The following is a 124,532-nucleotide window of genomic DNA, read 5'->3' as shown; positions in this document are numbered from 1 at the left end:
GCCAGACGGATGGACATTGTTAAATCGACTCAGAAAGTGATTCTAAGTCGATCGGAGCGTTACAAACATCATTAACCCTCCCCACTATGGTGGTGTAGGGTATACAAATGTAAAAAAAAAATAAATTCAAATATTTCAACATGACAACTTTCAAAAGAAAGCCTATTTTAGTTTTAAAAATGTTTCAATACTAAAACAAAAACGATTTATATTTTTCGTCGCGTTCTTGATCAAATTATGATTTTTAAAATATTGTTAACCAAAAAACAATAGAATTTACCTTTTGCTCTAAACTACTAAAATGCTATCAAAACTGGTAACAATTAAGAATAGAAAAGTAAGAGTGTCGCGTTCTTTATTATGAAAATTATCTTATGCTATAACTTTAAAAGCTATTTATTTTTAATATTTAAAAACCAAAATGTTTCGATTTTGAATATTTAAGTCGTTATATTTTAATACGCACTGGAATTAAGTTAGTTAATTAAGTTTTCATTTGACATTAAATTTTGATGGAAAAACTAAATGTATTTATAGACAAATACCGCTGTATCGATTATAATAAAAGTAAATGAAAATCGTTTAAACATTATTAAATCATCATTACAATTATCTGCAGGTAGTTTACGATTACATGTTTTCAGTTATTGATTGGTTTAGTGAACGCGACAGTCCCATTTTTTGGAAAAAAGCGCAATTTTTGTTTAAACAAATAAAAATGCTATATTGGGCTGTGGCGATTCTTCTTTACCCTTCAGTAAGTATATTTTAACATAAACATTATAAATAATTTTTGGTGAAAAAAAAATTTTTGAAAAAGAAAATGATGAAAAATAAAAATTTTCTAAACAAAATTGGAAAAAATAAATTTGCTAAAAAAAATGTTGATGAAAAAAAATAATTTTGGTAAAAAATGCTTTTGATGAAAAACAAAAACTACAACAAATCGGTAGTCGTGGGTTTTTTGATTATATCTCAGATGATTTTCTAGATTTTATGTAGAAATCTAAGCTGGCCTATAGCGGATATATTGCTGTAGCAATTTGGGGGCTTCGAAAAATTAATTTCAACAAACAGGCAGACGGACATGGCTATATCGACTCCGCTATCTACAACGATCCAGAATAGATATACTTTGTAAGGTCGCAAAGAAAAAATATAGAAATTGCAAACGGAATGACAAACTTATATACATATACCCAAGCTTGTCATGGTTAAGGGTAAAAATAAAAGGTTTTCAAAAAACCTAAAATAATTTTTTTTTTTTTAAATTATACAGGAGAGACAAAATAACATAATAAAATTTAAAGTGTTGTGGTTACAAATATGGTTTTCTTTCATCACTAAAGTCGTTATTTTTAAAAATAGAAAGCTAAAAATTTGTAAGGTCGTGTGATTTGATAGGCTGTACCAATATACATTAAAAACTCAATTTTGAATTTTTTGGTTGTTTCAAAAAATCGTCTAGTCTATTATTGGATGATTTGGCTGAATTTTTTGATCATTGACACACAATATGCGTCGTTAAAGCAAATGAGAACTTCGGAAAGTAGATTGCAACAGACATATGGACATCGGTATAACTAGAGATTTTCTTTTCCCGCACTTTTTCATTTCCCTGGAAATCGGAAGTTCCCGCCTAGAACAAATTATTAAATTTTAAGAATGTAGACTTCGTTACAAAGCAAAACAATATCATTGGTTTTAAAATGTAATTGAATACAAATAAAAAATCCAATAAAAATTTAATATAATGAAATAAACTGACTCGATTTCTAATTTTGGTTGTATACAAACCTGTTAGCATTTGTCATTTGTATCGGAATGGCTACAATTTCCATTTTACCTTCTTTTGATTCCAACTAATTCCAATTAATTCGAAAAAAAAAAAAATTTTATTTTTTTAAATTTTTAATTGGAAATATTGTGCTTATTAAATAAAAAATTAAGTAGATATGTTAATTGAAACTTGAAGAAAGCTCAATAGTATTGTTACGTTTTAACCTTATCAAAACGTTGGTTTATTTCCTTTAAATAAACCGGATACTTTTGATTGCAAATAAAAGCCGTTTAGTAGTTTGAAAATTAAAACAACTCTTTATTTATTGAAAATGTACAACAACAGAATTAAATAGTCACTCAATGTTTTTTATACACGTTTATAAATTCGCAGTAATACAGACACACTTTATAATGTACACGAATTCACTTGAAAAATACAGCATACTTTAAGGCACTCAGTTGCTGTTTATTCAAATAGCTTATCTGATAAACTGACTAACGACTGCAACATCTGCCACTATTTATAACACTGCCATCTGCACTCTAGATTGCTCTTTAATTGTCTAGAGCTTTCTAATATATACGCCATCTGTGGTGTACTTTCTACAATGATCTTTAACTGAATATTCGAATTCGAATATACGGTCGCAGCAAACAGCGTTGCCAACTTACGATCAATGGTCAACTGAAAGCTTTTATTCAATATTAATAATGCCCTCAGATTTGTTACAGTTTGCTATTACAGCACTGCTATTTGAAAGCATTATGCAACTTTTAAATCAGCCCTTAAAATCGTTATATTTGAATTCAAGTAAAATTTCGTAACAGTATTAAACAAAATTCAATTCAACCAAAGGTGGTTTTATTCCAAACAATTTCGTTTTACTCTTTGTGAAAAAGCTAAATACTAAAATAATTCCACTTTCGATCGAATTCTGTGTCAGCGTTTAACCAGTTTTTTTTAATAATTTGAATAATGAACTTGTTATTGATCTATATGAGTTAAATCTTTTTTGTTGTATGAATCTTCAGCATTAGTTTTGGATCTTTATTTATCTTTTAGAGAAATTCAAGTTCAAAAAACATCACATAAAACTAAGGAAAATAATTCCCGGAAATTCTCGCACAATTTCCCGGGATTTCGGGATTGAAAATTTTGCGGAATTTCCAGGATTTCTCGTCCCGGGAATTCCCGTGAAAACTCTAGTTGTAACGCAAATGAATATTGTAGAAGTTTTATCTGGAATGAGAGAATTTTTAATAGAGCTTTACGATTATACTTTCATTCGGTTAGTGTGCCCAATATTTATTTGGTAGCACAGTGTTATTAAAAGGAAAATAGAAGAAAAAAAAAGTCAAGTCTCCTTAAAAATGAAAATTGTTTATTATTACGAAAATATTAGCTATCAAATCTAATTACGCAAACAAGCCATGCAATTTAATCGTATTCATTCAATTATTCCTTCAAGTAATAATTTCATTTTATTTACTTTACAATAAATCATTTTTTTATTGAATTTTTGTTTTAGTGTATTTGTTCAGGCAACAAACTCATTAAAAATTTAACAAAATATGAATTTTTACAGCAACATTAGAAAGGGACATTTTTACATCATTATAATTTTGTTGTTGTTGTTGTTATTATTGCTAAATTATTGATTTTATAAATAGTATAAGAGATATAATACTTATTGTATAATATTTATAATAAAAAATAACGCAATTTTCTAATTGAGCTACAAAGGCAATAAAAATGTTTAATGGTTTTATTGTAGCAGTCCGTAGTTAGTTGGAATGGGTGGTGGAGAGTGACAGCAATTAAATTGAAATAAGTATGTTGCCATAAGTAAATGAAAAATAAAAGTTATAGCTAAATACAAAATAATGGACTAAGCATAAACTGTACCAGCGCCTTTTACGAAAAAATACTTAAGAGCTGAACTAAAAATGCGTTGATATATAGAACTCATCAAATTTGTAAACAATTTAATAGAAATTTTCCTTAAAAATATTTAACCCTCTAATGCTTAAGCATGCCTCAAGGCACTCATCACAAAATGCCAATAAATTCAAATTTGACTGATGTTTCATTTCCAAAACTTTTTGAAATGTAAAATCAGTTATATTTGCATTTATTGGCATTTTTTCGATGAGTGCCTAGAGTATGTTTGGACATTAGAGGGTTAAGTTTTCGCAGTTCTATTAGAAATTTAAGAAAAATTCAAAGTTTTGCTGAAAATTTGGTTTTTCGAACCAAGAGCATCTCGCAAGCGGTAGTGTTAGGGAATAAACTATATAAACTATGATTAGCTTTAAGCAAATGGGAACTAACTTTTCAACTAATCAAGAATATTTTTTGTTTGTATTACTTACCAATCAATAAAATATCTAGTTTATTTATTGACGTCACGTACATGTAAATGTATCTTCAAAACGTGTCACAAATAAAATGTAAAATTTCATTTTTTTCAATATTTTTTTTTGTTTTGCACTCGTTTCATCAAGTTTATCGTATTAGAGAACAAACTGTATGTATATTTTTGTGTCATTTGAACAAAAACTAGAACTTAAATAAAATAATTAAAGTTTTAGTTTAGTTTTTGTTTAATACCAGTTTTGTTATTGGTTGTTATAAATATCTGTGTTTCGTGTCCTTGGGCAATTGTAAAATATAGATTTCATTTGTGAATTTTATTGTGTCCATAAAACATTTCCATACAATGTAATACTATTGTACATCATGTCTATTCGCGCCACATCACATTTAGTTGTGTAGTTATTAAAAAAGGAATATTATGTATATAAATTAAAAAAATATATGTATATAAAAATTTATTGCTCTATTTGTTTACATTTTTTTTTTGGAAGAAAGGAAGAAAATATTACTTATTTATAATGTATAAAAAATAATTTAATTTTGGTTGCAGTTTACAATGTCGGAAAATTTGCATTAAATTTTATATTTAAACAACTATGAGTAAATGAACTACAAAAACAGTTCATTTACATTTAAATTGCTACTTTTATCTGAATCTAGAAAGCTCGATTTTGCTCAAAATTTTCAGCATTTGTTTTGTACGTGACGCAGAATAATGTGGATAAATTTGGAAGCATCGAAAATGAAAGTTCAAAATAAGGGCCTCCTGAAGCACGGAAATGTAATCGATATTCCAATGTTATTGACAATCTGCTGCTTAATTTCTGCTGATAATTTACAACAATTATGAGAAATTCAATGGTTTATAATATTGAACTAAAATAATCAAATGTTAATTAAGAGAGACCTAATCAAAATTAAGTATGTACCATTTCAGGAGATGGCGGGCAAAAGTCCATAACTTTTGATTAGATTGGAATTTTGATACGCAGTTTTTTTGTTTGTATAATACCCTACATTAAGTAAATTAGAAAAAATATTTTTGTCTTAAATGTCAGTCAAATTAATTTTCGTGAATGATTTTCGGAAGAACCGATTATGAACCGATCGTCATGAAATTTGTTCGTATGATTTCAGCCATTTTCGATAGGCTTCGTCCTTGGGCCGAAGAAATCAGCCAAACGGATGGACGCACATCGTTTAATCGACTCAGAATGTGAGGTGGGTGTCAGACTAATATTTTTGGACGTTACAAACATCAGTACTAACCCAATATACGCTCCACACTATGGTGGAGCAGGATATAATTATTCAAATTATTAGCCGTTGTTAGCTATGACCTTTTCCCACCTTACTGGCAACATAAGGATTCCGTGGCAAGAACCAATCTTTTGAGGCCAAGAACGAATCAAGCCAATATCGGATTCTCTGTTCCAAAGTGAAGCGTATCCCAGAGATAGCGTTCTGTATAGTAGTCAGACTGAGCTCGATCTGGACTATAAAGCAGGTGAGGCAAAACTTATCAACCACTTCATTCTAAATACTTTTTAACAAGTATTGCAACATGTGGCCGAGCGATGTCATTCTCGGCTCTTTCCGTCAATGTTTGCTTCAAACGAATCAGTTGCGTTCGGAATGGTTCTCTGAGATGGTCTGGTCAGATCGCAGACGATCATAATATATAGGACCCCTTTTCTCCCACCGAATTCAGAGAATTACTTTAGCATCATTGATATTTGGCGTTGGAGCCGATTCGTCTGGTTGGCCGGGCTTCACATACGATCTCTTATGTTTCGGGTTATCGTATTGATTCCATTTTTCATCGCAAGTAATGATTCGGTGCAAAAATGATTTTCTTTAATATCATTCAAGCATCATGTCCGGAAAATCACAAAATTGTCTTTCAAGGTCTCTTAGCTTCAATTTGTATGGCACCAAATTTCCCTACTTTTGGACGAATCAAGCTGCTCGCAAACGTTTTGAAATTGCTGCTTCAGTAGCTAACAATAATTTAGGAAGGTCTTGTTTTATAACAATTTTCATGGAGTAATGCCTCCAATTCTTGGTCTTCAAAGTTTTTTGGCTGGCCTGGACGCACAAAACCATCTCTCGCACTTTCAAACCGATGGAACACATTCACCATAAGCTTTGGTGGGCAATCGTTGTGCTTCAGCGGCACATTTTTTAAAATTATGATGATGAATGACGATTCGTTGGTACAATATTCGAAATTTTCGAAGCAAAAAAAACGTTGTTGTTTACATTATAATGTTCAATAACAGTTATGTACCCTTCAAAATGACATACATATAAGTTATTAAAAACAAGAACCGCATTCAAAAGATACGACATTTTCGAAGCAAAAAAATACCTTGTTATTTACACTATAATGTTCAATAACTAAGTGAGAAATCCCGCATTTTTAAATCATACATCCAACTGAAAAAAATCAAGCAAATTAATTTCATAGCGATCAGTCCATAATTGTTCATAGCTTCCCTATAAGGCCCACTTAAAAAAATCACTTACAACAAAAAAATTATTGAAATTTTAAAAGAAAAATGTTTTTGCTCATTTACTCAGTGTAGGGTATTATATGGTCGGGGTTAACCGACTATACTTTCTTCATTGTTTTACATTAAATTGGTATGCAAACAGTCGAAGAATATTGACTTTTCGCAAAAATCCTTAAGACGACTGTTCAGAAATTTAAAAAAGTCGAAAGTTCGAAAAGCTAACTGTTTTAAAATCGAAAAAAGTCGAAAAGTAGAATTTTTTTTTCAACTTTTCTTCTGGTCAAATTAACATCTGCCAACCTTTAAATACAATTGAAGTAAAAATACATTGTTAATTTGTATTCCATTCACAATTGTTTTTTTTAAAGAATTTAATTGTTTTCAATATATAATAACACAAGATTTGTGAATTTTTTATATAAATAAGACGTGCAAAATGTTTAAAAATTTACAATTTATTGCAAGCTCTAAATGAAATTATTATACATTTTGTCTTTTCTTCTGGTCGCTTTGGTGACTTGTTGCTCAGCCCAAACATGTCGCGGCGCGCCACGTAAGTTGATTTTATTAATATTTTTTATATTTATATTTAATAATTTAATAATTATTTTTCAGGCGTTCCTTTGTGTACTGGTGCTCGTGATTTAGGTCGTCGTGGTCGCCGTTGTAGGCCCCAAAACGTTTGGTATTATAATGCTGCTACCAGACAATGTACTCAAATGCGCTACTTGGGTTGTCGTGGCAACAGCAATCGTTGGTGCACCCGGGCTGTATGTGAGCAGAGATGTCGCCGTTAAATATTTAAGTTTTGTAACTCTAAAATTGCTTAAAATTCTTTCAGTTTAGTTTTTTTTTTCTAAAAATTGTATATTTTTGCTGACATTAACTTTATTTCGTTTTATTTGTAAATAAATTTTGTATTAATAAAGAGAAACTATTTGGAAATAATTTAGTGAAAGCTATTCAAATCTGATTTATTTGCCAAATGATAAATAAACAAAATTCTGCATTTTTGCTATAAAAGTTTCATAGAACATATTATCCTACTATTGGAGATATTGTTACGAACTTCTACATGGTTGGAGCTGAGCTTTTTTTGATTGATTTACAGCTTCTTAGGCGTAATGGGGGCTAGTACGTGTCCTCTCAAATTTGGTCATCTAGGAATCAATTTTTTTTTTGGTAAATCGCCAAAACTCCATTTATGATCCGAATGAGTTATAATTTAAAATATAAATAGTCCTTGAGAAGATCTACAAAAAATTAATAAAACAGTTATCTAGTCCCTATAAAAAGTTACACGCATCCAAAGTTCAATAAATCGAAAGAAGAATATTAACTGCCCAATTTTATGTATGTATATCAAATAAAAAACTAACATTTTGTGAAAATGAGCGAATTCACTGAATTGTAAATAAATTCGAAAAGAATCCATCAATTTTTATGACCAATATCTCATTTTGTTTCTATTACAGGTGGCTTTGCGATAAAGCAATAAATCTGAACAATTTCACCAGTTTTCGATTTTTCATGATTTTTTTAAAACAAACAAAATAGCTATTTTCACATAAACAATATATTTTTTTCTTCAATTTGTTATTGTAACTCCGAAACTAATGAGGCTATTAAAGCGCATTATATACTTGAAAATTTGCAAATAGCATGGGAAAAATGTTTTCAAAATTAAAAAAATCGAAAGAAGAACATTAACTACTTAATTTTATGTATATCAAACCAAAAACTAAAATTTTGTGAAAATTAGCGAACTCACTTAATTTTGAATAAATTCGAAAAGAATCCATATATTTTTATGGTCTATACCTTATTTTGTTGCTATTATATATAGCTTTGCGATAAAGTAATAAACCTGAGCAATTTCTGCCGCTTTCGATTTTTCATGATTTTTTCAAAACAAAAAAATTTGCTATTTTCACGTAAAAAATATATTTTTTGCTTCAATTTGTTATTATAAATCTGAAAATACTGAGCCGATTGAAACGCAATATATATATGAAAATTTATACATAGTATGGGGAAAAAGTTTTCAAAATTCAATCAATCGAAAGAAGAACATTAACTACTAAATTTTATGTATATCAAAAAAAAATAAAAATTTTGTGAAAATGAGCGAATTCACTTAATTGTAAATAAATTCAAAAATAATCAATCACTAGCCACGGCCGATACCTTATTTTGTTGCTATTATATATAGCTTTGCGATAAAGTAATAAATCTGAACAATTTCTGGCGTTTTCGATTTTTCATGATTTTTTTAAAACAAAAAAAATTGATATTTTCACAAAAAAATATATTTATGGCTTCATTTTGTTGTTATAACTCTGAAACTACTGAACCAATTGAAACGCAATATATATGTGAAATTTTGTACATAGTATGGGGAAAATGTTTTTAAATTTCAATCAATCGAAGAAGAACATTAACTACTCCATTTTAGGTATATCCAAAAAAAAAAACAAAAAATTTTGTGAAAATGACCGAATTCACTCAATTTTAAATAAATTCAAAAATAATCAATCAATTTTTATGATCAATATCTCATTTTGTTCACATTACATGTGGCTTTTCGATAAGGTATTAAATCTGATAAATTTTTGCCGTTTTCGATTTTTCATGATTTTTTTAAAACAAAAGAATTTCCTATTTTGATGTAAAAAATATATTTTTTGCTTGAATTTTTTATTATAACTCCGAAACTACTGAGCCGATTGAAACGCAATATATATGTAAAAATTTGTGCATAGGATGGGGAAAATGTTTTCTAAATTCAAAAAATCGAAAGCAGAACATGAACTACTCAATTTTATGTATATCAAACAAAAAAATAAAATTTTATGAAAATGAGCGAATTCACTTAATTATAAATAAATTCGAAAAAAATCAATCGATTTTTATGCTCGATATCTCGTTTTGTTGCTATTATATGTGGCTTTGCGATAAAGTAATAGATCTGAACAATTTCTTCCATTTCCGATTTTTCATGATTTTTTTAAAACAAAAAAATTCCATATTTTCACATAAAAAATATATTTTTTGCTTCAATTTGTTATTATAAATCCCAAACTGCTGAACCAATTGAAAAGCAATATATAAACGGATTAAAGGCTGTGTTAATCTCAACTCTTCTGATTTTATCGGCTGAATCCTTTTCGAGTTATCATTAATTATGTGAAGAGACGTCTAAGAAAATTTATAATTTTACTTAAAATGTTTTCTCTCAATAGAATTTTAAATTTGGACCATATTTGTGCTATGGAACTACAATACATGAAAATTGTGATTTAAAAAGCCTATAAAATTTCTTTTCGATTTTGTTGCCTTGTGTAATCTGATAATTACCATTGTAGATATTGTTAATTTGTATTATATTCACAATTCTTTTGTAAAGTTTTTTATTGTTTTAAATGTAATAAAAAAGAAAACACATAACAATAAAGATTTATGAATTTTTTATATAAATAAGACTGCAAAATGTTTAAAAATCATAAACACCAGTTGTTACTCCAAACTCTAAATGAAATTTTTATACATTTTGTCTTTTCTTCTGGTGGCTTTTGTGACTTGTTGCTCGACTCAAACATGTCGCGGCGCGCCACGTAAGTTAATTTTTTTCATATTTAATTTGAGTGATAATTTATTAATAATTCATAATTATTTTTCAGGCAATCCTTCGTGTTCGGGTGCTCGTAATATAGGTCGTCGTGGTGGCCTTTGTAGAGCCCAAATCGTTTGGTATTATAACGCTGCTACCAGACAATGTAGGCAAATGCGCTACTGGGGTTGTGGTGGCAACAACAATCGTTGGTGCAACCGGGCTGTATGTGAGCAGAGATGTCGCCGTTAAATATTTAAGTCTCTAAAATCTCTAAAATTGCTTAACATTGTTTCATCAGTTTAGTTTTTTTTTTCTCAAAATTTTAAATTTTGTTTGTCACTGACTTTATTTTGTTTTATTTGTAAATAATTTTTGTATTAATAAAGAGAAAATATTTGGAACCACAACAATAAAATAGAAGAGTGATTTTCGCTAATGATTGATTTCAAATGATAAATAAATAAAATTCTGCAACTTTGCTCCATGATGCAGCTGTACAAGTTCCATAGAACATATTAGCTTACAGATACTTAAGATTTAAGTACTTTTGTTTGGTACTATCTACCTTTATGTACAATATTTTACTTTTATTTATAACTTTGCTATTATTATCAGGCTTATTATCGTTGCCATAATCAGAGTCATCTGCCAGTGCAAACTCAGCACATCATGTGCACATCTTAGAACTAAAACTTTTTCTTGCAATTTTCCTTAAACAAAATTTTTAAATAACAGCAACAACCATAGATTATTCATCTGCACATTTTTTAAGCACAACATACAAACAAATTTCAAGTATTTTGACGTTCTATCTTTTCGTTTTGCCTTACGAAAGCTCTTACAGTTTATCTCTCATGCTTGAAATTTAATGTGCCAACATGACAAACAAATATGTGAAACAAACATTATCATTTTTTTTGTTCAACATTTTTATACCCTTCATCATGAGTGGTAGGGGTATATATAGAATTGTCATTCCGTTTGTAATTTCCACATTTCTCATTTGAGACCACAAGAAGTATTTATGGTCTGTCTGTTGAAATCAACTTTCCGTAACCCCCAAATAACTTTTATTCATATTTTGTACATCAATGTATTCCCCATAGATTAACTTAGATTGATATTAAAAATCGAGAAAATCGGCCCATAAATGGCTGAGTTATAAGCAAAAAACCGAGACTACCTCGATTTAAAAAAAAAAAAATATATTTTTTTTAGCTAAATTTTCTTTCACCATAATAGTTTTATGCAAAAATGTTTATTATATTTATTTTAAAGCATCGTTGGTGAAGGTTTTACAAGATTCGTAACAGCCGAATATAGCACTATTGCTTGTTTTTGTTAGGTTGCAACTTTTGAGTTTATTTTTCCTTGTTGAAAAAAACAAAATGTTGCTTACAAAACAATTCCTTCTTTTCCAAGTCGTGTCTATGTTGATGAGTTTGTTTTTCTTTTCCTTCCACTTTTTTTTTGGTTTAAAACCACTTGATACATGTTTCGACTACTTTTTCTTAGTTTTTAGCCATCTCTGCAGTGGTGGTGTCAGTGGCAGCTGCCCTGCTCCATTGCAATGGTAAAATGTCTGCCATTGTATAGTTGGTTTTTTGTTAAAGATAACAACTCCCACAGTATGTGCCATAAAAATTTGCTATCTTAATCTGTATTTTAAGCTTTATTTTTCTTTATTTGTTCATTTTTTTTTGGAAAAGTAAAAGAGAATTGTTCCTTTGTTAGCAAATAACATTAAAATTTACAAAATTGTGTTATACTTTTTTAATGGATTTGTTTAATTGCTAAAAGCTACTAAAATTTTTAATATCTTCTTGGGTTTCTTGTGTATTTTTATTGGTGGATTGAAATGAAAATTCTGAAAAGTTGTTAATGCAATAGGCTGGAAATTGTCCATCAAATGGAAATTAACCTTTTAAAGGCAACGGTACCTAATTGAGCCGAATAGAAATTTAGGTTAGTTTTGATTTCTCCAAAAAATAAATAATAAAATGTTTTAAAATTGATTTTAAAACATTTTACTTGTTTGGAGCTTTAAAAAATTTGGCTTATTTTGTCCTTAGGTACACTAAAGGGTTAATTTCAGACTCACAGCGAAATATACATATAGCGGAAACTAGAAAAAACTCAAACAAAAAAAATTTCTCAAAATAATCACACATATGAGTGGTGTTTTTTTAATAATACATTTTCACCACATAGGTTTTTGACAACTGAGTTAGGTTTTTGGCATCAGAGTTTCCGATCTATGTGTATTTATTTATGTTCAGACCTCAAGGAATATTTTTAATTTAGGTTAAGATTTTAATACTTATTGTAAATTTCTCAAAAGAAAGATTCAATAAAGAAAAAATTAAAAAAAAGGAATATTTTTTCTCTAGCTTAATCAAAATTCTTTGATAAATATATAATTGGGGGATTCAAACGGTCTGCTATTAGGTCGTATTGTCATAATGTCGTAAAATATTTTTTTAGTTTAAACAAATTCTTGTTGTGCTGCAAACAAAAAAAGTGTTATTTTATGACAAACCAATAAACACAGTTCAAAAAGTCTTATTAGTTTATTATAATATATTTATTCTATATATTTTACGACATTATGACAATACGACCTAATAGCAGACCGTTTGAATCCCCCAAATATTTCGTTAGTTCTTTATAAAAAAAAAGTAAGAGAGCTATATCTATCTTATATACCCTTTAAAATAAATTTTTTTCAAAATTAAAATTTTTTTTCAAAATAGTTTTTAAATTTTTTATTCCAAATTGTTAATTTTTAAATTTATTTTTATTATGCGTTTGTGCAGATGTTTGTAACGCACAAAAATATTAGTCTAAAGTATACCGATCGACTTAGAATCATTTTCTGAAACGATGTCCGTCCGTCTGGTTGGCTGGATGTCCATGTAAACCTTGTGCGCATAGTACAGGTCGCAATTTTGAAGATATTTCGATAAAATTTGGTACAAACTATTTTTTCGGCCCAAGGACCAAGCCTATTGCAACTGGCTGAAATCGGTCCATTATTTCACATAGCCCCCATACAAATGTCCTTCCGAAATTGGACTTTATCGGTCATAAATGTTTAATTTATAAATGTATCTCCACAAATTCCGCTCCAAATAAGTTTTATATATACAAAATTCATGTCACCAAATTTTGTTCCGATCGGTCCATAATTAGTCATAGCTCCCGCTTCCGAAAATCACTTTAACGTGCATAAAAATTTTGGTATACTCACAAAATTCAACATAGTAAACTTTCATATAGACATAAATTACACGACCTAATTTCATGGTGATCGGTCCATAATTGGTCATATAAGGCCCCATATAAGGCCCACTTCCGAAATTCACTCAAAAATATAAATTATTGAAATTTTAAAAGAAAAATGTTTTTGGTATTTTCTTAGTGTAGGGTATTATATGGTCGGGCTTGACCGACCATACATTCTTACTTGTTTTTTTTTAATTTTTAAAATTTTTTTTAAAAAAATTCGGTTTAAAAAATATTTTTCCCGATTTTGACCTATTGTAGGTCTAACTTACTATAGCCTTATATACATCGTTGCAATGGACTTTGCAGTATCTATCATTAGATATTAATGGTTATATTAATCCAGATATATTTAAAAGAAAAGGCCAAAAATCGGTATTGTCCCGGTTGTCCTTATATCTCAGCCATTTGTTTGCCGATTTTGTCGATTTTAAATAGCAACTAAGCCGGAAGAATTCCCGATATATTGATGTATTAATCATGCTTGTAAGTTATTTAGGGGCTACGGATAGTTGATTTCAACATACAAACGGACAAGTGGGGTCGCAAATGAAAAATGTAGAATTTACAAACGGAATGACAAACTTATATAACCTAGCCATGGTGAAAGGCATAGAGAATTATACACATTCAACAAGTAAGAGTGTTATATTCGGCTGTTCTGAATTTTTTATAACCATTTCCATCAGTAGAAACTTATACTTATCAACAATCTTGATAACACGCTGTTATTAACATTGGCCCATAATCATAGTCAAACAACTTTAAAATAAAAACCTGCTTTTAATTATTTTGCAACTATAGTCAAAATTAAAGTGTGTTTTAAATTGAACCGACTTTAACTGGGTGCCACCTCAAATGTAGAAAATGTTTTCATACAAAATACAAAAAAATATAGACAAGTGGCACCGCTGAACAGCTGACATAGAAAATTAAAAAAAACAATAAGTAAGAGTGCTATATTCGGCTATGCCGAATCTTATATACCCTTCACCTTTGTTGTGGATACATTATTATTTTTTATAATTAGTATATAGGTATTTATGAACATTGCCCACTTTCAGCGTACAGCATCCTAAATTTATCAAGAACACAAAAAACAACAACAACGCCAAACGAAACAAAACACCAAAAGAAAAAACAAAAACAAAATACGCAAGGCAATGAAACCAACACACATCCAAACATACGTTTAATTGTATAAAAAACAACAACAACGCCAAAAGAAAAACAAAATACGCAAAGCATGCACATTCAAACATACGATTTGTTGATTTTTTGTCAAAAAAACCAACACACAACCAAACTAAAGTTTAGTTGTATAAAAAACAACAACAACGCCAAAAGAAACAAAACACAAAAAAAAAACAAAATACACAAAGCTTGCACATCCAAGCATACGTTTTGTTGTTTTTTTGTCAAAGCATGCAATACATTGTGTTTTTTGATGAAATTTTCAGAGGTTGTCTCGGATTTTTGCTCATATCTCCGTTATTTATGGACGGATTTTGCTGATTTTAAATAGCAAAATTCTCGAAAGTATGTCTGACAGAATTGTTGAAGATTTGGATCCCGGAGATATCTGGGGCCTTCAGAAAATTGATTTCAACAGACAGACAGACAGACAGACAGACAGACAGACAGACAGACAGACAGACAGACAGACAGACAGACAGACAGACAGACAGACAGACAGACAGACAGACAGACAGACAGACAGACAGACAGACAGACAGACAGACAGACAGACAGACAGACAGACAGACAGACAGACAGACAGACAGACAGACAGACAGACAGACAGACAGACAGACAGACAGACAGACAGACAGACAGACAGACAGACAGACAGACAGACAGACAGACAGACAGACAGACAGACAGACAGACAGACAGACAGACAGACAGACAGACATACAGACAGACAGACAGACGGACATGGCTTAATCGACTCCGCTATCTATAAGGATCCAGAATATATATACTTTATAGGGTCGGAAATGAAAAATGTAGCAATTACAAACGGAATGACAAACTTATATATACCCTTCTCACGAAGCTGAAGGGTATAAAAACAATAAAAGTAACAGCGAAATCTAAAGAAAAAAAGCAAATTGTGGTGAAAAAATGTAAAAAAATAAGATTAATATCATAATAAGGATATTTTGGTTCTAATTTTATTGATAACTGTTTAATAATTGCAAAATCTCTGCCAATATCTTGTAACACAAACATTTTTGACTTGTTGTCGAACTTTTTTACTTGAGGAAGAACAGCTGATGCTGTTGTTGAATGAGTTAATAACAGCTTCAGCTGGTTTTATATTTACAGTCGACTTTAACGTCAAAAGTATATTTTATCTTGTCTATGGTAGACCTAAAGTCCACTCTTAAGTAAAGACGACTTTATTTCTGACTATGATTATGGACCATTGTTTCTAAATATGACAACATTAAATGTGAAGCCGCTTTATAAGCTCTTGTTGAATATTGTGGAAATAGAACATTCCGGTTTTTTCCGTTAGCTTTTTCATGAAACTTCTAGAAGAAGGCGCTGTATATAAATAGTAAATTAAAAGAGTGTGACTATTTGAAAAATAAAAAATTTGTATTTGCAATTAAAAGAAACCGGTTTATTTGAACCACCATTTTTAAAAGGTAAAAACGTAACAATTGTTGTCAGAAGTGGTATTGCAAAATAAGAAGCAGCTATGATGTTTGAAGAACTAAAAGTGAAACAACTCAAGAGCGAAGTCAGTACGTTGGAGCTACCAACAGCATAGTAGTAAGGCGGAATTGCAGAAAAGAATCATAAATGAATTCAAGTGGCGTGAAATTGACATCGAATCTTATGAACTTGAGTATGAAGATGAGCAGCATGTTTGCGGTTATGTTTAGAAAACAATGGAAATAAAATTCAATGAAGCCAGCGAATTTTCTAGAACCAACAACAAGAAAATTCTAGAGAAGAGCAAGAAACTTGCTTAGTTTCAAGAAACTTCTAGAGTAAACAACGGGAAATTGTTGGCTGAAGTTCAAGTCAACAACGACACAGAAAAAACTATTTCTTAAACCGTTTCAACTCAAATATATATATCACATATTGAACTGGTTTCAATTATTTCATAATTAAATCAAGTATTCATGTGTCAAAATAATCAAATTCAAAACTCAAAATTCAATAGAAAATATCAGAAAATTTTATTTTTGAGCACATGAATAATTAATTATGAAATAATTGAAACTAGTTCAATATGGGATAAATGTTTGAATTGAAATATAATTTTTTCTGTGGAGAAGCTCCTAGCTGAAATGGAAGCGGCATTTCACGAATCTTCTAGAGGCACAGACGAAAAAATTCAGGAAATGTCTGAAGTTATTAACAGATTTAGAGAATGGTGTCGATCAAAATGGCATGTTCTAGAAATAAAGGTACATAATCTTGTCTTGTAATAATGTCAAGATGGACCGTTACGAATTATTCCAGAAACCTCTAGTAGAACAAAGGCCCCTACTTTTAATGCAAGGTCATAATATCTCGCAAATTTTAAATTCATTCCAAGCCACATCAATAAAAATCATGCTTGATATTATTGGGTATATGACTTAAAAATGCGGATTTTTTAAAAAGTTTTGCTTTTATTTTGAAGCATTTGTTCAAAGTATTGGCCATTGTTAGCTATGAAATTATCCCATATTTATAGGAACATATAAATTCCAAGCCAAAATAACTGCTCATCATTTGAGGCCAAGAAAGAATCAAGCCAATATGGTATACCCTAATCCAAAGTGAAGCGTATCCCGGAGAGAGCGTTCTGAATCGATAGAAATAGTAATCAAACGGGGCACTATCTGGAATATAAAGCGGGCGAGGCAAAACTTCTTAACCACTTCATTCTAAATGCATTTTAACAGGTATTGCTACCTATGAACGAGCGTTGTCATGATGTCCGTTGATGATGTTTCATATATGGCCGCATATTCTGGGCGTTTTTCGGTAAATTTTTACTTCAAACGTTGTAACCTTATCGAAACGTTGCATTCGATAACGGTTTCCTGTGATGGTCTGGCCAGATTTCAGCAGTTGCATTCGATACAGGTTTCCTGTGATGGTCTGGCCAGATTTCTGCAACTCATAATAGATAGGTCCCACCAAATACTAAGCATTTCGTTAGCACCATGGATATTTGGCTTTGGTCTCGATTCGGGCTTCACAAACAATCTCTTACGCTTCGGGTTATCGTAATGGATCCATCATTCATCGCATGTAATGATTCGGTGCAAACATGATTTTCTTTTATAGTGTTCAAGCATAATTTCAGACATGCAAAATCGTCTTTCAAGGTCTCTTGGCTTTAAATCGTTTGGATGAATCCTGCTGCTCGCAAACGTTTTGAAATTGCTGCTTGAGTAGCTGCCAATGATTATGCAAGCTCTTTATGAGTTTGACAACAACCTTCATGGAGTAAAGCCTCCAATTCATGGTCTCCAAACATTTTTGCGTGTCCTGGGCGATGTTCGTCTTCTTTGCAAAAATCACCAATTCTGAACCTCACAAACCTTCTCTCGCACATTGAAACCTATGAAACACATTCACCATAAGATTAGATGAGCCATCGATGTTCTTCAGCGTCACTTATTGTCAAATTATAGAAGTAAAGCAAAACTTCCTTCATATGACGCTTTGTTGGACTACCAATTGCAGTGAAATATATCTGAATTTAAACTTTCTAAATATATTTTTACATGTTAAGTTTTTATACAGTAGAGCCTCATGAACTTCTATTCTAAAAATGTTTGAAAGGTTTAAAATTCTTCATTTCCTTGCCTCACAAAATTAAAATATTCTTCCAAACACACAAAAAAAAAACGTGATAATGACATCAAAAATATACAAAAACTCATAGTTGGCAAAAAAAAAGACATTTTTTCCCCCTAAATTGTGCTCACTTGCCAATTATTTCAAAGACATTCCTATATTTTCACAACACTGGGCCATAAAGAGACATAAAGCAAACTTTTCAACCAGAAAAACTTTAAACAAAACGAAAGAAAAACATCAATTTGGTTTGACTTTTAAACTTAACAAGTTGTACAATGTATAAATATGTAACTTGACCATTATCTTTATTGTTTTCTAGTGTTTTTTTCTCGTTCACTGAGATTATCATCATCGTTATTTCCATGGCTTAAGTTTAGAAAAAAAAGTATTTTTGTAAATTTCTACAAATATTTTTACTTTAAACTGAGAGCAAATGTTAGCAACTTTTAATGTAGTTTGAGATACAATGTAAACATCAACAAATGTTAAAAAAAAGAAATAATTGTACATTTACATATTTGTATCCGGTGCAGTTTTAAAGGTAGTAATTGTTAACTGTTGCATAGAAATTTTTAAATACGATTTATGGTGGTTGATACTAGTTGCTTTTTTAATGTAAAGTTATGCGCAGTATGGCAATTGCTACCCTCTGCATTACCTTTCGCCAGTTAAATCACTAGTTAGTTATTAAAGTTAACACGCACTTAATCAGAGTTTGTTATTGTTGCTAGTGTTGATGTAAAAACAAACAACAACATCAACAAACTATGTTGCAAATTGTTTTGGGAAAATATATATAATTTGTTTGAGGTTGTCTCACATTTTGGTTCATAACTTTTGTACTACATAACCGATTTTGCTGAATTTCAATACCAAACTGCCTAGGACAATAGTAAACATTTCCAATGAATCTCATTAATTTCTGTTGTGTATTTTTAACGTGAGCATGTTTTACACCAACAGAAATTGAGGTAAAAGAATCTTTAATATGTATACATTGTAGCTCTACAACGCGGATATAGTTCCATGGATTGCAGTGTTAAATTGTGTTAGAAATACACAAACATAGTCACATCCATAGATTACGGTTTATGACCAGCACAAAAAGCAATTAAAAATACTCATAGTAAATAGGATGGCCCCAAAATAAATAGGCAATATTTCCAACTAAAACAAATAGGATCAGCAGTTTCTGAAATGGATCAAAGGACAGAAATATCCTTAAATAATATTAAAATAAAGTACATATTCTCTAATTCTGTTTATTGGAACTTAAAAATAGCACCATCCTAATGCAAATATATATGTTTTTGCATTTGCGAATGTTAAAGTATCAACATTTTCTCTCTCTACCCGTTTTATCCTCCAATGTTTTTTTTTTTTTTTTGGAGAAAAATTTAAATAGCAGCATAAGAAAAGCACATGCATATCTAAGGGTAGAGGTATCATTATCTAGTTCAGTGTTTTTGTGTCACTGTACATGTGTTAGTTTAGTTTTTAGTACCACAAAATATATCATCATTGTATCGTAATGTACTGTACATGTGTTGGTAAATATGTATCTGTGTGTGAGTGTTTGTATAGTGCTTGTGTGCAATGTTAACTTAAGTCTTCAAGGGTATGACCTTCTTTCTCTTAAAGCTAAATAAATAAACTGTATGCGTACGATGAGCAAAAAGAAACGAAAAAAAGCACACAAATAAATAGTGGCATGTTATCATGGCCATCGGCATAAACACATACGTTATTAGTAGAAATACTGCTACCATTACCTTTATAGGGTGTGTGTTATGAGCTGGGGGTTCATTTGCAATAGGACAAAAATTATGCATTTTTTGTTATCATTTTGTAATGATTGCAAATGAAACAGATTTCCATCGTGGGATATATGTAGGTCTCAACGCGGTTAATTGGTACTTTTACTAATATATGCTACACATGGTTTCTTTAAATCATCGTTTTCTGATTAAAGTAACTGTGCTAACTCGTTTTACATAGAGGGAGAGAAAAGCCATCATGGTGATCTTCAGGTATAGCGAATTCCAAATTACCAACCCTATCTATTCTTTTGCAGATGACAGCAACATATGGCATTCATATTCATTCAGTAATAGACCAAACCTGCACAGTGGGGCAGAATCAAAATTTTTTTGGAATAAATCTTCCATTTCTAAACGGCTGGTCTGATCGGGCTAAAATTTGACATGGGCATAGACAAGGAGTATTTGAGTTTAAGTTATTAATAGTAGGTTTTTGCTGTTTTTTTTTGGGTGAAAAGGTAACTTAAATATTTTTTTATTTAAAAAAAACTTTCATTAAGAACATACACAAATTTTATGTTTTTCTGTAAGATATCTTTACGGAAAACATCTTGGTATAAAAAAATTTCCTACTTTTCCAATATGTCGCCCCTACGCCCTTTGGAATTTTACCTATTTTTTTTTATCAAAATTTCAACTTTGAGCTAATACAACAAAGCTAGCATCATAAAACGGAAAGCAGCTTTTGAAACCTTGATGTGTTCCCTATTTATCCCCAAAGTATTTTCCCAACTCCAAAGGAATTGTAGGGTCCACATGTAGGTCCAAATGTAGGGCAAAATTGTAAAAATACTATTTTTGGGATTTTCTCTCAAATTCCCTTTGACCTTTTGACAAGTTTTTTTTACACTTTGTTACTTAGAATGGCCAATTTAAATAACGTTGAAAATTTCATTTAGTTTTGTTAAAAAATAAAGATTTGATTACATATTTATTGAGTTTCTAAAACTAAATTTTTTTTAAAAATTTTATTAGGATTGCAAACAGGAACAATTTGATCCACATTTATTCCGAACTATTTTTTTTTGTACTCCTTGTCGATGCCCACTTCTATTTTTATCCGAATCTCCATTTGACCAATTTATTGTCACTGTCATGTCATCTAGCCGATCGTCCTGTCCCTTCCCCTGTCAAACACTGTATTCTGTCTCGTTCCTTAATGTATGGGCCGGTGTCTCAAAGTCTATTTTGGAGCTTCTCCACTGCATAGAGAGAGGGCGAAGGTGATTATTGGTGACGGTAGTGTATCCAACCCTATTGATTTTGTATAACACTGACGCAATTTATGTTGCGTTTCACTGATCTATCGGTACTAAAACGAATGTGTTCTAATGAAATTAGCGAACTTCTTCCTGATACCAGAAGATTTAACGTAATTTTCGTCAAGAACATAACTATTTGTGGACGATTGGCCAGTAGACTGCATAACACACTACAGGGAAAATTCCTTCTTTAGCTGTACTGTCCGTATGTGAAACAAACTTCCAGCTGAAATCATTCCTGTCACTTTCAATGAATGAAATTTCAAATCAATTTTCCACAAACACTACCCCCCCTTTCCAGCCTGCCGTAACCAATTTTCCTAGTTCCACCACAATGTTTTGCTTGAGTAGCGGTGATATCTTGAGTGCTGCTCCAAGAAGAAGAAACAAATTTACGTTTTCAGGATGGCTTTGTGCATGAGATTGGGAATCAGAACCACAAATGTAAACTGGCTGTTTCTGTGGTTATTAGATCGATATTATTGTATGGAATAGCTGCTGGTATCTAAGGAGAATAGCTTTCCTGGAGCCCTGCAAACAAATTTGAAGATGTCGGTCTTCTTAAGTATGTCGTTTAGGATCCCAAATAGGTATCGTGTTCTTTTGGTCCAGGTATAACAGAAGGCTTAGCTATAACAGAATATCAGTTAGCAATATTCGTATACATTTTTACATCCAAGCGGCAATCAAATTCCTGAAAACATCGAGTCTGCTCCAGGAATGCTGACTAACCTTGAACTGGATGGCGATACATTCGAATGTCAACTTCTTACAACCGTTTTACAGATGACTTGACAAAAATAGTGGCTATGGTTTCCGAAGGAGATTTATATATTTTATGTGGCATGAAGCTTATAAGATATACAATAACGAACTCAAGAGAGTATATTCCTAGACTGACAAGAGCGTACAAGTGAGAGAGACGTTTGTGATATATAAATGGAATGTGAATAATCATGCGAGAAGATGAAACAATGGCATTGTTTTAAAGAGAGGGTTAGGATGCGACACTGCGACATCTACAAAACGACGCAACGAAGAAGTTAATCATAGAGTATAGTTATGTATTGCTCTGGTTTACAATCAGTAAAACATACTTAGACAATAAGCCGGATAACATTCAGCAAAGCTTTGTACAAACAGGAGGTGAGGAGAATTGCATTCGGTTTGGTGAATAGGAGCTAGCAGTGAGTAAGGATAAACAGAGAAAACTAGACTTCTTAAATACAATAAAATTAACGATCTGTAAGGAAACGAAAAATATAGTACTAAAATATTATTAAAACACAAAAAAAACGGACTTTATCTTTTATTTAAGGATGACCTAGATGGCTGAGTAATACCCCAGCTTGAAATCCGTAATCGGAGGTTCGTTACAACTATCGGAAGATCAGCCAAAGAGATCGTTATTAGTGGATGATAGAAGCTTTTAAAACAACTTGTATTTAAATAGGGGAGTTATAAAGCAATTCATATAATACAAAAATTCAATAAAGTTCTTTTCAGTAGCACAAACTACTTCATTTTCAATTTTATAATATCTTTAAATTCTTATAGAAGGTCGTTACATTTAAATTTTTTCATCAATTACAAAATGTCCTTAAAACATCCTTTTACTTCCACTTTGGCTGCATTTCTAACATATGCAATTGTTTTCTTGAAAGTCAAGGCATATTCTTTTATACATATATGAATAGAAAAAACAGGTGGTGATTACTGCGTTACATTTTGTAATAGAAATAATTACTGTGGTATTATTAGCAAAAGTTTACTGCATTTAGATAGATCCCAATAAGCATTAATTTTTTCATTCCATTTGTAACACATCATCGTCAAAAAATAGAAGCACTTGAACATTTTGTTGGAATTTGACTTGAATGCAAATGTAATTATGCTTCAAATTTGAAAAATATTTGAAAAAATTAAATATTTTTCAAACAAAAAACGTTTGGATTGAATTTATGTTTCCTTTTTACTGGACAATGCTATTGAAATAAAGTGTAATACAACTGTAATTCAAATGCTTGACTGTAATTCAAGACTTGAATCAAACTTGATTTCAACTTGCATTCCAGTAAAAATGGTTATTGCCCAATAAGCATTTTTACTGGAATTTAAGTTGAATGCAATTGTAATTCAAGCCTTTAATTATAGTCTAGCAATTGAATTACAGTTGTATTACACTTTATTTCAATAGCATTGTCCAGTCAAACGTTTTTTGTTTGAAAAATATTTAATTTTTCAAATATTTTTCAAGTTTAAAACATAATTATATTTGCATTCAAGTCAAATTCCAACAAAATGTTCAAATGCTTGAATTTTTGAGGCTTTGGTGCTTATTGGGTGGGTGTTTTCTTCATTAAAAATATCAATCAAACATTTTTTAATTTGATAATTTTGAAATGCATTATCACCTCGACTTTCCGATAATAAACAAAAAATGTTCAAAGTCAAATTCAAACCCACATCTTCTTAACTATGATTATTTGCCACTATAAATCATACAAAAAAAGTAACAGAACTGCACTGTATTTTAAGGCTTAAATTCAATTGTTATTCCTACTTGAATTTCAATGTAATTTATGGCTTGAATTCAGCTTTATTAATACTGAAATATTTGACTTGAATTCCAGTATCCTTTTCATTATAGATAATGCTATTGAAATAAAGTGTAATACAAGTGTATTGAAAGGCTTGAAATTTTAATGGTGTATGACTGGAATTTAATTAGTTTTGCACTTGAATACCAGCCAAAATGCTTATTGGGTAAGTAAGACACATCAATTTGTGCAAAGCTGTGATCGGCACTTAAAGTGACCTAGAACCGAATGTACTCGGCCATTTAAATTGACATACAACAAATGTCATTGACAATCATGAAAATGAGAAAGCAAAAAATGTAGTTTTTAACAAAGCAGGGCCTTGTAGTATTTTTAAAAAATATTGTTGCTATATATTTTTCATTATTCTCTCTATTAGAGACCATTACAATCCCCACATTTAATAAAAAATTCGTAAGATTGGTAAGCCTTACACTGAATAAACAAAAGTAATATATTAAAAAATATTAGCAGATGAAGTTCTTCTTAATTGCTAACAAAAGCATCCCCATATAGGGAACAGTCTCTTTATGCCAGCTACTGATACAGGACACAAATATAATGGTTTAACTGTAATTTGTTTGCTTCTTCTCATCTGTCTCGTACACATTACAAGGCAATTTTTTATTATTATTTTTTTGTGGTATTTTCACTGACACATTTAGAAATTTTTATTGTCACTTTTTTTGTTATGTTAGATGTAGTTAAATTTTCTGCTTTTTAGAAATTTTCTAGTAAAACAGAAACATAGAAAAATGAATGAGAAAAAAATCTAGTAGCACTTTAACAAAAGCTGCCACTTTATAATAAATGTGTATTTGAACAAGGAAAAAAAAACAAAAAATAAAGAAAACTAAGCGAATAAGAACATACACACACCCAGAAAGTATTCATGTTGGAAACGGAAATGTAGACAACATTTTCATTGGTATGCAAGTGCAAGTTGATTTCTAAGTTTTCAACTTTTAAATACAATAAAATAAAATTGCAAAAGATAAAAAAATATAATAAAATACTCCTACTGTAAGAAATATAATAGTTTATATTTCTTACAGTAGGAATTGCAGAATAATGTTTGCTTTTTTCTGGTTCGTGCTACACATCTGCACGTCTTGTGGTTTATATTCTATTATTTTTGGGCAAAACTAAAATTGCAACTAAAACTAAGAATATTATTTTAAAAGTTTTTTTTTTACTTGAGGTTTTATTTAACAAAGGAAGAAATATTAATTAAATTTTTAAAAAAATGTAGAAACTATTTAATGTAATTTGTTTTAAGAACAGATAGATAGATATTTTTAATACATGACCACTGACTATTATAAGATATTAGATGCAATTATTTAGCAATAAAGTTTGTATCGACTTTATTGCAGAATTAGTAAAAGAAAATTTTAAAAATGGATACAAAATATCATGTATCAATTCAAGGGTGCTAGGCAATATCTTGGTCGATTTTTTTAAAATATCGGGAGTACTTTTAGACCGAATGGACTCGAATTGTTAGCCAGACATCAACATTACCAATAATATACAAAAAAATCAAAGCAATATCAATTATGGATCCAAAAATACACAAATTTCCAATTAACACTTAAAAAAAATTTTAGATTTTGTAGAACATATCGAGCCCTTAGCGCTAAATTATTGTAAGCGACAAAACACAAATTTTATAGGAGAAGGTTTTTTTGATTTTTTTGAAATTTATACATAAAATTAAAAATGTTATGATGCGATATAATATAATTTCGCTCAAGCTATTTGTCTATTTTTCAAAAAAATTTATAACTTTTGACAATTAAAAATTCATGGAATACTTTATTGAAAAATATGACAAAAAATGTTTTTTATTGAATTTTTGCATAGATACAAATTTTTCAAATTGTAATAAAATTGTTATTTATGAATAGTTTTTAACGAAATTTCACAGTTATGTAAAATTTTCTATTTAAAATTAAAAAATAAAAACGAAAAAAATTGTTGAAAAATCCCAAAAATGGAAAGTCTTAATTTTTTTGGCTATAATATCCACACCAGGATCGGAGTTATCGGAACTCTTTACAAAATAATTAAAAGCTTATTGGGCCATCTAAAATCGGTTACTATATTTTGATATCGAATATGCGATTTGAGAATTTTTTCACTAAATTTAAATCTTATATAAAAAAATAGGTGATTTTTGAATGGACCTGGTCCCCTCGGTAAGAAAAATTTTTAATCTTTTTTTCAGTTAAAATATTTTATGAAAACTTACATTCAGAAAGTATAAATTCCTTATTCATCCTTTTAGAAATTTTTTGCGACAACTTAATTAATTTTCCCAAAAAATTAGCGAAAAATCGGCTTTTTAAAATTGTTTAAATTAAAATGCATATAACTTTGGACTTAGTCATTTTTTTTAAACAGTTCTTTTTCTGTTTGACACATACATATGTTGTTATTCTAAAGAAGGAAAACTGGAGAAAATCGGATACGCTGTTATCAAAAAACTGGAGTAGGTTGGGTAAAAATGTTGAAAATTAAATTTTCAGATACGAATATCTCCAAAGCTATAAGAGATAATTGATAGCTACGACTACCGAGTAGTCCTACTTTCAGGAGCCTTGGTCGCGCCCGTCGTGGGCCCATGAGATCCACGTTCAGAACTTAAACTCTACAACTCTTCTTCCTTGCTCATGTGAAATTTCATTCAAACCGATCTAACCATTTAGAAGTTACAGATTTATTTCCCTCTTTTTTTCCATACCACTATGTGTCGCTTACGATAAAATTCGTTTACTGTAAAATGTAAACATTGACTTACGATAAAATCTTTCCCCCTATTATTTTGAAGTTATTAACAATTTTGATATTCTGTGAACTCTAATACATCAGTATTACATTTTAATTTTTGCAATAAAAAAAAAATTTTGAAAATGTCGCTTACGATAATTTGGTGCTAAGATTTGGTGCTCGATATAACAATTTTTTATTTTCTGTAAGAAATCTTTAAGAAGAACTTTTTGGTAAAAAAAAACATGTCCTATTTTTCGAATATCTTTGAAATTGGATGGGAAACAAAAAAATGTTTAAAAATTAACTTGATTTCATTAATTCATTAAAGTAATGAATTTAATTCTTTCAATTAATGCATTTATTTCATTAAACTAATTATTTCATTAAATTAATGAATTTATTTCATTAAATTAATGAATTTATTTAATTAAATTAAGGAAATTATTTCATTAAACTAATGAAATTATTTCATTAAATTAATGAAATTATTTTATTAATGAAATAATGAATTTTGAAATTATTCTAATGAAATTATTTCATTAAACTAATGAAATTATTTCATTAAACTAATAAAATTATTTCATTAAACTAATAAAATTATGGCATTAAATTAATGAATTTATTTCACTAAATTAATCAATTTATTTCATTAAAGTAATGAATTTCTTTCATTCAATTAATACATATACATATTTCATTAAATAATGAATTTATTTTATTAAACTAATGAAATTATTTCATTAAATATATGAAATTATTTCATTAAATTAATAAATTTATATCATTAGATAATTGAATTTATTTCAATAAATTAATGAATTTATTTCATTAAATTAATGAAATTATTTCATTAAATTAATGAATTTAATTCATTAAATAATTGAATTTATTTCATTAAATTAATGAATTTATTTCACTAAATCAATGAATATATTTGAATTTATTTCATAAAATGTATGACTTTTTACCATTGTCCCGATGAAATCGTTCATCAGACTAACGATTTAAAATAATATTTATAATGAAATTAATTGGTTGAAATTATGAATTGTTTCATATAACTACTAATTAAATAATTTCCTTTATTTCATTAAATTAATGAAATTATTTTATTATATTAATGAAATTATTTCATTAAATTAATGAATTTATTTCATTAGATAATTTAATTTATTTCATTAAATTAATGAATTTATTTCATTAAATTTATGAATTTATTTCATTAAATTAATGTAATTATTTCATTAAATTAATACATTGTTTCACTAAATTAATGAAATTATTTCATTAAATTAATGAATATATTTGAATTTATTTCATAAAATTTATGACTTTTTACCATTGTCTCGATGAAATCATTCATCAGACCAACGATTTAAAATTATATTTATAATGAAATTAATTCATTGAAATTATGAATTGTTTCATTAAACTAATAAATATTTTGCTTTAAAATTTGACATTTCCTCATTATTTACATGACATATATCATCAAATTAATGACAAATATTCATATTTCCAATGAATTATATTTCAGTTAGTCAAAAAAAAACAATCGTTGATATCACAAAAAATTTCATAATTACTGAAACATATTTCATTAATCCAATGAAGCGCTACGTTGTAACTCAAAAAAAATCAGATCGTATCTTTAACTTTAAACTTTCATAACTTTTTTTATTATGCTTCGATTTTAATAATTGAAAATACAAATAAAAGCTTAAAGTTCCACCTATTCAAAAAAAAAATCTTACAAAAATATGTATTCTTTAAAAAGTTACATATTTTTGATCAGAATATTACCAAATTCCACTGTGCGTTGGTTGAATTTTAATAAAAATTTTCATTATATTAATGTAAAAATGCATTGGATATATGCAGAAAATTCTTTCAGTGTATGATTCATGTTTTCATTCATCACGGTATACGATGAATTCTTTATGGAAAGAACTCATGATCAACTATGGCAATTGTTAAGTATCATAATGGAGTTAGTTTTGAATGGACCCAAATGAACTGCTTGAAAGCGTTGCTACCCACGGAAATAAAATCGCAAAAATCTACAAATCTGTTTTGCAAGTACCGAAATAATACGTTAACCTCAAGAAGAAAACTTATAAATATATTTCCGAAATTTTCCCATGGAATTAAAAAATTTCTCTGGTATTCATAAGTGATTATTTAAATTTAAAATTGGTTTCCCCAACGAATTGCGTATAAATATATCTATCTAATCGTTTATAAATAACGATGAATGTATGTGTTTTTATATTTTTCCTATAATTAAACTTTAATAATCATTATTAATATTTTTGTCATGCCTAAAGCTGACTAATTGGCTGGACATTAATATTCATACATAAGGCTCATAAAAATTAAATTAAACATTTATGCCACAAACTCATATTTTCATTATTTATCCTTTTAGTTTGCTTAAATAGCCATTATTAAAGTTTTCGTTTCAAACTAAAAAAAAAAAACTTTTTAAATTTTATTTCAAAAACTTTTGAGCACTATTTAAAATAAATGTACACACACTTATGCCAAACCAAAAAAAAAACAAAAACCCAGCCACCCAACTTAACTAAAGTATGACATACGAAATGATTAATGGTTTCAAAATCTAGGAAATTATGTTTAAACTAAGTAAAATATCTAAAGTTTTCTGGTGCGTTTTGAAAAAGGATTTATTTCTGTAGATTCTTATGGCAAAAGTAAGAGAAAGAGAGAGAGATAGAAGTATTGTGGGTTTATAAAATAAGTAGCAGGTTGTGTGTAATTCCCTAAAGATTTTGATTTTCCAAGCAATGTTTAAAGTTATTCAGAAAGAGCAACTTTTAGCAAGGTTTCTGGTAATTTCTTTTAAGGTAAAGAAGAATTTTTAGTAGTTGTCTTAAGCACTAAAATATTTATAATTTTAAATGTGCTAAAATGTATAGATATTTATGTTTGAAAGCAAATGTTAAAACTCAGTAAGAAAATCAGTTATACACAAATGTATGTAAGTGATTTGCAGGAAATTTATGGATCTTATATAAATATTGAAAAAAATTAAATCTTACCACCTTCTTTTGTAAGTTAAAAAAAAACAAATAAGAAATATTCAAAAATTTGTCAATTGATGCAAAATGTTATGTTAGCCGCAAATCTGAAATTGAATATTCTGAACTTTATTTATTAAATCTGAGCTAAAATTGAAAATAATGGGAACGAAAAGAAAAAATTGAATCAGAAATAATAATTTTTACTCTACTGAAATTGGCCTTAGTGTGGTTTTTTCAAAGATTCAAATGCCAATGTCTAAATTAAAACAGTTTTGATCTCATATTTAATCTAACGAAAATATAAAAATATTACAATGAAGTGGTTGGGAAGTTTTGCCTCACCCGCTTTATAGTCCAGACCGTGCACCGTCCAACTATTATTTTTTTCGATCGATGCAGAACGCTCTCTCTGGGATACGCTTCACTTCAGAACAGAGTATCCGATATTGGCTTGTTTCATTCGTGGCCTCCAAAGATGATCATTTCTTTTGCTCGAAATCCATAAGTTGCCAGAAAGATGGGAAAAGTTCATAACTAAATAAATAGCTTAATATAAAATTCCGCATTTTTAAGTCATACACCCAATAGTATAATTAGTGTCATTCGAATAAGAACATCCCGAAATGAATGCCTTAATTTTTTTTATTTTGTTTTCATAAAAATTAGTCCTAACATTTAGGGAAAAACAATGACAAAATTTGGAATTGGAATTTTAACGATGTGTAGAAAAAACAAGTAAGAGAGCTATTTCGGCTGTGCCGAATCTTAAATACCCTTTACCAAATTGTACTTCAAAATACAAATTTTAAATATTTTTAGGTAAACAAAAAATTTTTTTTTTATTTTTTGTTAAAAATGTTTTTTTGAATTGTTATTTTAAAATTTTATAATTTTTTTTTTATTTTTTTAATTTAAATTTTCTTTTTTTAAATTTAAAAAAAATTTTTTTTTGGTGAATAAAAAAATTCGGGTTCAAAAATATTTTTTCCGATTTTGACCCATTGTAGGTCTAGCTAACTTTGGTGTTATATACGTCCTTGCAAAGGTCTTTGAAATACCTATCATTAGATATCCATATTGTCTATATTAATGACTTAGTAATCCAGATATAGATCAAAAATAGTTTAAAAATCGAGGCTGTCCTGTGTTTTTCCTCATATCTCAGCCATTTGTGGACCGATTTTGCTGATTTTAAATAGCAAACTTCTCGAAAGCATGTCTGACAGAATTATTGAAGATTTGGATCCCGAAGATATCTGGGGTCTTCAGAAAATTGATTTCAACAGACAGACGGGCATGGCTTAATCGACTCCGCTATCTATAAGGATCCAGAATATATATACTTTAAAGGATCGGAAATGAAAAATGTAGAAATCACAAACGACATGACAAATATATTATTAAAAGAGGGAATTAAATCTGTAGCTTCTAAACAGTTAATCCGGTTTGAATGAAATTTCATATGCTAAAGGAGGAAGTGTTTTCGAGTTCAGGTTCAAAACTTGGAACTCATGGGCCCACCAGAGACGCGGCCAGGATCCCCAAAGTAGGACAGCTCGGGTATGATAAATTTATAAAACGATTCTATTTCGTCGTTTGTATTCCGATTTCAAAAACATGACATATATGGAATCTACTCATAGTGCGCTTCAAAAAACCTCCGCGTATTTATCAATTACACAGGGCAACAAAATCGAACAATCGATTTAGAGGCTTCTTAAACCCCTACACAATTTTGATGTATTGTGGTTCCAGTAGAACAAATATGGTCCAAATTTAAAATTCTATGGAGACGTTTTTTTGGAAAAAAAATTTTAAGTAAAATTATAAATAATTATTGATAACACAAAAAAAAATTAGTCCGCTGTTATTAAAATAAACTCGGAAAAGTTGGAATTTACATAACCTTTAATCAGTTTATATATTGCATTTCAATCGGCTCAGTAGTTTCGGAGTTATAATAACAAATTTAAGCAAAAAATATATTTTTTCCATGAAAATAGCGAATTTGTTTTAAAAAAATCATGAAAAATCGAAAACGTAAAAAATTAATCAAATTTATCACTTTATCGCAAACAACATGTAGTAGGAACAAAATGAGATATCGATCATAAAAATCTATTGATTATTTTCGAATTTATTTACAATTAAGTGAATTCGCTCATTTTCATAAAATTTTAGTTTTTTGTTTGATATACATAAAATTGAGTAGTTAATGTTCTTGTTTTGATTGATTGCATTTTGAAAATATTTTTTCCATGCTATATACAAATTTTTATATATATATTCCGTTTCAATCGGCTCAGTGGTTTCGGAGTTAAATAACAAATTGAAGCAAAAAAATATATTTTTTAGGTGAAAATAAATTTTTTTTTTGTTTTAAAAAAATCATAAAAAATCTTAAACGCAGGAAATTGTTCAGATGTGTTACTCTATTGTAAAGCCACATATAATGGGAGCAAAATGAAATATTGATTATAAAAATCGATTGGTTATTTTCGAATTTATTCACAATTAAGTGAATTCGCTCATTTTCACAAAATTTTATTTTTTTTTGATATACATAAAATTGAGTAGTTAATGTTCTTCTTTCGATTGATTGAATTTTGAAAATATTTTCCTATGCTATGTGCAAATTTTCATCTATACATTACGTTTCAATCGGCTCAGTAGTTTCGGAGTTAAATAACAAATTGATGCAAAAAAATATATTTTTTAGATGAAAATAGCAAATTTTTTTGTTTTAAAAAAATCATAAAAAATCGATAAAGGGAGAAATTATTCAGGCGTATAGCTCTATTGAAAAGCCACGTGTAATACGAAGAAAATGAGATATCAACCATAAAAATCGATTGATTATTTTCGAATTTATTCCCAGTTAAGTGAATTCGCTCATTTTCACAAAATTGTATGTGCTTACAAGCGAGTACTTTCACTGTAAATTTTACATGTGTTTTATTACAATAACAAAACAAATATTTGGCAATGACTTGCAATTACTGAATAACTTACTTTTCAATGACTAATACATTACAAAGAAGTAGAAGTATAATGACATATTTATTAGCTGTTATAAAACTACTTATTTGGAAGTAGACAATTAATGAAAGTTTTATTTTTTGCAATTTTAAATGAAATGTCTTTATTTTGGTCTAAATATTTCGTTATTCTAACGACCACCACAACGACGTACACAGGCAACACGAGTACACCAACGATTGGTGTTGCCTCCACAGCCCAAGTAACGCATTTGACGACATTGTCTAAAGCGAGTATCGTAGTACCACATGGTTATTGGTATACAACCGCGACCACCACGACCCACATTGCGGACACCACGACAGGAAGCATTACCTGGGAAAGAAAATATTTATATGTACTACATACTACACATTCATCAATTACAGAAATCAAAAGAATCCAAAACTTACCCAGACATTGAGCTGAGGTATAGGCCACCAAAGCCGCCAGTATTAAAGTGAAAATGTGCAAAAATTGCATGATTTAAAACAAATTTAATAAATTGTTAATGTTTTAATTCGATTGATTGCATTGGTATTTATAAGGAAAAAAAAGTATCAGTTTTTATTAAAGGAAAAACAAAGTAATTTTTTGTTTATAAATTATAATTAAACATGTTCTTAAAAAAAACATGTTGTTTATTTTAATTTGTTTTGTTAATATCTGTATGTAGAATAATACAGATATAAATATATATTAGATTTAAATAAATTGTATATTTAACAATCATTATGTAAACACAAGTGTTTTTTTGTTGAATACTTTAACGAGTATTTGTTTAAAACAAACATTTGTGGGAAAACAAATATTTTTTTTGTTGTTTTTAATCTTCTAAATTACGTTTATTTTAACAAATCAATCTATGTTGGAGAAAATAAATGCACATAAGTAATTAAGATTTTGTTATTAAGCAAATATAAGCTAAATGGAATTTAAATTAAGAGATATAAATTGGTCAGTTTTAAGTTTGAGTTTCAGTACGATTAAATTTCAATCATGGTTGTGGATATGGTTTATTTTAGCCTGAATCTTAGTTCTGATATAGGTCAATTTTCAATTTTAGTTATTTATATACTGCAATTTCAGTTTAAATTTATGTTTTTATACTCTTCATCATGAGTGGGAAGTAGAGTTTTTCGCGGGAATTACGCAAGATTTTCAATTTCAATGGAATTGGATACAATTTTTTTATTTGTATCCAATTCCATTTTAAAAGCCAATAAATTTGTTTGCTTTTTAACGAAGTCTACATTCTTAAAATTGAATAATTTGTTCTTTGCGGGAATTCCAGTGATCCCGGAATATTTCAAAATTAATCCCTATTTCCCCGGAAATGAAAAAGTGCGTGAAAAGAAAAACTCTAGTGGCAAGGGAAGATATAAGTTTGACATTCCGTTTGTAATTTCTACATTTTTCATTTGCGACCCAACAAAGTATATATACTCTGGATCATTATAGATAGCGGAGTCGATACACAGAAAAAACTATATTTTAAACCGTTTCAATTCAAATATATATCACATATTGAACTGGTTTCAATTATTTTATAATTGAATCAAGTATTCATGTTCTCAAAAACCAAATTTTCTGATATTTTCTATTGAATTTGGAGTTTTGAATTTGATAATTTTGACAATTGAATATACAATTTTCGTTATTGGTTGAACTTTAAATAAAAATTATCTACTCAATAATTTTTGTATTTAAATTGTCAAAATTATCAAATTCAATGTCATTTCCAACGACGTATATATATATGGGGCATTTCATGTCAAGTGAACCAACTTTTGAAATCGATGTCTTCCGATCGGGATGAAATTTGCACCAAGGTTAGCTCTATTGGATAGTAACTCAGACACAATTTTTCAACAACATCGGTCGAGAACTCTCTGAGTTATAGGGGGTAAAATTTTGACAATTTGGTCAAACAGGGGTTTTTTCTTATCCATGTAACTTATTACCTATTGTTCTTAGCAAAATGTGTCCCAAATAGTATAGATAGCTATTTCTTCGATCTTTCGAAAAAAAATATTAAAAAAAAAAAATAAAAAATTTTTAATATTTTTTTTCCGAAATCAAAAACTTTTTTGACTTTATTTTAAAATACGTCCTTTTTTTTTTTTTTTTTCTTAAAATAAAGTTTAGATATTTTCCTTGAACACCTACTTGGTCGCTTAGTGGGATGCGAGTGGGATATCTATCAAAATAAATATTTTGTAACTCAAAACATAAAATTTTTGACTTTTTTTGCAAAATCAAAAACTTTGTTGACTTTTTTTTTTTCAAAATGGACCCTTTTTTAATCTTTTTTTTTAGGTCAAACAAAAGCTTAGATATTATCCTTGAAGACCCTTTTGGTCGCTTAGTGGGATGCGAGTGGGATATCTATCAAAATAAATATTTTTTAACTCAAGACTTACAATTTTTGACTTTTTTTTTTGCAAATACGATTTTTTTTCCAAATGGGCCCTTTTTTTAAAATTTTTTTTGTAGTCAAAAGAAAGCTTAGGTCCATTCCTTTAAGATATTTTTAGTCCCTTAGTGGGATGCGAGTGGGATATCTATCAAAATAAATATTTTGTAACGCAAGACATACAATTTTTTAATTTTTTTTTGCAAAATCAAAATTTTTTTCCAATATGGGCCCTTTTTTAATTTTTTTTTTGCTCAAAAGAAAGCCTAGGTCCATTCCTTTAAGATATTTTTAGTCCCTTAGTGGGATGCGAGTGGGATATCTATCAAAATAAATATTTTGTAACAATTTTTTACAAAATTTTTTACAATTATTTGCAAAAAAAAAAGTCAAAAATTTTAAGTCTTGAGTTAAAAAATATTTATTTTGATAGATATCCCACTCGCATCCCACTAAGCGACCAAAAGGGTCTTCAAGGATAATATCTAAGCTTTTGTTTGACCTAAAAAAAAAGATTAAAAAAGGGTCCATTTTGAAAAAAAAAAGTCAACAAAGTTTTTGATTTTGCAAAAAAAGTCAAAAATTTTATGTTTTGAGTTACAAAATATTTATTTTGATAGATATCCCACTCGCATCCCACTAAGCGACCAAGTAGGTGTTCAAGGAAAATATCTAAACTTTATTTTAAGAAAAAAAAAAAAAAAAAAAAAAAAAAAGGGCGTATTTTAAAAAAAAGTCAAAAAAGTTTTTGATTTCGGAAAAAAATATTAAAAATTTTTTATTTTTTTTTTTAAATATTTTTTTTCGAAAGATCGAAGAAATAGCTATCTGTACTATTTGGGACACATTTTGTTAAGAACAATAGGTAATAAGTTACATGGATAAGAACAAACCCCTGTTTGACCAAATTGTCAAAATTTTACCCCCTATAACTCAGAGAGTTCTCGACCGATGTTGTTGAAAAATTGTGTCTGAGTTACTATCCAATAGAGCTAACCTTGGTGCAAATTTCATCCCGATCGGAAGACATCGATTTCAAAAGTTGGTTCACTTGACATGAAATCCCCCATATATAACGCTTTAGTAAGTCGGACCCGTATATTTTTTTTCCCAAAAAAAAATTTTATTATAATTTTTTCACTAAAAAATTTAAAAAAAAAACTAGTAGGAGAGCTATATTCGGCTGTGCCGAATCTTATATACCCTTCACCAAATTATACTTAAAAATATTTTTTTTTAAATATTTTTATTTAAATAAAATCAAATTTTTTTTTTAATGTTTTAAAATTTTTTCTTTCCAAATTCTTTTTTAATTTTTTTAAAAAAAGTTTTTTCAAATTTTTTTTTTTTTTAAATTTCTTTAATTAATTTTTTTGGAAAAAGAATTTATGACAAAAAAAAAATTTTTTGATGAAAAAAAAATTCGGGTTAAAAAATATTTTTTTCCGATTTTGACCCGTTGTATGTCCAACTTACTATGGTCTTTGAAATATCTATGATTAGATATCCGTATTGTCTATATTAATGACTTAGTAATCCAGATATAGATAAAAAATAGGTAAAAAATCGAGGTTGTCCTAGTTTTTTCCTTATATCTCAGCCATTTGTGGACCGATTTTCTCGATTTTAAATAACGACTAAGCCGGAAGAATTTCGGAGATATTGATGTATGAATCGTGTATGTAAGTTATTTGGGGGCTTCGGAAAGTTGATTTCAACACACAGACGGACAGACGGACATGGCTATATCGATTCCGATATCTATAACGATCCAGAATATATATACTTTATGGGGTCGCAAATGAAAAATGTGGAAATTACAAACGGAATGACAAACTTATATATACCTTCAACCTTCACTTAAAATAAAAATAATAATCATTACTTGCGATAAAAATTATAAAAAATTTCGCATTTTTAAGTCAGACCAGTAGAGCCAATACAACTTATATGACAAAATATTAAAAACGTTAATAATGACAAATGTCATTATTAACCTTTTAATTAACCTCATCTATATGACCGCAGATGAGAATGGCTAAACTTCTAGTTAATCAGATCTTTATATAAGAATCTTACGCTGCTTTACAACTTTATGATTTTGCTTTCAATAAAAATAGTAAATTTAGTGGAATTTTCTTATAAAATTAGCAAATTTGGGGAAAATGTTCTATAGAAACAGATATTTCGTGAAAATTTCCATAAAAATGCCAAATTGTGTAAAAATGTTCTACAAAAATAGACACTTTGTGAAAACTTCCCATAAAAATAGCAAATTTTATAAAAAATTGTGAAAATATAACTGATTTCTAAAGTGCAGTACAAAATAATCGCTTAAAATGACTTCAATGTAGATTACTAGGAGACACTAAAGCCATGGTAGGCGTTCATATTGTTCAGGTTACGATGATTTTCGTCAAACAACCCGAATGTGAACAGAAGAGCGTAATAGAGCGTAAAAATACACACAATTCATTCAGTTTCTTGATGTTGTTGTGGATATTTTATTTTTTACCCAAAAGAGCACACAAATTAGATGCCTTTTTTTGCCTACCAATGCACTAAAGTGACTATTGACTTCACGTTATGTTACATGGAATGTCAGTATACTTAAACAAAAATAAAAATAAACTTTATGAGAATTATATCAATACAATTTGTATAAATCTTAGGTACATTTTTGTAGTTGATTGTTTCCTTGAATTTTGAACGGTTTGCTACCTATGGACCTGAATAGGAAAAAAAAGTAAAAAACTTATGACAGGGGCTGCAACATTGGGTCAGAGAGTTTATCAAAATTCCAAACTGTTTGCAAGATATGAGCCTGAGAAAATTATCACTTTTTTGCAAAAATGACACCCAGGCTCTAATAAAAAAGTGCATGACTTTGGGCAAAACTGGGACATACGGCTCTTTTTTTCGGTCTTTTATAACGTACTGGTGTCCGTATATGGTTATATTTCCATGACTTTAAAAATAACACACAATGTTACTTGATTAACATTAAAGCTGCTAAAAGGTCTAGAAATAAAAGATTCTAGTTTTGTCCGTTAGATAGATAATTCAGGAAACTAATAGAAGATGACACTGTGTATGTAAATAGTAACAGCAAATGACAGAGAATCAGTTTTATCGTAGGCGCTGTAACATCAACTGCATTACCAGTGTATTCTTGAACATTATGAAGTGTGCAGTCTAAGTGTATGTATTAAATTAGAGTGACCATATAAATTGTTGTGTAAATTTGAATAAATAAACTACTAAACTCCTTTTAATTGTAAAGAATTAAATTAGGAAATAAGGGAAATAAACCACCGTTTTTAAAAGGTAAAAACGTAATAATTCTTATGCCTATCGATGACTTATATCCACAATGTTTTATTTGCCTTCGATATATATTTTAATCTTTAGTAACACACATTAAACCTTTAAACGAAATATATATGTCTGTCTTAACAATAATAAAATCCTGGTGTCTAAAGTCACATAAGTACTATGTATATAAAAAGCAATTGTTTAAAATTCATATTGTATAATGTCTGTAAATTTAATGAAAAGGTTTTGTTAACAGTTGTATGGGAAACTGCAGCTGGTGGAAAAAACCCTTTTAAACTTAAGCGAACAAATCTGAGTTATTTCCCATATAAATAATACTGCAACTGGTTGAATTAAATTATAAAACATTTAACTATCTTGTGTTAATCAGTTAAAATTATAACAATGAAATTTTTGCACATTTTCACTTTATTGCTGGTAGCTTTGGTGGCCTATACCTCGGCCCAAAGATGTGTGGGCAGACCACGTAAGTTTTCCTTAATTTTTTATTTAATTTATTAATTTTTAAATATTGCTCCTTTTCCAGGTAATCCTTCTTGTACTGGTGCTCGTAATGTGGGTCGTCGTGGTCCCCGTTGTACCCCCCGTACCATGTGGCATTACGATGCTCGTTCCCGCCAATGTCGTGAAATGCGTTATTTGGGCTGTGCTGGCAACAACAATCGTTGGTGTACCCGAGCTGCCTGTGAACAGAGATGTCGTCGTTAAGTTTTTATCTCGTTGGCGTCTTTTGATTTTTTCGTTTATGTTTAATAAAATAAAATAATTGTTGCAAAATAATATTTAAAAAAAATGTATGTTTTTTATTTTATTTTTAAAAAGAATTAGGGCCTGTTTCAGAACCAATTTTAAAATTTTCTTCTAAATTTATTCTCACTCTATTTATGTTTTGAAACACAAATAATTTCCACTTTTTTAATGCAACTTTGTGGCCATGCAACTGCATTTGACACAGAGCCACAAAAAAAAAACCTCACCAGCAAAAATCAACATTGACAAACTAGCAGACAACAAACAAATAAACAAACAATTTGTTGCCGGAAGTTAAAATTTACCCAGAAACAATTATCAATTCAAATTAAAATATTTAAAGTGCCTTAATTTCTCATTTAATTGTATTGTAAATTTGTTGTTTATTTAATTCAACCAAACAACAAAATTAAAGAGCGATAAAAGCCACAACTTTGTTTATGTTTAAATGCGGAAATATTGGTCATTAAATTGTACTTGTTTAAAAATGCAAAAATCTTTAGAAAACTGCAAAATTCTTGGTAACTTAGAGTTTATTTGTGATAAATTTAATATTTGTGTTATTTTTACAACTGATCAATACAACTTTGTTAATGTCTTGTAAACTACAACATACCATCTACATTACTAAGAATTTGTCTGATAATATCTTAGGCAAAGAATGAATATAATTATATTTGGATAATAAGTTTTCATTACTGAACAAAAACCAGTGATCACATGATCCCTTATAGTATCGTAGAAAGTAACCTCCAATTCCATTTTTACTGATAACCCCTTTTGTAAATCATTTTAATTATAAGCTGCTAACATTAACATTAAGGCTGCCGAAAGCACTTCCAGAGCTTCTAGTTTTATCCGCTAGATAACTCATGTAGCTTCTAGAATGTGGCACTGTGAGTATGAATAGTTGGGTTTATCATTGGCGCTGTTAGAGTAAACATCAACTGCATTACCAGTGTATTCTTGTATATTATACAGTTTGTAATATAAATGTTTGTATTAAAATAGTGACCATTTAAATTGTTGTATAAATTTAAATAATTAAAGAGTTGTTAGAATTTTAAACTAATAAACTGATTTTATTTATAATCAAAAGAATTAGGTTTATTTAAAGGAAATAAACCATCGTTTTTAAAAGGTAAAAATGTAACAATATCATTTTCATTCAATGAAGAAAGGTTAATTCAAAATTTGTATTTCATAATAACTATATTAGGATGTATTTTTTTTACAATAATTACTTGTGATAATGCTGAATTTTGTATGCGAGACAATAAACTTTCTAATCCATATTTGCAAATCTACCAATAAAGGTGTTTATCAATTCATTTAAAAGATGTATCATCCTTCTGATAAGTTTCTCCCTTTTAACAAGTAAGAGAGCTATATTCGGCTGTGCCGAATCTTATATACCCTTCACCAAATTATACTTTAAAATAATTTTTTTTAAATATTTTTAGATAAACAAAATTGAATTTTTTTTAATTGTTTTTAAATTTTTTTTTCGAAATGGTTTTTAAAAAAAGTTTTTTCCAAATTTTTAAAAATTTTTTTTTTTAGTTTTTAATTTTTTGGAAAAACATTTACGACAAAAAAAATTTTTTTATGAAAAAAAAATTCGGGTTAAAAAATATTTTTCCCGATTTTGACCCATTGTAGGTCCAACTTTCTGTAGCCTTATCTACATCGTTGCAATGGACTGAAATATCTATTATATTTCATATTGTCTATATTAATGACTTAGTAATCCAGATATAGATCAAAAATAGGTCAGAAATCGAGGTTGTCCCGGTTTTTTGCTCATATCTCCGTTATTTATGGACCGATTTTGCTTTTAAATAGCAAACTTCTCGAAAGCATGTCTGAGAGAATTATTGAAGATTTGGATCCCAAAGATATCTGGGGTCTTCAGAAAATTGATTTCAACAGACGGACAGGCGGACATGGCTTAATCGACCCCCCCTATCTATAAGGATCCAGAATATATATACTTTATAGGGTCGGAAATGAAAAATGTAGAAATTACAAACGAAATGACAAACTTATATATACCCTTCTGACGAAGGTGAAGGGTATAAAAATAAAAAGGGATAATGACAATGAAACAGACATCAGACAGTGTATAGTAGTTTTAGTATTAAGTTAGTCTATAAGAAGCCATGGAGGCTGTAGAAGCTTTTAATAGTTCTAAGTTATAATTTATAGTGACCAGTTGTAGTTAAGTCAACTTTAATTGAAATAAGTGAATAAAACTTATATTATAATGAATTAAAATACTAAGCGAGTGCGTTTTAATCCTACATACATTTGATGTAAGTCTAGCGCCTATGATATGGAAAATCTCCTGCTATTAGCTGTTACTATTTAAATACTCAGTGTCATCTTCTATTATTTTCATGAATAATGTTGTTATACTTATAAACAATGTTAATAACATCATGTTATCAACATTATTTTTATAAGTATAAGTTTCTACTGATGCAAATGTTTATAAACATGACGAATGCAGCAAGCAGCCATTACAGACCGTTAAATAAAAATGCTTAAAACATTTTCGTAACATCATAATATATTAGAAAGAAAACCAAACTGAAAATAACTGAAACTTATAGGTTTTCAATTATTTAAACCCAAAACCGGGGTTTTCAATTTTGTCGGTAAACTCTAAGTTAAACTATTTGTTTCAGTACTAAGACGACATTAATTTTTTTTGAACCTTTAGACAACATGAGAGAGTAATAATTTATATTGTTACGTTTTAACCTTTTTAAAACGCTGTTTTATTTCCTTTAAATAAACCGGATACTTTTGATTGCAAATAAAAGCCGTTTAATAGTTTGAAAATTGTAACAACTCTTTATTTATTTAAAATGTGCAACAACAGAATTAAATAGTCACTCAATGTTTTTTTATACACGTTTATAAATTCTCAGAAATACAGACACTTTATAATGTATACGAATTCACTTGAAAAATACAGCACACTTTAAGGCACTCAGTTGATGTTTATTCAAATAGCGTCTCTGATATACTGACTAACGACTGCAACCTCTGCCACTATTTATAACACTGCCATCTGCACTCTAGATTGTTCTCTAACTGTCAAAATTCGAATATTCTAGATCTTAGTAATACATAAGCCATCTGTGGTGTACTTTCTACAATGTTCTTTAACTGAATATTCGAATTCGAATACAGCGTTGCCAACTTACGATCAAATCCACTGAAAGCTTTTATTTAATAATGTCCACACATATGTTACAGTTTGCTTTTGCAGCAGTGTTATTTGAAAGCATTATGCTACTTTTAAATCAGCCCTTTAAATCGTTATATTTGAATTCAAGTACAATTTCGTAACAATATAAAACTAAAGAATATCCTATTAAAAGGGCTAATTTTTTTAAAACTCGATATAAATTTAAATACATTTTACTGCAAAACAAGTAAGAGAGCCATATTCGGCTATACCGAATCTTATATACCCTTCACCAAATTGTACTTTAAAATAAATTTTTTTAAATATTTTTAGATGAACAAAATTAATTAATTTTTTTTCAAAAATTTTAAAATTTTTTTTTTTTTTAAATTGTTTTTTAATTTTTTTAAAAAAAGCTTTTTCCAAATTTTTTTATATATCAAATTTTTTTTTGGAAAAATAATTTATGACAAAAAAATTTTCAGATGAAAAAAAAATTCGGGTTAAAAAATATTTTTCAAAAATAGACCAAAAATCGAGGTTGTCCCAGTTTTTGCCTTATATCTCAGCCATTTGTGGGCCGATTTTGTGTCATAGAGCAATATATCGGGAATTCTCCCGGCTCGGTTGCTATTTAAATCGAGACAATCGTCGCACATCTGACTGAGATATAATGAAAAAACCAGGACAACCTCGATTTTTGACCTATATCTGGATTACTAAGTCATTAATATAGATAAGTCGTTATATGGATATCTAATGATAGATATTTCAAAAACCTTTATAACGGCGTATATAAGGCCAAAGTAAGTCGGATCTACAATAGGTCAAAAATCGGGAAAATATTTTTTAAACAAAATTTTTTTTCACCAAAAAAAATATTTTTTTGTTATAAACTTTTCTTCACTAATAACACTGTCCAACAAATTGAGACTTTTTGATTGGAACAGAATAGCGACCCTATAATTCTGAAAGGGCATGTTGAGTAGATAATTTTTGTAGAATAAACTTATAGTCCAGCTGGTCACAATTTTTTTTTTTAGGTCTTCCATAAAAATGATCCCCATAAAATTCCATGATATTACTCTGAAAATAAGAATTCTCTCAGATATTAATTTCCAAATTTTTTTCAGTTAGTATAATGTTACCTTTGATCAAAAAATTAAAAATTTGACCCTCTATAAAAAAAAATTCAAACCAGCTGGACTATAAGTTTATTCTACAAAAATTATCTACTCAATATGCACTTTTTAGATATTACAGTGTAATTTACAAAAAATTTAAATAAAATATTTTTTGGCAATAAATTAAAAAAAAAATTATTTTAAATTTTGTTTACCAAAAAATATTTAAAATGTTTATTTTAATGTATAATTTGTTGAAGAGTGTATAAGATTCGCCTCAGCCGAATATAGCTCTCTTACTTGTTTAGTATCAAGTTATTCCTTATTCCTATTATTTGTAAATTAAACTCTTTTCGATTGTTTTTATTTCAAATGAAATATGCAACCTCTAAACTTTATTCGATTTTGGGCTAACATTCTTTATTTGTGTTTTAGAGGAAAAAGAAAAATTTTAGTCATTAGGAGCATCAAAAAAAGTCCACCCTATGTATATCCTTAACGTATATGGGTTAATCCTGCGTGACGAACTATTCATTCGTACACGTTTTCATATTTAAATATGAACATTTTTTGGTTTTTCAAATAAGATACATCCAACGTATACTATACGCTATAGTGAGATTTAAGTGCAATTCCAAATGGCATAAGACATTTCCTTTTAATTGCCATTTCTTGCGAAAGAATTGATCGCAAAATTTTGTGACGCACGTTACAAAAAGTGGAAGTAACATTAAATGTTGAAGTGTTTATTCGTAATTTTAGCGAATTTGGCATAATAAAGCACACAAAATGAATGAAAGAGAATTCTAATATAACTTATTTGCATGAAGAATCATTTGCCGTTTTCATAAAAAGCCGAGAACATTTTATTACGCACATTACGTGACGCTCGTTACAAATTATCCAAATGCTAGAAAATTATCTCCTTTTCCGTGAGAAGTTGCGAAAAATTCCATTCAAAGTGAAATTACTCAAAATTCATTTGTATTTAAATTGAATTGTCAAAAATATTGCTGTCAATCGAACCATCTTGTTAACATTTCAGTAATTATAAAAACATATTAAAAAATTAATTTTTTTTTGTATAAAATTAAGTTGGATTTGATAATCATTTTTGTATAAATGACCATCAAAATACATTTTGTTTATATATAAAATATAATATACATATCAAGTCTAATATTACAATTAAGAATTCCAAGTTTGATTCATTTAAAATTTCTTTTGTTGGTAGACTGTTTCTGGGACTTGCCCATATCCAACTTCAAATAATTGAAATAACAAAATGTGATTTAAATTACAATTACGTTTTATTTCTAAATACAAATTAACAAACAATATCTCGTACTTCAGTTTTCTAAAAACATAAGAGAGTAATAATTTATATACAACTAATGAATGTCCTATTTAAACTAAGTTCAATTACAAGGAAATTAAAAGCCTCATGATAATAATCATTTCTATTTACATTCACAATAAATATAAATTTATCAATAACTAAATATGTAGTTATTTTCAATGGCAATAAATATTAAACAACATTAGTATCTATCTATTGTTTTGGTTGCAAATAATTATGTTTAGTTTAACTTACATATTCGTATTGACAATATGAAATAAAGGGTGTTTTTTTAACCCCGATAGAACATACGAAATGATGAACTGTCAAACGAACTGTCATACCGCGCTCACTCTTTAAAATATTGATACGTTTTTTTCAAAACGTTTGGTTTATTTCATTTAAATAAACCGGATACTTTTGATTGCAAATAAAAGCCGTTTAATAGTTTAAAAATTGTAACAACTCTTTATTTATTTAAAATGTACAACAACAGAATTAAATAGTCACTCAATGTTTTTTATACAGGTTTATAAATTCGCAGAAATAAAGACACACTTTATAATGTACACGAATTTACTTGAAAAACACAACTCACTTTAAGGCACTCAGTTGATGTTTATTCGAAAAGCGTCTCTGATAAACTCACTCACGACTGCAACCTCTGCCTCTATTTATAACACTGCATTCTGCACTCTAGATTGTTCTTTAACTGTCAAAATTCGAATATTCTAGATCGTACTAATACATACGCCATCTGTGGTGTACTTTCTATAATGTTCTTTAACTGAATATTCGAATTCGAATACAGCGTTGCCAACTTACGATCAAATCAACTGAAAGCTTTTATTTAATAATGCCTACAGATATGTTACAGATTGCTATTACAGCAGTGTTATTTGAAAGCATTATGCTACTTTTAAATCAGCCCTTAAAATCGTTATATTTGAATTCAAGTACAATTTCGTAACAATATATATCAGTTTACTCTATCAAATCATCATGAATTGTTTGACGCTTGAACAAGACATTAGGAGCACCGAAAATCGAAAAATCGTTCAATATAGGGAAAACCCTAAGGTTTTTTAGGGGCTTGATTTGCACAACCGAGACTAAACTGAAGTAGTAGTTGCATTAATCCTTAACAATTTTCTATTGCGAATATCTGTATGTGTTTTTTTTTTTTGCCGCGTGACATCTGAGAATGAGAATACATAATAAATCATAATAACTTAAAGTAATCTGTTGCAAAACGAGAAACATATTTCTCATAAGACTTCATATAATAGAAACTACACCATTTCCAATAGTATTTCAGAATTCTTTGAAATACAAGTAGAAAATTCTGAAATACAATTAGTAGCTTTTTAAGTAAAAATTAAAAATTCTGAAATACAAATGGAAATTTCGGAAATATAATTAGAATCTTCAGAAATACAATTGGAAATGGTGTAGATTTATCTGCATTGCAGTAGTTGTTCCCAGAACTAAAAGTATTTAACACAGTTTATTTGTGAAAGTATAATTAGCTAAAATCCTTTAGAGTGTTACATTAGTTAGTTAGATTTTTTACTTTTAGTTTAGAGAAAGGAAAAAGGGAATATGAAATTTAAAAATATAAAAAAAAATATTCGCAGTTGTCTGTCTTACCTTGTTTTAAAAAATTGTTGCTCGTAAAGGAATTTATGGCTGCATTCGCATCTGGTAAAATGTTGCTGCTTCTAGTTGTTGTTATTGTTGCTGCTGTTGTTAATAATTTGTTGTTGTTTATACAAATTCCAATTAATTGCGGGTGGTGGTGGCGGTTATTTATTTTAGCTGATGTTGCGAAAAATTTATATGAGGTGAATGGAATGGTATTTGTACTACAAACAAATAAACACACACGTTTTTGTTTTTCACTTTTTTTTCACAGCAAACAATTATTATTTTGATTATTTTGGTATTTTTTTTTTCTTTGTTGCTTATATTTTTTTTTTTGGCGAAAAATTAATTTGCTAGACGAAATTTATTAAACACAGAAAATATATAAACACAGATAGAGACTTTTTGAAAACAGATTTTATTTGCACGATTTATGAAGGCAATAGATCAAACAAGAGAAACGATACAAAGAAATCTCATAAATTTGGGCAATTAGTTTTCTTTTATTATTGGAAATCGGAGGGGTAATTATTTGGAAATTTATGGGAAAATTTTAAGAAAAAGTGTTAAAGATAAAAGTATTTTTTCTTAGCAAATTTTCTTTAATATGTCGTAGCTCCCAACAAAAAAAAATAGTTCTTATTCAGATCAATAGAAATGTATGGAGGCAATATAATGCTTCTATTATAGCTACACCCAGAGAAAATATATAGTTTTACATGCATACTGTAACCATTTCAACATTTTTACAAATTTTTTCAACAATACAATTTATATGATTGCGTTAATCATAATATTTACGATTCACATGATTGTAGCAATCATACATTGGAAACATTACGTGGCGTATATTTTGAACGCGGTTTTTGTTTTTAATAACTCATATGTCATTTTGAAGGTTACATATCTGTCATATATTCTCACTTAATTATTGTGTAAACAACAAAGTTTTTTTTAGCTTCGAAAATGTAGAATTGTGTGGCAACAAAGAGTCATTTGCGGAAAGTTTTACTTTACTTCTTTAATTTGAAAAAATTTTCCGCTGAAGCACAACGATTGCTCAACAAAGCTTATGTTGAATGTGGTTCAAACCATCTCTTATTTCAACGTGCAAGAGTTGATTAGCTCGGCTCAGAAGTGCTGATTTTGACACGGAAGACAAAGATCGCCCAGGCCAGCCAAAAAAGCAGCTACTCAAGCAGCAATTTCAAAAAGTTTTCGAGCAGCAGGATTCATCCAAAAGCAGGGAAATTGGGTGCAATACGAATTGACGAACTTGAAAGACAAAATGATGCTTGAAAGCTATAAAAGAAAATCTTTTTGCACCCAATCATTACTTTCTGTGACAATTGGATCCATAACAATAACAAGAAGCGTAAGAGATCGTATGTGAAGCCCGACCAACCAGCTGAATCAATAGCAGAGCAAATATCCATGGCGTTAGGTAATGCCCCGTATTTAGTAGGATCAATGAGCTATCCTGTATCGAACGTAACTGATTCGTTTGAAGCGATCATTGGGCTAAAAATGCCCAATATGTTGGGGCTAGACATGAAACCGTAATATTCCACATGGCAACTCTCCGCTACATGTTGCAATACCTGTTAAAAAGTATTTAGAATTAAATGGTTGGGAAGTTTGGCCTTATAGTCAAAACTTAAGGTTGATGTGTTCCATCGGTTTCAAAGTTCGAGAGATGGTTTGTGCGAATCAGAAGTAATGATTTTGATAAGGGAGACAAAGATTGCCCAGACCGGCCAACAAGTTTGAAGATCAAGAATTGGAGGCTACTTCATTAAGATTGTTGTAAAACTAAACAAGAGCTTGCAAAATTGTTTGCAAGTAGCAGGGAAATTGGGTATCATAAGAATTGAAGAAGATAGATGATTTTGCATTTCGAAAATGATGAATCATGACAGAATCATTACTTGCGATGAAAAATGGATCCATTACGATAACCCGAAGCGTAGGAGATCGTATGTGAAGTCCGGTCCAACCAGCCAAATTGACTCCAAATTAAAAACCCACGGCGCTAAGGTAATTCTCTGTATTTTTTGGGGACAACAGGGTGCCCCCAGATCATCACAGGCAACCTGTACTAAATGCAACAATTTCTTTTGAAGCGATCGTTGGCCGAAAATCGACCAGAAACCGTAATATTCCAACATGTCATTGCTCGGCCACATGTTACAATACCTGTTAAATAGTATTTAGCATGAAGTGGTTGGGAATTTTTTCCTTACTCGACCTTGCCCCGTCCGAATACTATTTCTTTCTATCGACGCTCTCTCTGGGATACGCTTCACTTTTCATCTGCCAGCTTCGCATCGCAACAAAAATCATTAATCCTAACGCAATACTACTGGCTATATTCATTCGTTCTAGAAACAGTTGTGGAACTAATAGCTTTTTCTCTGGGAAACTTAGTATAAATGGAATTATTTTTTCAACATTTAGTTTTTATTTTTGGAAAATGTTGCTACTACTCGAACTTGGAAGCATCGAAAATCCAAAAACTGTTAATAAGGTTCACTGTAATATGCACTTTCTATTGCAAACAGTAATCACTTGGTTACTCTGTACAACCCAGGTAAACTAGCCTGAAGTCAATTGTAACTTAAGTGTCTCTAGGTAATCTAGAGTGTATTCACTTTAAACGTTTATTTTGTACTGCACTTTTATGTGAGTAATTGGTTTTATTCTAATTGTGTTGAATAATTCTCATACACCATGAGTACCAAGGGCATAGACAATAACTAGATAGGTAACTGAGAGCCAAAAACCTAAGTCTGTTGTCAAAAACCTAATTCATGAGAATGTATTGCATGTATTTTGTTGTTGTATCACCCGTATGTGTGAAAAGAGAGTAATTTTTCAATATATATTACTCTCTCCTTCCGTTCTATGTGTTTATTCTATGGCCAAGGGTATATAAGTTTGTCATTCCATTTGTAATTTCTACATTTTTCATTTGCGACCCCACAATATAAACTATATGGGGGATTTCATGTCAAGTGAACCAACTTTCGAAATCGATGTTTTCCGATCGGGATGAAACCAAGTATACACACAGCCTCAAAATTGTGTAAACACCCGCGAATTTTTTGATTTTTTTAGGATCTTGAAAATCATTATAGTCCGACTTAAATCTTTTTTTTTCACAACCGAATCTATTATTCAACTCAATCTCCAACAAACCGGAATATTAAAATTTTAATCGATGAATAAATTTTAGGATTTTCATTATCTTAAAAAAAAATCAAATATTTTTTGGTGTATACTCACTTTTGAGGCTCACTGTAGTTCGATTGGATAGTAATTCAGACACAATTTTTCAACAATTAAATTTTTTTCTTAGCAAAATGTGTCCCAAGTAACTTAGATAGCTATTTCTTCAATGTTTCGAAAAAAATTCAAAGTTTTTTTCAAAATCAAAAACTTTGTTAGATATTTCAAAGACCTTTGCAACGACCTATAAAGCCATAGTATGTCGGGCATACAGTGGGCCAAAATCGAGAAAAATATTGTTTAATACGATTTTTTTTTTCATAAAATTTATTGCACTAATAAATTAAAAAAAAATCAAAAAAAAAGTTTTAAATTTTTTTACCTAAAAATATTTAAAATTTTTATTTTAAAATATAATTTGGTGAAGGGTATATAGGATTCGGCATAGGCGAATATAGCTCTCTTACTTGTTTTTTTTTTGTTTAAGTATACTGACATCCCATTTAAACCAGCGTGAAGTTAATTGTCCTTATAGTGTCTCTAAGTAATCTAGACTGTAGTCACTTTAAGCGTTTATTTTATTTTCATTGATCAAGTAACCAGTTAGGTATCTAGTAAAATAACTGACTCTGGTATGTGAATGTTATGTGAATTCAATGTGTTGATTAAGTACTTTGGACTAGAGATCAGACAGTCTCATTGGAATTAAAAAAAGACAATTCACCCCTTGCTTAGGAAATGCACATGTTAAAATATATAGTCACGTAACTAGTTGTACCCTAAATGATGGTTGAAATCACTAGTTCGGGACAGTCTCCTAGAACACCCTGAAATATATTGCAGCTTCAATTGCCATTAAGTGTCCTTTTGTCTAGTCTTTGATACCGTGGTTTCCTTGTATTCTATGTAAATTTGATATCAAAAATTGCATGTGCTCCCTATTCTACAGGAAATTGTCCAGAGATTTCAAATTTGCTAATCTTATTACAATCAGATTTTTGGTATAGCCCTTGGTAGTTGGTAATATATCCCTTCAAAGTTAACTGATTTTCAGTTTTCAAAAACCAGACCATTTTTAGCTATTTTGGGGTCCGCTTTCAGATACAATATCTCGAAAACTAAGTAACGGATCGTCATTATTTTTGATTATATTGATATTTATTAAGAAAAGAATAAAAAAAAATTGTACTGTTTGCTTTATATTTGTCCAGGTAAATCGATACCAACTATCCATTTTTTTAAACATTTCTCAACTTTGATGGAAAATAAAAAAAAAATATGTATCAATTTCTATATTTGCCATATTTTCAAAATAAGTTCTTTGATTTATTTAATACAAAAATGTCCAGCTGCCCGTCCTTGCCCCATTTTTGTTAGAGGTAAAATTTTTGAAAAAATACTGGAACCATATCGGCATGTGTTGCATGCATTTTTGGTCAATTTATGACATACATATAACGGTGAAAACCCATTATGGATTGTGAGCAATATTTTGCCAAAAAATTAAAAATAAAATAAACGAAAAAAAATTTTTTGTTGGAAAAAATTTTTACGAAAAAATTTAAAAAAAAAAAAATTTAATCTTTTCTGCAATAATTTTAAATCATAAAAAGAAACATAAAAAAAATTATTTTAAAATTGATTATCCACAAATTTTAACTTTGCTAACCCATAAGTAGGCACTGAAAAGGCATAGATAGAACCATTTTTAAACACTAATTTCATAGGCTGCTCAATAATATGTCATATGCTTTTTAAATTTTTAGATTATCTCATTTGGTTCAAAAGTTATGATTTTAGCAATGAAAAAACTCAAATGGAAAACTCCACTGAATTGCTGGGATTCTTAGGTTTGTATCGCTTCTCTGTTTTAATTTATTATCTTACAATAATTTTACTCACAAAATTTCTTTTGGTTTTATTTTAATAAATATTAATTAAGTTTTTAGGATTTTATTTTTAATTTCACAACTAACTTTATATTTTGTTTTATTTTTCAAAATTTAATTTTTAATAAATTTTTTATATAATTTCAATAATTTTATATTTTTTTAATAAAGAATATAATTAATTTTATGAGGTTAATTATATATTTTTTTGTAATTTATAATAATTTTAGTATTAATAATTGAATATTAATTTGAATTAATTATTTTTTTTAAATTTTTGTAAAAACTTTTTTGCTAAATTGTTATTTTATTTTTTCCGCTTTTATAAATAATTTTTTGAATTATTTTTGTTACTACTACTCATTTATTTTATTTTAGTTATTGTATTATTAAATTGAATTATGACTCAAAATTTTATTATTTAATAATTGCTCATAATAAATTTAAGCTTATTGACCTGAACACTACAAATTTATATTAAACGATTTGGTTTTTTTATTTATTTATTGTATGCAAAAAAAAACTCTTTTCTTTTTTTATTAAGTATTATTGAAAATTTAGTTGTTGTTTTTTTATTTTTGGTATATTTATAGTTTGTTTTATTTAGTTAATGGTTTTTTTCTTTTGTATTTTTGTTTTAATTTATTAGCTAATGAATATTTAATTGATTTTCAATTATTCACAGTATTTTAATTGGCTAAAAGTTGTCGTTGAGCTGTAAAGATAAAAAACAAAACAGAAATATGATTTTGATTAATTTTTGTATAGAAATTGTTATAAAAAAATTCTAAAATTTGGTTTACAATAAATGAAGAGGTGATAAAAATTAGGTCAACTTTAACATTGTCATCTAAGATATTAAGTAAAAAATTAAATTTCTGAACTTGATCATGTTTAAGGTTTCAGTATGCAGATTCAGATTGTGTTCAAACACAATCGTTTTGATCCTTTCATCTTCGGAATGAGAGGTAAAATTTGAGCAAAATTACTTAAATATGGTGAGAATAATACAGAATATAAAAAGATTAGTTAGTTTTAATACACTCCTCGCCATATTTTGTTATTGAGTTATTAACATTTCCATTATGATTTAAAATAATAAAGTGAAATCAGAACTTTGTACACCATCACCCTAACTATGAAAGACATTTTAAAGTTAATTTTTGTTAAAGTCGACTTTATTTTAAAAAAGAACTTTTATTTTTATCTCAAAAAAAGCTTCAAAACCTTTTCCAACATATTCATTCAAATAATTGAAAGTATTTTTCAATGAATGTAAATAATAAAAAGAAATTTCGACTTTATGCACTTAAAATAGACTTTAAGGCTTTTGTAGTTAGGCTGCATACACAGTGAAAACAGATTCGTGATGGCAACCTAATTTGTTGCCAATCGAAAGATTCTACCTAAGTGACCGAATTTTTCAGTTGTGGTTACAAAAGTTTGGTTGCCACAACCGAAATTCTTCGTTATCAACTTACTTTCTGTTGATAGAACCGAAAAAATCTATGTGTGCAACCGAATCATTCGATTGGCAACAAATTCGGTTGCCATCACGAATCTGTTTTCTCTGTGTATTTTTAATTTTTCATAAAACTATTAATAACTTGGCGAGATCATTCTGAAACTTACTATTCTTTGATTATGGGATATTAAAAGATCAAGCCTGATCAAACCCAATCAGCCGACTATAACTTTTAATTTTAAACTTTAATTAAAAAACTAAAAAACATAAACTTTGCATAATATAATGAAGCTATTTTATTAATTTAAAAATTCAGATAATCAATACATTCCAATAGGGATAAAAACTTAACGACGACAACCCCGTTCACAGGAAGCACGATCACACCAACGATTTCTGTTGCCACCACAGCCCAAGTAACGCATTGGACGACATTGTCGGGCACGAGGATCGAAATACCACAGATTACGAGCAGTACAACGGGGACCACCACGACCATCAAGACGAATTCCAAAACAAGAAGGATTACCTGGAAAAATAACAATATTTATCAGAAATTAATAAATTAACAACAAATTAACGAAAACTTACGTGGTCTGCCAGGACATCTCTGGGCCGTGGTATAGGCCACCAAAGCCACCAATAATAATGATAAAATGTGTAAGAATTTCATTTTAATGTTTGCGAATAATTAACTGAACCGATAAGTATCAAGTTGTTTATATAGCAATTTGTAAATTTGTGGTAGTATTTATATGAAAAATTATAATAGTTTTGAAACCCAGTTTAGCTGGATAAAAATTGTTTGGATTTTTGTTTAAGAATGTTAACAATATTGTATAAAACATATTTAAACAACTGCTTCCAAATTTACTTATTTCAGGTAATTGTATTTATTTTAAACAAATGTTTGTGGAAAAAATCTGTTATCAATTGTTTTATACTATTAGCTCTAAAAGCAAATGACCTCAATACTAAAAATCAATATTTAAAATAATAATCCAAGTAAATACATACAGATATTAAAAAGCAAAAACCTTATGTATATTCGTAAAATAATAATAGAGCTTCTGATCATTGCTTATTTGTTGGTACACAGAAAAAACTATTTCTTAAACAGTTACAATTCAAATATTTGTTACATATTGAACTGGTTTCAATTATTTCATAATTAAATCAAGTATTCATTTGCTCAAAAACTAAATTTCTTGATATTTTCTATTGAATTTTGAGTTTTGAATTTGATTATTTTGACAATTGAATATACAATTTTCGTTATTGGTTGAATTTCAGATACAAAAATTATTGAATAGATAATTTTCGTAATTGAAAACACATTTTTGTTATTTTTTGTGTTTCATTTACGAAAATTATCTATTCAATAATTTTTGTATTTGAAATTCAACCAATAACGAAAATTGTATATTCAATTGTCAAAATAATCAAATTCAAATCTCATAATTCAATAGAAAATATCAAGAAATTTTGTTTTTGAGCAAATGAATACTTGATTTAATTATGAAATAATTGAAAGCAGTTCAATATGGGATAAATGTTTGAATTGAAATATAATTTTTTCTATGTAGGCCATTGATGGATAAACTGCTGACCGTATTTAATTGAAATATTAGCTATTTCTTGTTTTTAAATTTCAAGTGTGCGTGGCACCTCCCTTATAAAGTTAATTTTAATCGAATATCTAGTAAACTATAATAGCTAGAGTTCTCAAATTTTATATGAGCAATTCCATCGTTTGTACAAATATTTTAGGCACAAATTGGAGTAGTAGCCACAGTTGGCATGGCACCTATTCAAAAATTACAATATCTAGAAAAATATAATATCAAAGTTTCACAAGCTTCTCTACAGTTTTTATAAATATTTCAGTAATAATTTGGCGGAGTATTGACACGGAAGACAGAGATCGCCCAGGCCAGTCAAACAAGTTTGGAGGCATTACTCCATTAAGATTGTTGTCAAACTCTACAAGAGCTTGCAAAATAATTGGGAGCTACTCTATCAGCAATTGCAAAACATTTGGGAGCAGCAGGATTCAACCAAAGGCAGGGAAACTATAATAGTTAAAGGCCTCAATTTTTCACAAGCATATTTTTAGAAATATTTTAGGATAAAATTTGGCGGATATGAAGTGTAAATGGAATATATGGGATACTAAAAGATATAGAGTTCATAAATTAATTTGTAAGAGTAATTTTAACATCAATATTAATATTAATATTTAGGACAAGAATGGGCAGACTATAAATAGTGGGCGGGGCACCACCCACACAATATAAATACTAAATGCATCCATCTGTGCAATTGTAGTATGTTGAGCCTTTAAACATTGTATGAATTACTTATTTAGGGCAAAAATATGCAAACTGGCAATAGAGGGCGTAGCACCTCCCATAGATATGACAAATATAAGCTATAGCAGCTATCAATATGAATATTTAGGACAGAAATGGGCAAACAACCAACAATGTTTAAATTTTTATACTGTGACGAGCAAAAGTCGTAGGCACTTGTTTTTGCCTCACATTAGTTTTTATTTGTTATTATTCAAATTTGTCTTACATTGGTTTAATTATTTTTATTTGTTATTATTCAAATTTGTCTAAACGTTAATTGTATTTAGTTTAAGTAACGCCACCTAGTAGTAAGTAGGGAAAACAAAACAAATATCATTACACTTAGTTTGCAACCATGGGACAGTTACACCGCTGTGTATTAGCTATTGTGTATGTATGCATGGTTGATCTGCCCTATAAAAGGAGAGCATTTGTGAATAAACAGGAGTCAGCCAGCAGCCGGCGAAGAGGTAAGATCTTATTTAGCTGTTTAGGGGTTATACCTCTTACAATTAAATAATATCTCAAACTCCGAGAATAGCGGTTATACCCACTCTCGTAGTTTGCATTTTTTTTCTGGTGAGATTTACTAAAGGTTTTATTAGTCGGAGAAGGGGTTATACCTCTGCCACCTAATAAAACTGTGGTAATTGAGTATTGGTGGGATTCTGTGGTTATACCCGTGCCCAGCTTACTCAATCATCTTCCCACTCCGGTACTCCCTGCGGCCTAAGACGTAGAGAGTATATACGGGAAGCCTTTCCCCGTCATCGCCGTACCTCCGTGAGAGAGTACTACGGGAAGCCTTTCCCCGTCATCGCCGTATCTCCGTGAAAGAGTACTACGGGAAGCCTTTCCCCGTCATCGCCGTGCCCCCCCTCTTCGTAACAGTGTACTACGTCTGTCGGTGGCTAACGTCCTAATAAAGTGTTGTGTTAGTGTATAAAATAAAGTACGATTTATAACGTTATAAGAAAAAGAAACTGTCTTTTTTAATCCCCTGGCTTAAAATAAATTTTTGTAACGAACCCTGGGAGCCGCGAGCTCTACCCCAGCGTAAGGTGGAAAAACCTGGCGTTACAATACATTGGAAAACCTCTATTTACAGTCCGCCCATTCTTGTCCTCAATATTCATATTGATAGCTGCTATAGATTCCCCTATATATAATTTGTCATATCTATATTGATGGTAGAATAGCCATACAAAATTTATGGACTCTATCTCTTATTGTATCCCATTTTTTTAATTATCATCATATGGGAGGTGCCACGCCCTCTATGGCTACTACTCCCATTTTTGATTCAAATATTTATACAATCTGTGGAATTGCTCATGATAAATTTGAGGACTATAGGTAACAGGCCAGTCGCAGAATGTCGTTCCGATCGAAAGTGGTATTAATTCCGAATTTCTCTTCTTCAGAAAAAGTAAAACGAAAATTTCTTTCGGAATAAAACCACTATCAATTTTCAAATTGGAATTGGTATTTTTTTGTAATCATTAGTTATCTAAAACGTTTAATAAATCTCTGTAATAAAAACTTAACTTTTGTTTTAATATAAAAAGGCTGTCAAATTAAAATCAAAACAAGTAAGAAAGTATGGTCGGTCAAGCCCGACCATAAATACCCTACACTAAGTAAAAGAGCAAAAACATTTTTCTTTTAAAATTTCAATAATTTATATTTTTGAGCGATTTTCGGAAGTGGGCCTTACATGGGGACTATGACCAATTATGGCCGATAAAGTGCAATTTCGGAAGGACATTTGTATGGGGGCTAGGTGAAATAATGAACCGATTTCAGCCAGTTTCAATAGGCTTGGTCCTTGGGCCTTGTACCAAATTTGATCGAAATATCTTCAAAATTGCTTAAAAAATTGTTTAATCGACTCAGCAAGTGATTCTATCCTCCCCACTATGGTGGTGTAGGTTATAAATACTGAATTATTTAATATATTCTTGGAATTAATAAATTATACGGAATCTAAAAAACCGAAAAGGAAATTCAACGGAATAAAAACTACTGAATTGAAACTATTCCATACTAAATGTGTGGCAGGCCTGAGAGTTTACTAGACATTTAATTTTTAAAATTAATTTTGTAGGGGAGTTACCACGCCCCACTTGAAATTTCAAAACAAAAAGTAGCGTATAGTTCCTGCCAGACATACAGGAATAAACCGTAAAAAATTCAAAAAAATCGTTTCAGCCATTTAGCCTTCTTTACCAATTTTTTTGGTTCGAAAATGTCTAATTTTGTACCAACAAATGAGTTTTGCTTTACTTCTTTAATTTGGTAAAAAAAAAAAAATCCCTGAAAAAATGTCCCCATTGCTCACCGAAGCTTATGGTGAATGTGTTTCACCAGTTTCAATGTGCGAGAGAAAGTTTGTTCGATTTAGAAGAGTTGATTTTTACTCGTAAGACAAAGATCTCCCTGGCCAGCCAAAAAAGTTGGAAGAACTGGGGACATTACTCCATGAAGATTGTTATAAAACTCAACAAGAGCTTGCAAAATCAGTGGGATCTATTCAAGCAGCAATTTCAAAACGTTTGAGAGCAATCCTGCATCCAAAAGCAAACTATTTAGAAAGAAGTGTTGGGAAGTTTTGCCTCATCCTCCTTATAGTCCAGACCTTGCCACACTCGACTACTATTTGTTTGGATCGATACAGAACGCTCTCTCTGGGCTACGCTTCACTTCAGAACAGAGTATCTGAAATTGGGTTGATTCGTTCTTGGCCTCAAATTATGAGCAATTAATTTGGCTTGGAATCAATATGTTGTCAGTAAGATGGGAAAATGTCTTAGCTAACAATGGTAAATACCTTGAATAAATCTATACTGTACAAATGTATCAAAATAAATGCTAATAAAACTTTGAACAAATCACACATTTTTAAGTCATACACCACCCAATGAACAAATGGCCACGCTTTTTTATGATGAATGCTCCAAAATCCATTGTACCACTAACTTACACATTTTTAGACCGATTTCAAAATTTTAAACAATTATGGATAGACAAAGAATTAAGCTTTCATAAAATGTATGCATAAAATGTATATCGAAAAAATTGCTTAAGTTTTTATAAAAATTTATTTTTTTATAATTTTTCAAATTCAACAATAGTTATTTTAATTTTTTTCTATAAAAACCTATTATTTTTTGCACAGTGTTTTAAAGACAAATATATATTGGAAAAAATTAGATGTTACTTGTTAAAATCGGTTTATATTTGCAAAAGTTATTAAACTTTTTTGAAAAAAGTTCGACAAAATTTACCTTGGAAATTAAAAATTTTACAAATACTAAAAATGGTGTTAATTAAAAGTTGAATAACTTTTACAATTTTAATCCGATTTGAATAATTAAAACCATGTTTTATTAAGAACTAAATTTCCTATATATGTAGGTATAAAGTTTTATAAACTTTCATATCAAAATAAGCAATGAAAAGCGACTAAAATCAAAAAAGTTGATAAATTTTGTATTTCTTTAAGATATTCTTAAGAAAAACAATACTTATAGCTTACAAATGTATAAAAAACTGCACATAATTTTAAAGCCTAATCAGTTTTCTTTCAAAACCCGTTAACTAATTTAAAGTCGGACAAAAACTGACTGAGTTGCAGATCGATAAGTTGATGAACATCACTGAAAACTTTTTTTCAGAATAACTTCTGAATTTAAGGGTGTTTCTGAAATTTTTAGAGACAATTTGTAGTGTACTCAGCAAGCCCTATAACCCACGCTAGGTCGTTTTCCAAGTTTTTTTCCATCGTAGCACCGTGTAATTATTCCTAAAATATCTAAGGAAAAAAGCAACCACAAGAAAATATCAGCGGACCAAGTCAATGCTTTTTAAATTCTTGATTTTTATTTTATTTTTGTCAGAAATATTTGTAATTTTCTTCTTCTCTTAGCAAGATCTTATTAAGTATTGGAATAGCAAGAAGTTTATTCTTCCGTGGCTACAAAAACTCTTCTTGATTCTGAACTCTGTAGTCGCGATACAAATAGGTGTCGAAAGTTTGTTTTCAGCATTAGAATTGTTAATATTTCCATTATTATTTATAACACGAATTTTTTTTTCATGAAAATATTAATAACATGGCGAGATCATTCTGAAACTTACTACTCTTTGATTTGAGATATTACAAGATCAAGTATGATCAAACACAATAAGATGACTATCCCCCAATTTCTCAATATCTAGTTATTGTTTTTCCTAACGACAAACCTCCAATTAAGATTTTTTTTATATGAGAACTGTCAGTTTATCGTCACTATAAAAAGTAAAAAGAGATTGAAAAAATGGGGGGTATAACTTTTAATTTTAACCTTTAACTTAAAAATTAAAAAAATAAACTTTGCATAATATAATGAAGCTATTTATTTTATTAATTTAAAAATTCAGATAATCAATACATTCCAATAGGCATCAAAATTTAACGACGACAACCCCGTTCACAGGAAGCACGATCACACCAACGATTTCTGTTGCCACCGCAGCCCAAGTAACGCATTGGACGACATTGTCGGGCACGAGGATCGAAATACCACAGGTTACGAGCAGTACAACGGGGACCACCACGACCATCAAGACGAATTCCAAAACAAGAAGGATTACCTGGAAAAATAACAATATTTATCAGAAATTAATAAATTAACAACAAATTAGCGAAAACTTACGTGGTCTGCCCGGGCATCTCTGGGCCGTGGTATAGGCCACCAAAGCCACCAATAATAATGATAAAATGTGTAAGAATTTCATTTTAATGTTTGCGATTAATTGACTGAACCGATAAGTATCAAGTTGTTTATATAGAAATGTGGCAATTTGTGGTAGTATTTATATGGAAAATTATAATAATTTTTATTTTTTGGTTATTTGTTTAAGAAACACCGGTGTTCTTTTAACAAATTATGTCATTTCGAAAGATTTAAAATACAATAGAAAACTTGCTTTGTTTTGAATCAAACATTGACTTTATTTATGGTTTAAACCAGATGTTTGCTGAAAACAATAACCGATGTCTTCACGTGTATTAAACAAAAATAAAAACGCTTTTGCAGAATTAAACAATGATTTAAAAAAAAATACTTTCAGCTTGGTGGCCATGTTAAACCTTCCTGCTGCTATAAATACTCATACACGATTTAACCCTGAACTAATTATTCCCTGAAAACAAAATGAAATTCTTACACATTTTATCATTACTATTGATGGCTTTGGTGGCCTATACCTCGGCGCAAAGATGTGAGTTTTCTTTAATTTAATGCAATTTTTACTTAATTTATTCCTTTCTAAATATTGTTTCTTTTCTAGGTAATCCTACTTGTTTTGGAAATCGCGATGTTGGACAAGGTGGTCGCAATTGTGTGCCCCGTACCATGTGGCATTACGATGCTCGTATTCGACAATGTCGTGAAATGCGCTACTTGGGTTGTGGTGGCAACAACAATCTTTGGTGTACCAGGGCTGCTTGTGATCGAAGCTGTCGTCGTCGTTAATTTGTTTTTATCAAATTCGAGTTATAGCTGATTTGAGCCGACGTTGCACAGCTGTTATTATATTATTATTATTATAAGTTAAGCGAATTTAGGATAAATTAATTAAACGATTTTATGTCAGTTACATGGATTTTCATTTTATCTAAAAATTGATATTAATACCATTTGAAAAAAAAAATAGTTTTGTTACATTAAAATGATTTAGCATTTTGTTTTATTGATTGTATGACTTAAAAGAGCGGAATTTTTTTAAAATGTTTACTTTTATTTTAAAACTTTTGTACAATATAAATTTATTCAAAGTATTGGCCATTGTTAGCTATGACTTTTTCCCATCTTTCTGGCAACATATCGTTAGCTTAGTACGCAAACGTGCCAAGTCCAATTTTTTGAATTTTATAGGAGAGACGAAAAACGTTCTATCTTGTTTTGCTTTCAATATTCTTTAGATCTGTAAACGCAGATCTCTCCTATGATCTGTTGGCTTTAAGTATCAGTTGATAAAATAATTGAAATGACTTTAGAAACTGAAGCCATTTTTAGGGACTTAGCTCTTTTGATTTTTATGATTTTGTGTTTTTTGGCTGAACTTAGCACATTTTCTTATAATAAATTTTAATTTCTCGTTTTATTATTTTACAAATTGGTTTTATTAATTTATGTTATTTAAATACATAACAAAAAACAGTCTTATTTCATTGCTGTAAAGGAAAATAACTCAAAATCTTAAATAAATTTGTCTTTTATTATTATTTTTTCAAAATTTTATTTTTTTTATTTTACAGTGAATTGTGTACCATACTATAGTGATTACATCGAAAAATGTTCAAAGTATTATAGCAAATAGTATTGAAAAAGTAGATTTAAATAGCATATTCAATGTTTTTTGCTGGACTTAGCATGTTTTCTTGTTATTATTTTTTTTTGTGGAGTTAGCACATTTGCGTATCACTGAAAAATCATCAGTTAGAAACAAAATAACGAATTTTTTTATTGCAAAATATGTATCTTATGTTTTACTATCTTTTTGCATCAAAATCTTAATTTCAATCAAAAGTGGACTTGTTATGTTTGCGTACTAAGCTAACGATATGGTTTCCGAAACAAAAGAACTGCTTATCTTTTGAGGCCAAGAAAAAAATAACGTCAATTTCGGATACTCTAATCCAAAGTGAAGCGTATCCCAGAGAGCGCCAAAATTATTTATTTTATAGCTTTAAAGCATAATTTCGGACATGCAAATGGTACCCATTTTACCTGCTTTTGGATGAAGGACTGCTGCTCGCAAACATTTTGAAAAAATTTTTTGATGAAAAAAAATTCAGGTTAAAATATCAATTTTTTTAATTCAAAATGTTTGTTTAAATTTATTAGTGAAACAAATTTCATGGCAAAAATCTTTTTTCTCTGGTTGGTAACTGATGACACAATAATAAAATTTTGCTGAATTTTTCCATATTCAGTATTAATTAGTATTGAATGTGGACCCATTATTTACCTTTGATGGCAGTCTTATGAAAAAAGTACTTTCCATATACAAACGGTATTAAGAAAGTACCAAAAGAGTAATATTTTCCCTTTTTATCCCTTTAGTTGTAAGTGCCGTCTAATTATCGTAATATGGAAAAATTAGTTTTCAAATACTTATGTGAGTCACTATATGTAGCTAAAGAAGTGGCCACTTAAAATCGGTACGTATTAAAGTGAGCATCGCTTTTAAATGAAACAACGTATGTTAACATTTTATACATGAAATTAAAGGCAATTTATATAATTTGAAAGTAAATTTTTAATTAGGCTTAAGTTCATTTTTATTATAATTTATTTGTAATAATTCAAAGAATATCACTGAATACTAAAATTTTAGACAATTGGAATGCATTTTCTACCCTGCCAAGGGCGTCATCAATAATCTTCATTGTCAAGGTCTATTTGTAAATATCATCTATTTAATTTACTATTATTAGGAATTAGAATATGGGAAGCCTAATTCATATTTATATTATTTTGTAAATTAGACGAAATTTTAAATATTTTTATTATATATGTGTATTCTTATTATTACAAATAGACCTTGACAATGAAGATTGTTGATGACGTCCTTGGCAGGGTAGAAAATGCATTCCAATTTGCCAATTGTCTAAAATTTTAGTATTCAGTGATATTCTTTGAATTATTACAAATAAATTATAATAAAAATGAACTTAAGCCTAATTAAAAATTTACTTTCAAATTATATATATATAAAAAAGTTCGAATAATTACCAAAAATCTATAAATTAAAGGCAATTTATTAAGATTTTAAAAAAATGTAACTGAAGGTTTATGTTTCATTATTTCGAATAAATTTTCTTTTTATGCCTCCCATTAAAAGCTGCACAACTTTTCTTCCCACTTCTACCGTTATTCCAGCATATTTATTTCACTTTGTTCTCATAAAAATCTGGTTATTTACTGTACCTGCACTCTTTTTCACTTTACGTTTAACAATTGCCCAATTTGTTTAATTGATGTGTTTTTGTATAACATCATTTACAAAATTATAGAAATAGAATATTCTAGTTTTGTCCGTTAAGATAATTCATGAAACTACTGGAAGATGGCACTTTGTATACAAATAGTAACAGCGGGTTGCAGTCAGTCATTTTATTATCAATTTTAAACTACTTAACTGCTTTTATTTGCAATTAAAAGAATAAGGTTTCCTTAAAGGAAATAAACCACAGTTTTTAAAAGGTAAAAACGTAAAAATATTTTCATTTTACTGCTTTTATTTGCAAATAAAAGAATAAGGTTTCCTTAAAGGAAATAAACCACAGTTTTTAAAAGGTAAAAAACGTAAAAATATTTTCATTTTACTGCCTTTATTTGCAATTAAAAGAATAAGGTTTCCTTAAAGGAAATAAACCACAGTTTTTAAAAGGTAAAAACGTAAAAATATTTTCCGTTAAGATAATTCATGAAACTACTAGAAGATGACACTGTGTATATAAATAGTAGCAGCGGATTGCAGTCAGCCAGTTTATTATAAATTGTAAACTACTAAACAGCTTTTATTTGCAATTAAAAGAATAAGGTTTCCTTAAAGGAAATAAACCACAGTTTTTAAAAGGTAAAAACGTAAAAATATTTTCATTTTAAAACAAACATTCACTGCTTAAGAACAAAAGTTACCGATTTTTTCCATTTTCTACATTTTATCCATTTCTGGTACAATTTATGAAAAAATATAGCCTATTGACACATCCAAGTAATGATCTATGTATGTTCCAAATTTCAATAAAATCACGTACGCCGTTTAGACTTAATTGTTTAAGAACTAAAGGTATCGATTTATCGAATTTCCCCCATTTTAGCTCGTCCAATTATTGACAAAGATATAGCTTATTGCTACTTCCAATTAATAATATATCTACAATCAAAATTTCAATCAACTCGCTCAAGGCGTTTAGGCTTGATTGCGGAACAAACTAATAAACAAACTTACAAAGAGATGTATAATTCTTTTAACCAAACAATAATAAACATTATGCTCTTAATATTTGCATCAATTATTTTATTTCTTTTCAAAAATTAATCACTTCAATGGGATAAAAACTTAACGACGACATCTCTGTTCACAGGCGGCACGAGTACACCAACGATTGTTGTTGCCAGCACAACCCAAGTAACGCATTTCACGACATTGGCGGGAACGAGCATCGTAATGCCACATGGTACGGGGGGTACACCGGGGACCACGACGACCCACATTGCGAGCACCAGTACAAGAAGGATTACCTGGAAAAGGAGCAATATTTAAAAATTAAGTAAAAATTTTATTAAATTAAAGAAAAGAACACTTACGTGGTCTGCCCACACATCTTTGAGCCGAGGTATAGGCCACCAAAGCCACCAATAATAATGATAAAATGTGTAAGAATTTCATTTTGATTTAAGTGAACAATTAACTGAACCGATAAGTGTCAAGTTGTTTATGTTTCCATTTGACAGATAGAGCTAGTATTTATATGAAAAATTAAAGGGAGTTTGGTAATCCAGTTCAATTGTTTAAAATCATAACAGCTGCTATAATTTTAGTTAAATACACCTATTTATTTATGTGTTTTAAGAAACATCTGTTTTCTTTAAAAAATAATTATGTCAATATTGAAAAACAAACAGTGTTTAAACAAGTGCTTTATTGGCTTTAATAATTGTATTTGTTTTAAACAAATGTTTGTGAAAAAATCTGTTAAATTTTGTTTAAAACAAATACAATTATTAAACATTTTGAAACAGCAAATGATGCTCAAAAATATGTTGACTAAATCCTAACTAGGGCCTTTGGGTAACATAGAGACGATACATAATTGTCAAAAACCTAACTCTTGCAACAACAAAATACATGTTAGTCTATTTTGTTGTGTCTTGTCTCTATATATAATTCTTAATGACTAGGGCTGTAAACAAATGACCTAAATAAAAAGGTTTTTCTTAAGAAACATTTGGAAACATGTTGCCAAGTCAGACACTTATTAGAGAATTAGTTATAGACAAAAGGGGCCAAATTAACGCAATCGATAGCGAGTAAAATGTATAATAATTTTCTTATTTGTATAATTTCGTTAACGAAATTACTATTCGATACGAAAGCTGATTCGATTATAAATGCGGTAATTTGACCCCAGCTCTTTTACTTATTTAGTTAATTTAGTTTATGGATATAATCCTTACAGACGAGTGTCAAATTATACAATATTTCTTAATTTAAATAACGTTAGTTTTTTAAATTTAAATAATATTCCGTTTGATATCATCAACATTTAAAGTGAAATCTATAATGTTAAACATTTCGTTAAAATTACAACATAATTTCCTAAACGGATCTGCCTTTTCGTAGTTTCTTCGAAAATGTTTAACATAAAGTGGGTTATTGAATCGTAATGAGAGTTGAGGAACATTTAATGACATCTGATTTAATAGAAAATTCTTTAAAACATTTCCATTTAAAAGATTTACAAGAAATTAAACATTAAGCATAATTCTTCGGCTTTTTAATGTTGGCAGCTGAATCAAAGCAAGTCGTGATGTATATGATGGAATCGAAGAATATCCTCGATAAATCTACATCTCTTAAACAATAGTAAAACTTTTTTCTGGCCAGATTCGATAAGATCAATGTAAATAATATCAGCCTATAAAAAATCCGAGGTAGTTTTTTTCCTTTTCCCATTTTCAACATTGAATTTGAATAGGATTTTTTATTCATAATTGGACTGTAAGTAGGGAACCCACACAATTGAGCCATACTCTTAAATCTGTCTGTCAAGTGACGTAAATAATATTCTAGTGATGAGGGGATCATTAAATTCTATTGCCCATCATTTGATAAAACCTAAGATTACTCTCGCTTTATTAATAGCCATCGCAATATGTTGTATAAAGTTTAATTTTCCAACCTAATAAAATACCAAGATCTATAATTGCTTTTACAGACTCTAGTTTATAGCCACCGATATAATACTGATCAAAAGCATAACACCTTCTCGAAAAATTCATAAGCTTGCATTTTCTCAAGTTTAGTTCCATTAAATTATGGTTTTCACCAATTATAAAAATTATCCAAGTCCTTCAAATGATAAATATGATCTGGTGAATGTTTGAGGCTTAAAAATATTTTAAAATCATCTGCGAACATCACTATATTTGAATAATTTATTGCTTCAGGCAAATCGTTGATAAAAAGTAAAAATAAAATGGCACCGAGTTGAGGCGGAACACCGGGTTTTACCTTCTTATATCAACACAGAAAAAACTATATTTCAATTCAAACATTTATCACATATTGAACTGGTTTCAATTATTTCATAATTGAATCAAGTATTCATGTGCTCAAAAACAAAATTTTCTGAAATTTTCTAATTGAATTTTGAGTTTTGAATTTGATAATTTTGACAATTGAATATACAATTTTCGTTATTGGTTGAATTTTAAATACAAAAATTATTGAATAGATAATTTTCGTAATTGAAACACAAAAAATAACAAAAATGTGTTTTCAATTACGAAAATTATCTATTCAATAATTTTTGTATTTGAAATTCAACCAATAACGAAAATTGTATATTCAGTTGTCAAAATAATCAAATTCAAAACTAAAAATTCAATAGAAAATATCAAGAAATTTTGTTTTTGAGCAAATGAATACTTGATTCAATTATGAAATAATTGAAACCAGTTCAATATGTGACAAATATTTGAATTGAAACGACTTAAGAAATAGTTTTTTCTGTGTATATTATTTGTCGTAAAAGAGATAACTTCATTATAATCACCAAAATAATACTAATATTAGAATAAAACGAAAAAAAACTGCTATGTTCTTGACGTATTTCCCCATGGGTGGGATGATATCGCCGTTTTAGGTCACTGTAGAAATGTACATAAAAATATGATTAGAAAATATAGGCCAGATTAAAATAAGCTAAACAATAGCCTACAAATCTAAGTAATTGAAACAAGAACAAATTTAAGAATATCTGTTGTGGTTTTTGAAAGAGAGCGTATCAGAAAAAGTGGCGCATGGTCCCCATTCTACCAGTCTTTTGCATTTAAAAATATAACTAAATTATCTCTAGTTGCATTAAAAAGGTGCCATTTTGTTTGCTGAATTGAAAACTTAAATAATTGTAGCTCAGTAATTTATTAACCAAATTTAAAATTTGGTTGCAACTTGCAATGGGATGAGAAAATCAATGAAGCAAAGTGAACAGACTCAAATAAGATACAACCTTTCGTACGAGTTGAATTAAATTTTATTATAAATATTAAAACACAAACTACAGTAGTATAAATTTTTCCATCTCGTCTTAAAAGTCGTATGAATACGCATCTTTTAAGAATCATAGATACAAATATTGTCTAAGTTGTAGCAAATTTTTGTAAAGAAAATATCTAAAATCTTTTTACAATTATTATAAAATCACATGACATATAATTTAATCAATAGATTATAAATTGAAAAATAATGTGAATTATAAATTTGACCATGTTTGTAAAAATTAACCTAAATTTGTTATAGAACTTCTTTAGAATCTCCCTGTACTAGGAAAACAAGCAAACAAATTGATAAACAAATGTTTATTTTGAACATTTTTAACACAGTTTTAAGCAATTTTTAACAGACCTGACAAAACTCTTTCACTTTTATGAAAATATTACAAAAGAAGTTATTATGTAAAAAACGATTAAATAAGGAACAATTTTTAAAAGATTTTTTCTACTAATATTTGTTTCAAAAACAATAAAACACTTGCTTAAATATTGTTATCGAATTGTTTTCATTGACTTCATTTGTTCACATTGACTTCATTTATGATTTAAACCAGATGTTTATTGGAAACAATATTCGTCTTCATACTGGTATTAACAAAAATATATTGTGAAAAATTAAATAATGGTTTTAAACAAAAGACTCCTATAAATGAAATATCTTCCTTTTTCATATAAATAATCCAACAATTTGCAATATGAAACATTACATTGATTAATTGTTCACTTAAAATCAAAATGAAATTCTTACACATTTTATCATTATTATTGGTGGCTTTGGTGGCCTATACCTCGGCCCAAAGATGTGTGGGCAGACCACGTAAGTTTTATTTTCTTTAATTTAATTATTTAATTATTTTTTTATTAATTTTTAAATATTGCTCCTTTTTCCAGGTAATCCTTCTTGTACTGGTGCTCGTAATGTGGGTCGTCGTGGTCCCCGTTGTACTCCCCGTACCATGTGGCATTACGATGCTCGTTCCCGCCAATGTCGTGAAATGCGTTACTTGGGTTGTGCTGGCAACAACAATCGTTGGTGTACCCGTGCTGCCTGTGAACAGAGATGTCGTCGTTAAGATTTTATCCCATTGGCTTCTATTGATTTTAACGTTTATGTTTAATAAAATAAAATAATTGTTGCAAATAATAATTCAAAAAAAATGTATATGCTTGTATTTTATTTAAAATAAATTAGGGCTTGTTTCAGAAACACAACCGAAAAATAATTTGAAAAATTTTGTATGAAAATCTCTCAGTTATGAAATAATTTTTGAGGGTTTTTCATACAAAAATGTTTGTTTGTGGGTCTGCATCTGTTGATTTTGTATTTAGAATTTACTAATTATTATGTAGTTTTTCTTTAAAACGATCTATATAATTGTACATCTAACCAGTTATTTCCATAATCCTTTTGTTGTAACTCTCTGCTGAGATACAATACAGAATGTAAAGCGTATTTCGTTAATCGCTTCCAGTCTTTGTGTGTGAGATATCATCGAAATTTTTTATACTTTCGAAAGGCCTATCGATACCATTAGGAAAATGTCCAGTTTTCCATGACTCTAGCTCATAAATCAGGCTGAATTTGACCAATGCACTATAGTTCAAAGTATCACTTTTTCCGTGCGAAATTAATAACTATTAAAGTATTCTACTGTTTGATACCAAAATTGGACCATAGGTAGAAATACTTATATTTTCAACAAATCTAAGAAAAAATTAACCCTTTGTCGACCATTAACCCATCAGGAGAAAAATAAAGTAAATTCATTGCTTTTGATTAGAAAAAATTTATTTCACATTAGTTTTCAGTCAAATTAGTTGAATCAGTAATTAATTTTGTAAACACATTTGATTCAAAATATTAATTGAAGTATTAGATAAAACTTCGCACAGTGGTATAGAAAAAGGGATATAAATCTTTAATTTCTAAATCCTTAGTTAGATTTGAATAAAATTTGACATGCGCAAAGCAGAAGTGTTGGCGAGTTTAAATTTTGACTGCATGGGCCAACCAGGAGTGCGGCCAGGGGTCCCCATAGTAGGACACCTCGGGTATGTTCAATTTTTAAAACGATAATATTTCTTCGTCTGTGTTTTCTATCATCTGCTTCGAATGTATTAATATCTTCTGTACTGTGGATGTCATTGGTAACCAAGGATACAAATCAGAAAGCATATATCACCATTAAGCCATATAGTGTTTTCATTTCGAAAATAATCTTCCTTTCTTCTGCATTTTTTACATTTTACTTTTAAGTCATTGTACACAAAAAGGCGGACTTTTTCATCCAATAATTTCTTACAGCTCTTAGGAATAACAGGAGCACTAATTTTCTTCACAATATATTTAATAATAGCAACAAACTTTGTGTCTTTTGGGCGTTCTTTTAGCCAAATTTCAAAAAGTTCATTTTTTTTATAGCACAGTAACCTAGAAAAAATTAAATTACTCAGAAAGCGCAAAAATGCGCAGTATGAAATAAAGTGAAATGAATTCACAACATTTCAATATATTTATTTCTTTTTATTTCAAGTTTAACAAACGTTAACATTTTTTTAAAAGCTTCTATAAAGTTAAAGTTTTGTAATCAAAAGAAATTACTTTAAGGTTATGTTTAAAAATTGTAATTTTTAATATAAAGGGAAATAGTTTTCAAATATTTAGGAAAGAAAAATTAAGTACTTAGACGTCTCGTTGTTTTTCATTTTAAACATTATTTAAATTATTCACACACAATTAACGGTTAAAAATTACAATATAATATTGATACTATTCACAAATTTTTAAAGATGTATCGAAACTATGACTTTGAAGGCGTGCTGTCAAGCCGTATTTTGTATTTTACAAAAACCAATTGCGAATTTGATTGCATTGGAGTTTTAGTAACAGGTTGACAACAAAAAATAATGAATAATTACAACTTCGAAATTTGAATTTCGCACGGAAAAACTGATACTTTGAACTATAGTGCAATGGCATGTGTTAAGTTGGCTTTGAGGTTCTCTGTTGTTTGTGGCTTATTCATTCGGGATCAAAACGCACGATATCCGTGACCAGTTTCCATGACCTCCACATGAGATTCACCATGCCCTCAAATCTCTAGTGCAGAATGTCCAAGGTAGCATGAGCAGTGTGGCACGTTGAAACCACATATCGTTGGTGTCTATATCATCCAATTAAGGTCAAAAGAAGTTGGTATTCATCGACCTATAGCCTTACCAACGTCATTCTCAATGGAAATATACACCAAACGGTGACTTTTTTGGGATGCATTGGACGTTCTTGGATCTTATGTAAACCGAGGTCGTTATATCAGGTTTTTTTTTAAATTCGTATTCCCAAAGCTTCATTTCGTAGTCGTTTATTTATAGCAATAATATCCTGTTATTTTGTAACCATTAATATTTTGTCACACTAATCATGACAAAAATAGTAGCTTTATATGGTTACCAAACGTGGAAAGGCGACTCCTTGAAATATATATCTGTTGACTTTTGACAAAACAACTTAAGTGGAATTTTCAATGTTATTAGTCCTTCTGTCCTTTGTCATTCCGTTTTTATAACCTTCACCATGAGTGGCAAGGGTATATACAAGTTTGTCATTCCGTTTGTAATTTCTACATTTTTCATTTGCGACCCCACAAAGTATATAGTATATAGCCATATCCGTCTGTCCGTCTGTGTGTTGAAATCAACTTTCAGAAGCCCCCAAATAACTTACATACACGAATACATCAATATCTGCGAAATTCTTCCGGCTCGGTTGCTATTTAAAATCGAGAAAATCGGTCCACAAATGGCTGAGATATAAGGAAAAAACCAGGACAACCTCGATTTTTGACCCATATCTGGATTACTGAATCATTAATATAGACAATATGGGTATCTAATGATAGATATTTCAGACCTGTGCAACGACGCATATAAGACCAGTAAGTTGGACCTACAATGGGTCAAAATCGGATAAAATATTTTTTAACTCGAATTTTTTTTTTCACCAAAATTTTTTTTCACTAAATATTAAAAACAATTAAAAACTAAAAAATTTTTTTTTTTAAATTAAAAAAAAAAATATTATTAAGTTAAAAAAAAGAAATTTTAAAAAACAACTGAAAAAAAAAATAAATTTTGTTTACCTAAAAATATTTAAAATTTTTATTTTAAAGTATATTTTGGTGAAGTGTATATAAAATTCAGCACAGCCAAATATATCACTCTTACTTGTTAATTTTAACATTTTTCATTTGCGACTCCACAAAACGTATACTATATGTATATTCTGGATCGTTATAGATAGCGGAGTCGATATAGCCATGTCCGTCCGTCTGTATGTTGAAATCAACTTTCCGTAGTCCCCAAATAATTTTCAAACATGATTGATACATCAATATATCGGGAATTCTCCCGGCTCGGTTGCTATTTAAAATCGTGAAAATCGGCCCACAAAAGGCTGAGATATAAAGAAAAAACCGGGACAACCTCGATTTTTGGCCTATTTTTTATCTATATCTGGATTACTAAGTCATTATTATAGACAATATGGATATCTAATGAGAGATATTTCTAACTCCACTACAACGATGTATATAACGTCACAGTATGTTGGACCTACAATGGGTCAATATCTGGAAACATTTTTATGACCCGAATTTTTTTTCACCAAAAAAAATTTTTCTCATATTTTTTTTCACTAAATTGAAAAAAATTAGTAAACAATGAAAAAACAATTTCTAAATTTTTTTTTTTTTAAAAAATTTAAATTTATTTGGTGAATTTTGTTTATTTAAAAACAAAATTTTATTAGTAATTTAAAGCATAGTTTGGTGAAGGGTATATAAGATTCGACACAGCCGAAAATAGCCATTTTAGTTGTTAGTTATTGAAACTATTCGTTATTAAGAACACACATGTTTGTTGAAACAAACATGTGGTTTTTGTTTCAAACAAAATAAATCTTTTATCTTTTAAACAAAAAAACTTCAATTAAAAATAAAAACACTTTCATTTTGATATAAATATATACTTTAACAATCTATAACGTTAAGTTATTAACAGTTCCATTATCAATCACAGAAATCAATCAAATGAAATTCTTAAACATTTTATCATTATTACTGATTGCTTTGGTGGCTTATACATCGGCCCAAAGATGTCCGGGCAGTCCAAGTAAGTTTTCATTATTAAACTTAAGATTATAAAATTTTCAATTAAATTTTAAATTTATTTCTTTTATAGGTAATCCTTCTTGTGTTGGTGCTCATGATGGGGGTCGTCGTGGTCCCCGTTGTACAGCCCGTGCCATGTGGCATTACAGTGCCCGTTTAAGACAATGCCATCAAATACTCTACTTGGGTTGTGGTGGCAACAACAATCGTTGGTGTACCCGTGCCGCCTGTGAACAGAGGTGTCGTCGCCGTTAAGTGTTTATGTTACTGGAATGTTTTATCTTTTTAAATAATAAAATAATTGTTGCAAATTGTAAAAAAAGAAAAGTGATATAATTCCTTAATATTTATTAGAGACCTATACGGTATATATAATTAGCATCCTTATAGTTATGTGGTATTCAAATTTATTGATATCTTTATGAACTTGCTCATTTCAGTATTTTGAAGATAAGAATGAAAATGTTTGTTCGTATTTATTGAAACAGGTCCTTAATGAAGATTAAAATGCAAACAGAAATTTAATTCAGTTTCTTTATAGATCTTTTGCTCTCGAAGCCTATGATCTGCTGATCTACAATAGCCAATGTCAAAGTTTGGCAAATTATATTAAAAACTTTAACCTGTATTTTGACTATAAATTTACGCAGAGGGAGAGATGAACGGATATCATCAAGTTTATGACTATTTCAAATCTATGACTATTTCATCGGAGAACCTTTCCATTTCAAAAATATAGCGATTTGAAAATTGAAAAATTTGTTAAAATTGCTCATAACTTTGAAGCTACTCTATGTCCAACATAATTTTTGATTCGATTTTAAAGGCAAAGATATTATCCTTAAAATGGTTTGAAGAAAATTGTTTAATTCCAAAAGGTTAAAGGTCAATTTTCCGAGTATATATTTAAATGTAAAAAATATCAAAGATCGCGGTGTTAAAAATTAAAAAAGAAAATGGTATGAGGACACCTAAACTCTTTACTATATTCGTGCAAAAAAAATTCGATTAGTTCAGGAATTATAAATAAAAACGTTATTAAAAGTACGTTTTTTCATATAAATTCATATAAAAAAGGATTATGGAAATATCTGGTTAGATGTACAATTATTTAAAACGTTTTAAAGAAAAACCACATAATGAAAGCAAAACCTTTTGCATTCCCTATAGTTTCAATTGCAATCCTATTAGTAAATTGTAAGTACTAAATCATTTTAAATTCAGGGCCAGATGCAGAAACACAAACAAACATTTTTGTATGAAAAACCATCAAAAATTATTTCATAACTGAGAGATTTTCATACAAAATTTTTCAAATTATTTTTCGGTTGTGTTTCTGAAACAAGCCCTAATTTATTTTAAATAAAATATAAACATTTTAAATAAAATATAACACATGAAATATTATTTGCAACAATTATTTTATTTTATTAAACATAAACGTTAAAATCAATAGAAGCCAATGGGATAAAAACTTAACGACGACATCTTTGTTCACAGGCAGCACGGGTACACCAACGATTGTTGTTGCCAGCACAACCCAAGTAACGCATTTCACGACATTGACGGGAACGAGCATCGTAATGCCACATGGTACGGGGGGTACAACGGGGACCACGACGACCCACATTACGAGCACCAGTACAAGAAGGATTACCTAGAAAAGAATAATAGAAATTAGTAAATTAATAAAAAATTTAACTAAATTTTAAGAAAACTTACGTGGTCTGCCCACACATCTTTGGGCCGAGGTATAGGCCACCAAAGCCACCAATAATAATGATAAAATGTGTAAGAATTTCATTTTAATTTAAGTGAACAATTAATCAATGTAGGGTTAAATTGTTTATGATTTCATATTGCAAATTATTGGATTATTTATATGAAAAAGCAAGAGATTTCATATCTAGGAGTCTTTTGTTTAAAACAATTGTTTAATTTTAAACAATATATTTTTGTAAATACGAATATGAAGAAGAATATTGTTTCCAACAAACATCTGGTTTAAAACCATAAATAAATTCAATGTTTGAATCAAAACAATTCGATAACAATGTTGAAACAAGTGTTTTATTGTATCTGAAACAAATATTTGTTGAAAAAATCTTTTAAAAATTGTTCCTTATTTAATCGTTTTTTACATAATAGCTTCTTTTGTAATATTTTCATAAAAGTGAAAGAGTTTTGTCAGGTCTGTTAAAAATGTTTATCAATTTGTTTGTTTGTTTTTCCTAGTACTGTGAGTTTCTAAAGAAGTTGTATAACAAATTAAGGTTAAAGTTTAGAAACATGGTCAAATTTATAATTCATATTATTGTTCAATTTATAATCTGTTGCATAATTTGTAAGTCATGTGATTTTACAATAATTGTAAAAATATTTTATATATTTTCTTTACAAAAATTTGCTACAACTTAGACAATATTTGTACTTATGATTCTTAAAAGATGTGTATTCATTCGACTTTTAAGACGAGATGAACAAATTTATACTACTGTAGTTTTTTTTAATATTTATAATAGAATTTCATTCAACTCGTATGAAAGGTTGTATCTTATTTGAGTCTGTTCACTTTGCTTCATTGATTTTCTCATTCCATTGCAAGTTGCAACCAAATTTTAAATTTGGTTAATAAATTACTGAGCTGCAATTATTTAAGTTTTCAATTCACCGAACATAATTACACCCTTTTAATGCAACTACTGAATTTATTGATATTTTTAAATGTAAAAGATGGGTTTATAAAGAAGGGTAGAATGGGGACCATGCGCCACTTTTTCTGATACGCTGTCTTTTAAAAACCACTAAAGATATTCATAAATTAGTTCTTGTTTCAATTACTTAGATAGGTAGGCTACAGTTTAGATTATTTCAATCTGGCCTATGTCTTCTTATGTACATTTCTGCAGTGACCAAAAACGACGATATCATCCTATCCATGGGGAAATACGTCAAGGACATGGCAGTTGTTTTTTGGTGATTATAATGAAGTTATCTCTTTTATAATAAATAATATAGATATGAGAAGGTAAAATCCGGTGTTCTGCCTCACCTTGACCCCATTATATATTTACTTTTCATCAACCATTTGCCTGAAGCAATAAATTATTCAAATATAGTGATGTTCGCAGATGATTTTAAAATATTTTTAAGCCTCAAACATTCACCAGATCATATTTATCTTCAGAAGGACTTGGATAATTTTTATAATTGGTGAAAACCATAATTTAATGAAACTAAACTTGAGAAAATACATGCTTATGACTTTTTCGAGAAGGTGTGAAGCTTTTGATCTGTATTATATCGGTGGCTATAAACTAGAGTCTGTAAAAGCAATTAGAGATCTTGGTATTTTATTAGATTGGAAAATTAAACTTCATACAACATATTGCGATGGCTGTTAATAAAGCGAGAGTAATCTTAGGTTTTATCAAATGATGGGCAATAGAATTTAATGATTCATTCATCACTAAAAGATTATTTACGTCACTTGTAAGACCCATTTAAGAGTATGGCTCAATTGTGAGGGACCCCTTTACAGCCCAATTATGAATAAAAAATTCTCAGGAGTTTTTGACCTTTTACCATTATTACTATTCAAATTCAATGTTGAAATGGGAAAAGGGAAAAAACTCCCTCGGATTTTTTATTGTCTGATATTGTTTACATGGATCTTATCGAATCTGGCCAGAAACAAGTTTTACTATTTTGTTTAAGAGATGTAGATATATCGAGGATATTCTTCGCTTCCATCATATTCATCAGGACTTGCTTTGATTCGTTTGTCAACATTAAAAAGCCGTAGAATTATGCTTAATGTTCGATTTATTTGGAAATCTTTTAAATGGAAATGTTTTAAACGATTTTCTATTAAGTCGGATGTCATTAAATGTTCTTAAACGCTCATTACGATTCAATAACCCACATTATGTTAAAACTTTTCGAACAAACTACGAAAAGGCAGATCCGTTTAGGAAATTATTTTGTAATTTTAACGTTGATGATATAAAACGTAATATTATTATAAATTTAAACAACTAACATTATTTTTATTAAGAAAAATTTAATAATTTAACACTCAGTCTGTAAAGATTATATACATAGACTAAATTAACTAAATAAATAAAAGATCTGGGGTAAAATTACCGCATTCATGATAGAATCAGAATTCATATCGAATAATAATTTCTTTAACGAAATTATAATAAATTTCTTGCTCGATATCGAATGCCATAATTACAAATAAAAAAAATATTATACATTTTACTCCATATCGAATGCGTTAATTTGGACCCTTTTGTCTATAACTAATTCTCTAATAAGTGTCTGACTTATCAACATGTTTCCAAATGTTTCTTAAGAAAAACCTTTTTTTTTGAGATTATTTGTTTACAGCTCTAGTCATAGAGAATTACATATATAGAGAGACAAGATACAGCAACATAGATGGACTAACATTTATTTTGTTGTTGCAAGAGTAAGGTTTTTGACAATTAAGTCTCGTCTCTATATTACCCAAGGCCCTAGTTAGGATTTAGTCAACAGAATTGTGAAACATATTTTTGAGCAACATTTGCTGTTTCAAAATGTTTAATAATTGTATTTTTTGAAACAAAATTTAACAGATTTTTACACAAACATTTGTTTAAAATAAATACAATTATTAAAGCCAATAAACAGTATTTGTTTTTCAATATTGACATAATTATTTTTTAAAGAAAACAGATGTTTCTTAAAAACACAAATAAATAGGTGTATTTAACTAAAATTATAGCAGCTGTTATGATTTTAAACAATTGAACTGGATTTTCCAACTCCCTTAATATTTTCATATAAATACTAGCTCCCTCTGTCAACTAGAAACATAAACAACTTGACACTTATCGGTTCATTTAATTGTTCACTTAAATCAAAATGAAATTCTTGCACATTTTATCATTATTATTGGTGGCTTTGGTGGCCTATACCTCGGCCCAAAGATGTGTGGGCAGACCACGTAAGTTTTATTTTCTTTAATTTAATAAAATGTTTACTTAATTTTAAACTCCTTTTTCCAGGTAATCCTTCTTGTACTGGTGCTCGTAATGTGGGTCGTCGTGGTCCCCGTTGTACCCCCCGTACCATGTGGCATTACGATGCTCGTTCCCGCCAATGTCGTGAAATGCGTTACTTGGGTTGTGCTGGCAACAACAATCGTTGGTGTACCCGTGCTGCCTGTGAACAGAGATGTCGTCGTTAAGTTTTTATCCCAATTATCAATTTATGGATTTTCTGAATTTTTAAAATAAATAAACTAACTTTAACATCATTAAGCTAGCAATGTTTTTATTATCCTCTTCCACATTTCGTGGGGAATGAAACTACACTAAATTCTAAGACGATTTAGCTTATCCGTCTGTGTGTGTAAAACACGATCTCGTCCAAACTACATAAGATAAATTAATGAGATTTATGCAATACGTTTATCAATGTCCTAGGCAGTTTGCTATTAAAAATTAGTAAAATCATTTAAGTAAAAAAGAAGTTATGGATGAAAATGTAAGACTGCATCAAACAAATTAGAAGTACTTCTTCAAGACGAATTTAATTTATAGGTTATTTTAATAGCTAAATTTGCTTCACTTGTTTAGAGGCTGAACTATCAAAATCAGTAGTGTTTGTGTCGCGAATACTACAACAAAAGCAAGAAAAACAACATGTTAACCTTTGACAACTCAAACAACATAAACAAAAAGAAATTACTGCTGGTCTTTGAAAATATTGTACTTGTTGTAGAATCACTCTCACCTTATAATTTATTCGCCTGGTACTATTTGTTTATTGAAGCTGTGATTGTATTTCTTTGTTTGTAGATTTCCTTGTCGATTATTCCAATTAAATCCCTTACGGGAAATTTACTAAAACCTTAAACGTTAGTAAAAATAAACTCAATTTTAATTCTAATTTCGTTCTTATTACTAATTTATCATCTTCGTTGAGATGACTTTGACCACAATTAAAACAACATTTTTAAATCGCTTAAATGTTACACGAGTTCGTACTTATTTTCACCTTCATTAATTTTCTGTAGCAATATTATTTATTTATTTTCAATATGACCTTTTTTTCAAAATATACTCAGTAGCTCTAAAATGGAGTTACATCCTTGAGAGCGAAAGGCAATTTATTTGCAGCCTTTTAGGCTGAAAAATAAAAATTCAGGTCAATTTGTATGTGTGTTTATGTATTTTTTTGTTTTTTTGGTATTTTTCTTAATTACATTTTACATTCATTACAAGTTTTAAACAATAAATAATAAATATTAAAAGCAACATTAACGACTGATAAAATACTAAATTGCTAATGAAAGGGTGCTGATGATATTTTGTGTAAAAGGGGGAAGGAAGTCAGTAATGGCTGAAAGAGACAGTCTTTAAAGAATAATTAAAACATTATTTAGAAAATCTGTTTTAAGGGGGAGTAATATGGAAATTATTTTGAAATGACTACAACCGTTTTTGCTCTACAGAAAAATGTGCTCAAAATGCTCGTCTTTAGGTGCGTTGAACCACCACAAGGAGTGAAAATTTTCCAAAAAAAATGACGCCATTATTTTTATTTGCGCAACAACCTTCAGAAAAATTATGATACCCGCAAATCAAATTTTCGAAATTAACTCTAATGTATATATTGTTAATTATTAATTGTTAAATATTGTTTCTCTGAAGATGCTACTCAATGATGTAGCGAAATATCGGAAATAAAATAAACATTGTTTTTAATATAAAAAGATAAAGCTCAATAAAGAAATATTAGTAAACAAATGTTATGGCACATTTTTTTTTAAAAAAATTAAAAAAAAAAACTAGTAAGATGGCTATATTCGGCTGTGCCGAATCTTATATACCCTTCACCAAATTATACTTTAAAATAAATTTTTTTAAATATTTTTAGGTAAACAAAATTTAATTTTTTTTAATTGTTTTTAAAAATTTTTTTTTTTGAAATTGTTTTTTAATTTTTTTAAAAAAAAGTTTTTTCCAAATTTTTTTAATTTTTTTTTTAGGTTTTAATTTTTTTTTTTTTTAAAAAAAATTTTTTGATGAAAAAAAAAATTCGGGTTAAAAAATATTGTTCTCGATTTTGACCCAGTGTAGGTCCAACTTACTATAGCCTTATCTACATCGTTGCAATGTACTTTTAAATATCTATCATTAGATATCCATATTGTCTATATTAATGACTTAGTAATCCAAATATATATCAAAAATAGGTAAAAAAATCGAGGTTGTCCCGGTTTTTTGCTCATATCTCCGTTATTTATGGACCGATTTTGCTGATTTTAAATAGCAAACTTCTCGAAAGCATGTCTGACAGAATTATTAAAGATTTGGATCCCGAAGATATCTGGGGTCTTCAGAAAATTGATTTCAACAGACAGACGGACATGGCTTAATCGACTCCGCTATCTATAAGGATCCAGAATATATATACTTTATAGGGTCGGAAATGAAAAATGTAGAAATTACAAACGGAATGACAAACTTATATATACCCTTCTCACGAAGGTGAAGGGTATAATAATTTATTAATTGGACAAAAGAAATGTTTTTTCAAAAAAAACGGGTTAAAAAGTATTTTTCCCATTTTGACCCATTTTAGGTCCGACTTACTTTGCAATTAAAGACTTATTAATACAGATATAGATAAAACAAGTAAGAGAGCTACATTCGACTGTGCTGAATCTTATATAGCCTTCATCAAATTATATTTTTAAATAAACAAAATTTATTTTTTTTAAATTGTTTTTAAAAAAATCTTCTTTTTTCGAAATTGTTTTTTATTTTTTTTAAAAAAAGATTTTTCCAAATTCTTTTTATTTTAGAAAAAGAATTTATGACAAAAAAAAATCGGGTTAAAAATTATTTTTCCCGATTTTGACACATTGTAGGTCCAACTTACTATAGACTTATATACATCAATGCAATGAAGTTTTAAATATGTATCTATCATTAGATATCTATATTGTCTATATTAGTGACTTAGTAATCCAAATATATATCAAAAATAGGCCAAAAATTTAAGTTTAATATCAGCCATTTGTGGGCCGATTTTGTAGATTTATGAATCATGTAGGTTATTTGGAGGCTACGGAAAGTTGATTTCAACATACAGACGGACATGTAGAAATTACAAACAGAATGACAAACTTACATTGAGCCTCAAAAGTGAGTAAACACCAAAAATTATTTGATTTTTTTAAGATAATGAAAATCCTAAAATCTATCCATCGATTCAAATTCAAAAGTTTTGGTTTGATGGAGATTGAGTTGAATAATAGATAAGGTTCTGAAAAAAAGAAGATTCAAGTCGGAATATAATGATTTTTATGATCTTAAAAACATCAAAAAATTCACTGGTGTATGCTCACTTCTGAGGCTGTGACGGGTATAATATGTAAATTGGAACCACCCAAGTAAATAGTCATTAAAGAAAATTACCGACTAAATTATGTATTGACTAAATTTTCTAAACAGAAAATGTATCGAAAAATTTTACTAAATGGAAAATATATTGTAGTGAACTATGAAATGTATATTTATGGTAAGTCAATACCAAATATACAGGAAAATAAAAATAAAGTATGATAGTGTTTTTCTCTGATCATTTTGATCCCTAGAACATTTAACTGAATTCGGTCAAGCCCGACCATATAATACCCTACACTAAGTAAAAGAGCAAAAAAAAATTGTTCTTTTAAAATTTCACTAATTTATATTTTTGAGTGATTTTCGGAAGTGGGGTTATATGGGGGCTATGACCAATTATGGACCGATCATCATGAAATTAGGTCGTGTGATTTATGTCTATATTAAAGTTAACTATGTTGAATTTTGTGTGTTTACCAAAATTTTTAAGCGATTTATGCACGTTAAAGTGATTTTCGGAAGCGGGTCTATATGGGAGCTATGACTAATTATGGACCGATCGTAACAAAATTTGGTGACATGAATTTTGTGTATATAAAACTTATTTGGAGCGGAATTTGTGGAGCCGAAAAAATAATATGTTCCAAATTTGATCGAAATATCTTCAAAATTGCGACCTGTACTCTGCGCACAAGGTTTACATGGACAGCCAGCCAGCCAGCCGACCAGACGGACGGACGGACGGACGGACGGACATCGCTTAATCGACTCAGAATTCTAAGTCGATCGGTATACTTTAAGGTGGGTGTTAGACTAATATTTTTGGGCGTTACAAACATCTGCACAAACGCATAATACCCTCCCCACTATGGTGGTGTAGGGTATAAAAATGTTTTTGCTCTTTTACTTAGTGTATGGTATTATATGATCGGACTTGACCGACCATACTTTCTTACTTGTTTTTCACTGCATTTGTTTTCTAAGCTGACTGAAACACTGAAATACATATGTACATTAAATTAGATTTTTAAAGTTTTGGGAATCCCCTTATTTAAAAAATGTGTTTGTATCCTCTAAATTAATTTTTTTTATGGCAGCGAATGAGTAATTTTATTTCAATGTATATTTTCTCGTGATCTCGTTTTGATTTGTAATGCATTTTAATCAATAATTTTTGTTTTATATTTTAATAATAAAAATAATAATAAAAGAATTTCACGTTCAAGCGTTTAAATTTTATATTTTTCCAATGAAATTCGACAATCGCTAACGTGAACAATTTCACTAACATGAACTGCCTTGGTTTTAATTAGTTCACGTTACCGCGAGTGCATTTTATTTATTTTTTTCTTATCAAAGACATATATAAAAATTTTCATTGAAAATGTTGTCAAAAATCCACCAAATTAGTCGACTAAACTGGTGTCACTTGTCCCCAGGTTTCCTTCATGATTATTACATTTTATGAGCCTTTTAAAGGCCTTTCATTTGATATCAAAAATTAATGCTGTTTCTTTAGAAGACATGTACAAAAACCAGTTGAAAATTATTTTTGAAAAATACATTAAATTTTTTCGAGTTTGCCTCACATTTTGATATACAAAATTTTTTTCTACTGAACAGATTTTGTTCATTTTCAATACCAAACTGCTTAGGACAATGTTAGACATTTTGGAGGAAATCTCATTAATTTAGTGTGTGTATTTTGGATGTGAGCGTGTTTTACACATACCTAGAGACTGGCATACCCTGACTTAGAATTTCATAAGGCTCAGCAATACAAATACTTTGTAGGATTTCAGACAAATATTTCTCAGTAATAGTAAGTGTCCTTTACCACGAGTTGTGATGGAGGTTATAAAAATTGTACATAAATAACATATGTATGTGCAATTATTTAAGAAGAATTTTTCCGGATTTCCTCACTAGAGCAAATATTTTGAGAAATGTTGTATTAAGTTAAAGCAAAATCTAATTTAAGCAGAAAATAAACACAACCTTTTTTGGGGGCCACCTTCAAAGTGTACACATTCGTTTGATGAACAATATAATTCCCTTAAAAAAAAAATTCAACCTTTTTTTTGAAACTTAAACAAATTTCACAGATTTTACTGAGTTACAGAGTTTTCAGTTTTTATTTAATTTTTGGTGCTGTTTTTCTTTTTATGTTTGTCAATGGTTTGATATTTTTTTTTGTTGTAAAAAGAAAATAAAACATAATTTATGGCATGTAGTTCACATGAATAAGAAGCAAAACGAAAATGTACTCAAGGTCCAAAAATGGAGAGATTGAAAAGAAAATTCATCAATTGTTTCTTTCGTGCAGCTTTGAGTTTTAAAGGTAGAAATGAAAATGAAAATGGATGTGTTTATTGTGCCATGAGTAAAGTTTTATAGATGCATGAGTGTTTGTGTGGCTTAACACAAACAAACACAATTTTCGGTAGTTTCCCTGCAAATTTAAAGGTGGCAATTGTCCGCTTAGCAGTAGCTATGTTGTCATTCATGTTATCAGTATTTTTTTTTATTATGTGAAGTTATATAGAGGGTTTCAATTGAATTACGCTACTTTTCTTATTCATGCAACCAGTCACCCATCGTACACTAGTGAATTCCCAATTAAATAGTTATACAGAGAACTTTAATTGACGAAGTCGGTAATATTTAAGGGTCTCAAGATTGATTGGACCACTAGTTCCAAGAGCTACAGGTTTCGTTTACAACTCAATTTATGTTTGTTTACTTAAAAGTATACAACATCTGAGAAAATGAAATGAAAATGAAAACCTACAGCCATAAAACAACTAACATCCACAAAATGTTAAAGAAAATTAAGCAAACCGAAAATGAGTCTGCAAAGATTTCAACAAGGAAACATTTTACCTCTAAAAAATCTACTACGTCATTGCTCTTAAAAGCATCAAAGTTTTTCATTTTACTGTAGCTTGAAACCATGACCGAAAACATTTGTTAATGATGATGTTGTACAACATGGTCGCCAGGTAAAGACGAACAAAATAAAAAAAAACATAATTTAAGTTTGGTCAAGTTGTAAAATTATAAGTATACCTTGAAGTAGACTAAAAGTAATAAACATGGAAATCTTGTTTAGTTTTGCTTAACTTTGAAGGCTTTAGAATAGTGATCGGCATTAAGAGAACATGAATTATAATAAACAATATGCCCTTCTCTTTTATAATCTTTCCAGCTATTAATTATCTTCCTTCCCATTCATTCACAGCTAAATAATCGATTTTGAGCTGCCCCTGGTAGCTATACATGCCAGCCACTGCTTTTTAATGTTTCATTTAGTTTTAATAAAGGCACAAACAACTGTCACTCGGGGACACGTGGCTGTAGTTATAAATATTCTAGTGCTTATTTCTTAGATTAATCAGTTAATTCATAACTAACATTGTTGAAACTAAAGACCAGCTGATCAATTTGTGAAACGATTTCCTTCAACTTAAAGAATCCTGCTTTAAATGAACTAAAAATATTGAAAACATTATAAAACCAGTAAGAAAGTATGGTCGGTCAAGCCCGACACTAAGTACAAGAGCAAAACCAATTTTCTTTAAAAATTTCAATAATTTATATTTTTGATTGATTTTCGGAAGTGGGCCTTATATGGGAGCTATGACCAATTATGGACCGATCACCATGAAATTAGGTCGTGCGATTTATGTCTATATGAAAGTTTACTATATTGAATTTTGTGATTATACCAACATTTTTAAGCGATTTATGCACGTTAAAGTGATTTTCGGAAGCGGGTCTATATGGGAGCTATGACTAATTATGAACCGATCGTAACAAATAGCGCAATTTGTGTAGATACATATATAAATTAAACATTTAAGATCGATAAAGTTCAATTTCGGAAGGACATTTGTATGGGGGCTAGGTGAAATAATGGACCGATTTCAGCCAGTTTCAATAGGCTTGGTCCTTGGTCCTATGTACCAAATTTGATCGCAATATCTTCAAAATTCCGACCTGTACTCTGCGCACAAGGTTTACATGGACAGCCAGCCAGCCAACCAGACGGACATCGATTAATCGACTCAGTGATTCTAATTCGATCGGTATACTTTAAGGTGGGTGTTAGACTAACATTTTTGGGCGTTACAAACATCTGCACAAACGCATTATACCCTCACTACATATGGTGGTGTTGGGTATAAAAACACACTTTGTAATCTTCACTGAAAAATTTGCAAAATTGGTTTATCACATAAAAATGCGAGATTTTTTAAAATGTTTAGCTTTCATTTTGTAACATTTGTTCAATATAAAATAACTCAAAGCATTGGCCATTATTAGCTATGACCTCTTCCCATCTTTCTGGCAACATATGGATTCCGAGACAAAGAAATACTCATCTTTAGAGGTCAAGAACGAACCAAGCCCACATTGGATATTCGGTTACAAAGAGAGCGTGCGAGAGAGCGTTCTGTATCGATCGAAACAAATAGTAGTCAGAATGGGCAAGGTCTGGACTATAAGGCGGCTGATGCTGAACTTCCAAACCACTTCATTCTAAATAGTTTTCAAAAGGTATTGCAAAATGTGGTCAAGTGTTGTCATGATTAAATATTATAGTTTTATAGTTTAGTATTATAGTTTATTCGGTACAGGTTCCCTGTGAATGTTTGATCAGTTAATAGCAGCTCATAATAAAAAGGACCCTTTTGCTCCCACCAAATACAGAACAATTCCTTAGCGCCATGGATATTTTACTTTGGTGTCGATTCGTCTAGTTGACCGGGCTTCACATACGATCACTTACAATTCGGGTTATTGTAATGGATTCATTTTTCATCGCAAGTAATGATTCGGCTCAAAAATTATTTTCTTTTATATGTGTCAAGCATAATTTTGCACATGCAAAATCGTCTTTCTCTCCACTTCAATTCGTATGGTACCCAATGTTCCTGCTTTTGGATGAATCCTGTTGCTCGCAAACATTTGGAAATTGCTGCTTGAGTAGCTACCAATGATAGTGCAAGCTCTTGTTGAATTGAATGGTCTCCAAACTTTTTTGGCTGACCTGGGCGATCTTTCAAAATAAAGAAGTAAAGCAAAACTTCCCGCATATGACGCTTTGTTGGCACAAAATTCAATATTTTCGAAGCAAAACTAAACTTTCTTTTTTACGATAAAATGTTCAATAACTAAGTGAGAATACATGACAGATATGTAGTCTTTTAAAGGACATATCAGTTATTAAAACAAAAAATAAAAAACGTTCAATAATACGCCATCTATTTTGAATCCCACACAATAACAATATATATGATTGAAGCTAAAGTTGAAGTATAGCAAGACCTACGATTGAAACTAAGACTGGAGTATAAAAGCACCTAAAATTTATGCTAAAACTAAAGTATATAAAGACTTACTATTAAAACTAAATCAAGCTAAAATGGAGTATAAAATGACCTACGATTGAAGCTAAAACTGGAGTATAAAATGACCTACGATTGAAGCTAAAACTGGAGTATAAAATTACCTACGATTGAGGCTAAAACTGGAGTACAAAAAGACCTACGATTGAGGCTGTAACTGGAGTATAAAACAACCTACGATTGAAGCTTAAATTGGAGTATAAAAGGACCTAAAACTGATAAATTATAGTATAAAATGACTTACGATTGAAGCTAAAACTGGAGTATAAAAAGACCTACGACTGAAGCTAAAATTGGAGTATAAAAAGACGTACGATTGAAGCTAAAATTCGATTATAAAAGGACTTACGATTGAAGCATAAGAAGACTAACGATTTAAACTGAAATTGAAGTATAACAAGACCTACGATTGAAGCTAAAATTGAAGTATTAAAGGACTTACCTTTGAGGCATAAGAAGGCTTACGATTGATGCTAAAATTAGAGTATAAAATGACCTACGAGTCGATGTTTAAAAAAACCAGCGTTGAAGTACAACACAAGATTCAAATCAATCTGACTTGCACTCCTCGAAATGATGTCTATTGACACTGACACGCACTATTCGGTGCATTTTATATTTGGGAGTCGGTTTTATTACATCCGACATTTAGACAGTTAATTTCACTAATGTCTAACTACTTGGCTGTCTCCATGTGTATTCTTTGTACTGCAAATAGCAGTCATTTGGTTACTTTATACATCCCAGGTAATCTAGTGTGAACACAGTTGCCTCTAAGTAATGTAGAATGTAGTCACTTTAAACTTTTTTGTTCTGCACTTTAGAACCTCCAGCTGTAATCTATTGGACAGTCAATTGTCACTTAGGGCCCCTTTCTGTTCTGAAGTGGAGTTCTTTGAAATATTTTATATTCATTTCAATTTAGGCATAAGTCATTTTACTCAATAACAAATAGATATTGCTGTGTATTTTATTACATTACTATACATTTCTTGACCAAGTTGCTGTCATTTTTAAACTTTACTCACCACCAGTATTAGTTGGCCAAGTTAATTTCCGATTACTGTCCTTTAAAGGTGAAAATTAATTCTGAATTATACTTTTCTTACGGCAAATAATTTAGAGTCGGTCAGTTATATTTACTATTAAGCCCTAGTAAAGAAAAATGAAGTCTATAAAGCCAAAGCGGTCTATTTGGGGGAAGTAGCTCCCATTTAATGCCACTTATTTCTGGCGATCTTGTACCCTGTGTATTTGTTATTTAAAGATCGTTTAAAGTTCAGGGTGTCGTATAATTAATATAAATAGTTATTTAAAACACTTATACGCTCTAGTAGCCAGTAGAATGGAAATCGATAAGTTATAGGAAGTCATTTTATATACATAAAACAATTTTTTTTATTTCTTTTCATAATTGTTAAAAAACCAAAAAAATATTTATAATTTCTTTTCAACTATTTGACCAACTACTATATACACAATAACCAAAAATATTTTTAAAGATAAACACAAAAATTTCAAACAGCAAATGTTTGCAAAATATAAATTTTCTTTTTAACAATTGTTTATCCAAGTAAAATGAAAAACAAAAATATTGATTTATTTGGAAACAATAAAATAATCAAACAAGATATTTTTATTTAAGATAAACAGGGTGCATATATTAGGATTAGGGTGGTTCCATAAGTAAAAAACATATTCATAAAAATTTGTTTCATCACCAACCCAGTTAAACCAATCATACAAACCACTTTTGTAAAGGAATGTTATGGTTGGTAATGTACCTTAAGATAAGAGCCACAACACAAATAAGTAAGAAAAAACTAAAAGAAACAGAGAGAAAGTGTAATAAAAGTTATTGGCAACAGAACATAAAAGTCAATGTTAACAAATTGATTTTATTTTGCACTTTTTTCAATAGGGGTTCATTTTTTTCCTTTGTAACATCCAGCATCTGTTAAACAACACAAATACAAACATTAAACTCTGTCCCAATAACTTTCTATCATTTCATAAAAACCATCATTGACTTCAAATGTAATACAAACCCTTAAAAGGGTCCATTTTGTTATCCTTTATTTTGTGTCGTAGTTCTTGTTTTTGTTGTTATTTTCTTAAATCAACATCATCTGTTGTTTTTCATTGTATCATAGTTACGGATTTCATATTGATTACCCGACATCACTTACCGGAAACGTAGTAGATGAGAAACAAGGAGATTGAAAACAACAAATCCACCCGCTCACACTCTCCACCAGGTATTGATAACATCGCTAAATTAAGTATTGAATGGCAATATACACATTCTCACACACAAGGACTATGTGAGTGAGATATTTGTACCAGAGAGCAAACAAGACGTAGATAGCGCACAGTGGTTGGCATAGGACACATATTTGAACCATTTTTAATAAATCCGGCTGAATTTCATTGATGCAGCGTCGAATTTCCTTACCTAATAATGGAGTGGTTTTGTTCGCATAGATCTTCGAAACGATCACCTTAAAGAGAGTGAATACGATCAGGTAATGTCTTATGACGTAACTCAATTTTTTTAAACCACATGTCGTCCATTTCAATATTATTTAATTTAGACAGAAAGAACTCTGTTATCGTGTCGCGACATTGATCACCGGTAATGTTTATAAAACTGATTAATTATACTAGGTTTAGATGTAGTATAATCCAATGATATCTCCAGCATTGACCCTTCTAGGGTTCATATCGTAATTCAATTACGACTTTGTCTGCATAAATCATTGACCACTCACACATGTCTTCACATACATAGAAATAACAATAATTCGATCCCACTGTAGCGACAGTCGGTCTCTATTGTCGTATATGTATATTAGAGTGTCCCTAAGAATTAAATTTTTTGAAATGCTGAAACGGTACCCGATGAAAACTTTCGTAATGACCTAAAATACTACCAACAAATTTTTTTGCTTGTTCTAAGAAGGGTACACGCAGAGAAAAAATATAATTGGGCATGGTTACTGTAACCATTTATATAGTGTTACAAGTTTTTTAACTATATTATAGTCACAGTAACCATTTACATGGTTGTGGTAACCATAATATGGTTAACTTACGATTCACATGATTGTCTCAACCATATATATGGTTACAGTAAACATATATATATGTTTGTGGCAACCATATTTATGATGAATAATTTTATCATAATATGTTGTTCTCAGATTATGATAAGCCTTAAGCCGAGAGCACCATAATATGATAAGTCCTTCATCATATAAATGGTTGTCACAAACATATATATGTTTACTGTAACCATATATATGGTTGAGACAATCATGTGAATCGTAAGTTAACCATATTATGGTTACCACAATCATGTAAATGGTTACTGTGACTATAATATAGTTAAAAAACTTGTAACAATATTGAAATGGTTACAGTAACCATGCCCAATTATATTTTTTCTCTGCGTGTATCCCGTGCCGTTTTTCGATTTAGTTTTGAGGTGAATTTACAAGGGGAAAAAATGCCTTTTTATAGCCTTCACCTTCGTGAGAAGGGTATATATAAGTTTGTCATTATAGATAGCGGAGTCGATTAAGCCATCTGTATGTCTGTCCGTCTGTCTGTTGAAATCAATTTTGATAGAAGACCCCAGATATCTTCGGGATCCAAATCTTCAATAATTCTGTCAGACATGCTTTCGAGAAGTTTGCTATTTAAAATCAGCAAAATCGGTCCATAAATAACGGAGATATGAGCAAAAAACCGGGACAACCTCGATTTTTTACCTATTTTTGATCTATATCTGGATTACTAAGTCATTAATATAGACAATATGGATATCTAATGATCTATATTTCAAAGTACATTGCAACGATGTAGATAAGGCTATAGTAAGTTGGACCTACAATGGGTCAAAATCGGGAAAAATATTTTTTAACCCGAATGTTTTTTCATCGAAAAATTTTTTTTGTCACAAATTGTTTTTCCAAAAAAAAAAAATTTTAAAAAAAATTTGGAAAAAACTTTTTTAAAAAAAAATTAAAAAACAATTTCAAAAAAAAACAATTAAAAAAAATTAAATTTTGTTTACCTAAAAATATTTAAAAAAATTTATTTTAAAGTATAATTTGGTGAAGGGTATATAAGATTCGAATATAGCTCTCTTACATGTTTTTTTTAGTTTTTTTGTAAAAATTTTGCTATTAAGTAATTACTTTTGCAATTTAATTTAAAAGAGTCGAAATGTGTACGTAATTGTCGTTCCAATAAGATATAAAAGACAAAAATTGGTTAAAAAATGTTAAAGTTATTAAAAAATCGCCAGGCCATTAACGTGTCTCAGGCCACTAGAACAAGAAATGTATGAACAAAATTAACATATTTTGAGAAATAGTAAAACTAAAGTTTATTCTTACTTAAAATATATCCTATTCGCAGATATAACCAAAAAAAAATATTTTTTTTAACGGCAGTTTCAAAACTCCAATTTCAAATCTTTAAAATTTTTGTTAAACAAATTTCAGAATTTTTTGATCATCACATGGGGATTTATTGACAACATAATAGGGAATAAAAATGTGAAAAACTTATGTCAATACCTCCTATAGGTTTTCCGTACCTGCGATATAAATTTTGGGATTTTCAAGAAAAACTAATTTGTTGGCGATATTTTGGCGAATGAGCCCAATTTCCTTACTGTCATTAATGTTAAGTAAAATCTGTTCAGAATATTATAGTCAAGGTAATTTTAAATATAGTCTGAAAGTTTTCCTAAACTCGGAAAACGTTAACCCTTAAATAAGGTCAAAGGTAAAATTTTTCAATATTTGGAATTTCTAATGGAAAGATAGCGAAATGTTATATATTTTTTGGACGATTTTGATGAAAATTAAGAAAAATATAAAATGAAGTCTAGTATTTACAATAACAGCTCAAAAATAGAAGTCAACCCTTAAGAGCACTTGGTGTAAAAATGACTGCGTTTTTCGTGATTTTAAAAGTTCAGGGTCATTTGGACCCCAAGTGCTATTAAGGTTTTCAGCGGGTACCGTTTTAACATTTCTAAAAATTTAATTCTAAGGGACACTCTAATGCATATACAAGTTTGTCTTTGAGTACGCATTTCCCAGTTGGTCTGGGTGACTGTCCTGAACTAGAGATTTTACCTATCATTTAGGATCACTACTAGCTAGTAACATAAATAGTTATTTGGTTAGTTATTTTAACATTATGCTTAAATTGGAGTATAGAAAGATCTTTTTTCTGTAAAAAAAGTAAAAAAAGACTTACGCTGGAAGTATAAGAAGACATACAACTGAAGCTAAAATTGGAGTCTAAAAGACTTACGATTGAATTATAAGAAGACCTGCGATTGAAACTAAAATTGGAGTAAACCAACATACGATTGAAGCCAAATTTGGACCTAAGATTGAAGCTAAAATTGGTGTACAAAAACCCTTATGATTGAAGTACAAAAAATCTACGATTGTAGCTAAAATTGGATAAAAATAAAAAGACTTATGATTGTAGCTAAAATTTAAGTGCAAAATAACTTATGATTGATGCTTAAAAAGACCTGTGATTGGAAGTATAAAAAGGTCCGCAATGAAATACAAAAAAAAATCAAATCAATATGACCATAACTTTTTGAAATGGTGTATATTGACACTCACACTTTGTAGTGATAAAAAGTTCAACTACTGCACTACAGATTACAAATTAGCACTAACTGACAATGACTCTCGAATAGATTACTTCAGCAAGCAGAGCAAAAATGTAGTTGTACATGTTTACCATAACCTCCAAAGTATTTTTTTAGAGACAAATTCCTCTGGAGAAAAATGTCTACGTAGAGACGAAATTTCTCTAGAGAAAAGTCTCTTCTTTAGATATAGATTCTTCCAGAGAAACGTGTATTATGTAGAAACAAATTTCTCTAGAGAAAAGTGTCTCCTTTAGATATAAATTTCTCAAAAACAAAAATGCCTTCTGTAGGGACAAAGTGTATTCGTTAGATACACTTTTCTCTATATAAAAATATCTACAGATAAAAGTCTTCTTCATTTTTCTTTATAGAAAGAGAGTCACTAGAGAAAAATATCTCTAAATAATAGGTTGTCCTTAACATTTTTTCCTCTTTAGAGAAACATTATTCTACAGAAAAGTGGCTTCTTGTTTTAGCTTTGGGAAATTTTCAAAACAACAAAAATTTTATCTTTTTGAAAAATTAAGAAAAAAATATATATTTAAAAAATAGTTGTCCAGTTATTACATTTTATACAAATTCTTTATTTTTATCGGTTTAATCTATAGCAAATCTAGTCCAAAAGTTATTAGCTTTAATGTAGTTTAGTCAATAATTAATATTAATCATACGTACAGTGATCGTTATATGAAATAAAAATTGTTTTAGAATACAATTTCTTCTACAGAAATGCAATTGCTACAAAATTGTTACAAACATGTTAAGGACTAAATTAGCTTTTATATTATAAAGCTGAGACACATCTATCATAAATACTGAATATAATCTTCTCTACAAAGAAAATTGTATTATTTAGTCACACTGTATGGAAAAAAAATACAATATTTTTCTGAAATGAATGAAATGCATTTAATATAACCATAAAATATTTATGTTACCATTCACATGATTGTAGATATTATATATATATATGATTGTAGTAAATAAGCAAACCAAATAAAAACTACTAAAAATACAAGTTAAAACTGTGTATTTTCGTAATATTGCGCCTTTATAAAAGCTCAATATATTGATAAGATATAAACTTGTTGGTTTTTGAAATTTGTTTTTTCAAAAACCAACTAGTTTTTATTTTTGTGTAAAATAGTATAATTTTTCTTTCAATCGCGCAGCTGTTTGCGCCACATGCTATATTTTTGATGGCTATTCACTCTTTTAATTTTTTAATTTTTCTCCTGCACAGCATTGTTTTGCTTTACTACTTTCTCTCGGCTTACGTTCTAACTAAACATCTAAATAAGTATGTATGTACTGTTAAGGACAATAACAGGTGCCCCATGGTACATTCGCAATAGTAATATCGATAGGGATCTCAATATCCCCATAATACGCGAGGAGATCAAACTCTCCAGTCTAAAATACATTTCAAAACTAATGGATCATCCAAACCCCCTCGCCAGGGAGTTGCTGTCATTTGAGGGTCATAGACGACTGAGGCGATTGGAAACACTGGATCTGGCCAGATAATCATTTAACGAGCACTCATGGTGGACATTGTAGCGGCAATAACAACTTTGGATTTAGTTTAGGTTAAGATTTGAATACTTATTTTAAATTTCTAGAAAGAAAGATTCAATAAAGAAAAAAAGATAAAAAAAATAAGAATAAAAACTTTTATTTTTGAAAAAGCTTACGATAGCGAACGAGACACACTTTGAAAATAAAATATTTTGATTTGAATTAAAATTTTCAGCCACTTGATTATAATGATGACAAACGGTGATTTAGGTACATGAACGCGACATTAGATTTATTTTTGAAAAAGCTTACGATAGCGAACGAGACACATTTTGAAAATCCGAATAAAATATTTGGGTTTGAATTAAAATTTTCAGCCACTAAATTATAATGATGACAAACAATGATGTAGGTACAATAACGCGACATTAGAACATAAACAAAATCAAATGATTTGGGAACACAGAATATTAATTTATAATTATTATACTCTCCTCCTGCAATTGACATTTCATTCAGTGTCAAAATTATTATCTAGCTTTAGTTACAATTGCCTACATGTTAGATTACCTAGGATGTGTAAAGTAACTAATTGACTTATATATTTTTAATCAACAATAATATCTGAAAGAACTGCCTTACCACTAACAAATGAAGGATAAATTTCAATTTAAAACTTTTGCTTCTGGTTTTACTCTTTATTGTTGCTCTGTATGCTTTGTTTGTTTCTCTTGTTTCCTACTCATCCAGCACACTTCTACAAGCGACACAGTTTATGAGTTTATAAGTTGTCTGTTGTTTTCCCTAACAATCCTTCTCTTTTTCACTCTGTGTTCATTGCTTAACTTTGCTGCTTTTTTGTGTCTTTCATTAAACCGATTCCAGGTCTTTTGTGTATGTGTATTTAAGCTTTTAAATTCAAATTCATAGTCAAATGAGTTTAAATGGATTTTTCCATTTTCTGTTTGAATTTTTTTTTTCTTTTTGCACAAGAATATTTTCTGGATATCATAAAATCTTTGGGTGTGTGTGTATGTAATGGGCGGTTGTGAGTTTGTACTGCTGCTGCTACTGCTGAGATTAAAATCAAAATTGACAGTTTGTAAAACCTTCTAAATTGTGGCTTAAATTAGCATTCATGTAAATTGACAAATATTAACATTTATGTATCTACATGATGGTTAAATGTTTGAGAAAAGCTTATTTTGTGGTTAATAAAAAAGGGGTTTTTTTGATGCTTAAATGGTTATGTTTAGTTATTATGAGCAAAAGATGAAAGAGAAATAAATTGAGGATAATTTCAGTTGTAAGGATCCATAGCGTTTTACTTATATTTAGTAATTTCTTAAAAAAAATGTCTTTGAAAACTTAAGCCTTAATAAAATAGAAAATAGGTAGCTTTTGTAGGGGTAATTTCCTCTAATGTACCCGTAGGTATTTAAAGGGGAAATAAATGGTACTTTTTTTCTTTTAATCGAAAAATTTCTCTTAAATGTTCCTCATTAAAGTAAGAATCAGTAAGAATCCAACTTAGTGATACTTTTTTTCTTTTACTCAAAGTTCTTTTTCCAATTTTCTTAATTAGAAACATAAAACTTAGCCAGAGAGTTGGTGTGTGAGCTAAGAATTTCTGTTTAGCATCATGGTTATGGTTGTGTTTTCTATTATTTTATTTTCTAATTTATATTTTCTTACAGTACGTACACCTCCAGCTAAAAGTTTTGAAGAAATTTTGTTGGCATCTTAAATATAACCCACTTGAAGTTCTCAAAAATATAATTTTCGTTTGTGTGTTTGTTAGCACTGTCAATGTATTTCATGCGCCTACACAAAGTTTATAAGTTGAAATTAATTTACTTTAAATACGTTTTCATACCCGGGGAGTAGATTAAGTATGTCATTTCCTGTGAAATGTTTTTCGATTTGGCACATTTTCTTATCAAATACTTATTTATATTAGAAGTGTGTAGGAAAGGGAAAGTAGAGAGAAAAAAATGTCATGGCAAAAGATAAAGCAAATTATTGTGTTAGATTTAGAAATGTGATAGGTATACAAAATTTATCTATTTCAAGAGGGGTAACATTTGCAAAAGTAAGTAAGAAAATGGTTAAGGAAGATGTGAAAGTGAATAATTCTAAAACACTTTTAAGATATAATAACTTTCAGGTTTCTTAACATCTATTTGCTACGCTTTAACCTTTTAAAAATGGTGGATTATATCCGTTAAATAAAACGTATTCTTTTAATTGCAAATCAAAGTGACCAGCAGTTTAACAATTTGTAACAACTCTTTATTTATTAAGATCTACACAACAGTCACTGCCCATTAAACATTTTCACTGAAATTCAAGTCTAATTCAAGTGTAATTCAAGTCTAATTCAAGTATAATTCAAGTGTAATTCAAGTCTAATTCAAGTGTAATTAAAGTCTTTAATTAAGGAAGATGTGAAAGTGAATAATTCTAAAACACTTTTAAAAACTTTCAGGTTTCTTAACATCTACTTGCTACGCTTTAACCTTTTAAAAATGGTGGATTATTTCCGTTAAATAAAACGTATGTATTCTTTTAATTGCAAATCAAAGTGACCATCAGTTTAACAATTTGTAACAACTCTTTATTTATTGAGATCTACACAACAGTCACTGCCCAATAAAAATTTTCACTGGAATTCAAGTCCAATTCAAGTGTAATTCAAGTCTAATTCAAGTATAATTCAAGTGTAATTTAAGTGTAATTCAAGTCTTTAATTACAGTTGTATTACACTTGATTTCAATAGCATTCTCCAGTAAAAAGGTAACATAAATTCAAGCCATTTTTTGAAAAATAATTAAATTTTTCAAGTTAAAAACATTATGAAAAAACGTACAAATTTTTCAAAGGGGCCATGGTTTGTGGAACTTCTGAGGAGTAAATGAAGGCTTTTTGTATAAGTATTTGATATTGTTGAAAACATTATGACTTGTGGATTGATATTTTAGTAAAATTAAATAATTTTATACAATTTTGGGACTTCATTTACCTAAAAAAACTAAAAAAAAATCATATGGTGATTTTCCACGAAAAAAAATATAAAATTTGAATTAATGTAAAATTTTAACAATTAAAGATAACATAACAAAATTTGCAACCAATATAGACTCAAATGTCCTTAAATCAATGGCATTACAATTTTTGAATTTTTTTATTTTCAAATACTGAAATTCCTAAAATGGGGAAAATGTGTTCCAAAAACTGAGTTTTTTTAGAAAAGTGCCTACTGTAAAGTTATTTACTGTATGCTAGTAAAAATACTTAGTAGGTATTTAAGAAACATATGGGGTTATACAAATATGAAGCTTTTTCTTGGATCGGTGCTTTGCCTTTTTTACTCAAACCGAAATTTTTCTATTAAAATTGGCCAAGTTTGGATAGCACTGGGGGTGGGGGTATGTCCGCTTAAGGGAGCCAAATTTTTCTTTACACGCTTTTGCATTAAGTTATCTTTCTGGATAATATAAAAATTGTATATAATCCCGAAGAAATTTTTTTCTACAAAAGAAAAAATATATAGGCCTTTTTGGGAAAAAACGTAAAAAATACGGCCCTTTTTACAAGTTCCAACTTTGGATGCGTATAACTTTTTATAGGAAAGAGATAACTGTTAGCAAGTTGTTTTCATTTTATTTATAATTTTATCGACAATATAGCTGATATTTTAAAAGTAAATTTCGACCCTCCGTAGGCCCGCCATATCTAAAAAACCATAAAAATATCGAGCAAAATTAAAAAAAAATAAATCAATAAACCTGAATATCTCTTCAACTAATAGAAATAACCTACACTTGTAAGCATAGTTTTTGTTCTGCTCAACCATTTACACCATTTACATTCAAAATTTCAGATCATTCGGATCATAAATGGATTTTTGGCGATTTTTTTAATAAGGGATTTTGGTGTCAAAAAGTCAATTTTTCAAACACTAAATTTTAAAAATCAAATGATGCAGTTTTGTAGAGAAATGTTTAAAGATGAAATGTACACTTATAGTTTTAAGAAAAATTTTTAATTTATTTTTAAAAAATTGAAGTAAAGTCCATGCAAGCTTGTTAGCAAAAATTTATAAAAAAAAAATGTAGCCCCACTTTCCCCCAAGCTGTTTCTTTAATAAAATGAAAGTTGGGAGTGTCTTGTTTCGATTAAAAGAAGAAATAGTTTTCGGAAGTTTTCGGAACAGGATGAAAACTTAAAATTTTTTGTCGAATAATAAACGAAATATCAAAAAAATTCTAATCTATGTATGGGTTTCGTGAGCGGTGGGCATGGCCGATTTTATTGAACCTTGGCATGCGTTCTTCTTTTGTTTCAAAAAATATATGTGCCAAATTTCTAGACTTTTACTTGGATAGGAAAAATTTTATGCGAAAAAATCAATTTGGATTGTATGAGCAGTGGGCGTTGGGCGTGGTTGATTTTGATAAATTTATTTTTTTCTTAATTTAGTCCATATAATTCTCGGTGTCAAATTTCAATGCTCTACGACCATTCCTTATAATTTTTATACAAAAATGTATTGCATTTGGATTGCATGGGCGGTATGCGGTGGGCATGGCCGATTTTATTGAAACTCGGCATACGTTCTTGTTTTGTTTCAGAAAATATATGTACCAAATTTCTGGACTTTGACTTGGATAGGAAAAATTTTATGCGAAAAAATCCATTTGGACTGTATGGGCAGTGGGCGTTGGGCGTGGTCGTTTTGATAAAATTTTATTTTTTTATAATTTATAATTTTGTCAAAAAATGTATGAAGCCATCCCTCTGTGCTACGCACTGGCACCCATTGCCGCAAGGAAGCTGAACAAACGTAAATCAACTCGTAAACACCTCAGCTCCTACCATGTGAAATTTTGTAGCAATATCTCTAATAGTTCCCAAGATACCGAATTATTTCCAAAAAAAAAGTTTCTAAACCACAGTGCACTGGTAATATAACAGCGAATATGATACACTAACTCACTAACAACTCGCTGTTACTATTTACATACACAGCGACATCTTCTAGAAGCTTCATGAATAATCTATCCGAAAAACTAGAGTGTTATAATTTCACAATGATCAACTAGAGCTTTTAAAGCTGCTTCACTGTTAATGCTGTCATACTTATAAACAATGTTAATAACAGCATTTTATCAACATTGTTTATAAGTAGAGTAGATACTAATGGAAATGATTATAAACATGATAAATGTTGCAAGCTGCCTTTACAGACCTTTCAATTCAATTTAATAATGCAATTTCGTAACAATATTTCTCTTTTGCCTGACACTGTAACTTCTCACATGGAAAATTTAAATTATTTATCTTCCGCTTGATTATTTAAGTCTTTAAGTCAACTTCCTACAAAAAGGAACACACACACGAATTCATTATCGATTTTTAATATTCAAATTTGGTTGTTTTTTTGTTTTTATTTCATTTCATATACATATTTGCCTCACAAAATGACAAACTTTCTCAAAAAACAGCAAATATTTCCTGCCAGGACCATTGATTTGTATATGAAATTAAATATGTATGCATAAGTATTTTTTTGTAACTGTATGTTTGAGTGTTTATTTTTATAGCTTCAACTTCAATATACTTCTAATTTTATACAAAAAAATATAAATATTTTTGAACATACAAATTTGCATTACTCTGTATGTATACTAGGGTGGCCCTCGATGCTACCATAATTGTTCTTCGTCATCTATAAACCAAATGCTGAAACCAAATCCAATAAAATCAGCACATTTTATTTGAAGTTTCCAGTTTTGGGTCAAAATATCAATTTTTTCCATACCCTACACCAAATTATATTTTGAAATACAAATTTTAAATATTTTAAGGTAAACAAAATTAAATTTTTTTTTAAAATTTAAAAAAAAAAAAAATTTCAAATTTTTTTTCAAAATTATTTTTATTAAATTTATATGTGAAAAAAACAAGAAAAATATTGAGAAACTTTGTAATATCTATCATTAGATATCCATATTGTCTATATAAATGACTTAGTAATCCAGATTTAGATAAAAACAAGTAAGAAATTATGGTCGGTCAAGCCCGACCATATAATACCCTACACTAAGTAAAAGAGCAAAAACATTTTTCTTTTAAAATTTCAATAATTTATATTTTTGAGTGATTTTCTGAAGTGGGCCTTATATGGGGGCTATGACCAATTATGGACCGATCACCACGAAATTAGGTCTTGTGATTTGTGTCTATATCAGCGAAATGCAAACTCACACCACTACAGTTTTTAGATATTGTAGTTGTATGAGTTGAGAATTATTCTCTGGCAAAAACAAAAACAAATAGCTGAAATAATGAAATAAACAAGCATAAAAGCGTAACACAACCTGCTTCTATCAATGCTCATGCGAGACTGACTGTTTTTATACAATGTGTGTGCTATCGTACATGTGAAAATAAAAACAAGAGAGCTCATTTGAGAGCTCATTGCATTTCGCTGGTCTATATGAAAGTTTACTATGTTGAATTTTGTGAGTATACCAACATTTTTAAGCAATTTATGCACGTTAAAGTGATTTTCGGAAGCGGGTCTATACGGGAACTATGACTAATTATGGGCCGATCGTAACAAAATTTGGTGACATGAATTTCGTATATATAAAACTTATTTGGAGCGCAATTTGTGGAGATACATTTATAAATTAAACATTTATGACCGATAAAGTCCAATTTCGGAAGGACATTTTTATGGGGACTAGGTGAAATAATGGACCGATTTCAGCCAGTTTCAATAGGCTTGGCCGAAACAATAATATGTACCAAATTTCATCGAAATATCTTCAAAATTGCGACCTGTACTCTGCGCACAAGGTTTACATGGACAGTCAGCCAGCCGACCAGACGGACGGACGGACAGACATCGCTTAATCGACTCAGAAAGTGATTCAAAGTCGATCGGTATACTTTAAGGTGGGTGTTAGACTAATATTTTTGGGCGTTACAAACATCTACACAAACGCATAATAGCCTCCCCACTATGGTGGTGTAGGGTATAAAAATAGGCCATAAATCGAGGTTGTATAAAAATTCTCGAATCCCAAATTTTAGTTTTTAAACGAAATTTTTATTTTTTTGATATGAAACCCCATGGGCCCTTATAGCTTGAGATGTCATCTATTTGTTACTTTGAAGGGTACATATCTCTCATTTAGTTATTGAACATTAAAGTGTAAACAACAAAGTTTTTATGCTTCAAAAATATTGAATTCTGTACCAACAAAGCGAAGTTTTTACTTCTTTAATTTGATGAAAAGTGCCGATTACGGTGAATGTGTTTCATCGGTTTCAATTAGGGATGCCAATCCCGATTTCCCGAATCCCGAGATTTGTGAAAAAAATCACGGGATTTTGAATTTGATGATTTAGACGTTTTCGACGTTTAAGTAAAATCCCGAAATACAGAAAAATAACGAATCCAGGGATTTGTAAAACCCAGTCCCGTTCGGCAGCCCTAGTTTCAATGTGCAAGAGATGGTTTGTTCGCTTCAGATTTGATGAATTTGACACGATGAAAAAAATCGCCAAGCCAGCCAAAAACATTTGTAGACCAAGAATTGGAGGCATTACATGAAGATTGTAATAAAACTCATCAAGAGCTTGCACTTACGAGCTACTCAATCAGAAATTTCAATTGCGAGCAGCAGGATTTATCGAAATGCAGGGAAATTGGGTACCATACGAATTGAAGCCGAAATACCCTGATATACGCTTTTGCATGTCCGAAATGATGTTTGAAAGCTGTAAAAGAAATCATTTTTGCACCGAATCAGTACTTGCGATGAAAAACTAATCAATTACGATAACCCGAAGCGTAAGAAAGCGAACTTGAAGACCGTCCAACAAGCCAAATATCCATGGCGCTAAGGTAATTCTCTGTATTTGGTGAAAGTCAAAGTATCATATCTGTTATAAGCTGGTGAAATCTGGCGATCACATGAAACGTGTAACGAACGCGACTGATTCCCTAGAAGCGAGCTTTTGGCGAAAAACGCTCATAATACGCAGCCAGACATGAAACTGTAATATTCAACCATCACAACTCTCGACCACATGTTGGAATATCTTTTAAAATCTATTTATAATGAAGTGGTTGGGAGGTTTTGCCTCATCCGCTTTATAGTCCAGACCGAGCCCTGTCCGACTAAAATTTGTTTCGATCGATGCAGAATGCTCGCTCTGTGATACGCTTCACTTTAGAACAAAGTATCCGATATTGGCTTAATTCGTTCCTGACCTCAAAAGATGAGCAGGTCTTTAGGTAACAATGACCAATACTTTGAATAAATTTGTATTGTACAGATGTTTCAAAAGCTACACATTTGAAAAAATCCCGAATTATATATTAACAATTGCTGTTCAGTTCCTAATGAAGTCAGATTTTTTATTTCAATGAGACTTCCTGTTATGAATAAAAGTTATCCGATTTTGTTAAAACTTATAGTATTTGGTTTTAGATGACGGAGAACAATTTTATAAGGACCACCCTACTGTCTAATGTACACTTCTTACTGCCTTAAGAATATCTTGAATTTAACATTAAATGAAAATGAACACACTTGTAAATTCTCATCCTTATTCTCACACACATCCCCCGATCACTCACATACAAACGCCTAAACACACGCACTCTTACATTCACTCAAATAAACACTCACTCGCATTCAAAAACATCTAATTCACTTAGTGAAATACAAACACACACATTTCCTTCTTTCCCTTAAGTTTTTTTTTATTTCGTTTTCTTGCACACACCTACATAATTTGACATTCACGTACTGACATACATCCATACAAATGTATGAACAATGTACATACAACAAACACAACAACTAGTGGTTAAAAGTTCATATTGCTGTTACTGTTGAAGAGAGGGGTGGTTGGGTTTGTGAGTAGCAGAGAACTTTAAACCAAGAAAAACATCAAGCTATGTAAACGGTTAATTTTAAACAAAAAACCATAAACCAGGTTGAAAATGAAAAAACAACAAAGTTTTCTTAGTCTTATTTGAATGTGACACAGTGGGGCTGTTTTGAAAAGGTTATGAGTAAAAAAAACTATTAAAATTTCACACAATTTCATATCTAACAATATACAATTTTATACCCACCATTAAAAATAATGTGGGGATATTGATTTTGTCATTCCTTTAGTAACATATCGAAATATTCATAGCAGAGCCATATACTCGTATCATGGGTCCTCATTAGGGTTTTTATCCCGGGAATTCCCGGTACAAATTTTCCGGGAATTTTGGCCGGGAATCCCGGGAATTAAAAACTGATGAAAATACATATAAAACAAGTTCGAACTCTGTTTTTTTCACCAAAAAAAAGTGAACAATTTTTAACAGTTTTTTGCTTATATCTTGGCAATAATAGATAGCTTATTATTATTTATTTGGGGTTTTTCGTATGAAAATTTAAAAAGAGAATTCATTATTTATAGAATTTATTTTTTATTGAATCATTCTAATTTCTTCAAATTTCTTCTTTAAATCCATAACAAAATAGCTTCAAAAGTTTATGAAATGATTAAATTTGTCTTCAATTAAAATCTAGTACAAAAAGGTTTAAGACAATTTTTTCAATTAATTTTGTAAATGATTTGATTTAACAAAAATTTAATCATTCAAAGTTTGAATAAATTCTGTTATTAATTAACTTTTAAATTAATTCAGTTTAAACAAAGGCTTTGGAATGAATCTAAAAAATTAAATATTAGGAATGGATTTATGGAATGAAAAGCTGACATTTTTTAATTAAGGATTAAGATTTTAGGGAATTAAGCTCAAATTTTATTAATTAATTCGAAGCTCTGATATTTAATAATTATAACACTAAGTTTTTATATAAAATTTGGCTATAATATTCCTAATTTACAGTATCATTATATATTTCGGGAATAGCCGGGTACCCGGGAATGTAAACAAAAATTTCCGATTCCCGGGAATCACAAAAGGTCGGGAAATTAAAAACCCTAGTCCTCATAAGATTCAAAAACGATCTAGCTATGTGCGTCCGTCTGTCTGTTGAAAATACGATAGGGCCCAAACGAAAGGTGCTAGCTGGCTGAAATTTTCCACAAATACTCTGTGTTCATAAAATTTTTCCAAAATTCCTTATCAGCCATTATCAAAATTGTCCAACATTTGTTTAAGAGTCATATTGGTTCAAATGGCATAAAAGTGATAAGGGTATATATAAGTTTGCTTCATTTGCTACCCCAAAAGTATATACATATATTCTGGATCGTTATAGATAGCGAAGTCGATATAGCCATGTCCGGCTGTCCGACTTTCCGTATCGACCAAATAACATACAAACATGATTGATACATTAATATATCGGGAATTCTTCCGACTCGGTTAATATTTAAAATCTAGAAAATCTGCTCACAAATGACTGATAAAGAAAATACCGGGACAGCCTCAATTTGTGGCCTATTTTTGATCTATATCTGCATTACTAAGTCATTAATATAGACAATATGGATATAACAAATTATACATATTTCAAAGTCCATTACAACGACGTATGTATATAAGGCTATAGTAAGTGGGACCCACAATGGGTCAAAATCTGGAAAAATACTTTGTAATCCGATTTTTTTTTTTTCACTTAAAAAAAATATTTTGTCATCAATTTTTTTCACTAATAATTAAAAAAAATTGGAAAAAAAATAATTTTTAAAAATTTTAAAAAAAAGTTTAATTTAGTTTACCTAAAAATATTTTAAATTTTTATCTTAAAGTATGATTTATTAAAGGGTATATAAGATTCGCTACAGCCGAATATAGCGCTCTTACTTGTTTTCGTCATCCAAATTCGCCTATATTTACAAACTAGTGCTATCAATTATTCGAGCTTTTTTCTAATCAAATAAAAGTTTACAATTTTTTAATTATTTTATTCAAATACGCATAGAAAATATTATTTAAATAACTCTAGTTTACAAGGTTTTTGCTCATGAATTTAAACATATGGGGATTTGTGTATTTAGATCTTCTAACTTCGGAAAAAATATTAAAAAAAATCTAGGACCTCAAACTTTTGAGATATTTATTAAAAACGAAACATATAAAAATTTACATTAAATTAGGACAAAAAAAATTGAAAGTGAAGTGTTTTAGTCCTCTTTTTTATAATTATTTTAATTTGTCTCCCTCACGACACTCCAACAGTAGTCTCCTAGCATATTCTGATCCCAAAAACCTTGACATTTCCTCTCGAAAAACTTCAAATCTTGATGAAAACTCTCTCACTGTTCGTCACTCATGTGTCCGAGGTTTTCCGGGAAAAAAATCCACATGAGAATGTAAAAAGTGAATTTTGAAGGACATATTTACACCCATCAGTTCAAAATTATGTAATGAATTCGCAACAATATCTCTGTAATTTTGACCTTACTTATTCCTGAAAAATTCAGCTTTTTCAACATCGGTTAATAGACACTAGGGTATTCGAATTATTCGATTTTTCTCTTGTTCGAATAAGAGATTTTAACTTGTTCGAATAAATCGATCACACGTTTAAAATTAATCAAATTATTCGAATAATTTAATTTTTTTTAAAAAAAGTAAAGAATGAAGTTTTGATGTCGGTTTTTTAAAATTTTATTGTTAAAGAAAAACAAAAAATAACGTTAAAGTTAACAATTCAACTATTGATAATGTTAAAAAAACATTCGAAAACAAAGTCCATCATTAAATTTTCAACAGAAATATTCTGATCAGATTAACTCCCGAAAAATCTACAATACAATTGACTAGCAAACCCTTTAGTTTCCGTTTTGGAGCTATGCTTTAAAAAATTTGATCTAGTTGGACATGATCCTGAATTCAAATACATATAAACGAATTAAGAACTTTTATATGCCATTCATTAATTCGGTTTTTAAATTGAGTAAATTAATTATTCACTATTTCTGAATTATTTATAACAAATTGTATTATACATCAAGCTCTATTAACGTGGCCGAATCTTTGCTTAATAAAGTGGTTTTGGGGAAATACACAATAAAGGGAATCTGTCCATAGTTTGATATCATTGTCAGTGAACGTGGATAATTTGAAGTCAGGCAGTGCATGATTGACGCATTTACAAATACGCAAAAAGTTTATTACCATGTTAGACAAAGATGTGCAATGATATTCAAAATCATGTATAAGATAAACTCCTTGCTTTTCTTGCAACAAAGCGTTAGTTTGCAATATTTGTGTTTATCATTCGATTTATTAAATATTTTGCAACACTTACGTACGCGGTCATCACTTATATACATATATTTTAAGATCATGGCCTTCATCTATTTCAATGTAATCATTATAAATGTCATCCTCAATATCGCTTTCGACGACCGTTTCAAAATCACATTCTCCATCACATTCAACTCTACTTTAATCTAAGTAAAAATTTTGATTATTAATTGCGATTCTTCTACTATTTCACCAGCTAAATAACAAATATTTTATTCCATACCTTTTATTTTCATTGGTTCAAGTCCTAAGTTAACAATTTTGAAAGATTTGTTTTTAGAATTGTAGCTTCTTGCAGTAATATTTATATATTTATAGAATAAGCTATCGGAACACTCATCTACAGTGATCGAAAGTCCCTTTGTCTTTAGTTATTTGTCGAATTTCAGAAACAATACAATTTTTGTGAGTCATTATTACTTATTTAAATTTGAAATTATGAAAAATTTTAAGCATATTAATAAATTTAAATATATATGAACATTTATTCGTTTTATTCGATTATTCTACATAAAATTGTTCGAATTATTCGTTATTCGAAAATGGCCATTTTTAAATTGTTCGAATAATTATTCGTATGAAATTATTCGATTAATCGAACGATCATTAGTCGAATGAATACCCTACTAGCGGAGTCGATATATGTAGCCATGTCCGTTTGTATATTCAAATGAACTTTCCGTAGCCCCAAATAACTTACAACATGATTGATACATTAATTCTTCTGGCTCGACTGCTATTTAAAATCGAGAAAATCTGCCCACAAATGTCTGAGATATAAGGAAAAAACCAGGATAACATCGATTTTCGGCCTATTTCTAATCTATATCTGGATTACTAAGTCAATAATATAGACAATATGGATATCTAATGATAGATATTTCAAAGTTCATTGCAACGATGTATATAAGGCTATAGTTAGTTGGACCTACAATAGGTCAAAATCGGGAAAAATATTTTTTAAACCGAATTTTCTTTTTCACCAAACAAATTTTTTTGTCCTCAAATTTTTTCATTAATAAATTAAAAAAAAAAAAATGTTGACAAAAAAAATTTTAAAAAACAATTTCGAAAAAAATGTTTTTTCCAATTTTGAAAAAAAAAATTATTTTGTTTACCAAAAAATATTTTAAATTTTTATTTTGAAGGATGTATAGCGCTCTTAATTGTTTTCGTTAACAATGTTATTTCTAAGTCTATTGAATTTCTTTTGTAAGTTTCATCCAAATACGCCTATATTTTCACACTATTCGATATTTTTTTTTTTTGATAGAATAAAAGCATACATTTTTTTAATTATTTGATTTAAAATTTCCGCGATTATTCGAACGAAAATGCATAGAAAATATTATTCGAATAATTTGCTAAAATATATTGATTTAAATATGCGGGATTTTTTTAAAAATTTTTCTTTTATTTTGAAACATTTGTACAATACAAATTTATTCAAAGTATTTTTTAGATATGACCTTTTCCCATCCTTCTGGCAAACTTTTGTACTGATCTGAAGTGATCATCTTTTTGAGCCCAAGAACGAATCAAGCCAATTTCGGGTACTCTGTTCTAAAGTGAAGCGTATCCCAGAGAGAGCGTTCGGCATTGATCGAAACAAAGAGTAGTCAGAGGGGGCAAGGTCTGGACTATAAGGCGAGTGAGGCCTGTTTTTAACAGGTATTGCTACATGCGACCTAGTGTTGCGATGACGACGGTTTTCTGCAAATGTTCACTTCAAACGAATCTGTTGAGTTCAGTTCAATTTCTGGCCAGATTTCAGCAGATCATATCAGTTGCTCGAATCAGTTGCGTTTGGTAAATATTCCCTGTGATGGCCTGGCTAGATTTCAACTGCCTTTTTGCCCCACCAAATACATTGAATTACCTTAGCGCTATGGATATTTGGCTTTGTTGTCGATTCGGCTGGTTTGCCGGACTTCACATACGATCTCTTACGCTTCGGGTTATCGTAATGGATCCATTTTTCATCGCTGGTAATTATTCGCTGCAAAAATAATTTCCTTTTATAGCGTTCAAGCATCATTTCATACATGTAAAATCGTATTTCAAGGTCTCTCGGCTGGCACCCCCAATTTCCCTGAAGCATGCTGCTCACAAACATTTGGAAATTGCTGCTTGAGTAGCTTCCAATAATTTTGAAAGCTCTTGTTGAGTTTCACAACAATCTGCATGGAGTAATGCCTCCAATTCTTGGTCATCAACTTTTTTGGCTGTTCAGGGCGATATTTCTCTTCCGTGTCAAAATTACCCACTTCTGAACCGCATACACCATATCTCGCACATTGTAACCGATGGAACACCTTCACCATTAGTATCGGTGAGCAATTTATGGGCATCAGCGGCACTTTTTTCTTAAATTAAAGAAGTAAAGCAAAACTTCCCGCATATGACGCTTTGTTAATACAAAATTCGACATTTTCGAAGCAAAAAAAATTTGTTGATTACACTATAATGTTCAATAACTAAGTGAGAATAAATGGCAGATATGTAACCTTCTAAATCATAACTAAATCCCGGATTATTAAGTCATACAACTAATATTTTGTTTAAAATTTGCTGAAAAATTTTGTCGTGAAATTTCGGGAATTTCTGTTTTGTGTTTTATTCTTAAAGTTACAGTGTTATTTTCGCACAGATAAAACAGGTTCGTTGTGATTTGTTGCTCATCGAATGATTCGATTGTATTCATAGAATTTTTCGATACTCTCAACAGACTTTTGTCACATCAACTACAATTTTTCACTTTATTAGCAATACGTTTGGTTATCATTACTAAAATTGTTTTCTCTGTGTGATAGAAGCACAACAAATTTTATTTGAAACAGGAAAATTATATTTTGTTAAAAACTTCTAAGGATATTCAATTTTAAGGAGACAATTTTAAAATGTTCTAATGACTAAAAAATACGTAACCACTTTTTCAGTTAATGATTATTTGATCTTATATATCTCTTATAAGAACAAATGATGTCAAAAAATTGAGAGAATAAAAATGCCAGTGTCGAACAACAAATGCATTCACTGTTTAGTGCGGATTTTGAGCTAGAGGCATTATTAGATCATAATTCTCCGAATAATGCTGATCAAGCTGTGACTGTTACTGCTGCTCGATATTGTGATATGATAACAGAGTTCTTTCTGCATAAATTGGATTATATTGATGTTGATGACATTTCAATAAGACGGTGTAATATGACATACGGCTCGTTAAACAATTCAACTAGAGCAAGACACATTTTCTGGTCGTGAACTCTTTCGTGTAGGTGATCAGAATTGATGCCCTTGATCCTGCGATTTAACAGCATTGGACTTCTTTAATGGAGTTATTTGAAGTCAATTAGCTGCCTAAAAGCCATCAACCGTAAATTGAAGCAGAAATTTGCGAAATGATCATGAAAAATTTCAACAAAAAAGGTAGTATTTTCCAACGAAGTCTATATTTTACCTAGTTTAGTCCCACAGTTCTAATCTACTTCTTTGGGGATGAAATTTCTATTAAAAAAAACTGACAAACAGCCACAAAAATTTCAAAGTGAAAAAAAATATACAATTTTAGCAAGACAAACAAAACAAAATATTGTATGAATAAGAATCATCTTCAGTTCCGAGTAGCGGACACTGGAGAAGAGTGTGGAAAATGCAGCAGAATGAAAACAGTTAAAGATAATTTGCTGTTTTAAACATAAACAAAGATAAAAGAAAGAATAATAAAAGACAGAATATAATAAAAGAAAAATAAAATAAACAAGAAAAAAGTAGTAAATGAAAATATTACCATGTAGCACTTGTTTAATTTTGAGGAAACATTTGAGGCTTTTTTTTATTATTTCATTTGCAAAAATGAACTTTGAAAAAAAAACTAATAAAAAAATGAAAGCATAAAAATAATCAGTTTTGTAAGGTCTCTGGACGCTAGCATAAATGTGAGAATATTTTGAAATATTCTACACGTGCTATTCATAAATGTTAAGGAAAAATTTAATTTAAATTTTTTAAATAAAAAGCTCACAGTTTGAAACTCTTATTTGGTCTGGTTTAAAATTTCAACAATAATTAAAAATAATAATAATTTAGACACTTGGCAGACATTATTATACATTTTCTGCCCCGGTATGGACTCATCAATAAAATATATATTTGGTTTATACTTTAAAAAGCATTTCAATTTTAAAAAGTTTAAAGTGTGCCTTAAATTCGTTACATCCTTGAGCAAAAAAAATATGCTTACACCCTTAACACTCATACAAACACTATTAGTTTTTTTTTTGCCTTTTCCTTCGTTGACTAACGATAAGTTGGCCAAGGTTTGTCATATCAAATGGCCTAAAGCAGATTGAACGAAAATTTAATGTATAAAAAGTAAAAAAAAAAATAAATAAAATCTTGCAATAAAAGCATTATTTCACAAAAAGGAAATAAATACAATATTTATCTTAGAAATCGCTTATTGCACAATTTAAATTTTCTATTCAAATTATGTTTGTGCTGCAATACTTTGTTAAAAAAAAGCAATAAATAAATAGTTTTCAATAGTTTAAATAGAGAATAAGTACAAGAAGAATATTAAAAATAAAAATGCAAAGTATAATATTCTACAAAATAAACATTTAATACAATCACCAAATAAATCTGAGGACGTTGTTTGAATGATTAAGTGCTTCATTATGCTCTATGCAAAGAAATACTTTGGACTTTAAATACTATTATATTTTTGTGTGTAAAAAATTTAAATTTGTTCAAATACCTTAAGAACAATATAGTTTTTCGTGCACTTCGATATTAGCGCTTCTTAGAAGCAGTAGTGTACACAGAAAAAATTATATTTCAATTCAAACATTTATCCCATATTGAATTGGTTTCAATTATTTCATAATTAAATCAAGTATTCATGTGCTCAAAAACAAAATTTTCTGATATTTTCTATTGAATTTTGAGTTTTGAATTTGATAATTTTGACAATTAAATACACAATTTTCGTTATTGGTTGAACCATAGAGAATTATACATAGAGACGAGACACTCCGATTTGTCAAACAAAATACAACAAATCATATGTCTCAAACAACAACAAAATACATTGAATATCATGTATTTTGTTGTTGCAAGAGTTAGGTTTTTGACAACAGACTTAGGTTTTTGACAATTATGTCTCGTCTCTATGTTACCCTATGGGTTGAACTTTAAATAGAAAAATTATTGAATAGATAATTTTCGTAATTGAAAAAACAAAAAATAACAAAAATGTGTTTTCAATTACGAAAATTATCTATTCAATAATTTTTGTATTTAAAATTCAACTAATAACGAAAATTGTATATTCAATTGTCAAAATTATCAAACTCAAAACTCAAAATTCAATAGAAAATATCAGAAAATTTTGTTTTTGAGCACATGAATACTTGATTTAATTATGAAATAATTGAAACCAGTTCAATATGGGATAAATGTTTGAATTGAAATCACAGTTCAATATGTGATATATATGTATTTGAATTGAAACGGTTTAAGAAATTGTTTTTTCTGTGTAAGAGAATAAACGATAATTTTTTAAATTCTTAATGAATATTAGACATGGGAACTGCAAAGACTAACTTGAAAGACTCCGTACAAAATTCACTGGTTATTTTTTTTAAAAATGTTTGAAATATATTTAGTGAATCACTATTTGATTGGATATCCCTTGATTTTTATACCCACCATCAAAAAAAATTTGTAACATATCGAAATATGGGTAATCATAAGATTCTAAGACAACCGAATATTACCGTCCGTCCGTCTGTCTGTTTAAAACACGATAGGAAACATTTAGCAGTGGAATAATTTGAAGTCCGTATTTTGAGAACTATAATTTCCCATAGGTTTTATATGGCAATCAGATCTGGTGATTAGCCAGGACACTTCAAAATACGTACCTCATGGAATTTTAACCACTCGGTACAACCCATATCCAAAATAACGGATCTGTATTCGATTCCACTCATAGCTTTTTTTATACCCTTCACCTTCGTGAGAAGGGTATATATAAGTTTGTCATTACGTTTGTAATTTCTACATTTTTCATTTCCGACCCTATAAAGTATATATATTCTGGATCCTTATAGATAGCGGAGTCGATTAAGCCATGTCCGTCTGTCTGTCTGTCCTTTTGCGGAAATCAATTTTCTGAAGACCCCTGACATCTTTGGGATCCAAATCCACAAATGGCTGAGATATGAGGAAAAAACCAGGAAAACCTCGATTTTTTACTTATCTTTGACCTGTATCTGGATTACTAAGCCATTAATATAGACAATATAGATATCTAATGATAGATACATATTTCAAAGACCTTTGCAACGACGTATATAAGACCATAGTAAATTGGACCTACAATGGGTCAAAATCGGAAAAAATATTTTTTAACCCGAATTTTTTTCACCAAAAAAAAATTAAAAAACAATACAAATTTTTTTAAAATTTAAAAAAAAAAATTTATTTAAAAAAAAAATTTTTAAATTTAAAAAAAACAATTCAAAAATTTTTTTTTCCAAAAAATGAAAAAAATAAAAAAAACTAATTTGTTCACCTAAAAATATTTAAATTTTTTATTTTGAAGTATAATTTGGTGAAGGGTATATAAGATTCGGCACAGCCGAATATAGCTCTCTTACTAGTTATGATATGAATTAGACCCCAGCCATAATATTGCCACCACCAAACTTGACTATCTTTTTTTGTGTAATTGGGATCCAGTCTCTTCGAACGTCTTACAAATGTTCTACCATCACTGCGTCTTACTTGGATTCGTCCGAAAAAAGAAGAGTATTCCGTTACTGTCTGGACCAGTTCATATATTCTTTGGCCAATTGTATACGAGCAGATGATTTTTTTAGAAATATGAAGTATTTTCGCCAGCGATAGCAATCAAAACTTGAATAATTTGCTTTGCGAATAACCGTTCGAGAACTAGTTTGCAATTTTAGATTATTGATAATCTCTTGCTATAAAATGATCTTGTCTTGGAGTAGTTTTACGAGGTCTTCCTACCAAATTTTGAATTTTTACAGTACCTGTCTTTATAGATTTTGAAATTGGTCATTTATTAATTGAATATTTATCACAGAGAGTTTTTTTATTCAATCCAACATTACAATCGTATTTTTGTTATTAAATTTAAGCAAATCTTGACACTGACTGTGCGAAAAAATTCCAAAAAAATATAAAAATAATATAATTTGAAGGTGTGGTTGTAGAGTGTCCCAAAAAATTTTTTTTTGGAATTTCGGAACGCATACACTCTAATTTTTTTATATATATAAAACTATAGTTAAATATGAAATTTTGTCTTTCTATCATGATTGCAACCCGTGCCGACTTGCGATTTAGTTTTGTAGTGCATTTACAAGTGGAAAAAATGCAATTTTTTCAGTTTTTGTAAAAATTTTGCCATTAAGTTATTACTTTTGCAATTTAATTTAAAAGAATCGATATGTGTACGTAATTGTCGTTCTAATAAGACATAAAATACAAAAATTGGATAAAAACTGGAGTATAATTTCTCTCTGTAATCTTGAATGCTTGAAAACGCTTAAATTTATTATATTTAAAAATATATGGGCAAAACACTATTTTGTAAGGGCTATGAAACCGAAATTAATTGTCGATTATTTCACTACTAGCAACAAAATTGCAATATTTCAGAATCCTAAGTCTATATCATTAATAGTTATAATTTCCTAAAGTAAAAAAATATAAAAAAAAAATTATTGAAACAAACATAATTGTTTTCCTTTTTTCCGCAAATTTGAACTTTTGAATTTAGAGTTTACGAATGAAATACTCAACCGATATGGAGGGGTAATAATGACATATGCGTTATCAATCATCATCTGGTTACAAGGTGCTAAATTTTGAAGCCCAAATTTTGATGATTTAATTTTTTTTTTTATTTTTTGTCCAGTCTCCTCAAAATTAGATGCAAAGTTATTTTACTTGACATGAAATCCCCCATATACATGTCCTATGGTTTCTATTGGGAACAAAGGGCCACAAAACCATCGATTAAAAATTATTTAAATGAATTTTTGAAAGCGTAAAATAATCTCAACATATTTTGCTGAGACACTTCGAAGTTTCTTGTATATTTTTATATATACTTTAAAATAAAACATTTAAATATTTTTAGGTAAACAAAATTTAAAAAAAAAAATTTTTAGCAAAAAAAAATTTATGCCAAAACATTTTTTTAATTTAATTTTTTAAAATTATTTTTTAATTTAAAAAAAATTTGTTTTTAATTTATTAGGAAAATAATTCGGAAAAAAATATTTTACCCATTGCCGGTCCGACTTACATATGCCATTGCAAAGGTCTTTGGGTGCCCCGATAGACTAGACGATAGTGGGTGTTTCTGCAGACAAGCAAAAAGCTTCGCAGTTTGTGTTTGTTAAAAAAAAAAATATCTATTATGACAAAAAAATTACTAAAAATAATCATACATACAAGCGTGTATTTGTAGTTTTTTTACTAATACATTCTAAACACTTAGGTTTTTGATAACTGAGTTAGCTATTTGACAGAACAGTTTCCAATATTAATCTTTGTGTAAAACGCCATATTTTTAAAAAGTGAAATTACGGAATAACTATAGTTTTTAAAAAAATTTTGTTGGCAGAAAGAAATTTTTTAAAACAAGTAAGATTGTTATATTCGGCTGTATTTTTTTTTTATTTATTAACAATAAAATATTTGTCTTATATAGGGGTTATATGTGGGGTAGGATCAATTATGAACCGTTCCTTACAAAAGTTAGTATATAAAACTCACGATATTAATTATTTTCAAGTATTTTTCGCCATATTTCGGAGGACCTAGAACTAATTTGTGCAAAATTTTATCCGGATTGTCGCATAATTAATTTGTAAGGGGGCTAGCTGAAATCATAGATCGATATTGCTTAATTTTAATACCAAACAAACCTTATCAACAGAGAGTATTTGAGGAAAATTTAATTATTACGGTAATTTAGTGCAAAAAAAATTATAGTGAACAAATTTATTGAAATAATTGGGGGACAATTCGAGGTAGTTGCGGTTTTTGCTTATATGTATATCAGCAATTTGTGTGCCAATTTTCGATTTAAAACAGCAATTTTAATTGGTTTATTGTGGATATATCGATGTATGTATATCATTCATGTATAAAAGGTAATACCACTCATATACAAAACAGGGTATAATTAATCCAAATTAAAAAAAATTTGTTTCTTAAATTACAAACTCCATTCTGTCCTTTAATGTCAATAAGATTTTATCTAATATTTCAGCTGTCATTTCAAGTAGACACAAATTTGTATCCAGCAGAGAATAATATGTAAAACACAATGCGCACCTTAAAAAAATATAAATAACAATTTACAGACTGTAATGTCAAAAAGATATATCGATAATTAAAAGGCAATACGAGTAGTTAAAAAAAAACTAAAAAAGAAACTAAATAAAATTCTAAACTTATTTTTCACATTTTATGCAGTTTCATTAAACACTGGGCTACTCTTTAATTAAGCTTAAATACACAAACTTTTTGAAAAGAAAAAAATACAAAAATAGAACGTGTAAAAAAACAAACTAAATTGAAACTTGTGGTGTAGTTTTACAGAAAAAAAAAATAATACAGCAAATTGTTGAATGTTTAAGTAGAAGTGAAAGCATATATACCTACATTTTATTCTATTTTTCCACGTTCAAATTTTGTAGTTGTAGAAATCCTTACAGCCATAAAAATCGTTGAAAATATCCACATATATATACACACACACTCTTTTTTATGTTTCAACACACATACAAACAAACATTTATGTTGTTTTTCTTTTTATTATTTTTAATGCTGCTGCTTTTGTAGAGGAACAAGAAGAAGCTGGGGAGAATCATTTACGAAAATAAAAGTTAACAGCGACACGAAGCGAAGCGAACCGAACTGAATCGAACCGAAATGAAAGTGAAACGATTGCAAAAACAGTAAAAGAGGAAACACAAAACAAACAAAAACCAACAACAACACTAGCAAGAGCAAGACCAAGAGCAACAAAAATAAATGTAAAATGAAAGTTAAACAACACGTATACGCACCGTTAAACCGTTGTCGTGACCGTTATCGTTGTAGCTAGTTGTGGTTGTTTATTGTTGTTGTATGTAGTTGTGAGACAAAAACTAGTATACAACAAAAACAACAGCTTTTTTGTTGTAAAAATAAACCTCACACTTTCACTTCTCAAAAAATAAAAAATAACTGGACCCACAATGAAATTTGAATTAAAACGTGGATTTAGCTGATTTTTTGGCTTAAAATTATTCAAAATTTTCTCTTAAACACATTAACACTTTGTAAAAACTATATTTTTTGTAATATTTCTTAAATTTTTTAATAAACTTTTTGAATTTTTCTTTAAATTTTTATTTTATTAAACAGGTGTAATTTATTCTTCAAATTTGTATTAAATATTTAATATTATTTTATTTTGTTATACTTTTTTTTAACATATTTTTTTTTTCAAAATTATTTACAAAATCGCCCTTTAAATTATTTATTCAAATAATTTTTTTATTTCTCTTTTTTCAAAGACTAAAATTTTTCTTTTTTTTCATTTTGTTTCAATTTAAACAAGGATTTTTTTTTTAATTTCGATTTTTTTTTCTTTTTAGTTGTTTTTTTCTCACTGAGTAAACCGGACACCACCAAACACAGTGAATACTCGTTTCATACTGGATGGGTACCTCATCAAATATAGTTTGCCTTGGCAAATAATCTAGCTGCTGGATATTACATACTCTATACAAACTCATCTAACACACACTTTTGCTGTAACAAAATGTGCAACAGCTGGAGTGTATTAAACAGAAAATAATAATACACACTCACCCACAAGAACAAGCAACAGTCATACAGCAAAAATAAGAACAACAAGAAAAGGGAAAAGAAAATGAAAATCCCAACAAAAACATGCGTAAAACATAAAACACAATTTTCCACAATTTTTCCCAAAACAATTGAACACAACACATCTACACACCAACAAAAAATACTCTTATACTTTCAATTATTTCTTGTTTTGCTCTATAATTTTTTTTGCTTTACTCGCAATTCTCCCTTGTTCTCTCTCTCTCGTGCTCAATTTCTGTTAAGTTTTATTTATTTATTTACTTAGTTTTCCGTTATTTCTAGGAATATACCACAAATTCGGCTAATAGGTCAGTTCTTATACTACATATTAAGTACTTTTTGCCACATTCGTGTTTTTTTCACTTTTTTCTTTGCAGATTTCCTTTTTCTTACTACAAATTTTTAAATATTCGTTCGTATCACTGCATTATTCTTATGCTTAAATCCTTGCTGACTAAGTATGTGTTTGTTTGTGGGGCATTGTAATAAAGAAACCACTTTCGTGTAAAATAAACTTTGGAATTTATGCTTTCTATACCCTTCACTAAGAGTGTTAAGTGTGTCATTTCATTAGTAATTTCTTTTGCTACCCTATACTCTGGGACTTTATGGATATAGATAATGAAAAACCAAAGTTGTTTGAAATCTACATTCCGAAGACCCTATTTGACGAGCCAAAATACTGTTTCAATATGTTAGATATGGGTATTTCCACGGTAAAGAACGCGACATTTTACGCCTTTAAAGTGAAAAAATAATAATCATACACTAGTTTGGTTAGTGCAAAAGGTGTGTTTCCAATATATTAGCAATAAACATGGCATCCACCCAAGCGGACAGAAGAAACAAAAGTTTTAGACATTGGGTGTTACGATTCAGTGAACACATACCCTTTGGAGTTCTTTTCTCTCCCAGGCCAGCCAAAAATATTTGAAGACCAAGAATTGGAGGCACTCCATGGAGTATTGTTGTCAAACTCAACATGAGCTTGCAAATTCATTGGGAGCTATTCAACCACCAAATTGCGAGCAGCAGTATTCATAAAAATGCAGGGAAATTGGGTACCATATGAATTGAAACCTTGAAAGACGATTTTGCATGTCTGAAATGCTGCTTGAACGCTATAAAAGAAAACCATTCTTGAACGAAATCATTACTTGTGCAGCTGAAACACACCGATTGCTCACCAAAGCTTATGGTGAATGTGTTCCATCGTAAGGTCTGTAAGGTTCAAAAATGGTGATTTTGACACGGAAGACTAACATCTCCCAGGCCAGCCAAAAAGGTTTGAAGACCAAGAACTGGAGGCATTAATCTATGAAAATTATTGTAAAATTTTCAACAAGAGATTGCAAAATCATTGGGAGCTACTCAAGCGGCAATTTCAAAATGTCTGCGAGCAGCAAGATTCATGCAAAAGCAGTGAAATTGAATACCATACGAATTGAAGCCGAAAGACCTTGAAAGACGATTTTGCATGTCCGAAATGAAGCTTGGACGCTATAAAAGAAAATAATTTTTGCACCGAATCATTACTTGCGATGACAAATGGATACATTACGATAACTCGAGGCGTAAGAGAACGTATGTGAAGCTCAAATAACCGGTAGAATCAACATCAAAGCCAAATATCCATGGCGCTAAGGAAATTCTCTGTATTCTCTATTATAAGCTGCTGAAATCTAACCAGAACATCACAGGAAACCTGTACCGAATGCAACTGATTCGTTTGAAGTGAGCATTGGCCGACAAATGCCCAGAAACCAGACATGAAACATATTGCAATACCTTTTCATAACACAGTACAACACATGATTTTGGGACTCAATTCTGACAATTGCACGTGAAAGTAGCCCCAAAAATAAGAACTTCTGCATCATTAGTTTTGTCAAGTTGGCTGCCGTATTAATTTAATGGCCATACGAATTTTTTTTCCTCAAGGTGGATTTTTATCACTTTTTCTATGTGATCAACTTGACAAAACTAATGATGCAGAAGTTCTTATTTTTGGGGCTACTTTCACGTGCAATTGTCAGAATTGAGTCCCAAAGCAATGAACTGAAAAATGTTGTACTGTGTAAGTATTTAGAATGAAGTGGTTGGGAAGTTGTGCCTCACCCGATTTATAGTCCAGACCGTGCCCGTCCAAGTACTATTTGTTTCGATCTTTCCAGAACACTCTCTTTGGGACATACTTCAGTTTGGAACAGAGTATCCGATATTAGCTTGATTCGTTCTTGGCATCGAAAGATGAGCAGTTCTTTTGGTTCAGAATCCATATGTAGGAAGATGGAAAATGGTAAAGTATCTATTGAAATTTAGATTGTACAAATGTTGATTGATTTTTGATGCATATCTTATGCTACATAATTAAAAAAAACATTTGTTTTCAAAAAAAAATATTCCTCATGAAAATGTTATTTTCAGATGCAAAAATATCCTGAAATTGGCTCAGCAACCAAATTAAATATGGAAATATTAATCGTAGAACCAAAAAGTATATATATGCAGGGTCCTTATAATATTCTAAGACGATAGCTATGTCCACCCGTTTGTCTGTCGGTTGAAAACGAAAGGAGCTAGCTTGCTGAAATATTCTCTTTTGATAAAGTTTGTTGGATATTGAAAATAGGAAATGGTTCCAAAAATGACATAGAACCGCGAAAAACCAACCAAACATTTTTTTCAAAAAAAAAAATTGTTTTTAATCTTTTCTGGAATAATTTTAAATCATAAATGCCTTTAAAAAACATAAAAAAACAAAAATTCTAAAAAATATTTTTTTTTACTTCCCATAAAATTGAATTTTCCACAAATTTCAAATTTGCTAATCCATAAGTAGGCACCTGAAAGGCGTAGAAAAATCTGTGCCTTTTTGAATGAAACACAGGTTTTTGGATAGGAAATTATTTTATTTTTGTCCAACGATTCTCCAATTTTTTATTCTTTCCAAAAACTTTAAATTTAATTTTATTTGTGAGATGATTTCATCGTTGGAGTCAAATCTCTTTCCGCCGAGACATTGCTTTAGGTCACTCGGTGCAAAGTCCGGAAAATAGGGCGGAAGATTGACATTTCGTAGCCTAATTCATGGATTTTTGCTTTTGAAACTGCACATGTGTGTACCCTTTGAGCAAAAACGGCAGCCATCTTGCGTAAAACTTTCTCATACCCAAGTGATCATTCAAAATTGAAACCACAGAGCCGTATGAGATGTCTATGGCTTTCACAAACTGTAGAACTTTCAATTTCCGATCAGCCAATACCATATCGCAATTTTGTTCAATTGATTCCGGTGTAGAGATCTCAAGTGGGTTTCCATTACGTTCGGCATTAGGTTCCTTTCTAAACAAGTTGTCTATGAAATAAATAAATATTTCAACCAACTTTTGTGAGGATCGGTTCATAATTGGGTATACAAATATTGACATACAAGTATACTTTATATAAAATTTTGCATATAAATATTACTAATACGTACAGTATGACCAACTAATGATAATATCGTATGGAACAGATCTAAATCCAATTTAACTTGTCGAACGAATCTTAGTTTTCATTTGCCCAATTCAAAATTGGTGTCGTAGCGTTGTATCGTTGTATGTCGTAATTTTTTTATTAATGTTTTGTTTCGAAAAATTTGTTTGAAAAATATTTATGACATACAACGCTACAACACTACGACATCAATTGTGAATTGGGCAATTATATTTCTATAAATTTTAGTTCGATATGTTTACATATTTATTTTAATACATATGAACTATTATTGTCACCCTGAAAATTTCCCTTTCTGTAGAGTACCAACCAATTGAACTGAGAGTTCAACGTCTAAAAACAGTAGTTTTCTAATTTTAGATTTCACTTTGTAATTCCCCTGTAATCCTTTATTTATTTCACAAATTCAGTCTGTTGCATGTTTACTAAACATTCACAGTTTTAAATTGTTTTTTTTTACTTTCTATTTAGTTTTTCTTTGTTTCTTCACCACAATTTGTGCGTTAAAGTTCGCGTGTTACTACATACATATTTTCAAAATCTCAGTATTTTTGTAATTTAAAGTTTTCGCTGTCGCTTGGTGTTTCCGCCGCAAGCACTTAATTAATGTTTAGATTTAATCATAGTTAAGTTTTGTAACTAAATGGGTAGTGGAAAATAAAGTTATAAATTGCAAGTAAGTATTTATTAACTAGAAGTATAAGTATTTAATAAAGAAGTTTATAAATATAATTGATAGCGTGCTAGTGGTAGGCTGGAGTTTCTCCAGCCAAAAAGTTCCACTAAGAAAGGATTTTAGGAAATGTTGATTAAGAAGTAAAAATGATAGCCTGTTATTAGCATTGTTTATAAGTATGACAACAGTAAGCTCTAGGTGATAAACAAATTGTGCAAAAAGAACATTCGAGTTTTTTCATTAGATTATTCATGAAACTTCTAGAAGATGAAGCTGTGTTTATAAATAGTAACAGCGAGTTGTTAGTGAGAGAGTATATTGTAGGCGCTGTCAGAGTTCACATCAACTGTATTACCAGAGTAAATGCCCATCGTTATTTTCAATAAATAAATTAAGTTAAAAAATATTAGAAAAATAATAGAATACTAAATAAACAATGCATAAGTTCGTGATATGTTTCTGTCATCGAATGCAATATTTTGGTGTTTGATATCAATGTTCCTTTGTACTATTTGTCTTCTAATGGTAGCTGTTTTAAAATTGTATGAAGGTAGACATATGATTATAATTTATTGAGGAAAGAAATTAAGGAATTTAGAAAAATAAACATGAGTATGTTGTTGATACTTTTTTACACTTGTAAATCAATTAAAACTGCCTTAAATAGATTTAAGGTTTATTTGTTTTAAAAATTTCTAAAACAATGAATTTAAAAGCAATTTATTTTACTTTAATATACTCGTATTCATAATTCACCTTGAAATTTACAAACGTAATAAAATAAAAATATATGTATAAACACCTCCTGTAATAGACAACACATAACTTGATCACACAGCTAGAAATTGAATTTCCTTTCAATATTCAATATGTACATATATTTTTAATCGAATTTCTTGATTGGTGAACAGCAATAGAATGGAATTTAAATACAAATGAAATAAAAACATGGTTACAGAGTGAATGAATTTATATTTTTGTAAATGTTAGTCTACATGTATGTTAGACATTATTAGACTGCAACAAATTGATGTGGCGAACGAAAACATGTCAACTTTAATTTCACTATCTTTCTTTTTACAATTTGTCGTAGATCCTCACTTAATTATTAAATTCTAAAATTATTATTTTAAACCAAGGCGTTCGAAAGGAACTAACATAGAAGTAGTGATCGGAGGCCAACAATTCAAAAGCCGATTTCAGCGAAACCTAAGTCAATATTTCAATCTGATAAATTTTAGATTGTTGTGCTTTCATGTTTTTTTTTTGATTTTATCCAAAAATTATTTATAATTTTTAAACCCTTTACCATGAGTGACAAGGGTATTTATTAGGGTATTTATTCGACTAATGATCGTTCGATTAATCGAATAATTTCTTACGAATAATTATTCGAACAATTTACAAAATGGCCATTTTCGAATAACGAATAATTCGAACAATTTTATGTAGAATAATCGAATAAAACAAATAAATGTTCATATATATTTAAATTTATTAAATAGCTTAAAATTTCTCATAATTTCAAATTTAAATAAGTAATAATGACTCACAAAAATTGTATTGTTTCTGAAATTCGACAAATAACTAAAAACAAAGGGACTTTCGATCACTGTAGATGAGTGTTCCAATAGCTCCTTCTATAAATATATAAATATTACTGCAAGAAGTTACAATTCTAAAAACAAATCTTTCAAAATTTTTAACTTAGGACTTGAACCAATGAAAATAAAAGGTACGGAATAAAATATTTGTTATTTAGCTGGCGTAATACTTCGCAATTAATAACACGGTGCTACTATGGAAAAAAACTTGGAAAACGACCTAGCGTGGGTTATAGGTCTTGCTGAGTATATTACAAATTGTGCCAAAAAATTTCCAAAACACCCTCAAATTCAGAAGATTTTCTGAAAAACCCGTTTTCAGTGATGTTCGTCAACTTATCAATCTGTAACTCAGTCAGTTTTTGTCCGACTTTAAATTAGTTAACGGGTTTGGAAAGAAAACTAATTACGCTTTAAAATTGCGTACGGTTTTTTATACAGTTGTAAGTTATAAGTATTGTTTTTCTTAAGAATATCTAAAAAAAAAAAAATTTATCAACTTTTTTGATTTTAGTCGCATTTCTATATACCAACGTATATAGGAAATTTAATTCTTAATAAAACATAGTTTTAATTATTCAAATCGGATTAACATTGTAAAAGTTATTCAACTTTTAATTAACACCATTTTTAGTATTTTCTCCCCCAGCGCATATGAATAAAAAAAAACAAAAAACTGTAGAAAAAAAATATTTGGAAAATTTAGAATTTACAAGGTAAATTTTTTCGAACTTTTTTCGATATACATTCTATGCTTACATTTTATGTAAGCCTAATTCTTTGTCTATCCATGATTGTTCAAAATTTTTAAATCGGTCTAAAAATGTGTGAGTTAGAGGTACTAAAGTACTACGACCTACCCTAAAACAGTTTTTTCAAAATATCTCAAAATTTTGAGGGTGTTTCAAAATCTTTGAAAACGGTTTTAGTATGTCTTCACCTAGGCCTACAACCCTCATTAAGTCGCTTTTCAAGTTCTGACAAAAAGTGTCATTTTGTAGCAGAGTGTAATAAAAATACTAACTTAGATTAAAGTGGAGTTGAATGTGATGGAGAATGTGATTTTGAAAGTGATATTGAGGATGACATTTATAATGATTACATTGAAATAGATGAAGGTCATGATCTTAAAATATATGTATATAAGTGATGTTATTAACCGCGTACGTAAGTGTTGCAAAATATTTAATAAATCGATTGATAAACACAAATATGGCAAACTAAAGTTTTGTTGCAAGAAAAGCATGGAGTTCGTCTTATACATGATTTTGACCATCGTTGAACATCTTTGTCTAATATGGTAATAAAAATTTTGGGTATTT

The 124,532-nt window shown here is 29.4% G+C and overlaps 10 protein-coding genes and 2 long non-coding RNA genes across 12 annotated transcripts; 6 read left to right on the top strand and 6 right to left on the bottom strand.

The window, feature by feature from the left end:
• The first annotated feature begins 7,146 nt into the window (after positions 1 to 7,146).
• LOC135962187 (uncharacterized) lies at positions 7,147 to 7,637 on the top strand. The gene is made up of 2 exons (XR_010576631.1): positions 7,147 to 7,228; positions 7,291 to 7,637. It is a non-coding gene; the product is annotated as an uncharacterized LOC135962187 (long non-coding RNA).
• Positions 7,638 to 33,005: 25,368 nt separating this feature from the next.
• On the bottom strand, positions 33,006 to 33,431 carry LOC135962228 (kunitz-type serine protease inhibitor LmKTT-1c-like). The gene is made up of 2 exons (XM_065514043.1): positions 33,327 to 33,431; positions 33,006 to 33,249 (listed from the first exon to the last, which is right to left on the bottom strand). The coding sequence occupies exons 1-2, from the start codon at positions 33,394 to 33,396 to the stop codon at positions 33,065 to 33,067; spliced, it is 255 nt and encodes an 84-aa protein (XP_065370115.1). The 5' UTR covers positions 33,397 to 33,431; the 3' UTR covers positions 33,006 to 33,064.
• A 5,569-nt stretch (positions 33,432 to 39,000) lies between these two features.
• Positions 39,001 to 39,415, top strand: LOC135960768 (chymotrypsin inhibitor SCI-I-like). The gene is made up of 2 exons (XM_065512152.1): positions 39,001 to 39,131; positions 39,192 to 39,415. Exons 1-2 carry the CDS (start codon positions 39,050 to 39,052, stop codon positions 39,371 to 39,373), a joined length of 264 nt encoding a protein of 87 aa, XP_065368224.1. The 5' UTR covers positions 39,001 to 39,049; the 3' UTR covers positions 39,374 to 39,415.
• A 13,037-nt stretch (positions 39,416 to 52,452) lies between these two features.
• On the bottom strand, positions 52,453 to 116,460 carry LOC135960869 (uncharacterized). Its single transcript, XR_010576588.1, has 2 exons — positions 116,215 to 116,460; positions 52,453 to 52,553 (listed from the first exon to the last, which is right to left on the bottom strand). It is a non-coding gene; the product is annotated as an uncharacterized LOC135960869 (long non-coding RNA).
• LOC135960868 (amblin-like) lies at positions 53,576 to 54,051 on the bottom strand. The gene is made up of 2 exons (XM_065512269.1): positions 53,895 to 54,051; positions 53,576 to 53,832 (listed from the first exon to the last, which is right to left on the bottom strand). The coding sequence occupies exons 1-2, from the start codon at positions 53,974 to 53,976 to the stop codon at positions 53,651 to 53,653; spliced, it is 264 nt and encodes an 87-aa protein (XP_065368341.1). The 5' UTR covers positions 53,977 to 54,051; the 3' UTR covers positions 53,576 to 53,650.
• On the bottom strand, positions 60,032 to 60,499 carry LOC135960536 (amblin-like). Its single transcript, XM_065511845.1, has 2 exons — positions 60,355 to 60,499; positions 60,032 to 60,292 (listed from the first exon to the last, which is right to left on the bottom strand). The coding sequence occupies exons 1-2, from the start codon at positions 60,434 to 60,436 to the stop codon at positions 60,111 to 60,113; spliced, it is 264 nt and encodes an 87-aa protein (XP_065367917.1). The 5' UTR covers positions 60,437 to 60,499; the 3' UTR covers positions 60,032 to 60,110.
• Positions 60,846 to 61,376, top strand: LOC135961717 (kunitz-type serine protease inhibitor homolog beta-bungarotoxin B1 chain, major component-like). Its single transcript, XM_065513269.1, has 2 exons — positions 60,846 to 60,922; positions 60,992 to 61,376. The coding sequence occupies exons 1-2, from the start codon at positions 60,856 to 60,858 to the stop codon at positions 61,174 to 61,176; spliced, it is 252 nt and encodes an 83-aa protein (XP_065369341.1). The 5' UTR covers positions 60,846 to 60,855; the 3' UTR covers positions 61,177 to 61,376.
• LOC135960538 (chymotrypsin inhibitor SCI-I-like) lies at positions 64,712 to 65,174 on the bottom strand. The gene is made up of 2 exons (XM_065511846.1): positions 65,023 to 65,174; positions 64,712 to 64,956 (listed from the first exon to the last, which is right to left on the bottom strand). Exons 1-2 carry the CDS (start codon positions 65,102 to 65,104, stop codon positions 64,775 to 64,777), a joined length of 264 nt encoding a protein of 87 aa, XP_065367918.1. The 5' UTR covers positions 65,105 to 65,174; the 3' UTR covers positions 64,712 to 64,774.
• LOC135960617 (chymotrypsin inhibitor SCI-I-like) lies at positions 68,694 to 69,125 on the top strand. The gene is made up of 2 exons (XM_065511950.1): positions 68,694 to 68,809; positions 68,884 to 69,125. Exons 1-2 carry the CDS (start codon positions 68,728 to 68,730, stop codon positions 69,063 to 69,065), a joined length of 264 nt encoding a protein of 87 aa, XP_065368022.1. The 5' UTR covers positions 68,694 to 68,727; the 3' UTR covers positions 69,066 to 69,125.
• Positions 73,058 to 73,487, top strand: LOC135961638 (male accessory gland serine protease inhibitor-like). Its single transcript, XM_065513167.1, has 2 exons — positions 73,058 to 73,161; positions 73,231 to 73,487. The coding sequence occupies exons 1-2, from the start codon at positions 73,080 to 73,082 to the stop codon at positions 73,413 to 73,415; spliced, it is 267 nt and encodes an 88-aa protein (XP_065369239.1). The 5' UTR covers positions 73,058 to 73,079; the 3' UTR covers positions 73,416 to 73,487.
• Positions 74,558 to 75,038, bottom strand: LOC135960330 (chymotrypsin inhibitor SCI-I-like). Its single transcript, XM_065511597.1, has 2 exons — positions 74,883 to 75,038; positions 74,558 to 74,817 (listed from the first exon to the last, which is right to left on the bottom strand). Exons 1-2 carry the CDS (start codon positions 74,962 to 74,964, stop codon positions 74,636 to 74,638), a joined length of 264 nt encoding a protein of 87 aa, XP_065367669.1. The 5' UTR covers positions 74,965 to 75,038; the 3' UTR covers positions 74,558 to 74,635.
• Positions 78,019 to 78,472, top strand: LOC135960304 (chymotrypsin inhibitor SCI-I-like). Its single transcript, XM_065511563.1, has 2 exons — positions 78,019 to 78,156; positions 78,218 to 78,472. Exons 1-2 carry the CDS (start codon positions 78,075 to 78,077, stop codon positions 78,397 to 78,399), a joined length of 264 nt encoding a protein of 87 aa, XP_065367635.1. The 5' UTR covers positions 78,019 to 78,074; the 3' UTR covers positions 78,400 to 78,472.
• Positions 116,461 to 124,532: the final 8,072 nt, after the last annotated feature.

Source organism: Calliphora vicina, chromosome 5 (assembly GCF_958450345.1).
Source record: "Calliphora vicina chromosome 5, idCalVici1.1, whole genome shotgun sequence".
Classification (NCBI taxonomy): domain Eukaryota; kingdom Metazoa; phylum Arthropoda; class Insecta; order Diptera; family Calliphoridae; genus Calliphora; species Calliphora vicina.
This window is presented reverse-complemented; position numbering and strand designations above follow the sequence as displayed.

Excerpts from the sequence above, each read along its gene's own strand:
- LOC135962228 (XM_065514043.1), bottom strand. The coding sequence starts at position 33,396 with ATGCAATTTTTGCACATTTTCACTTTAATACTGGCGGCTTTGGTGGCC. Across the intron at positions 33,250-33,326 it reads TACCTCAGCTCAATGTCTGG|GTAATGCTTCCTGTCGTGGT; the intron begins GTAAGTTTTGGA and ends TTTCTTTCCCAG.
- LOC135960768 (XM_065512152.1), top strand. The coding sequence starts at position 39,050 with ATGAAATTTTTGCACATTTTCACTTTATTGCTGGTAGCTTTGGTGGCC. Across the intron at positions 39,132-39,191 it reads AAGATGTGTGGGCAGACCAC|GTAATCCTTCTTGTACTGGT; the intron begins GTAAGTTTTCCT and ends CTCCTTTTCCAG.
- LOC135960868 (XM_065512269.1), bottom strand. The coding sequence starts at position 53,976 with ATGAAATTCTTACACATTTTATCATTATTATTGGTGGCTTTGGTGGCC. Across the intron at positions 53,833-53,894 it reads GAGATGTCCTGGCAGACCAC|GTAATCCTTCTTGTTTTGGA; the intron begins GTAAGTTTTCGT and ends TTATTTTTCCAG.
- LOC135960536 (XM_065511845.1), bottom strand. The coding sequence starts at position 60,436 with ATGAAATTCTTACACATTTTATCATTATTATTGGTGGCTTTGGTGGCC. Across the intron at positions 60,293-60,354 it reads GAGATGCCCGGGCAGACCAC|GTAATCCTTCTTGTTTTGGA; the intron begins GTAAGTTTTCGC and ends TTATTTTTCCAG.
- LOC135961717 (XM_065513269.1), top strand. The coding sequence starts at position 60,856 with ATGAAATTCTTACACATTTTATCATTACTATTGATGGCTTTGGTGGCC. Across the intron at positions 60,923-60,991 it reads CTATACCTCGGCGCAAAGAT|GTAATCCTACTTGTTTTGGA; the intron begins GTGAGTTTTCTT and ends TTTCTTTTCTAG.
- LOC135960538 (XM_065511846.1), bottom strand. The coding sequence starts at position 65,104 with ATGAAATTCTTACACATTTTATCATTATTATTGGTGGCTTTGGTGGCC. Across the intron at positions 64,957-65,022 it reads AAGATGTGTGGGCAGACCAC|GTAATCCTTCTTGTACTGGT; the intron begins GTAAGTGTTCTT and ends CTCCTTTTCCAG.
- LOC135960617 (XM_065511950.1), top strand. The coding sequence starts at position 68,728 with ATGAAATTCTTACACATTTTATCATTATTATTGGTGGCTTTGGTGGCC. Across the intron at positions 68,810-68,883 it reads AAGATGTGTGGGCAGACCAC|GTAATCCTTCTTGTACTGGT; the intron begins GTAAGTTTTATT and ends TCCTTTTTCCAG.
- LOC135961638 (XM_065513167.1), top strand. The coding sequence starts at position 73,080 with ATGAAATTCTTAAACATTTTATCATTATTACTGATTGCTTTGGTGGCT. Across the intron at positions 73,162-73,230 it reads AAGATGTCCGGGCAGTCCAA|GTAATCCTTCTTGTGTTGGT; the intron begins GTAAGTTTTCAT and ends TTTCTTTTATAG.
- LOC135960330 (XM_065511597.1), bottom strand. The coding sequence starts at position 74,964 with ATGAAATTCTTACACATTTTATCATTATTATTGGTGGCTTTGGTGGCC. Across the intron at positions 74,818-74,882 it reads AAGATGTGTGGGCAGACCAC|GTAATCCTTCTTGTACTGGT; the intron begins GTAAGTTTTCTT and ends ATTCTTTTCTAG.
- LOC135960304 (XM_065511563.1), top strand. The coding sequence starts at position 78,075 with ATGAAATTCTTGCACATTTTATCATTATTATTGGTGGCTTTGGTGGCC. Across the intron at positions 78,157-78,217 it reads AAGATGTGTGGGCAGACCAC|GTAATCCTTCTTGTACTGGT; the intron begins GTAAGTTTTATT and ends TCCTTTTTCCAG.